Below are 144,179 nucleotides of genomic sequence, written 5' to 3'. Positions count from 1 at the left end.
ACTTCTTCTATTGTGCTACTATCTCCCTAAAACTATCAGTGGCTCCTTATAGCTCACAGAATATGATACACACTCCCAATTCTGACTCCAAGCTGTATTTCCTGGTTTATTTCCCACTACTTTCTTCTAGCCATTCTACTTTCAAGTCACATTTCCCTACTAGCTATTCCACTATTTCACTCTTCCCTCTTTCTTTAAAAAAAAAAAATAAACATTTCAAAAGTTGTGAGTTCTGAATTTTATCCCTCCTTCCCTCCTTCTCCTTCCCTAGCATGAGGCAGTAAGCAATCAGATATGGGTTATACATGTGCAATTATGAAAATATTACTCTATTAGTCATTTTGTACAAGAAAACTTCATTAAAAATGAAAGAAAGTGAAAATAGCATGTTTCATTCTGTGTTCCATCAATATCAATTCTTTCTTTGGAGGTGGATAGTATGCTTCATCATTAGTCCTTTGGAACTGTCTTGGATCATTGTGTTGCTGAGAATAGTTGAGTCATTCACAGTTCTTCATCAAACAATACTGTTGTCATTGTGTATAACTTTGTCCTGGTTCTTCTCACTTCACTAAACATCAGTTCATACAAATCTTTCCAGGTCTTTTATTTTTAATTTTTAAAAATTTTTTGTGGGGCAATGAGGGTTAAGTGACTTGCCCAGGGTCACATAGGTAGTAAGTGTCAAGTGTCTGAGGCTGGATTTGAACTCAGGTCCTCCTGAATCCAAGGCCAGTGCTTTATCCACTGTGCCACCTAGCTGCCCCCCAGGCCTTTCTGAAATTATCCTGCTTGTCATTTCTTATAGGACAATAATATTCCATCACCGTCATATACCACAGCTTGTTTAGCCATTCTCCAATTGATGGGCATTTCTTTGATTTCCAATTCTCATCTTCCCTCTTTCAGTCTCCATGTATTTACATACATCATTAGCCATAATTGGAAGAGACTGCTTCTGAATTTCTGCCTTCTGAAATCCCTTTCTTACTTCAAGGCCCAGTCCAAATGTCACCTCTTTCAAGAAACTTTCCCTGACTTCCCCCCAGCTAAAAGTCATCCATCCTTCCTCAAATTTATTAGAGTCATTTCTCTGGATCTCTTCTTTACATTGATCATTTTCTATCCTTCCTCTCCTGGATGGTAATCTCCTTGTGGTTAGGGAATGGATTTGAATTTGTCTTTTTATAAATAGTACCTAGCACACTAACATCTACATATTATGGGTACTTAAATCTTTAGTTTTATTGAATTGAATTGATGTTTTTAGACAAGAGATTTTTCTTCAGTGTCACTATCCCTATAATTTAAGTTTGTAGGACTAATAGAATTTTTTTTCCTGATTACGTCATTGCCCATATATGTACCAATTCAGTTCTGCTGGGGATGAGAACAAAAAGGAAAAGATCTTTTGGAAAGCGTTTGAGTGTGCCAGCCAACTTACATGTATTTTCTGCCAGTATAAGCATGGTATACACACATACACAAAATGCATAGAGCTACCCAGCCAGAGACTCCTTTTAAAAGGGGATGTTGTCATTGTGTTCAACTGTATCATTTAAGAAGTAGATTTTGACCCTGCCCCTCCTCCTCCCCAAAGAGCATCTGAGTTTGCATTATGAAGAAAAGAACCATAAGTTGTCTATCACCTGCTATCACCCACTGATTCTTCCCTATCATTGCACTTTAATTACAAGAGCTAAGGTCTAAAAAAAAGAGATAAACCTTACCTTGTCTAGGTAAAATCACTGTCAGAAGGATAAAGTTCAGGAATTCCAGAGTCCAGGGTCCTTTGATCAAAGATGGTACTCTGCTCTTACCTGTCTTCAAGATAAAAACTTTGGAACTCTTTGAAAAAAAAGTGTCCCGTGTAATTTCACAGGCTATCACAATGCACAGGGAAGAAAATGGAGCTCTTTAAATGAGAAACAAGTTATTTCAGAGTGAATATTTGAAATTATAATTGGAAAAAAACCCTCAACAATTTCCAATATAATCCTCAGGGCTTTGCAGAACTGTTTTTAAGATGCTGGGCAATCCCTGTCCACCTTTACTGGAGCCCCCAAATATTTTAATTGGGACAGGGCATCAGGTACATGATCCTTTCTATACCATGCATCAGGAGGCTCTCAGGCAACAAGTGGAAATTTATTTTTTCAAAATATATTTTATTTTTAATTTATGGAATAAAACAAGCATTTCCATAACATAGTATAATTTCAAAAAGATCATTGCACATGGAACTGCAAATCTACTATGCACACCTTGCTATTCTTTTAAAAATATACATAGATTTCAAATACAGAAGTTTCAACTGAATGGGGACATCTACCTGGGAAAGACAAAGCTGATGCTGAAAGAAAAAAGAATTGTGTTTGAATCTGTGAAAGACCTATTATGAGGAAGACATAGACTGACTGTTTGAAGTCATCACAGAAGCTAGAACAGAATAAATAAGCTTCAGTTTCAGTTGGAGAGAGTTCACTTAACCATACACAATGACTTCCTGGCCATAAAGATTACTGTGGCGCTGTCATCTGAGAGTTTTAGAAACAGCAAAGAGATTGTTGTTTTGTCTGTGATAATGAAGGTGTCTTCTAATTTGAAGATCAGGAAACCAGGTGAACATTTGACTTGGTCAATTTGGGAGCCAAAGGTCAGAAGGAAAAGAGGGCTCTACAGAAAGGAGTGAAATGGAATTGTTTTAAACTTAAGCCCCGCTCTTCCTCTTCGCCATCTTCCTGCCTCCCGCAGCCATGAAGGTCAAGCTGTGCAGCTTCAGCAGCTACAAGATCTACCGGGTCTACCCGGGTCACGAGAGGCGTTATGCCTGCATGGACGGGAAGGTTTTCCAGTTTTTGAATGCAAAATGTGAGTCTGCATTCCTTTCAAAGAAGAACCCTCAGCAGATCAATTGGACTGTCCTCTATAGAAGAAAGCACTAGAAGGGACAGTCAGAAGAGATTCAAAAGAAAAGAACCAGCGGGCAGTTAAATTCCAGAGGGCCATCACTGGGGGCTTCTCTTGCTAATATAATGGCCAAGAGGAACCAGAAACCTGAAGTTCTAAAGGCCCAATGAGAACAAGCCATGAAGGCTGCCAAGGAAGCAAAAAAGGCTAAGCAAGCAACTAAGAAAACAGCTGCATCTGCTGCTAAGGCTCCTACAAAGGCAGTACCTAAACAAAAAATTGTGAAGCTGGTGAAAGTTTCTGCATCCTGAGTTGGTGGAAAACGTTAATTGTCTACTAAATTGGACTAAGTAAAATAAAATATAAAGCAAAAAAACCCCAAACAAACAAAAACAAAAACAATTAAGCCCCTAGGAGATAAAAATGAAAGTGTTTGATTTATCTTTGTATCTCCTCCCAGTACCCAGCACTGTACTTGATATATTTTAAAATTGAACCTATGATCTCATTGGTGTAGAAGAAATCCTCCATGAAAATAATTCCTCCACCAAGACAGATCAGCAACTTATCTGTTACTGATAATCTTAGAAAGCAACTCAGACCATTGAAAGGTTAGTTGAAAGTTCACAGAGCTAGCATGTGATAGAAGGAGCACTCAAACCCAAGTCTTCCTGACTCCCAGGCCAACCCTCTATTCACTATGCCATATTGCTTTGCACATATTAGGTGCTTAATGAATGATGAATTGTATTACCTTAAGGACACGCCGCAGAGTGCTTTGCTTCAGTTGTTTTCTTTTAGTCAACTCCTGTATATAGTACATAAGATTCACTGGATTTAAATTAAAGAATTTAAGAATCATATAACTTAGAGCTGGAAGAGACCTTACTGGCCACCACATCTAAACCTCCCCCATTTCATTTTGCAGATTCTAAAACTAAGGCCCAGAGAAGGTTACCAAGCAAACTGTGTAGGGTTTTTTTTTTTTTAAGTGAGACAATTGGGGTTAAGTGACTTGCCCAGGGTCACACAGCTAGTAAGTGTTAAGTGTCTGAGGCCGGATTTGAACTCAGGTACTCCTGAATCCAGGGCCAGTGCTCTATCCACTGCTCCATGTAGCTGCCCCTGTATAGGTTCTTAAATATTCTTAATAATATTCCTAGTCACAGTGAAGGAACCTGGCAACTCCTTTACTTAAAGAGCCTAACTGTGCCCTTGTAATTTGATGCCAGCTATGGAGCAAACATAGAAATGCAGTTATGCAGTCATGTAGACCCTGGTTCCCAGGGATACTGTTTGCCTGCTTGAGTTAATGCCCAGATAAAGAAACTTGAAATAGGCTTTTAAAAGTTGCTTTAAACAGCTCTTTGGAATCCATGGAATTTTTCCTAGAAAAAGATTTATTGAGATATATTTAGATTTGGGGGGAAGAGAGGGAAAATTGTTTCTGGGACATTGGTATTTCTAGATATATTAATGTCCAGGTAAATACCAATAATCAGGTACACAGCAATTTCAATCTCTTCAAATAGCCTTAACCCAACATTTAAAAAACAAAATACAACACAACCTGAATCAGATGAAAACAGCTGTTATAAAGCCTATATGCTCTATTCAGTAGGAAATGAATGGAGCTGAAGTTATAACTAGCAAACACTACATCAGAGGCACGGAATAATAAGAGGATGGGGTAGCTTCACTTGGAGTGCAGCTGCTATGGAAAAAGAATTGTGTCCATGCAACATGAGGTCTTGCCTAGTCTCTGGCATCAGACACTTAATTGCTGTATGACCCTGGTCAAGTCACTTAACCCTGTTTACTTCAGTTTTCTCATCTGTAAAGTGAAATGGAGAAAGAAATGACAAACTACTCCAGTATCTTTGCCAAGAAAAACCTATATTGGATCATGAAGAGTCAGACATGAATGAAAACCAATGGACAACTAATGAAGTAGGGATGACTAAGGGAAACAGTAAGAAAGGAAATGGAGAACAAAAATAGCCACAAAGGAGTTGTGAGAAGTGTAAGGGCTAAAATTTTAGCTAAACTGTCTAAAATATCTAATGAGTGGTCGCCAATAAATTATAAGCTTTAGCAAGAGTTAGACTTTTAAACATTTATTAAGGAGAATAAGAATTTGGTGAAGAGAAAGAGAAAGGCCTAGATTCATCTATCTATTCAAGGGAGAGAGCATTCCTAGCTCCACTTTCCGCCAGAGTCCACATGAAAGAGAGCAAGTCAGCGCGCCAGCCTCCCCCTTCCTCTTCCCACAAGCCAACATCACTTCCTGACGCCAAAGAAAAGACACATGGTCCTGCCCTCAGAGGCTCTCTCCTCATGTTGGAGCTTTCCTACAGTAAGTCTCCAGCAGGTGGTGTCATTCTAATCATTACAGAAGAAATGCCAACTAATCTTACATTTATGTAATCTTTTAGCTATACCTTTTGTTAGGAAATATTCCTCATTTATTATTATTATTATTATTATTATTATTATTATTATTGTTATTTTGGTGAGGCAATTGGGGTTAAATGACTTGCCCAGGGTCACACAGCTAGTAATTTGTCAAGTGTCTGAGGCCAGATTTGAACTCAGGTACTCCTGACTCCAGGGCCGGTGCTCTATCCACTGCACCACCTAGCTGCCCCAATATTCCTCACTTATTAATGGGAAAATTATTTGGTAATATTTGCAGTACATTTAAGCTGTGTGTGTGTGTGTGTGTATGTGTTTGTATGTCCTGAATTCCCAAAATAGGGGAAGAGTAAAGCTCTGAAGATAGGCTAGCAAGGTGAATGCTGGGAGGTGAGTGAAACAAATAGAAAGCTAAGAAAAGTATACATCATAGCTAGCCTTTATATAGCTCTTTCAGATTTGAAAATTCATCTTCACAACAACCCTGTGAGAGAGGTGCTATAATTATGCCCATTTTACAAATGAAGAAAATGAGACTAAGAGAGATCAAGAAATTTGCTCAGGCTCACTCAGCTAGGAGTGTTTGAAGTAGGATTCCAACTTGGGTCTTCTTGATTCTAAGTGGATTAGTTGATTTACTTTATCACTTAGCTGCCTAGGAACATTGTATAATTTCCTCAAATAAGTTAATGATTATAAAGATCTTAATATACCTTAAAGGATATATAAAAATGAGTTGTTGTTGTTATTATTACCACAATGTGTCTGTAATCTCCATTCAACAAATGGACTGGGATTCAGAGTTCCAGAGGGGGGGAAAAAACCTCTGTGTGTGCACACATGTGTGTGCATGTATGTATATATATCTGTATTTAATATGTGTATATATACATAGTTTATGTATATATGTATATATATACACACATAGTATGTGTATGTGCATACACACATAGGGTTTTTCCTGTCTAGAACTCTGGGAAAATATACATACATATATGCAGTTACATATGTGTACATGTGTATGTGTGTATACATATACATATACATACATATATACATATACATACATATATACATACACATATACATATACATATATATACATATATATATATATATATATATATATATATAGGGAGAGAGAGAGTCAGATCCCTTGCTGTATGTAATTATTTTACCAATATGGTTTCTTCTCTGAGTAGGATTTGGATATATGATGAGACTGATGTCTGTTTAGAAAGCTTTCCACATATATCAGGAAGTGGGTCACTTTAAAACTAGACAAAGGGTAGAAGCAGTAGATTTTGTTGCTCAAAGAAGGGCATCATGGCAGTCTAGACCAGGGTTCCTTAATGAATGGATCACAGCAAATTTTTCCCACTTCATAAAATTTATGCTCTTAAAAGTCCTTGCTTCTTAAAAAAAAAATGGTACATTGCATTGATGCCTTTTGTCTTTACAGAACTGTCATTAGCTTCTCTTAGATGAACCTCTTCTTCTTCTTCCTCTTCCTCTTCCTCTTCTTCTTCTTCCTCTTCCTCTTCCTCTTCTTCTTCCTCTTCCTCTTCCTCTTCTTCTTCTTCTTCTTCTTCTTCTTCTTCTTCTTCTTCTTCTTCTTCTTCTTCTTCTTCTTCTTCTTCTTCTTCTTCTTCTTTTGGCGGGGCAATGAGGATTAAGTGACTTGCCCAGGGTCACACAGCTAGTAAGTATCAAGTGTCTGAGGCTGAATTTGAACTCAGGTCCTTCTGACTCCAGGTCCAGTGCTTTATCCACTGCACCACCTAGCTGCCCCCAGATGAACCTTTTCTTGTGACAAAAGAAGAAAATTAAGAAAAATAGAAATTTTGTCTGCCATTTTTCTGTTACAGGTCCCCTATCTTTTTTTCTTCAAAATAGGAAAGAAAGATTAAATATTATCTCACTTGATTCTCACTGCTGCTCTGGGAGGTAGGTGCTTTTATCCCTACTTTAGGGTTGAAAGCAAAGGTTAAGTGATTTGCCCATGGTTCACAGTTAATAAGTATCTAAGGTCAAATTCAAACTCCGGTCTTCCTGATTCTCGGTCCAGTACTGCACCAGCTTCTTGAGGGAGAAGGTGCCCTTCCATAGTTTATCACCAGGACTTCCTTTGACCTATTTTCCCATTACTGAGAGTTCAGTTTCCTTTTAGTGATTTTTAAAATTTGTACTGTTGCAATCTTTGTGTATATTGTTTTCCTGGTTCTGCCTATTTTGCTTGGCATCAGTCCATCCAAATCTTCTCATATGTCCTTATTTTAAAAAAAACCTATAAATCTAAAAAACAAAAACAAACCACCCCAGAAGAAACCACAAGAATACTAGCTCCACCCATCCTCTTCCTTCCCATACCCAACTCCCTCCTTGTCTTCAGCTTCTGGTTCCTATCTCCCATAAGTTGCTTTCTGAATTGCCATGATGAGTTAACAGAGGGTGGACTAGCAGAGAATTCAGATATTTTACTAGTCGGGTAATACAGTCATAGGGTCACATGGCTTCAATATAGGAAGACATTTCGGTGACAGATGGGGGCATCAAGAGAAGAAGCCAACTTACCAAGGAGGAAAGGCAGGATGAACCATTACAATATGGCAGGTGAAGCTGCTTAAGATAAATCAAGAAGTACAAATCACACATGACAGCTTCTATGATATAGTCATGGCTATCCTCAAGAGACTGTATCCCGGGGGAAGCTAGGTGGCACAGTGGATAAAGCACTGGCCCTGGATTCAGGAGGACCTGAGTTCAAATTCAGCCTCAGACACTTGACACTTACTAGCTGTGTGACCCTGGGCAAGTCACTTAACCCTCATTGCCCCGGGACAGGCGGGGGGGGGGGGGATATGCAAAGCATTTTATAAACAATTACCTCATTTTATCTTCAAGTGCTATTATTATTCCTGTTTTACAGTTGAGGAAACTGAGGCAGACAGAGTTTAGGTAACTGGCCTAGGGTCATACAGCTACTAAATGTCTGAGGGCAGATTCAAACTCAGGTCTTTCTGACTCTGGATTCAGCACCCTATCCACTGTGCTACCTAGGTGCCTGTCTGTTACAGCTTTAAAATCTCTTATATACATAATTTGATCCCTATAGTTACCTTGTGAGACAAGTAGAATAGATCTATTATTTTTTGTTTTTGTTTTTTTAAGTTTGAGTTCCAAATTATTTTTAAAAAATTTTTTTTCTTTGCAACAAACATTTATTTTATTTTTTCCAGTTACATGTAAGGGTAGTTTTCAACATTAATTTTCATAAGATTTAGAGTTCCAAATTTTTCTCCCTCCCTCCCTTTCTTCCCCCTCCACAAGACATCAACCAGGTTATATATGTACAATCCATAAGTGCTCTTTTTATCAGTTCTTTCTATGGGGCTGGATAGTAAGCTTCATTGTCATTAGTCCCTTGAGATTGTCTTAGATCATTGTATTGCTGGGAGTAGTTAGTCATTCACAATTGCTCATCAAACAACACTGCTGTCACTATGCACAATGTCCTCCTAGTTCTTCTCACTTCACTATAGATCAGTTCATAAGAGTCTTTACAGGTTTTTCTGGTATCATCCTGTTTGTCATTTCCTATAGCACAATACCATTCCACTACAATCATATACCACAGCTTCTGCAGTCATTCCTCAATTGATGGATATTCCCTTGATTCCCAGTTCTTAGCCACCACAAAGAGTTGCTATAAATATTTTTTTGTACAATTTCCCCCCTCTTCTCTTTTTCATGATTACTATTGTTAACTATTTTCCTCCATCCTATTCCCTTCCCCATGATATTTACTCTATTATCTATCTTCTTTCACCCTATCCCTCTTCAAAAGGGATTTGCTTCTGTCTGTCCCCTCCCCCAATCTGCCCTCCCTTCTTTTGCCCCTCTCTCTTTATTCCCTTCCCCTCCTATTTTCCTACAGGGTTATATAGATTACTCCACCCAATTGACTGTGTATGTTATTCTCTCCTTGAGCCAATTCTGATGAGATTGAGGCCTTTGAGCCAATTCTGATGAGTGTTAGGCTCATTTACTGCAGAGATTAAATAGATTACTCTACCCAATTAGAGTAGTTTAAACTCTGATGAGTTTAAGGTCTTTGAACCTAGAGTAGATCTATTATTAATCAGAATTATTTATCTAATAATAAAACATCATATTTATATAGCATTTTAAATTTACAAATTATTTTCCTCACAACAGCTTGGAAAAGAAGAAAGTGAAAAATTGTTATTCCCATTTTCACTTTGGACAATTTGGGATCTACATATAAGATTAATTTGATATTCCCAAAGGAAACCCTCAGTGTGAGCACAAGCCAAGAAAGAGAGATTTGTGAGGGAGGCTCTGAATATTGAACTCAGTCCATGTAAACCCAGACCTTCAGTTCTGGTCCATGGGTTACAAAAATTGATCTTTCCTTGTCTACCACCCCTTCCTCCCTATCTATGTTGCTAACTTCTTTTTCAAGATTCCTTACAACAACAAAACCTTACCTAAGTTTTAAAGGGGTAAGATTTTCTTTCTGTACAATGCCCAATTCATACTTCATTAAAACCAAAACATGAACGAATTATAGTATCAATATCAAATAAATATTTCATAATAGCTCAAATGTGCATGAGCTTGAACCTTACTCCATTATATCATTTTGGGGGTGTACATTTCCCATTTACATATGTCTATTAGGTCTTTTTAAATCTATCAATACCCTGAGAAGATTAGCCATGTTCTGTTTAAATGGTTTGGCACAACATGCCTGCTAATAAGTACTTAATAAATACTCTGGGGGCTACCTCACCAAGACACACTTGAACTCAGGTTGGGTTCTCCAGAGGGGTGAATACTATTCCTTTCATCAAAGATTACCCTGTGGATTTTGGATCCTACTATTATGATTCATGAGCTCCCACTAGTGACCTTTCCTTTAATGGTCAGACAGTGAGTACAATTACCTCAAAGCAAAGGTTTTTGTTTTGTTTTGTTTTTTTTGGAAATGTCAGCAGATGAGTTTGTTTAATGCAAGGGAAAACAAGACAATGTCCTTCTATAAAAGCAGTCTAACTAGCACAAGTCTTCACCCAACTGCTTCTCCTCCCTGTCTCATGTATCTTTAAATTCTTCCTCTTTTTTTAAAGCAATAAACATTTTTATTTATAGTTTTGAGTTCTAATTTTTATCCTTCCTTCTCTCCCCTCTCTCCTCCCTGAGGCAGTAAGCAATCAGATATGGGTAATACATGTGCAATTATGTAAAACATTACAATATTAGTCATTTTGTACAAGAAAACTTGAATAAAAGAAAAAATGAAAATGAAAGGTATGTGTTCCACCAATATCAGCTCTTTCTTTAGAGGTGGATAGCATGTTTCATCAATAGTCCTTTGGGATTGTCTTGGATCATTGTATTGCCAAGAATAGTTGTCATTCATAGTTCTTCACCAAACAATATTGCTGACTCTGTGCACAATGTTTTCTTGGTTCTGCTCACTTCACTATACATCAGTTCATACAAGTCTTTCCAGGCCTTTCTGAAATTATCCTGCTTGTCATTTCTTATAGCACAATAATACTCCTTCACCATCAAATACCACAGTTTGTTTAGCTATTCCCCATTTGATGGGCATTCTTTTGATTTCCAAGCAAAGGTATTTTTTAAGATGGCATAGCAGAGTAACATTCAATATCCCTCCCTCCCCCCATAAACCACAGGCACACTGTTCCACTAATATACACAGTGTTGCTAAGAAGAGTAGACATAAACTGATAGTTAGGCAGTCCTATAGGGGACACAGGTGGCCAAGACAACTTACCTCTCTGATGTTGTTGGGTTCCTAGATTTTTTCTCTTATTGTGGTATCCTTGTGCTGTTTCCTCCTAGATGTAGAACTTCTGATGTATTAATTACTCAGCTTGAATGTTAGGGTCTGCTTCTCTTCACATCTTGGTTCTTGGCTTCCAGGGCTAGTTGTCTCTTGAATCCATAGCCAACTCTCTTCTCTTCAGCCAGAGGTCTCAGATCTTGAAGTTGTTTCCTGCCTTGAATACTCCTCCCTGTATATGTTTCTCCATAATGACTATGGCTCCCTGCTTTTTGTTGGGTACATCTCAACAGTGCCTTGAATTTTCTTGAACTGAAGAATTTTTAAATTGCTTCCTGCTAAGTGTAGTGTCTCTTACTTAGTGAGTAACTATCCCTGCTGAAAAGTGCCAGGCTTAATGGGAGAAGAGGGGAAAGAAATTTCCCTCTTCTTACCCCTAAGAGATCAAGAAAAATCCCTCTCAGGGACAGAGAGGGAATCAATGGGTAGCTCCTCCCTGAACTGAACTATACATCCGGCAAACTAACTTTTAAAGTCCTTTCCTGGGCAAAGACAGTCTTCAATCTTTACCTAACCAATATCCAGGCTTTCCCTTTCAATTTTGCTTTACAAAGGATTACAATGTGTTAACGCTTTTTAATACTTTGTTAAGTATTAATTCTTTGTTGTCTTATCTTCCACTTTCTATAATTATATCAATTGATTTGGAGCAGAGAATCCCCTCTATACTCTACAATAATGGTTAAGATTAAGGCAGCTCTATTTAAGTGGAGGTTGGAAGACCACTTTGGGAAGAAGGTGGTATAGTTATATATAATATTTATTATTATTTATATATATTATATATTTATTATATATATATATAATCAGTTATAGGTTGAATTAAATGATCTCCAAGTTCCTTTCCAAAACAGATTCTGTGATTCTTAGTCTTCAAGAAGAAGTCAAATACCATTCTCTGTCTTCTGTATTATAAAATGGATATGTGCAAATATATATATTTTAGGAAGGTAGTTAAAATTTTGGCTTTTAATTTTCAGATGCTGGAAAATATATCTAAACCACTTAATGTCTTGGTCATGTGAGGTAAAAAGCACTGGACTGAGAATGAGAATTCTTTCAAGTTTCAGTTGTGATCCATAATCCAAGTGACCCTGAACATGTTACTTAACTCAAAAAGCAGTGACTTTGTAATCACAAGACCTGAGTTTGAAACCTGACTCTACCACCTACTACCTTCATTGGGATCCAGTTTCCTTATCTATAAAATATGGGGGGTTGTACTTGATAGCATTTAAGGTCCCTTCTAGCTTGAAGCCTATGCTCTGTGAAAGGGGTGATGACAATAAACTACTTGACCCATAGAGTTGTTCTGAATGGTTATTTAAAGTGCTTTTGTAAACCTTAAAATGTTAAAGAAATGCAAATCATTGTTACAAATGTATCATTACTGCATCTTCTTAGTCACCCATTGCTATAGTATATAAATGTTTATTCAATAATTTAATAATGCAAAAGGAAGAGAGACATTACTGGAGGAAGAGAAGAACTAATGTGAAGTAACTTTGAAATAGAAGGAAATGGAAAAATAGTTTAGAGGGAGGACTGGCAAAGTATGGTCTAAGGGCCAAATTAATGCAAATATATGTATATGTAAACACACACATGTATATCTACATCTATATGTGAATGTATTAGTATGTGCCTACACACGCATGTTCATGTGTGTATATCCCATGCCTTTGGAGACAAGGGTCACAGACTCCCAGACTTTGTCTTCATTTTGTTTTTAATTTTTTTTGTGTGTATGTGTGTGGGGGGCAATGGGGGTTAAGTGACTTGCCCGGGGTCACACAGCTAGTAAGTGTCAAGTTTCTGAGGCCGGATTTGAACTCAGGTACTCCTGAATCCAGGGCCGGTGCTTTATCTACTATGCCACCTAGCTGCCCCTTGTCTTCATTTTAAAAGAAAGAATTGGGGGAAGAGTAGACTTGAGAGTAAAAAAACAAAACAAAATAAACCACACAGGAAAAAGAGACTAGAGGACAAATTGTGAAACCAGGCAGCTGGCCAAGAGATAAACCAGGATGGCTTATCCAAAGATCTATACTGATCCTATGCTGAAACACAAAGACCAAATGCAGGCATCTGTAACTCCAAGGCAGTGAGAACCCATCCAAGGAACAGATCTAGGGGTCCCTCCTAACTTCTTTCTCCCTAAGGAAAGCTGTTTATCTCTGCTCCTGTTTAGCCATGAGTGAGGCTTGTCAATTCCTTATAGACAACAATTCAGATCTCATTTAACTAGTATAAAACTGTTGGCTTGCAGAAGCACTAAGCTATGAGTGTATGTTATTTGAGGCTTAAAAATAGAAAGAAGATAAGTTAGAAAATGTTCTTAATGCTAGAGAGAGGAACAATTTGATCAGTGAGAACTGATTGGAGGGTTAGCAGTTAGGGCATGAGCACATACAGCACATACAAAGCAAGATATAAAGTAACTTGGGAAGGTCAGTCACAAACAGCTGAAGGGACCAGGAAAGTATACATGCAGAAGTTATTGCTTGAGTTGAAGCCAGGAGAGTACAAAAGGTGGTGATGATAAAGGAGGACACCACAGACACAGAGAGTAGTAGTCAATGCAATGAGACACATGGGGGATGAAGTATCACAGGGGAGGAAGAGCAAGGAAGTTAGTTATAATCCTATTGTGGAAATCTCCAATAGCATTGTCTTTTAGAAATGATTATGACACTGAAAAGGATAAAGATGTAAACCACTCAAAAAAGCTATCATGGCCACAGGAACCCAAAAGAACTTTTAAATCAGTTGTGATAAAACTAAGTTATAAGCATAACAAGAATCAAAAGCAAAGAGTTTCTACTATGAAGAATACTTTCAAAATGATCTAGTCACATTATGAGCATAGAGGGGAATAATATAAGAAAACTGGAAAGGTCAAATGGGTTCATATTGTGATGAACTTTACATGAAAAAAAAAGAAGCATTTATGTTTGATCTTAGAGTTAATGGAGAGCCACAAAGTTTTTTGTTATTTGTTTTTTTATTAAGGGATTGACATAGTCAATCATGTGCTTTAGGAAAGTTACTTTGCTTGGTTGGTTGTTGTCCTTCAGTCTCAAAGAGGACCAAAATGACATTGCTATCTTGGGGTCGAGGTACAGTGTGTCTGACTATGGTTGATCAGACCAATAAGAGCTAGGAAGGCTTTACCATGGGTCAAGCACAAATAGTTCATATGAACATTTGGAATGGAGATGTCTCCAAATTTGTGCATCTTGTGGTTTTGTTTTGTTTTGTTTGAACTACTGCAATTCTGCTTCATTCATAGAGCAGAGTACCTTCTTTGATGAGGACATGCCATGGTAGAAGTCCTTTGCCAGTTTCTCCCATGTCTCACAATTGATTCCAAGTTGTTTTGAGAGACCTTGAAAGTGTTCTTGTATTGCTTCTGACTACCATGTGAGTGCCTGCCTTTTGTGAGCTCTCTATAAACTAGATTTTTAGGCAAATGTACAATTGGCCTTTGAACAATGTGGCCAGCCCATCAGAATTGTGCTTTCTGTTGTAGAGTTTGAATACTTGTCAGCTTAGCTCAAGAAAGGACCTCAGTGTCTGGTCCTTTAACCTGGCAGGTGATTTTCAGAATCTGTCCAAGAGAACACAGGAAAATTACTTTGGTAGTTGCATGGAGTATTGTCTTCTCCTATTATACATGGGCTTCTTGAAGACAGGGACCATGGATCATTGGATTGTTGGCTCCTCAAGGGTAGGGAATGTATTTTGGAGGATAAATTGGAGAGGGAAAAGACTTGAGGCAAGCCTAGGAAAGAGATAGTGAAGGCCTAAACTAGGATGTTGACTGATTGGAGAGAGATGTTATGGAGATAAAAATGAAGACAGAAACCATTGGATTGTGAGCTCCTCAAGGCAGAGACTGTCTTTTTTTTTTTAATCCCTGATGCTTAGCACAATGCTCAATTTGTTGATCTGTTCTTTCTCTCTTTTATTGATGAAAATATTTAGAGATATAAAATTTCCCCTAAGGAATGTTTTGGCTATATCCCCAAAATTTTGGTATCTGTTGTAATCTTTAATGAAATTTTCAATTGTTTCTATAATTTGTTCTTTAGGCTTAAGGTATTTACTCTTCAATTAATTTTTAATTATTTTTGTCAATGTCCATTTATTGAATATTACTTTATTGCATTTTAATCTATAAAATGTGTTTAATATTTAAGCTTTTAGCATTTATTTCAGAGGTTTTAATGATGTAATATATGGTCAATTTTTGTAAAGGTTACATTTATAGCTGGGGAGTATATATGCTGTTTTCTATTCCAAATAATTTCCAAAGGACTTTCATATCTAATTGTTCTAAAATTCTGTTGAGGTCTTTAGGGTTATTTTCTATTTATTTTTGGTTATATTTAGCTAGATCTGAAAGGAATACATTGAGATCACCACTATTAAAATTTTTCTATTTATTTCTACCTATAACACATTAAGAAAATCCAGGGATGAGAGTAAATATCAATAATTAATAGGGGGGCAGCTAGATGGTGCAGTGGATAGAGCACGGGCCCTGGATTCAGGAGGACCTGAGTTCAAATCCAGCCTCAGACACATAACACTTACTAACTGTGTGACCCTGGGCAAGTCACTTAACCCCAATTACCCTGCCCCCCACCCCAAAATTAATACGGAAGCTTTCCTTCTCTCTCTCTTTTCCTCGGTGCTTCCCAAGGACAGGCAGCTCTCTCTTCACTGGTAACATGCCTGCCCTCAGACCGCTCATGAAGCCCAAAATCATCAAGAAGAGGACCAAGAAGTTCATCTGCCGCCAGTCGGACCGATATGTCAAGATCAAGAGAAAGTGGCATAAACCAAGAGGCATTGACAACAGAGTGCAAAGACAATTCAAGGGCCAGATCTTGATGCCCAATATTGGTTATGAAGGCAATAAAAAGACAAAACACATGTTACCTAGTGGATTCTGGAAGTTTCTGGTGCACAACATCAAAGAGCTAGAAGTGCTGCTGATGTGCAATAAATCTTACTGTGCTAAGATTGCTCACAATGTTACCTCGAAGAATCGGAAAGTCATAGTTGAGAGAGCTGCTCAGCTAGCCATCAAGAACACCAATCTAAACGCTAGACTGAGAAGTAAAGAAAATGAGTAAAAATTTGCACATTTTTATTTGTGTTAAATAAACTGCCAATGACAAAAAAAAATTAATAGGGAAGAAACCCAGTACACTGGAAATTGTTCTGAATTTGGAATTTAAAGAACCAGAGTTAAAATCCCAGCTTTACTATTTACTGTATGTGTGACCTTGGGAAAGCAACTTAATCTCGTTGGGTCTCAGCTTCCTCATCTGGGGTTGGATTGGATCTATGTTCCTAAATCATAGGATCATAATCTAATCTGGACATGACATGGTAATAGATGAGGGTTATGCTCATGGAGTTGACGAACAAGGACTTCCTTGCACTGAAAAAAAAAATCCAATATCCTTTGTGTTGTGTTCAAAACATAGGCATTCTGTTACTCCTTTTTGTTTTATTTGGACTGTTTAATTAATTTACATTTTAAGCTTATAGGTGTTGGGTTTATTTACTTATTTTATATTGATTTTTTAATTTAAAATTTCCCCTTTCAAATAATGCCTAACGTTTACATAGCACTTTAAGGTTTGCAACCTGCTTTAGTGAAGTATTTTTTTTTAAGTGAGGCAATTGGGGTTAAGTGACTTGCCTAGGGTCACATAGCTAGTAAGTGTCAAGTGTCTGAGGCCGGATTTGAACTCAGGTCCTCCTGAATCCAGGGCAGGTGCTTTATCCACTATGACACCTAGCTGCCCCTGCAACATGCTTTAAATATATATTATCTCATCCTTCTCCAAAACTCCATGAAGTTGGTGCCTTTATTTCTTTCATTTTACTTATGAGGAAACTAAGACTGAGAGGTGTGACTTTACCAGGATCACAGCTACCAAGTATATAAGGCAGTATCCAAATTCAGGTCTTCATGACTTCAAATCCAGCCTTTATCCACTCAGTCATCTAGATGCCTTGTTATCTGTTAGCACTGATTATGGATTTCCCCTGCTCCTTCCATTTTGAATTATCATGCCTTAGTCCAAAATCCTAGAGTAGACTTGGATTACTATCATTTTTCTTTCATTTTCCCAGCCCAGATAAGAGGGTTGCTGATTCTCTCAATGGCTTCTTTCCTATAATACTCTTTCCCTGCTTTCTTCTTATCACCCAAACAAGATTTAAGACCAAAAAAACATAGCTTCATCCCTTCTAAAACCCAGACTACATGGGAGCCATTCTTTAGCTTACCCTTGCTCTTGCTCTTCCCTCTCTCTATGTAAGAAATGTCCCTCCAAATTACACATTTTTGGGGAGTGGGAATGTGGGTTTTAACCCCAAAGGCATTGATTCTATTCTCAATCCTCTTAGGCATCTTATCTGTTAGATTATTTTGCTCCCTAGACATACTTTGTTCTCTCATTGAGGTTTTTTAGAATAGCATTGTCTAGAAGATGGTGGAGGAAAGGCAGTGAGCTCTCATGATGTGATCTTCCAGAAAACATAGAAATAATGCCATAGAATAGCATTGTCTAGTCCTAGAAGCTTGAGATCATTAATTTTATTTCCTTATGATTTTTTAATGACTATTTAGCTTTCTTTTTTCTTTTTTGAAATGATCGTGCACTGAATATCCTACTTGCTTCTGGTTTTCCTTACAAAAATACTACAAATCCTCTCTTTTGTTGAAGATATATCTTTTTATTGATTGTTAGTGACATGGGACTTAGGATATATCAGAAGAAGTTCCTCTTGTGAGAAGCAAAACCAAAAATGACCAGATACAGGACAGACATATCTAGGAATCATAGGACTCTTAAAGTTTAGATTGACCAAGTAGATATCAGGACAAACATACCTAGGATGTAGGGGGAGATAAAATTCTATAGCATGAAAGTCAATTAGATATGGCTATAGAAGACAAGATAACCCCAAAGGTCAGGAGCATCATTTCAAAAAAATCCCCCTCAACTCTCAGGAATATGATAAGCATTCAAAGTTTCCCCACCCCCAACCCAAAAGGGAACTTTCCAGTTTTCTATAAAAGCTTTTGCTTTCCCTCTGTTCTAGGAGCAGAATGTTTCTAAGCCCTCCTTCCCAAGGGGTGAAGTCTTTGACTTCCCACAGTCAATTTCCTAGCACCAAATAAAAGACTAAATTCTAATTGGACTGTGTTCCAGAGTGTAATTCTTTATTGAGGAATATGTAAGGACCACACTATAAGAAAAGTTATGTGAGAAAATAATGGGTTTTGGGACTCCCAGACCTCAGACCTTGGGGGCCCCACCCAGTGTGACTGAGGATCCCAACAGAGGAGGGAAGCACAGTGTATACCCCACCAGGGAATCCAAGAGCCAAATGAGCAGCCCCCTTTTTACCTGTCTGATGACTTCTCCCCGGCTTCAGCACCAGAAACATTTGGGGGGGACTTGTGACTTGGTTCAGGGGGTTAGTTCACCCAAAGAATTGGAGGCTCATCATGAATCTTGTAAAATAAAAAGAGATTTATTAGGAGAGGAATTTATGGCCAAGGAGAGTTAAGTGACTTGCCCAGGGTCTCACAGCTAGTAAGTGTCAAGTGTCTGAGGGCAGATTTGAACTCAGGTCCTCCTGAATCCAGGCCCAGTACTTTATCCACTGTGCCACCTAGCTGACCCCGATTCTATTCTTTCAAATTATTTTTAGCTTCTGTAATTTTGAGTTCATTTCATTTTTCAGAATGCCTATTGTTTTAGAGGGTTTCTCTATACCACCTCTGATGCTTAATTACCTGTGTGATAGTAGGCAGGTCACTTATATTTCCCAGGCTTCAGTTTCCTCACATGTAAAATTTGTAGGTTAGACTAGATGGCCTTGTTGGACCCTTCAAGCTTTATATCTCTGTTCCTATGCACTAAATTGTTTATTCTATTTGTCTTTGGGATTTCTTCTTTGTGACCTCTGATCTCCACTTTAATTTCCATCTTTGTTTCTTCATTTAATTATTTTATTTCTCTTTTACACATTTGGCAGTTTCTTGCCAATGATTCACTATCTTTTCTGGAGGTTCCATCAAATTTATTGCCTTGCTTTCCTTTTTCATCAAGGATGTTTGAGTCACTTAACTCGATTGTATCATAAGATCATAGACTCAGAGCTGGAAGGGATTTAAAAGACCATCAAGTCCAACTCTCTCTGTTTCCTCTTCTCTACTGTCTTTTTCTATATTGGTTACTCACTTTTTTAAAAAAAATTATTTTTTGTGGGGCAATGAGGGTTAAGTGACTTTCCCAAGGTCACACAGTTAGTAAGTGCCAAGTGTCTGAGACTGGATTTGAACTCAGGTCCTCCTGAATCCAGGGGCAGTGCTTTATCCACTGTGCCACCTAGCTGCCCTGTTCACTTATTTTAAATCACTTTCAATGTTATTTTATCTAAATAAGGAATAGGCCAATACCTCATTTTTTTTCTTGGTATTATTGCCAGCCAGGCCTTTCTCTTCTAATTCATTTACCTGTTCACTGCCTAACTCTTCCTGACCAGAACAGACACATTCATAACTTTGGTGACCTGTTTGTTTTAATGAGTGCAAAGGTCTAGTTAAATCATTGCCATTTTTCATCTCCAAGAAGAGACAACTAATGCTTCCTTTTGTTTTTGTCTTCCTATAGAAGTCCTTTTTCTTCAATACAAATTCGTATCTTTTCATTTCTCTCCCCCATTCATAGTTGCCTGCTTTTTCTATTGATGGTACTGGGTGAGTTCACTGTTTTTCCCCAGTTAAAGATGTAATTACTGGAGTGATGCCACCTGCTGGAGAGTTACTGTAGGAAAGCTCCACCATGAGGAGAAGGCGTCTGAGGGCAAGCCATGTGGCCTTTTCTTGGTGTCAGGAAGTGACATTTGCTCCTGGGTACTGTCGCTACCAGCCAATTAGCTTGGAGATGTGTGTGCCTGTGAATGGGATGTTCCCAGTTTCACAGGAGGCTTGTGGGATGAAGAAGGGGCAAGGCTTGCTCTTGCTCTCTTTTTCGTGAGGACCTCAGCAGGGAGAAGAGCTGGAGACGCTAGCTCCCTGAAATAGACAGCTGAATCTAGGCCTCTTTCTCTCTCTTCACCAAATTCTTATTCTCCTTAATAAATGCTTAAAAATCTAAAGTCTTGCTAAAGCTTATAATTTATTGGCAACCACTCATTAGGTATTTTAGACAGACTAGCTAGAATTTTAGCCCCTTACAAAGAGTTTGGGGAACTAAAATTATTCCAAATCAGTTGGGATCACTGGTATGGGAGAAGTTTTATGGGTCAGCTCACTCAATCCAACTAATATTTATTAAGTACCTACTATCTTCCAGGCACTATGCTAAGTAATATGGGATACAAAGAAGGTAAGACAGTTCCTGATCTCAGGTTACTCAAAGCCCAGTGGGGGAGATAATACACAAACAATCATGTACAAACAAGATACGAATAGGAAACATTGGAGATAATCTTAAAGGAAAGACACTAAGATTAGGGAGGAATAGAAAAGAGTCAGTTTTTTGTTTTGTTCTGTTTTTGGTAGGAGGTGCTACTTGAAGCTGAGGCTTGAAGGAAGCCACAAAAGGTAGGAGGTGGAGATAAGGAGGAGGATCATTCTAGGCATGGAAGGCAGCGTACTTAGTCAAGAGATAGAGTGCTGTGTTTGGGAAATAGCAAGGAGGCCAGTGTCACTGGGTAGAAGAGTATAGATATGGAGGAGAGAAGTATACTGTGAGAAGGCTGAAAGGTAGAACAGGTGATGAAGGGCTTTAAAAGCCAATGAGAGGGGCAGCTAGGTGGCACAGTGGATAGTGCAACGGCCCTGGAGTCAGGAGGACCTGAGTTCAAATCCAGCCTCAGACACTTAACACTTACTAGCTGTGTGGACCTGGGCAAGTCACTTAACCCCAATTGCCTCAAAAAAAAAAATCCAATGAGAGGGGCGCAGCTAGGTGGCACAGTGGATAGAGTGCTGGCCATGGATTCAGGAGGATCTGAGTTCAAATTTGGCCTCAGACACTTGACACTTACTAGCTGTGTGACCCTGGGCAAGTCACTTACCCTCATTGCCCCACAAAAAAAGAAAAAGAAAAAAAGCCAGTGAGAGGATTTTATTTTTTATCTTGGAGGACAATAAGAAGCCACTGAAGTTTATTGAATAGGGGTGAAATAATCAGACATACCTACCAGTATGATATTCCAATAATCCAAGAGTGAAATGATGAGGGCCTACAGAAGGGTAGTATCAGTCTCAGAGGAGAGAAGGGGGCATACATCAGAATGTTATAAAAGGTGGGAGTTTGGGATGAATAATGAAATCAATTTTGGACATACTGAATGACAGATAATTGGAAATACAAGATATAAGGTCAGGAGGGAGGTTAAGGCTGGACAAGTAGATCCAAGAGTCATTTGAATAAAGATGCTAATTAAAACCAAGGGAGCTGATGAAATCACCATGTGAAGAGAAGAAAAGTGGGCCCAGGAGAGAGCCTTAGGGATCCCCCATGGTTAAATGGATAGATTAGGAGATAGAGAAGAAGCAGCTGCTCTGTTAGGAAGTGAATTAGGAAGGAGCAGTGTCACAAAAACCTAGAGAGTAGAGTGTCAAAGTGAAGAGGGTGATTGACAATGTCAAAGACTACAGAGAAGTCAAGAAGGATGAAGATTAAGAAAAGACCACTAGATTTAATAATTTAAGAGATCATTAGCAACTTCGGACAGACACCTTTGAAGCCATAGCCCAAAACATAGGTCTAACAGGACACAATGGGGAAGGTTTCAGGAATTAGGGTAGATGCTGCCAATCAAGGCTCAAAAGTGGCTCTGGATTGACATTATGGAGAAATATTTTGTAATTAAGGTAGGAATTATGTAGTAACAACTCAAAATGTGGGGCTTTTTTTTAACCCTCAGTGGTAATTACTTATGTTGGGATGGGGAAGGAGTATCCTTTTATATCTTCATCTTGTTATTTTTATTCTTTTAATTAGTACATTTTTTCATTGCTCTGAAGTGGTGAGGTTAGTAGTCTGAGATGCAACCCAAAACTCTGTCATTTTGTTGCAAGTCAAACCAAGTCTCTTCTTTTATAGATGAATAAACCAAAGTGTAGAAATGTTCCCAGACTTTTCCAAAGTTATAAAACTAGGAAGTTAGCAGAAACAGAATTTATTTAGCACTTTTTTTTTGAGGCAATTGGGGTTAAGTGACTTGCCCAGGGTCACACAGCTAGTAAGTATGTAAAGTGTCTGAGGCCGGATTTGAACTCAGGTCCTCCTGAATCCAGGGCCGTTGCTCTATCCACTGCGCCACCTAGCTGCACCAGCAGAAACAGAATTTAAACTTAGGTTTCTTGACTCTACCACAACACCTAAATTTCCTTCAGGTTACAGGCAATTTATTTCAAAATTACTATAACAGAATACATTGTGTTACTATATATACTATATATATGTATATATATAGTATATATATACATACTATATATATAAAATAAATAACCTGAAGGTCACAGAGTTAACTATAATCCAACTGGCTGCTCTCCTTTTCTTTTGATACCTATACCTGCATTTAGGCTGAATATTCTTTCATTGTACTTTGAAATTTGGAAATGAATCTAGGGCTCTAGGATTGTTCCTGGGGACCAAATGATATTTAGGTTCTGATCTTTTGGGTCTCCTATGACCATGGACACTCTTTACCTGGAAAGTATTTGTGTATCTGGGACAATACAAGGAAATGAAAAGAATTTTAAATTTTAAATCTGGACCAAAAAGAAACCAAATCACTGCTTTCTCCAACTTGGCCTCCTTTCCTACTCACCCATTACTTTAAGGTTTCCTAGCTTCTGCCTGAAATGCATGCATTTGTTATCTCTGCCATTTAGGATCCCTTGTTTCTTTCAAAATTCACTCAAGCTCCATTTTTTTTTTGCCTTTCATGATCCTCTCAGCTATTTGTTCCCTCTCCCCCCAAGTTACCTTATATTCATTATATATGTATTTTACATACATATATATATACATATATGCATATATATACATATGCATGTTTTTCCCCTCCAATAAGAGTAATTTGTATCACAAAAGTCTAATGAGAAAGGGGTTGTTTATCTAGCAGTGCAAGTGCAACTGTTTCCCTTTCAGGGGGCTGGCCAAACCATAGTTTGTCATTATAAGTCAGGGTAGGAAGGATTGTATAAGATTATGTGAGAAAAGGAGTAAAGAAAAGTGTATTGATTATTGAATAGGAACGTGAGTATATCCTTAATACCTTGTTCCATGCTTGATACATAATAGGCACTTAATAAATGCTTATTAATTGACTCTCTGGCTGAGTCCAAAGAATTTATAAAATAATTGTCAGTTTCCAACCTACTCCCATAGTTTAGGAACCAGGATGGTCCTGTGATAAGCTATGGGGACAGCAAATTTCTCCAAGATAAATGAAAATATATGTCCATGTGTTCAGTACTCTTGGGAGATGATTTTTGTATACCTGTGCATGGAACTGATTTTTAAAAGTTCTCTGATTAATTTGACTATCTTATTGAGAGGTAAACTGGGGGTGGGGGGGATTGTGATTGTAAGAGGTAATCTATGAAATTACCCAATTTGATTAGTGAACAGGTGATGGACTTTTGTTTGGATTGCATTTGCTTACAGAACAGAAATGCATGGATAGATTTGGGTGGTTGGATACACAGTCCATGAATTTGGATGGGAAAAATTATTTTCCCTAATCTTTAACTGAAATTTAATATTTTCTTTAGTTAGTATTCTGAGGAGGGGCCCATTGGCTTTACTAGACTGTCAAAGATATTCACACCGCACACAAAAAATGTGTTGTAAAGGGTATGGAAGTGTCCCCTTGGTGCCTTCTGGAGAATGTATTTGGGAGATTACAACTACCACCAAGATGAATTGGTCAGCTTGGACCCTTAGAAGGATGAATTCTTGCCTGAAGAGCCATCCCTTTGTGATGGTCTGTAAAAGGTGTCTTCATCAAGACAAATATTTTTCTTTTTGACTTTTTTTTTTTCTGGAGAGATCCTGAAAGTGTGATTCAAAATGCTCACCCGCCCCCAACCCCCTTCCATCCCTATAAAGAACTATTAGAGTGTTAAGAGAGAGACTTGTGACAGAGGTAGCCATATGCTCATCCACATGGCCCAAAAGGGGACTTTATGATTTCATTCCTGATCATTTGCTTCCTAGTTAAGAGGGGAAATTTCCTAGGAATTTATGAATTTAGAAACTAGATTTGTAGACATAGGTTGGGATTTCCTGGGCAGTGCCAGCTTTGTGAGTTGCCTTACTGGTAATTGCAGGTTCAAGAGTCATGGAATTTGGCCTTCTATCCAGAGAAGGGAGAGTATTCTGAGAGTTGCTGAGGTTGCTTTAAGGGTAACCTCAAATCCTCAAATTGGAGCGTAAGGGCACCCAACCTTCTTTCTAAAGGAGGGGACTTTCCTTAGCAGTATGCTTCTTGGAGAGAGGAGGATTATATATGTGGCTCCTGATGCTGGATAGGCAGCTACAAGCAACCAAAAACAATGAAATAAATGAGCAAGGGAACTGGGACCTTACATCTTGCTATTACAGGGAGTAATTTGTATCACAAAAATCTAATGAGAACGGGGTTGTTTATCTAGCAGTGCAAGTGTTTCCCTTTCAGGGGGCTGCCCAAACCATAGTTTGTCATTATAAATCAGGGTGGGAAGGATTGTACAAGATTATGTGAGAAAAGGAGTAAAGAAAAGTGTATTGATTATTTACGGACAATTGTGAGTCCCTTTGTGTTTTTTGCAGTTGTTTATGGACAAAGGAATCTTGGTTTTTTCATTCTCTGTGGAGTGAAATAAAAGTAGTCCTCTATCCAGTATGTGTTGCATAATAAAATAATCAATACATGCTGTCCTGTACCCAATGTGCATTTTATAGGCTCCTAGATTTGGAGCTTCACGGAACCTCAAAAGCTGTCTAGTTCAACCTCCTTATTTTCTAGTTGAGGAAATTGAGGCCTAAGAAGGTTAAGTGAATTGTCCCAAATTATTCAGAGAATAGCATCAGAAACAGGATTTAAGCTTAAGAATTCTGACTTCAAAGATAGGGGGCTCTTTTCACTGTATTACACATCTGTTACCTTGAGTTACTGTATGAGAACTGAAGGTCCCTTTACCCACATCTGTGGAGACCTGTTTAGTGACTTGCCCAGGGTCACATAGCTAGTAAGCGTTAAGTGTCCGGATTTGAATTCAGGTACTCCTGACTCCAGGGCCGGTGCTCTATCCACTGTGCCATCTAGCTGCCCCTACCTGTTACTATTGTTGTTCAGCTGAGTCTGACTCTTCCTGAACCCATCTGGAGTTTTCTTGGTAAAGATGCTGGAATGGTTTGTCATTTCTTTCTCTAGCTCATTTTACAGATGAGGAACTGAAGCAAACAGGGTTAAGTGACTTGCCCAGGGTCACACAGCTAATAAGTGTCTGAGACCAGGGACCTAGGAAAGAGCAATATTCTGAAATTTCCCAGGGTAAGTTCTGGCTGGGGATGGCTTACAACCAGAGAAGATATAAAGGCTGCTTGTTTCTTGGGTGCAAAAGAGGGATCCTTCTGATCATATCTATGTCTGAGCATGGTTGAAACAGTCTAGGCCAAATTTCACACTTGGGAATTTTACACCCAGCTATAACTATTATCTCCTAGCCTTCTCTTCCCAAAACTATCTTGACTTTATCCTGCTATTGGTTGACCTAGGTAGGGATAATGTGGTGTAATAGAAAGAACACTGAATTAGGAACTGAGAGACCAGTGTCTAAGTCATGAATTTTACTTTTACTGTGTGACCTAAGGCAGTTATTCAACCTGGTTAGTTCTCAGAGTCCTCATCTATAAAATGGAGATAATAAAGACTTGTACAACTTAACCTCACAAGATTGTTGTGAGAATCAAATGAGACCACATCCATAAAGTGCTTTGTAAACAATTGCTAAGTACACATCAACCACTTCTTGTTCTGTAAGAAAAAAAAAATGGGTCCTAGAATCATAGCTGTTGAACTGGAAGAGCTCTTAGAGGTCCTTATTTTACAAATCAGGAAACTGAGGCCCAGAGTGGTCAAATGACTTGTGAAAGATCACACAGGCATCAAGTGACAAGCCAGAGTTCAAACCTTGGTCCTCTCCTAAATACAGTACTTTTTCCCCCCAACAGCACCTTGCTCCCTCCAGAGAGTACTTTCATGGAACATATTTCATAACAATCTATCTCGAATTGGAATTCCTTGGGAGATTCAAATATCTAGAAACAAAATTCCTGAAAAAAAACTTACAGGTTTTTCCTATTCTTATTTTCTTCCTTTTCATCATCATTCCACACATATGAGGGCTAACTGGGTCCTAGGCACTGAGCTGAGTGTTCTCATTTTGGTTTAAAGTGAATTTATATTTTCCTTTCTTCTCCACCCCACCCCATCTTCCATCCACTACCCCAGGGGCATTACCAAAAGTACTCCAAAATGCTAATTTAGATTATTCCATCCTGATTTACCCCTAAATAAACTGGATTTAACTGGATACAAATGCATTGTATTACTTGGATTTAATCTGACATCAAAATACTATTAGATATTTTTTTAAATCCTCTAGAATCCTTGTGCTTTCTGAGTTTTAGTACTCCTGTTACTGGGCTTTCACTTGCTTGACGAGAAGCTAGGGAGAAAGAGAGAGAGTGATGTGGAAAGAAATTAATCAATCAACAAGCATTTATTAAATGTCTACTATGTACCAGCACTGTGCTAAGTGAAGAGGGTACAAAGGCAGTAAAGGAGTCCATTATTCGGGAACATGGTTTCTCTGTCACCAGGAGGAAAAAACTAGGCATGGATTCCGAGCTGGGATGGAGACTTCTGTGTTCTATTTAAGGTGCTCAATGTCTCTGGGCTAAGAGTCTGATGAAACTCTGACACTCCTTTCCTCCGTGGTATGTCTTAGCATAACTAGTTTCTTCTGCAAGATCTGATACCATCTGCCTCGCTTTAGGCATGGAATTTAAATCCTCCCAGTGTCTGCTCTCCGTCTCTACCAAAGGTGCAGGGCTACAAGAGGCACTCAGAGCCAAGGGCCAAGGAATGTGTCAGAGCTTCCCCTTGCAAAAGTGCATTAACCCCTACCTCCAAGTCTTTGCCTAAAGGCCGGAGCAACACTTCCGAAGGATGGCCCACCCCCTGGCCGGTGATAGGCTGCTGAGAATAGCAACAGCCTGTGTCACTGGAAAGGGCAAAGCTTTCTGAAATAGAAACAAAAGTTGTTCACGAATCACTCCGGCTTGGCCTGAAGTTCCCCAGCCCCCCTCCCTCTGTTATCCGCCCCGCCCCCCCCCCCCGCCCCCTTCGGCTGTCAGTCTCTTTTGCCATGCTGCCATGGGGAAAGTAATTGCTCCTACTTCTGTCGGCAGGACAGGTTCTGGTCTCGCACACCCCGAGGAAAGACTGTAACTTGGAGATGACATGACAATGGTACCTGTTCAAAACGCGGAGGAGCCTGGCCAGCTGTGCCAGAAAATGAGAGAGACCGAGAGTGACGGCAACAACAGCCCGAGAGGCGCTCGGCCGCAGCTTCCCGCTCCAAGAGGTAAAGTGGTACCCCCACCCCCTCCCTGTCCCCTGAGCCGGGCCACAGACCCCGGGAGCCTAGTGTAGCAAGCCCGGGGATGCCCGAGAATGGCGCACCAGGATGGGACCGGGAGAAGTGCTTCGGTGCTGGGCGATTGGGGCTAAGCCTCCTCCGAGGCACTGACCTTTTTTAAGGACAAAAGGTGAGCTGCGAGCAAAATCCCGGGGCTTCCCTTGGCCCTTAGAGACTTGTCCCTGGCGCAATCAATTCCTCCGGGTGTTTATTGCTCTCATTGCTTAGAGTCGGCCAATGGTATGCATACATCCATCTCTAGGTGGAAAAGTTTGCCAGAAAAGTCAGAACGACCTGTTCGCATCCATCTATCCATTCATTCATCCATCCCATAGATCCATCCATGGAGGTGTGTGTGTGTGTGTGTGTGTGTGTGTGTGTGTTTGTGCAATTTTGCAGGGATCGCCATTTACGCGCAGGCACAATCACACACTCCCTTAGAAAATCGGATCATTAGACGACCATATCTTCGAGAGCGAAGAGGCTTGGTTAAGTTTAATGGAAAATATACGTAAAGTCATTCAGGAGCATCCTCCCTCCACACGCCTCCTTTTTTCAAATCTCACACTTGCGCCTATTTGCAATGACTTTAAGCTTCCTTTTAAAGCCTGGACTCTCTTCTTGGAAGAAAACTTTTCCATTACTTTTGCTCATAAAGGTTGAGCTAATTCATTTCAGTTGTCTCCGCGAAAAGCAAAGTAACTTTCTTTGGCTTTAAAGTTACTTTGTTTTTAGTTTACATGCAGAAGTTTCCAATGCCACACAGCACGTTTCTGTCTCCCTCTCCTCGCTCAGTGTGTGCTCAACGAATGAAAACTAATTTTGATATTAGCCAAAGTTTACCATAATTAGATAAATCGGCTGCTGAAAATTTTAAAAAAATCATATTCCACAATTCAAAGACAAATCTGTGGGGGACCTTTGTGATTAAGAGTGTGTGTGTGTCAGAATATATCACATTCATTTGGGGGTTTAAGTGCTCTATATCTAAACCTACATAATGATGAGTTCTTATAATAGAATTCTACCATATTCCTGGGTTTTTTTAAAAAAACCGTTATTTAGGGTTTTAAAAAAATCTTCATTGACTGAATGCTTGTTTCCTTAACGCTATTTTCCACTAATGGATCATTCAGATTTTATTTTAGGACATCAACATTTAATTCCTCTCTATACATTCCAGAATATTTACATAGCTTTACATATGTGATGGAATAAAAACATTTTGAGGTGTTATGCAGTAATTCATTAGGCAGAGATTTATCAGGGGCCTACCGTGTACAAGGAGAGTTAGGAAGATATATGAAACACAGACACTGCACAGAAGTTCTTAATAAAGATAAGATATAGATATGATTAACTATAATATGAAATAGCATGTGATAAATGCATAATAAAGGTAGACTTAAGTTCAAAGGATGGAGAGATCACATCTCTTAGGGATTAGCAGAGGTGGGCATTTGCTCTGGGGCTTAAGGGATTTTTTTTTTTAGTGAGGCAATTGGGGTTAAGTGACTTGCCTAGGGTCACACAGCTAGTAAGTGTTAAGTGTCTGAGGCTGGATTTGAACTCAGGTCCTCCTGACTCCAGGGCTGGTGCTCTATCCACTGCGTTACCTAGCTGCCCCAGCCTTAAGGGATTTTAAACTATGCAGAAATGAAGGTGGCAGTCAAGAAAGAAGGAATAACAGGGATAAGAATAAATATTAATTGATTGATTTTATGAAAAAATAAATGATATGGTAACTCTTGATTATCATAATGATAATCACTCAGTAGAATGTAAGCTCCTTCAAGGTAGGAATTGTTTTTCTTTGTTAACCTAGCACTGAGACAATCTCTTACATATAGTAGGCTCTTAAGCTTGTTAACTTGAATAACATGTAGCACTTTAAGATGCACAAATAACTTTTTAAATAAACCATATTAATTAGGTAATGCAAATATTATTAATATTATGTTACAGCTGGAGAGAGATGATCCTTCTGATGGGCAAGAGATGTCTCAAGTAGAAAGTCTTCAGATGCAGAGTTCAGTGGGATGGGTGAGAGGCAGGGCAAGGTTCCATATTTCTAGTGGTGAATGTGATGCAGCCTCTGCATTACAGGACTGTCCTGTAAATTGCCTCAAGCTGGGGGTGGGAGTGAGGATACACACATGTATACAAGATTGTAGCTTCATAATTTCTTTCAAGCCCAGAGACTGATAGAAATTAGTCAGCTAAGACTTACAAATTTCAGGTGGAGTTTTGCAAATAGAGGCTGCAATACAGGAAAGCTTTACCTCAATTCTGTGCACTTCAAGACATTATTGGCTATACATATCAGATTATGGTATATGTAATAGAGCTGTATGTGTTTATGAAGGATGAATCAGGTCATTTTAAAAGCAAATTTTCAATTACAGGAGGCTTATGTGTTCATTATCTAAGTATATTTAAGCACTGAAGATTTAATTTGCTATATATACAACTTGAATCACAGCTTCACCAGTAGCATTTTTCCAATAAAAGCTAGTTTAACATGTGGCTAATAAAGTTCCATGGTTTCTACTGGACCACGTTCTGATGTACAGTTGCCTTAGGTGGCTGAGGGATGGTCCTCAATCCTTAGGAAGCTCCTTCCTCAAAGTGTTTGAGGAAGTGTTTCTTCTATAAGTAGAATGGAGTCTAAGCTGTTTCCTAATAGAAGGCTTTCAAAAAAGGGATGATTATTGAATGAAATGTAATCATGAGGGCCTGTTGAATTAAATCAGTATTCTAATGGTGGTGAAGTTAGAAAATGGAATAAATCCTCTTTTTCCCTGGAGATCTACCCCCTGCCCCCAATACATGTTAAGGATACATTTCTTGCTCACTTCCCTCCTCCAAAAATGTATAAAATCTAAGTTGAAGACTCACGAATTAAAATGTTGTGAGATGCTTCCTGATTTAGCACCAATTGAGAAAGATACCTTCATAATACTTGTTCAAAAATGTGGTGATGGTTTTTTCCCTAGAAAAAAACTCTTCTCCCTTGATATATCATATAGTCTTTTCTTAAAGCTTATGCAAAGCCTTTTTGGATGCCTCTAGTTCTCTGGACTCCTTCTCTGGAAATTACTTTGTCTTATTTGTTTGTATGCATGTTGAATTCTTCATCCTCAGTAGAATGGGAGCTCCTTGAAGATGAAGGTTTGGTGTTTGTCTCTGTATCCCTAGTACTGTACACAGTGTTATGTGGTGGTGCGGTGGGAAAAACACTTCATTTGATATCAGAGAACCTTTTGAATTCTGGCTCTGCCACTTACTACCTTTGTGACACTGGACAAGTCATTTGTACTGCTCTTGGCTGCAGTTTCCTCATGTGAGGAATTCTAGAGTTGGACTAGATGGCTGCTTTATTTATAATCTTATGATAAATAGTAAGTGCTTAATAAATGTCAGTTAGGGGCAGCTAGATGGCGCAGTGGATAGAGCACTGGCCCTGGAGTCCGGTGTACCTGAGTTCAAATCGAGCTTCAGACACTTAACACTTACTAGTCCTGTGACCCTGGGCAAATCACTTAACCCCAGTTGCCTCACTAAAAAAAAAAAAAAAGTCAGTTAGATAGAATTTGATAAAAATCTTTGACTTGGAAGAGCCCTTAGAGGCCATTTTGTAAGTGACTGAAGTACTGTTCTAGTCTACTACCGTTCTAGTCTTTCTACAGTAGTTGGGTCATTTTTCATAAGGCTGAATGATGATTTACATAAAGCTGATTTTAGGGTCTTTTAAAAGTAGCAATTTTTAAAAACTAGAAATGATTTTAATTAGGGAAAAACAATGGGAAAATATAGCCATTCATCTTATTTATACTAATATAAAATTTGTTTTTCAGATAAATAAAATATAATTTTTTAAAATGGAAATTGTCTTTTTCATAGGGATTGAATGCTTCTTCAGGAATCCTCCTGATTCATGCCAGTTTGACATCTTATTTGTGGATTGCCAAACTGTATTCCTACATTTTTAGGCCTTGATCTTATCGGGCTTATAGTCCTAAATAAAGGTGAGAAAAATAGATAATGACAGTTGAGAAGCCTCTCTTAAAGTGAAACCTCTGATGCAGACATGAAAGGTTTTTTTGTTGTTTTTAAGAGGGGCATAGAGTTACAAATAACATCTACTTCATGGTAAGAGTTCCAACACAAATGGGATATTTCATTTAACAAACCCCAAGACAGAATCCCAGAAAGACTGTCTCATGGCACAAACAAATTTATTTTATGTAGGGGCTGCTAAGTTTGAAAACAAAAGGCATTCAAGCATTAACTGGGAAGACACTGATGTGTTGGGTTATAGAGGGGGTGGCATTTTTGCTGTTTATATTTCTCTGATATCAGCCAACCAGACCGTCCTTTAGAGACTTTTATTCTGATGATGTATCCTTGCTTGGAGGTGAACTCTGGGACTGGGAGATTATATTCAGATAGAACAAGTTCTCAACATTCCTACCAGAGCTGGAAAGTCTGAGTACAGGCTTAGAAGAAGGTTTGGTTAAATTCGCAGAGATTCATAACCAGAAGGTTGGCTACCGAGAGATTTTTATTATTTGTTTTTAGCCAGAATAATTTCTGAAGACTGTCCGATAGGACTTAGAACTGTTGTGATCCCACACTGATGGCATTATGAACCTGTGAAGTAAAATGGATTACCTCAGGTGCCACTTATTCGTTGTTTGACTTTGGGATTTCAGCTTCCTAGGTCTCTCTCTAAAATGGTGGCGGGGGTGTTAGACTATGTGATCTCTAAATAGTTCCTTCCAGCACTGACATTTTATACAGTACCATGGTACCAATTGTTACCTCTCCAACTGAGGTTTTTTTTTTAAATCTAAACAACACTGATTTTTTTTTCCTTTTCTGATCACCTGTAGCACTAGATATATGTACTGTGCATTAAGGCACTTGATTGTACATTCAATCCGTACTATTTTAGAAGCTATTGTAAGTCTTTCACATGTTGTGTAAGTTTTGTTTGTCAATAAGATTTCCATTCAACAAGTGGAAGGAGTATTGGATTTGGAATGAAGGGATTTGGGTTTGAATCTCAACTCCATTACTTGTGACCTAGGTGACTTTGGGTAAGGCACTTAACATCTTGGGGCATTAATTCCTCATCTGTAAAATGATAGAATGGATCTAGCTGGTATCTAAGGTCCCTTCTACCTCTAAATGTATGATCCTATGATCCTGAATACCTTCTATGTGCAAGGCACTTGCTAGATATGAAAGCTACAAAGAAAAAAAAATCAAATAATTCTTGCCCTCAAGAAGCATACATTTTATTAGGGGATTAAAATACATAAATAGATAAGTAAATAGAAAAGAATTCAAGAAGGAGAACATTTAAAAACTTTAGATAATCAGAAAAGGGGCTTCCTGTAGAATATGGGTACTGACACTGAACTTTGGCAGAAGCTGTAGATTCTAAGAAAGTGAGGTAGGAAGGGAGTCCATTCTAGACATAGGAAAGAACCTATGTGAATGTACAGAGTCAGGAAGTGGAATGTTGAGTTTGGAAACAGCAAGGAGATTATGAGCTACTTGGGGATTGATCACATTGTATCTCCACACCCCTGCCCCCTCCCCTAGAACTGAGCACACTGCTGAGCCAGAAGCACTCAGGAATCATGTGTGGAACTGAATTGAGTTGAATAAAAGATATTTAAAAAAAATTTTTACACAGTAGTATGGGTCCAAGGCATGAAATTGTCTAGCATTGTAAAGAAAACCAATGGGGTAAATGTTCTATAAACTAAGACTAAATATGACAGTACAGTTAGGTGGATTCAGAACTGGTTGAACAACTAGACCCAAAGAGTAGTTGATGGATTTCAGTTCTGAGGGAAATCTTTAATGGAGTGCTCCAGAAATGTGTTATTGACCCAGGGTTGTTCGATTTTTTTTTTATGTGGATGAAGGCATATATGGGCATACTTAACAGATTTTCAATGATTTGAAGTTGAGAGCTTGTTGGATGAAGAAAATGCAGATCCTAAATTATCTTGCCAGGCTAGAATGATGGACTGATTCAACACAAACATATGAAGGTTCTGTGATATTTTCAGTGTGTGAAATTCCTGTTTTAAGAACTCCTTCTAGCAGGGTAGACCACAGATTGCTATTCATGGCACTATCTTGCCAGCTGGATGCTCTCCCTTGCCCTCCCCTGCCCTCCTCTCCCCTTCCCCTTCCCTTCTTAACCATTTTATTTTTGCAATTATTTAAAATTTTGTATTGATGTCTTTTATTTTATTACTTTAATTCCCCATTATATCCCTCTCTACCCACTTCTCAAAGAGCCAACCCTTATAGGAAATTAAAAAGAAAAAAGAAAAGAAGTTTAGCAATGCTAACCAACACAATGAGTATATCTCATACATGCAGGGTTCCATACCCATAATCCCTCTTTTTGCAAAGCATGAAGGGAGTTACTCTTATGAGAGACTCATGTCTCTTCTTTGAGGATAGACTTGGTCATTATAATTATACAGAATCCAGTTTTTCTTCAACTGGATGTCACAAAAAAGATATTTTCAAAAATCTCAACTTCAGTATGTCCAACAAGAGCTCATTAACAGTTCCCCCCTTCCCAAATGCATCCTTCTTCTAAAGTTCCCTTTTTCTGTTTAAGTGCCACTCTCTTTCTGTCACCCAAGTTTGCAACTTTAGAGTCATCCTTGAGTCTTTGCTTTCTCTAATTTCCTGTATCCAATCAATAACAAAGTCTTGCTGATTTTACTTCCACAACATCTTTCATATGTCTTCATTCATTTGCATGACCACTAGTTCAGACTTTCCCACTACACTAATGCAACTTTGAATTGGTCTCTCTGCCTGGGGGTCTCTCCTCTCTCCAATCAATCTCCCAAATGGTTGCCAGATTGATATTCCTTTTTTTAAAATTAAATTAAATTTTTTTATTCTGAACATAAATACTCCACAAACCCAAGCATTTACATATAGATGAGAGAACACAAAAGTGAATTGTATATGAAACCAATAATCTTCATTTCATATAACTTTTTATTTTAAAATATATGCAATAAATTTAACTTGTTACCTTTAAAACTGTTCTGATTATCTCTGTTTCCTTCTGAACTTTCACCTGTTCTATTCCATGTATTTAAAAAAATGTTTCAATATTCCTCTATTTTTAGCATCAGTATTGCTAACTCCTGCATCCCCCCCCCCCAAATAAATATAGAGGAGAAAAAAACCCTTATAACAAATAAGCATAGTCAAGCAAAACAAATGCACACAGTGGTTACGTCCATATCTATTTGTTCACCTTGAGTCTTTCATTTCTCTATCAGGAGGTAGAAAACACTTCATCAGTAGGTGCTCTGGAGTTGTGATTTGTCATTGCTTTGATGAAAGTTCTTACGTCTTTCCAAGTTGCCTTTTTTATAGTGTTGATGTTATTGGATAAATTGTTCTCTTGGTTCTGCTTATTTTATTCTGCATTAATTCTACTTGCCAAGATTCTTTGAAATGATATCCTTCTTCATTTTTTTATGGCACAATACCATTCCATTACATGCATATACTATTGTTTCTTCAGTCATTCCCCAATCTGTGAGCACCCCTTTAGAGTCTAGTTCTTTGTTTTTCTTTTTAAAGTCCCCTTCAGGATCAGGAAGTTTGTTTTGTTTCCAACTTTTCCTTCCCTGGAATTATCCTCTCTCTTACCCACCACTCCTTCCTATTAATGCCTGTTTCCTTGTTGAGTCTGATGTAATTCTACACCAAATTGTGTGTGTGTGTTTTATGATTATACTTGTGTATGCATATGTTCAACCCTTCTTCTTAGATAAGAGTGAGGCCCCTTGGCTGCTTCATCCTCATAAACCTTCCCTTGAGAAGGGAGGGTTTGTATTCCCACCTTCTCACACACCCCAATTATGAGAAATAGCAAGTTTTACTTCTTTCTTCCTCCTTTCTATACTAATGAATTCCTTTTACTCTCTCTTCTCTTTTTCCTCTTCAAACCCTAAGAATTCAACCAGTATATCCTCAGGTACTCTGTTTTTAAAATTTAACTCCCTCAGTAACCATTGAAAGCATTAAGGCTGTGAAGAGACACTTGCTTCTTATCTCCCTATTAGGCATCAGCACTGTATCATTGCAAGCTTCTTCCAATTGCTCAAATAAAATTTCCTTCCTAGTTTTCTCTTGACTTGTATATATTCAGTTCTGACCTTTTCATTAAAAAATGCTTTAAGGGGGGCAGCTAGGTGGTACAGTGGATAAAGCACTGGCCCTGAATTCAGGAGCACCTGAGTTCAAAGCCGGCCTCAGACACTTGACACTTACTAGCTGTGTGACCCTGGGCAAGTCACTTAACCCTCATTGCCTGAAAAAAAATGCTTTAAAATTCCCAGTTCTGTGAGGGATCCATTCCCCTCCCCTTTGCTGCTACCCCACAACCCTCCTATAGATTTATGTTCAGCTTTTCAGGTTAGCATATGAAGGCTCTGTGGAGGGAAAAAATTCCCATCATTTAGAGCTGTCCAAAAAAAAGTAGGTTGTGCTCTCTGGAGGTAACGGGGTTTCTCCATAAGAACTCTTCAAGAAAAGATTGAATGACCTTTGAAGAAAGAAAAAAAAATGACCAATAAGCAACATTGTAGTGGGAATGCCTATTCAGATTCAGGCTGAATTAGATGATCTGTAAATTCTTTTTTCAACTCCAGGATTCTCTGAGTGAGTACAAGCTACCTTCAATAGTAACCTGATTATAATTATAATTCATTATAATTAAAGTAGTGAATTTGCTACAGAAATAATCATGCAATATATTCTAAAGTCAAATAGGAAACATTTGGAGATGGTGATCTGGAGATGGAGATGGTGTTTTGGATTGGTCTGGTTACTCCATTAAAGCAGATAACTGAGAGCATATGATCATCATAGCTTAATGTTTTATGTAATGTTTTATGGTTACAAAGCAACTTAACACACTTTATATTGCTTGAACCTCATAACACTAACAGTGGGGATAAGGCAAGTATTATGATCCTTATTTTATAGAAGAGAAAACCGAGGCTCATGAAGTTGAAATGAGTCTACTCAGTGAATAGCAGATGTGGGACTCTAATTTCAAGTCCAGTGCTTTTTTTCCCCACTATATAATAAATGCTTCTTGTCTTGTCTTGACCTTTATAATATTAATTATTTTGTATATACACACACAAGAGGCAGAATATAAAAATGAACTGAAAGCTAGCTTTGGAGTCAAGGAGATCGGAGTTCAAGTTCAGCCTTTGCGATGAAATAGTTGGGTGGACATGATAACCTTTCAGTCCAGGCAATTCTCTAAGATTGAAATTATAGAGGAGTTGCTATTCTGTATGAGAATATGAGGAAGTTTCTCTATCTGGGAGTTCCCCATACAATAAAACCATATGTCCTGACAATAAGCAAATAAATTGCATACTTATAAATTTATAAATGTAAATGTAAATTGTCTATTTGTATTCACACATTATATATTTAAGGTTTGGGGGAAGAAAAAGAGAAGATAAATTGGTGTCTTTTTATCTTTTTTGGATGAATATCAAGCCTAGGGAAGTGAACCCTTCCCATGATGTCTAAAAGTGTAATCGAATGCCAAGTTTCTTATCGTTAAGCTATTGGTGATGGTTGGGAATTTTTACACACAGGAATATAAACACTGATGAAACACAAACATATTCCTAAGTCTTGGTTCTTGCTAAGACATCTCACATATTTGGAGTGGACTCCACCTCCGTCTGTTACAGTTCTTCCTTCATGGTTCAGCTCAGGTACCGCCCATTGCAAGAAGGCTGTCCTCATCCCCACCATTTTTAATGCTTTCTCCAATTACCGTATATTGACTTATCTATGTGTAGAGAGAAGTACTCTTCTTACTTTAAAAAAAATTTTTTTATTTTGGCAGGGCAATGAGGATTAAGTGACTTGCCCATGGTCACACAGCTAGTAAGTGTCAAGTGTCTGAGGCTGGATTTGAACTCAGGTCTTCCTGAATCCAGGGCCAGTGCTTTATCCACTTCACCACCTAGCTGCCCCTACTCTTCTTACTTGTGATAGAACTCATATAATCATGGATCCAAGTGTAATAATCATACATCTATGGCCTCAGTGGTCTCTCTTAGCAGTGCTTTGTCTCCTGTGGGGATCCACGGGCTTCATTTCCCACTTACTCCCTTAGTTCTGATAAGGAATAATTTCTACCTCTTAAAAGGAAGGGCAAATCCTATGCACTCTCTCCCACCTTAGCTCTTGTCAAAGGAAATTAAATGTCTTTTTCTCCCTAAGGCCAAAAGAAACTCTCCCGTCTCCAACTCGCCCTGCTTCCGTTATTTAGTACACAAGTCAAGCTGCCACTTTTTCTATCAAAGAGAATAAATCAGCAAACAACTAAAGGACAGTAAACAATTGAGGAATAGGTTATTTCAGATCACTGGCTGCTCATGCTCAACACAATAGATTTCTTTCCCTTTACTCTTCCCCTCTCTGGAAGAGGAAGACTGAAAATGGATGTATTGGACAGTTAACTGAGGACAGTTCTTTCACAGAGAATAGAGAAAGGGGGAAGGAAGATGACAGTGGCTTGTTGTGTTTGTCTCAACAATCTACTCATTTAGCTCCCAGAGATAATTTAGTTGGCTCATCCTCTAAACTGCAATCAAAATCTTTTCTTCCCAGATTTCACATCCCCAACTTAATGATGTCACTGTTTCTCTGACCTTCAGGTAAAAGACTTAGTTATTCTAGGTATTCCCAGTTTAGTCCTGCTGGCATGATTACTGTTGAACCCATTTGTGTGTGTGTGTGTTTGTGTTTGTGTGTTCTATCCTCTCACTAGAATGTAAGCTTCTTTAGGACAGGGACTTTGTCATTTTTGTTTTTGTATCCCCAGCAGCTAGTACAGTGCCTAAAAGGTTTGTTAAATAGAATTGATTTGTATGTAGTTAAGGCTATGAACATACTGAACTTTCAAAAGCTACAAGTAATATTAATTAGAAAATATAAAATTGGACTCTGGCTATAATTGAACTTTGAAATTTTGCCTGGGGACATGATGTTTTATTTTAAAAAGCAGAATTAGCTAGAAAGAATTTAGATTTTAAGTTTTAGTTACCTGAAAATATCATTGGTATAGAATTGTAGGAAAAGATTTACTACCATTCAAAAAAGTACCATTCACTTGCTGTAAAATTGTATTATTTTATGTCCCTTGTTTCTAAATGTTGTTTCCTTTAATTTTCTTTTACCAACAATGACAATGTTATCTTTTACTTAGATTTTTGTTTGTTTGTTTGTTTTTTGTTGTTGTTATTGTTTGTTTGGTTGTTTTTTTTGCAGGGCAGTATGGGTTAAGTGACTTGCCCAGGGTCATACAGCTAGCAAGTGTCAAGTGTCTGAGGCCTGATTTGAACTCAGGTCCTTCTGAATCCAGAGCTGGTGCTTTATCCACTGTGCCACCTAGATGCCCCCCAAGTTATTTTTTAATATACCGATCTATTTCTACATCTCTTTTAGCCAGAAAATATAGCATAAGATAGGCTAGTATTATGGGAGAAATGGTGGTGGGTTGCTTAGGAATTACTCTTTAAAGAATTACACCCTCTCGTCCACAAATCCAATTAGAATAAAATAATCTTTTATTTAGGCACTAGAGAAAGGAGACCAGGAGAGAAGTCATGTTTTTCTCATGGGGAAATAATTTCAGAGACCTGGCTGTCTGAGCAAGAGAAAGGCAAACACTTATAGAACACCAATGATGGAGGAACCAATGGGATGATCATCTGACTGTGGAAACTTCCCTTTGGGGGTGGGGGAAACTAGAATGAGGGAAAGTAGTCCTGACTATCTGAGTTATCTGTCCCCTAGGCAACACTCAGGCAGCAGCCACACTTAATGGAATTATCTCCCCTAGGAGTGGGGGAGACTAGAATGAAAGGTGGTGGTCTGGAGTTAACTCAGTTCTGATAGGTTGCTGCTTATCTCTTTAGGTGTGTCTGTCTTTTGGTTTAGCTTCTCAAGGAGAAGGTTCTCTGATTTCTCCCAGAAAACTTCTGAGGTACCCCAGGCTCATAACAGTATGAGCCATATTAGTCAGGGGTCACTGAACAAAGGATGCAAACAGGGGATGTTCAAGAGAAAGTAAATGACACTATTTGGATGTATCCTAAAAACTTTATCAAAGGGAAGGTTTCAAATCTAATAAACTATTCTGTCACTCACTATACTCTACCACCCCCTTCCAAGAGAAAAACTCTCTAAAAATCATAAATTCAAAAAAGTTTTATTGAAAATGAAAGTCTTAATGGGAAAAACAACACAATCATACCACTTGACATCTTCTATGAATTTAAAGAATAATTTCCACTTAAGTCCCTACAGATTTAAAAAAGACACAGATAGCGAATTAGAATAGGAAGTAAGCTTATGCCATATAGGGGGTGAAGGATAACTGATAGATTCCCGAGTGTTCACTTGTTTTTCATGCTTTCTGAAGAGATCACTCAGAGGGCAGAACTAGAAGCAATGGATGGGGGTTGTAAAGAGACAAATATGAAGATATAATGGAGAAAAATTCCAAACAATTAGTGGTGACCAAAAGGAGAAAAGGCAGTCTTAGGAGGTGGCAAATTCTCCTTCATTGGAGACCTTAAAGGAAAACCAGGATAATGATTTGTCAGGTATGTTGCATCTTCCAAAACTGTTCATTTCACCTTCCAGCACATCTACTTTTGGGGACCTTTATCCTTATTTTGTTTGAAGACTTCCAATGAGGTGGAACCTACCGTCTTCCAAGATTGCTCATTCCACTTTAGGACCGATATAATTGTTGGTATCTTTGCCTTTGTCTATTTCTGCAACTGTGACCCATTTTTGCTACTTGGACCGAGCAAAACAAAATGATTTCCTTTTCATCATGAGAGCTCTTAAAATATTAAAAGACACAAGTGTATTTCTCTTAAGGCTTCTCTTTCTATCTTTGTTGGTAAAACAAGCGATGGCAGAGGGACAATGAAAGGAATTTGGGAATTTGGGGGGGGGGGTCTGGGAGGAGAAGGAAGAGCTGAATAACCACTCCCAGCCTTGGAGGAGGTTCCAAAAACAACTGTTGACTATGATGTCACAGTCTACCTGAATCAGTGATAGGAAGAGCTGTGGCCTCAATTCAGTTCAATTCAACTTAACAAATATCTATTAGATGCTGAAAGGCAGCATAGCTAGAGTACATGGAGAACTGGTCTTGGAATCAATAAGATATGGGTTCAAGTCCAGCTTGTGCTCACACTGGCTATATAACCTGGACCAAGTCACTTAATCTTTCCAGATCCCAGGCCTAGACTATAAATCTCAGAATACTTGCTAATCCACACTGGCCAAGAGAGTTCACTCATAAAATCATTATGTTAGGGACTGGGGGGATAAGAAGATAAAATCCAACAGTTCTTACCCTCAAGAATCTTACACTGGGGGGCAGCTAGGTGGTGCAGTGGATAAAGCACCGGCCCTGGATTCAAGAGGACCTGAGTTCAAATCTGGCCTTAGACACTTGACACTTACTAGCTGTGTGATCCTGGGCAAGTCACTTAACCCTCATTGTCCTGGGAAAAAAAAAAAGAATCTTACACTGGGGGTGGTGGTGGTAAGGGGTGGTATGGGGATAAACTTGAATAGCCCCAAGCCAGAATTCCCTTTCTAAGATTTTTTGGGTGGTGCTTACCATTGAGATCTGGCCTATTCACCTAAAATGGGGAAGTGTGTATGCAGATATGGAAAAGTCTATGACTACAGCCCTTGATAGCAATGGAATTCTGCCAATCCCTGTGCCTGTCTATTTGCATTGGCTTAGTAAGACTATAAGCTCCCTTTGTTTGTGTAGGTCTAATACCTTCAACTGTGGTCCCTTGCCTGCCTAAAACAAGTTTTTGTTTTTTTTTATGTCCCCTTGGATTCAGCTGCCTCCAAATGGGATATCACTTCCCTCCATAATGCCAGAATAGGTCTTTAGGGAGGATAGGGAGATGGAGGGCTCACACATTTTAAACCCCTTTTGTATGAATGAGTAAGTACTCTCTTAGTTTGTTATTAACCTCTATAATTGATCAACAGTGTGAGACCTTGTCTAGGCTCCCTGAAATCCCCAAACTTGACTAGTACCTTGGTGTAGTATGCAAGCTAAAGGGTACAAGGTTAAACCTTCTATGGCCAAGAGTTACAATTGTTGATCTCTGGGCTGGAACTTATTAAAGCATATTCTCATTTATACAGAATTCCATTTGTACAGTAGATACCCAATAAAAATCTATATAATGATAATGACAAATATTATAATCCCCACATGAGTGTCAAATGGGTTAGCTGGTTACTAACAATGCTGTGTATAGCATGATATATTACTTAAAAAGTGTGACAAATCTTAAAATGTGCAAGCCCATATATACATATATACATATATACAGTTCTGTGTGATGCCAACATAGGGTGGACTATTTAAATGAGTCTGGTGATTGAACTTGAGGGAAGAATGGACTAAGAATTATTTGAATAGACCCAGCCTTTCCAGCATGTATAACAATGTTGTCATAAGTTTATTCTCTGGCTTTATGTAGCAATGGATAACTGCTCTTATCTTTTAAATTTTTAAGTATTCAGATTCTGATAAGGCCTTGCCAAAAATGGACTGTGTGTGTGTGTGCGCGCGCGCGCGCGTCTATTTGTCTGTCTCTATGTGTGTGTTTGAAGAAGATAATTATAGAATTCTAGAACTGGAAAGGATATGAGTCTCTCTCTCTTTCTCCCTCTCTCTTTTTTTTGTGGGGCAATGGGGGTTAAGTGACTTGCCCAGGGTCACATAGCTAGTAAGTGTCAAGTGTCTGAGGCCGGATTTGAACTCAGGTACTCCTGAATCCAGGGCCAGTGCTTTATCCACTGCACCACCTAGCTGCCCCCCGGACATGAGTCTCTTTAGGACTCATTGGACCCTAGTCCAATTTGCTCATTTTGCAGAAAAGAAATCAAGGCCTAGGGACTTGGCTTCAGCCACACAGTTATTTAGTGGCCTGTGCTGGGTTAAGAACATCAGATTCTTGGCTTCAAGCCCTGGTCTCTTTCTCTTCTCCCCTACTTCTTATAGAATTTGCATATACTTTTTGGCAAGTTTTTGGAACCAGTCAACAAATCTTTATCAAAAGCTTAACAGGGTGCATAGTTCCATGGACACTTGGGCCAGGGGGAAAGGAAGCTAGTGTCCAGTAATTAAAATATTGTGAGAAACTGAACGTTTCATGTTCCATGCCAGTAATATTCATTTCATCTGACTGGCTATGAGGAATGGACAACACAGCTATTATTGTGACAATGAATGTAGCTGCCGCAAAGGACTGTTTACACGCTGGCTCCTATGCCCTTTTTCCTGTGTGTCTGACGACTCCCTCATATAACACATCTTCCTCATTGTAATCTTCTTGAACACCTCCTCAGACTTCTTTAGGTGGATTTCTTTTGTCTCTGCCCCCAGCTTCTGACTGCTTTCAAACTAAAATCCTGCCTTCTGCTAAAGACCTTTCTTGAACCCCCTAAATTATCTCTAATTTATTGTGTATGTATCTTGCTTATACATAATTGTTTGCATGGTGCCTTCCCCCGTTAGACTATGAGCTCCTTGAAGGCAGGAACTAGTTTTGCCTTTCATTGTTGCTTCAGTGCTTAGTACAGTGCCTGCCACATAGTAAGTGCTTAACAAATATAATTATTGTAATGGGCTCCCCTATTGGATTGATCAGGGTCAAGAGGGTGAAAAGGGAGAAGTTAGGGACTCCTTTTAGCTGGACAGTGAACTATTCTAAGAAGCAGGGTTTTGCCAAGAAGGTGGTAAAGTTTATTGGCAAAATGTCCAAAGAAGTTAAAATAGTGATAATTTAGGATAACTAAAGTGAAATACAACCTTGGCCTCTATCCCCATGCCTGAAATATTCTCCCTCCTCACCTCTGCCTCTTAGAATCTCTGCAAGACTCAGCTCATAGCTACCTTTTGCAGTAGGCTTCCCTGAACCCCATCCTACAGCTGCTAATGCCTGTCCTTCCAAGTTTATATTTTATTTACTTTGTGTATTGACTTGTATATAACTATAAATGTAAATGTTCTCTTTCCCATTAGAATGTAAGATCCTTGAGGGCAGAAACTTTTTTCCTTTTCCTTAGTGTTCTCAGCCCTTAGCACAGTTATCTGGCCACTTGTAAGGCATGGGGATAAGCTTGAATAACCCCAAGCCAGAATTTGATCAATAGTCTATGCATAGATATATGTGAGGGAAAACAATCCACTTCTCAATAATTCTCAAGAATTCAGCAGCGATGTGACAAAGGCTCTTTTATTTCCTTCTTATGAGAAGGAGGCACCCTAGTGTTCAGCTAGTGGGTGCAAAGAAAGGGGGCTCAAAGGCCCTGTTTTATACCCTAGTCCCTTATGCAAATGGACCCTCCCCCTTTTCATCATTAGTCTGATTACTCAAGGGTTACAATCTACATGGAAAAACTAGCTAATCGGAATGCAGTATTCCCACCCCTCTTCCTTATATGGATATAACTCAGGAGTGGACCTTCTTCTTCTTTATATGGATACAACTCCAGAGTGGACCTTATTGAGACCAGGGCTCCTTGAACCATGTGATTTTGTTAGCCAGAGGGGGAGGAGGGGATCTGAGATCTTTGTCCTACAAACAGATCCGGAGAAGAATGATTGACTGTTATATACTCATTGAGAGGAGACAACTATCCATTTTCTCACAATATAGATAGATGATAGATACCTACATAGATAGATAGAGATATTGATGTCTATGGAGATATAGAGATAGCTATCTATGTCTTTCTAAGTATTAGTAGATAGATGTAAGGTATTATTTCTCATTTACAGGAAGAATTTAGATTAAAACTAAGGAATGTTCAACCATTTAAAGAATTTTTCCTCATCTTCCATTGTAAGCTCCTAAATTATTCATGGCTGGAAGGAGGCTTACCTCAGGCTTCCATATGGTCAGTTGGAATGGTGACTGGGGGGGTTCAAATCTGGCCTCAGACACTCACTAACTGTGTGACCCTGAGCTTCTGCCATAAGAAGTAATTTATCCAAAAGAGCCTTGCATATGCCCCCCCCTAACCCTGCTGGTCCAAATGCCTCAGTGTTAATGTTCATTTCTTCTAGATATAGAATCATCTAGGTTTGCCCTTTCCAATACTCAGAATAATTGGAAGAGATCACCAAGGTGAACTGTTTTCTTTTTTTAAATCTTTTTTAAAAACACTAAATCTAATTTTTTTTAGACAGATGAATATTGATCTCAATGAATGCCCCCAAAGGAAATTCTCAAGTGGTTATTATAGTTGTCATGGTTACTAGTGAATGTCAAGTGTATAGTACACCATCACTTGACAAGATCTATGATATTTCATCTGTGTTGGGTAACCCTTCTGCTGATACTGATCCGATATATCCCTGCTTCAGCAGTGGTCTTCAGGTGTTCCTGGGGATCCCAGATGGAGAACTGTAAGGGACCTTGGAAGTCATAGAATCTAGCCTATTAATTTTTTAAAATGAGGAGACTGAGGCATATGATGGTTAAGTGACTTTTCCAGGGTCACACAGCCAGCACAAGATTTGAATCTAGATATTATTGAGTCAAGTTCAAAAGTCTATATCCATCATGACATACTACTTTTTTTGTGTGTCTGTGGCTAAAAATGTTCATCACCAGTAGAGGGCTTCAGTAGAGGGGAAAGAAATCTGGAGTCCAAAGCGGGTTATAGTTCTGGCTCTGCCACTAATTAGTTGGGGGACTCTAAGGCTTAGTTTTCTCAGCTACAAACTGGGGCAAATATTTTCTATCTTGGCTATCTCATGTGGTAACTATGAGAACTGAATGACATCATACATGTAAAATATTTTGCACCTCCAAGGCAGTAAATAAATGTAAGCTTGTTATTACTCAGTAGCTGTCAGGATTTAGAGGAAACTAAAGAAAATTCAAGGCCTAACACTTTTTACTCTGGACCTCTTTGGAATTTCTTTTCTTGAAAATTCATCTGTCTGGAAAAATTAAGAGGACCTGTCATAAAATAAGGGGGGAAAGCCAAATGACCTTGGCGATTGCTACTGATTGTTTTGATCTCAAGCCAAATTTTAAAATCATTCTGCGGAAATAAAAAGTCAACTTGAACATTTAGTCACTTGGCAGTGTTAGGCACAGGATAACATTTCTACCCACAGCGGGCCAGAATTTGTCTCACCTCTTACAAGGTAAACAAAACATAGAGATATAAAATTCCTGGCTCACTTGGTCACAGTTTGTACAGTGGGTTTGGGTCACCTCACTTGTGTTTGAATTCTGACTACCACTTCCTATGTGACTTTGGGCAAATCACTTGATCCCTATAGTTTCTTTACCTGTGAAAAGAAGAAGGTAAAGGGGGGGTGGAACTAGATCAAAGATCTTTAACCCATCATCTGTGACTTTTCAAAAAAGGTTAGATCACCATTTCAATATGATTGGTTTCCTTTGCAATCCTATGTATTTTATTTTATACATTTAAAAGCAATATTTTGAGAAGGGGGCCATAGGCTTCACAAGACTGTAAAAGGGATCCATTTCACAAAAGAAAAACCCTTGGACTAGGTGATTTCTAAGTTTCCTCCCAGCTTTAAGTCTTGCAATCCAGTTACTTTCTATCATTTTCTTTGATACGTTTTATTGTTTAGTTACTTCAGTCATGACTGATTCTTTGTGACCCCATTTGGGGTTTTCTTGGGAAAGATACTGGAGCAGTTGGCCATTTCCTTCTCCCGCTCATTTTTACAGATGAGGAAACTGAAACAGAGTTAAGTGACTTGCCTAGGGTCTCACAGCTAGTAAGGGTCTGAGTCCAGATTTAAACTCAGGAAGATGAGTCTTCCTCACTCCTAGCTGGGCACTCTATCCTGCACCACCTAGCTGCTCCGTCATTGATATATACAAACCTAGTTTCTTATGGCAGAAGCTCAGAGTATGAGCATCACAGTTTTCAAAGTGCAAGCAGTAGAGGTGATCCTAAGGGAAATTTTTTTTTTCTTTAACTGGATTTACACATTCATGTTACACTTAGAAGTTAACAGTATGGTACAGCAGAAAGAGCACTACTTCTGGAAAGAAGGAAACAAGTATTTATTAAGCACCTACTATGTGCCACGTACTGTGCAAAGAGCCTTATGGGTATCTCATTGGAACATCATCACGACCCTGAGAAGTAGGTATTATTGCTATGCCTATTATACAGATGAGGAAACTGAAGCATGCAGAGGTTAAATGATTTGCCCAGGATCACACAGCTAGTGGGTATCTGAGCCTGCATTTGAACTCAAGTTTAAGGACTCATGATGAAAAATGCTATCTACTGGGGAAGCTAGGTGGTGCAGTGGATAAAGCACCAACCCTGGATTCAGGAGGACCTGAGTTCAAATGCAGCCTCAGACACTTGACATTAGCTGTGTGACCCTGAGCAAGTCACTTAACCGTCATTGCCCTGTGCCCTGCCCCCCCCCCAAAAGGGGAAGATGCTCTCAATTCCAGATAGAGAACTTAAGGAATCTGAGTATAGACTGAAAAATATATTTTTTCTTTTTTTGCTTCTTTTTCCCCCCTGCAACCTGACTAATGTGGAAATAAGTTTTGCATTACTTCATACGTACCATGAGTATTCTCTTTCTTGCTTTCTCAATGGGTGGGGGAAGGGTGGGGAGAAAAAGAAAACTTGGAACTAAAGATAAAAATGAAAAATGTATTCAGGTCTTCCTGACTACACAACCTGTGCCCTATTTGTTGGGGCCACCTCATTGCCTCTGGAGTCAGGAGATCTCAGTCCTAAATTCTTTCTCTGTTTACAGTCTGTATGACCACAGGCAAGTCATTTAACTTCTTCTAGGCCCGAGTTTCCTCATCTGTAAAATGAGAGCATTTGATTTAATCTCTGAGGTTCTTTCTAGCTCTAGAATTATGCTATGTAAAGATTACCCATTGAACCTTGTTAGTGATAACCAAAGATGAATTGTGGGACTCCAGGTACCTTGACAAGCTCATGGATAAAATTGAACAAATGAACAAACAAATGAATAAATGAAAAGAAAAAAGTAAAGGAATAAGCAATAGTGGGGCCTCTTTCAGAGCTTGAATGCTGGGATCGAGCCCTGCAACTTTCCCTAGGGGGACTCCCAGCTCCCTGTAATGATAGGGTTACACACCTGCTCCAACTCCTTCCTCTTATGCTCCAACTCTTCTTTCATAGCCAGCTGGTTGACATCAAGCCTAAAAAGAGCCTCTTGGCATTTCTCCAGCACCTTTCTCTTGTCTTTCTAGCTAATCTTGCCCTTCAGGTCTTCATACTTCACTGCACTCTTCAGGTTGAAAGCACAAGATTCCAGAGCATTCTTGGCAGAGACTTTCTCCCATTGGGCTTTCATCCTCAGGTTTATATTCCTCTGCATCTTATAACATTCCACTTTTTCTTTGCTCAGGTGCCCTTTATCATTAGTGATGGGGATCTTGTTGGCTTTGCCTGTGCTCTTATCCACAGCTCTGACATTCAGAATTCCATTGGCATCAGTTCCAAAGGTCACTTCAATCTGGGGGAGCACCACAAAGGCTACCCCTCAAGTGAGAAAGATCCAGTAGGTTGTTGTCCTTGGTCATGGACTATTCTTCCTCACATATCTGGATCAGGACACCTGGATGGTTGTCAGAATAGGTGGTGAAGATCTAGGTCTGCTGGGTGGAGATGGTGGAGTTGCGTTTGATCAGTGCTGTCCTCACACCTCCTGCTGTCTCCAGCCCCAGGGAAAAGGGTGCCACATTCAACAGCAACAGGTCCTGCCCTTTCTCTGATTTGTCACCCATTGGAATGGCTACCTGCACTGCTGCTCCAGAGGCCACATCCCATCAGGATTGATACTCTTGTTCAGGTCTCTGCCATTGAAGAAATCTTGTAGTAGTTTCTGTACCTTAGAGATCTGGGTAATAAGTAAATGAATAAGAGGACAAGACTTCTGGTATCATTCAAATCATGGCACTCATTGTAGGCAGCTTCATTCTCCACCTACAGGTGAAGTAATAAAAGTGCAGCCAGAGAAATTGCTGAATGCCGTATTCCAGCTGTTTTACATCATACCAGCTTCTGGGTAGGTGGGATGGGGTATGGGGGGAAGGGGGGGGTGAAGTCACAGAATGGCTGTGTATCAGGGGTTTTCAAGATTTTTGAAATCATATAACCTTTATATTAAAAACTTGGAACCTTGATCAGTCAATACAATTTGAAAGAGATCTATGAGGCAAAAGGCAAAATGAGATAAAGTTTATATTGGGCTATAGCCAGTTACTCATACTAAAAGAAAATGAGGGAAAGAAATCTGAAATATCATTCTATTTTTTAAATTGTGATTTAACCATCTTTCATCCTTGGATGCTACCAGAAAGAGTGCTGAAATGTCATTATTCATGTTATATTATTGTTTTCAGTTCTAGATATCATGTTTTAAGAGGAACATTGATAAACTGGAAAGAGATTCAGAAAAGGTATTCTGTAAGAAATGGTTAAAGGAGTTAGATGGCATTTCTAAAAAAGTTTTAGATCTACAGACCACTTTATTATTTTAGGCTATTAATGCTTAAAATTACACTAAAACATATATATATATATATATATGTATATATATATATATATATATATATATATATATATATATAATCTCATTTCATCTTCCCAACCCTGTGGGCAATATGAAAAAACCTGAGACTTGGAGGAATTAAATTATTTTCCCATGGTTATACCCTCTAGTAAGTATTAGATGCAGGATTTGATGATCGAGTGCTTTCCCTCTGTACCTATACCACTACCACCCAAATTGACGAATGAGAAGCTAAGTGGTACAGTGGATAGAGTGTTGGACCTGCAGTGAAGAAGACTTGAATTCAAATTCTGCCTCAGATGCTTGCCAGTTGTGTGACACTGGGTAATTCACTTAATCTCTCTCTGCCTTAATTACCCCATCTCTAAAATGGGAATTATAATAGTATCTATATCCCAGGGTAGTTGAGAGGATAAAATGAGGTAATATTTATTAAAGTAGATATTAAAAATACTTTATAAATGCTAGTTATCATTGTTATCTAGAAGGGGAATTAGACTTAATATCTATGACTTCAGAAGGGAGATTTAGGACCAATAAATAGCTTAGGAGAAAGTTTTTTTCGGTCAATTTTTCTCCTTTTTTTTGCTGATTAGTCATATCTGACTCTGTGACCACATTTGGGGTTTTCTTTGGCCGAGAACTTGGAGTTGTTTTCCATTAGCATCTCTAGCTCATTTTACAGATGAGGAAACTGAGGCAAATGGGGTTCAGTGACTTGTCCAGGGTCACACAGCTAGTAAAAGTCTGAGGCCAGATTTGTATTTAGGTCTTCTTGCTTCCCAGGGCCAGTACTCTACCCAGTATACCACCCTGCCTTTTAAATACACTTGGAAACAAATGTTTGGCTATCTATGGCTTAGCTATATGAGCAGAAGGTATTTTGAGATATAATTAAAAGAACAGGATTCATAATTAACATCCTCAAAAAAGCTTAAAACACAGAAGAACAAAAACCTCCTTTAAGTTTCTGATTTTATGAAAGCGCCTGAAACATAGAGGCCTAATGCATCTTTCAAAATCACCCCACAGTGCCCAAGCCAGCTTCTGTGAAATTTCAGGGCTCCACAGAAGAGAGTTTCAAAAACTCTGTCCTAGGGAATCTACCAAACACAGTCTGTGTTGCATTTGATTCTGCTAAGCCAGGAGGCACCTGCTCCATAACCCAAACAGCAGGTTTGGGTTATCTGGACTAGAACAATTCAGGAAGTTCTTGCTCTTGGTAAGACCAAATATCCCAATTTATATTGTTTACAGGGGTTTAGAGATATTTCAAATGTACTCTCAAGGCCTTAGGGACTCCAACAAGAAGCTTTGGGCTCACATGGACTGTGTTCAGCCCTACAGAATCTAACCTCCCCTCTCTCTTTCTCAGCTCACAGCCTGTAGTAAATCCAGGGAAATCTCTAAGACAAGTTAAGATATAGCTTATGTCTAAGATTTCCCCAATTTGGGAACAACCAAGTCCTTTCTAGAAAAAGTCTTAAAAAAGCAATATGGATATTCAGTATAAGATAGCTATTAGTTTTTCCTATACCATAAGAAGTACATAAATACTAAGGATTAAGAAGGTGTGGATGAACAAATATAAAAAACATAAAACATCTCAAGTAATCCATAATGTTCCTTATACTCCCTCAATGCCTTTGAGGGTAAAGACAACACTGTAGGTCTGGTGATCAGATATTTTTTTTGGTATATCTTTTTTTTTTTTTTTTTTTGCAGGGCAATGAGGGTTAAGTGACTTGCCCAGGGTCACACAGCTACTAAGTGTCAAGTGTCTGAGGCTGGGTTTGAACTCAGGTCCTCCTGAATCCAGGGCCGGTGGTTTATCCACTGCACCACCTAGCTGCCCCTGTGATCAGATATTTTACATGTGCCTTGGATTTATACTGTCTGAGTAATTCACAAGATCCAGATCTCCTTGCCAGCCAGGGCATGGCTTTCTCTAGTTCTTCAGCTACAAAATGAATATGGAAGAGGAACTCTTTAACTCCCGAGGTAGCTGGCAAGGTTGAGAGCATCCATTTTTTTCAAGATCACTAGTCACTGACCTATAATTAGTCAAGAAAACACAAAGACAGAAGGCAGCCAGAGATTCAAGATCTAATCCTAATCCCACCTAGATAAAAACTGCCATGTGCTTATGCTTTTTGTGTTCTAGGAAACTCTCTAAGAGTAAATTGGCATCAACCTGCATTAGTAGATAGAGTTTCCTCATTGTTTTTAGTTCCCTAAAACAATGAAATCACAGATCTAGTCTCTTGGGACCTTTAATTATTATTATTATTTTGTGTGTGTGTGTGTGTGTGTGTGTGTGTGTGTGTGTGTGTGAGGCAATTGGGGTTAAGTGACTTGCCCAGGGTCACACAGCTAGTAAGTGTTAAGTGTCTGAGGCTGGATTTGAACTCAGGTCCTCCTGAATCCAGGGCCTGTGCTCTATCCACTGTGCCACCTAGCTTAATTTTTGCAACATGTATCTGTTTGAAGTTTATTGTAACATATAGTATTAAATGTGTGTTTAAACCTAATTTTTACTAAACTGCTTTGTAGTTTTCCAGGAGTTTTTTGTCAAATGAGGTACTACCACCTTTAGTAGTCCAAAGTTCCATATTTTTGTGCCTTTTCATTGGCTATCTCTTCTTCCTGGGACATTCTTCTCATTCTCACCCCATTCCCCTTCTCATTAATTAATTAACTAACTAATTAATTAATCTATTTGGTTATTTATTTTAGACTGAAATGAAAAACAATTATTAAGTACTTATTATGTGCCAAATAGAGATTCAAATACAAAAGCAGGGCAAATCTTGCCCTCAAGAAGTTTACATTCTTTTTTATATTTATTTTTTCCACTTAAATGCAATTTTTTAACATTCTTTTTTAAAATTTGAGTTCCAAATTCTCTTCCTCCCTCCTCTCCTTGAGATGTCAAGTAATTTGATACAGATTATATATGTGCAATCATGGAAAACATATTTCCATATTAGTCATATTGGAAAAAACCCAAGAATAATAAAATTTTTAAAAAGGGTATGTTTCAATCTTCATTCAGACTCCATCAGTTTTTTCTCTGGAAATGGACAGCATTTTCATCATAAGGACTTTGAAATTGTTTTGTATCATTGTATTGATGAGAATAGCTAAGTCATTCACAGTTAAACATCATACAATATTGTTGTTACTATATATATAATGTTCTCCTGGTTCTGCTTATTTCACTTTGCAACAATTATGGTAAGTCTTCCCAGGTTTTTCTGAAAGCATCCTACTCAACATTTCTTCTAGTACAATAATATTCCATCAGCATAGTAGAGTTGTTTGCTTTTTCCTTCTCCAGATCATTTTACAGATGAGGAAACTGAGACAAATAGGGTTAAGTGGCTTGCCCAGAGTCACACAGCTAGTAAGTATCTGAGGTCACATTTGAACTCAGGTTTTCCTGACTCCAGGCCTGGCACTCCTGTGCCACCTAGAGTCAGAAGACCCACATTTCAAATCCTGTTTCCAGTATCTATTCTCTAAGTAATTGTGGGCAAGTCATTTAACCTAGTTGAGTTTCATTTTTCTCATCTGTAAAATGAGGGGAGCTATTGCCTATGGGATTTCCATGACTTTTGCTTTCTACAATGCCTGGAATGATATCCCTACTACTATTTAAAACCCACCTCAAATGCTACCTCTTCTAGCAAGCCCTTGCCTATCTATTTAGTCAATAACAACCTCATCTTAGATACTTCACACAAAAACCTGTGGGATGCACTTATCATGTATTATAACTATTTATATTGGTGTCCATACCATCCTATTAAACTGTAAGCTTCTTGAAGACAAGAACTAGGTCTTAGCTAACATTGGTATTTTCCCTGTTTCCTACCATGATGGTCAGCACAGAATAAGTGATTAATTTATTGTTGATAGCATTGTCACAGCAAAATGGTTAAGAACTACAGTAAGGTCTAGGCATTGATTCCCTAGACCTTAGTTCTACATTTCTTCTTTCCCAGGCTAGTAGAAAAGGAGAAGCCAATGCCATTCTTTGGGACCCAACTCATAGAAAGCTGTCTTTGATCCCAGTCCTGTCCAAAAGTTCTTCTCTTGGGACATGGGATAGAATAAGATGAGCTAGGTTATCAGAATAGTTGATCCCTTCCTAATCCCTAACCAAATTCTTTTCCTATATACAGTTTTCAAAGTTGTTTGCTCATAGAGAACATTAGTCTGTGTAGCCAACTACTTATGATTTAATACATTTAGGGGAAAAGTTTGTCCTATCCCCACCTCCCCCAAAAAAGAGGTGGTGGAGAGAAGTATTTGTTTCTATAGCCAACAATCTCTGTTTTTCCTGCAATGATGCTGAGTTTGGTATTTGGTCTTTTCATCCTAGCTCAGTGGTATGAAATCATTTGCCCAAGGTTATGGCCAAGTTCATACATAGAATGTTAAAATAATAATTTGGGACTGACATCTCTGTTTTTCCTTTTTGTTTGTAGGATGTGGAATGTTTACTTTCCTCTCATCTGTTACTGCTGCTGTCAGTGGACTCCTGGTGGGTTATGAACTTGGACTCATCTCTGGGGCCCTTCTACAATTAAGTGGCTTATTATCCTTGTCTTGCCGACAGCAGGAAATGGTTGTAAGTTCCCTGCTCATTGGGGCCTTACTGGCATCACTCACAGGAGGATTCCTGATAGACAGATATGGGAGAAGAACTGCTATCATTTTGTCATCTTGCTTACTTGGACTAGGCAGCTTGGTTCTGATCCTGACTTTATCCTATCCAGTTCTTATTGTAGGACGATTTGCCATAGGAATTTCCATATCTCTGTCTTCCGTTGCTACCTGTGTCTATATTGCAGAGATTGCTCCGCAGAACAGAAGAGGCCTTCTCGTATCATTGAATGAACTTATGATTGTAATTGGCATTCTCCTTGCCTATATTTCAAATTATGCATTTGCCAGTGTTTTCCATGGTTGGAAGTATATGTTTGGCCTTGTTATTCCACTGGGAGTTTTGCAGGCCATCGCGATGTACTTTCTTCCCCCCAGCCCTCGATTCCTAGTGATGAAAGGGTCTGATGAAGCTGCTAGCAAAGTCCTAGAAAGACTAAGAGGCATCTCAGATACCACTGAAGAACTTAGTGCAATAAAATCTTCCTTGAAAGATGAACACCAGTATAGTTTCTGGGATCTTTTTCGGTCAAAGGACAACATGAGGACCAGAGTACTAATAGGCCTCACATTAGTTTTTTTTGTGCAAATCACAGGACAACCAAACATTTTATTTTATGCATCAACTGTCTTAAAATCTGTTGGGTTTCAGAGCAATGAGGCAGCCAGCCTTGCCTCAACTGGAGTTGGAGTTGTCAAAGTAATCAGCACAGTTCCAGCTACCCTTTTTGTGGACCGAGTGGGGAGCAAGACCTTTCTGTGCCTGGGCACCTCAGTGATGGCAGCCTCCTTGGTGACTATGGGTCTTGTGAATCTTAATATCCCTATCAATTTTACCAGTATCTGCAGAAATAATATTCCTGTCAATCACTCATTAGAAGACTCGAATTTTTTTGAACAAGAAAATTTTCCAGTTAGCAACAACAGTCTAAAAGAACTATTTATAGGAATCTCTCCAAACAGCAAGAGCTCACTAATGTCAATCAAAAGTGACACTGAAAGGCAAGGGGAGCTGACCAGGGCATCTGTTTCCAGTGTTGAAACCTCTAGACCAAGCCCAACACAGCATCACCAGGAAATGGGCCCAGACGAAATTCCAGAGTTTTTGAAATGGCTCTCCTTGATCAGCTTACTTTTTTATGTCGCTGCTTTTTCCATAGGTCTTGGACCAAGTAAGTATTTCATCATCCTATGCTCCCTAACCCAACTCTTTTCATGTTTAAATGGTAACCTATTATTTGTGGTGAGTCAAACTGTCCTCTTATAGTTCATTGTAAACATGAATTCTGGGGACAAAAGGTTAGCTTAACATATCTGTGCAATCCTCTTGCTGATGTAGCTATGAGGATAGAGTAGATCTTAGAAATTAGTCATTGCTGTCTGAGACACAGAATGGTATAGTAGAAAGAGAATTACATTTGGTGTCATGACATCATATTTTCCCTACAAGTTTTGTCACTTATGGATTGACTTTGAGCAAGTCACCAAACTCTTTGATTCTGTTTCTTCATCTGTAATACTTTGTATTATAGATTATAGAATGAGATAGCATGTGTGAAAGTATTATGTAATGGCAAAAGAGGCATACACCATTATTATTCCAAGTTTTGTGTCGAAACATACTGCACTGATCCATGGCTGTCAAAGTGATATGTATTCTTGCAATTCTTTTTTTTTTTTTTTTTGTGGGGCTGTAAGGGTTAAGTGACTTGCCCAGGATCACACAGCTAAGAAGCATCAAGTGTCTGAGACCAGATTTAACTCAGGTCCTCCTGAATCCACGGTCACTGTTTTATCTACTGTACTACCTAGCTGCCCCCTAAAGTTATATGCATTCTTGATTCACTCAGGTGAGCTAGTGTTCAACCAATGATTTTAAAGTCATGCTGTCTTATAGCCCATCAGTCATAATGGTCAACTTAGCAGATCAGTTCAACAAATATTTGCCACATGTCTTCTACGTGCCAGGCATTGTCCTGGGTGCTGGGAATATAAAAACAAAAATGAAGTTGTCCCTACAAAAATGTACACAAAAAGTACAAAGTCATAAAAAATAAGTTCTGTGCAGAAAGGAGAGCATGCTAATAACCTGAAAGAAGGGGCACAGGACAAGGCTTTGGGTAGAGGCAGCAACTGAGTTGTGCTTTGATGGAAGCTGGGGATTCTAACAAGTTAGAGGTAAGGAGAGCATACATTCCAGATTTGGGAATTCTCCAGACTGGGGAAGTACGAAGACATGGAGGTAGGAAACAGAGGGTTCTTTACAGGTAACACCTAGCAGCACAATTTCTTTAGCATATAGAATATGTAGGTAATATGAAATAAGTGGAAGGTAAATGGGAAGAAGGCTTAATGTGCCAAACAGTGGAGTTTATATTTTTTCCCTACAGGTAATAGTGAGCCTTTGAAGATTTTTTAACTTTTGTTTGTTTGTTTGTTTGTTTTATGAGGCAGTTGGGGTTAAGTGACTTGCCCAGGGTCACACAGCTAGTAAGTGTCAAGTGTCTGAGGCCAGATTTGAACTCAGGGACTCCTGAATCCAAGGCCTAAGCTTTATCCACTGTGCCACCTAGCTGCTCCTACCTTTGAAGATTTTTGAATGGGTGAGTGCGGCAGTAATAAGATTTGTGTTTTAGGAATAATATCAGTTTGACAGCAGTAGGGAGAATGGATTGGAGAAGGGAAGTTTGGAGGCATAGAGACTGATTAGGAGTTGAGAAGTAATGAAGGTCTAAATTGGGAGAGATGTCTAGGATAGACCCTTGATCTCTTCGCCTTCCAACTTCTCCAGAAGATTGCAACCTTACTCATCTCCCCATCTCTTCCATCTTCAACCTATCCCTACTATCTTCCACCATGCCCAGATCTCCTCCTTCTTTTACAAATCCCTCACTAGATCCTACTATGCCTTCAACTGATCCATTTATGTTTCTCCTTTCTTTTTCAGTCAAACACCTAGAAAATGCTATTCACACTCACTGTTTCCACTTTATTTCTTCCCACTCTGTCCTCAACTCTTTGCATTCGTGGCTTCTTACCTCATTGCTTAAGCAAAGTTGCTTTTTCCAAAGTTACTAGCGATTTCCTAATTGTCAAATATGGACATCTTTTTTCATTCCTTATTCTTCTTGACCTCTCTGATGCATTTGTCCATATTGGCCACTATCTCTTGGATACTCTCTCATTTCTGGACTTTCCTGAACCTATTTACTCCTATTGCTCCTTTTATCTGTCTATTCCTAGAACTATTCCTTCTCAGTTTCTTTTGCTGATCCATGATACAGATCATGTTTTTTAAGGCCCTGTCCTAGGCCTTCTCACTCTAGTACTTCTATACTCTCTCTTCATGACTTTATCAACCTCTGTGGGCTTAATTAACTTCTTTATGATTATAACTCCCTTTATCTTCAGTCCTGCTGATCTTCCTGATCTTCAGACCACCAGTTGTCTATTGGGCATTTAGAACTGGATGTACCAGAAACATCTCAAGCTCAACATGTCTAAGAATCCTTTATCTCTTTAAACTTTGCTTGCACTTTAATTTTTTTGGTGAGACATTTTGGGTTGAGTGACTTGCCCAGGGTCACACAGCTAATAAGTATTAAGTGTCTGAGGCCAGATTTGAACTCAGGTCTTCCTGAATCCAGGGCCGGTGCTCTATCCATTTTGCCACCTGGCTGCCCCAAGCTCAACATGTCCAAATCTGAACTCATCTTTCCCTTATAATTAAACCTCTTCCATATACCCCAATTTCTATCTAAAATATCACCATTATTCTAGTTGCCAGAGAGACTAAGTGCAATATCATAAAAACTAAGGTAGGAGAGAATGTAGAGGAGTTAGGGATACATAAAGGTCAAGAAGGATGAGGACTGAAAAAAAGGCTATTGGAATGAACAACTAAAAGATGGTTGACAACTTTGGAGAGAGCAGTTTTAAGCAAATACCAGGTTCAGAAACTATATAATAAAGATTTGAGAAGTGAGTGGGGAGTGGTGGTGAAGAAATAGATGCCTCTAGAAAGAGACCCTTTCTATATCCTCTAGAACAAGAGAAGAAATATAGGATAATAACTTAAGGGAATAGTTAGGTCAACTGAGGTTTGTTTTTTAGGAGTGGGGAGGCTGAGGCAGAATTTTTAGAATTGGGAAAACAATCCATATAAAAGGAAAGATAGAAGGTGAGAGAAGAGGTAATGGTTGAGGGATCAAGCTTCTTGAGGAGATGAGAGAGGTTGGAATCAATAGCACAACTTTATGAGGTAGTATTGGTAAGGAAGAAGGGCTCCTTCTTTATTGGAGACTGTGTAAAGGAGGAGAGAGTAGGGAAGGGAAGTAATGATGATTTTTTTTGAAGTTTGATGTAGAAGAAAAGAGTGAGATGAATAGCCTATATTTTCTCAATAAAGTGTGAAGTGAGGCTCCTTTACTGAGAGGGAGAATGGAAAAATAAGGAGGTTATTATAGGAGGTCAGAGAACAGAGGGGAAGGTTTGATATAACATCTATTAAAAGTGTGACAGGGGCAATAAGGGAAAAATAAAAAAGATTGCTGTGCACCAGTGATGGTCCAGTTGAGATAAGATAACATAAATTTGAGGTGAAGCCATTTGGCATGGATGAATAGCTTTCTAGGACTATTCAACAGTGTAAAAGTAGAGACAAAGAAGGCATGGATATAACCCAGGGTCAGAGTTTGGCAAGTTATGATTGAGGATAGGACAAAGCCAAAGGAGTCAAAGATAGTATATGATTGCATAAGTAAACTATAACATCAAGGCTGAAATGAGAGAAGGGAAGCCAGAGAAGAGATGAAGAGCAGAGAATGGGAGGCAGAAGGACTGGAGGTTGGGGAGGACAAAAAAGAGTCTTAGGAGGGTACAGGTAGAAGGTGATGTTAAAGAATAGGAAGTTGTGATGAGATTTTCAGAGTTTCAGTGGCTCTTGAATTTAGAACAGTAATGAACCTTAGAGGTTATTTAAGAGTCAGAAGAGACCTTAAAGGCTATCTAGTTCAACCCATATATGAAAAGAAAGAATCCCTAATATAATATACATGACTCAGTCTTTTCTTCAAGCCAAGTCAACAAGCATCTATTAGGCACCTACTATATATACCAAGTGATATTTTAAGTCTTCATTTATATAGGTGAAGAAACTGAGGTCCTAAGAGTTTAGGTGACTTGCCCAAGGTCATCCAATGAATAAGTAACAGAGCTAGTATCTGAACCCAGGTTGTCTGGCTCCAGAGCCAGCAACCATTCTATTCTTCTATGCTGTTTCTCTATTTCTGGAACACCTAAGTGAAGCAATCATAGGTCTTCCCTATAATTTACCTCCCTAAGTGTGGCTGAAGTATAGTAAAGTCAGAGGTTTTGAGAACTCAGGAGTTTAACCTTGAGAAGCCACAGTCATTGAAGGAAGTTAGTGATATGTATGTTGAAGTCCCCTAGGATGAGGGAAAGGGTTGAAGCTAAGAAGAAGACTGAGTCAGGTGTATTATAGTGAGGAGTCCTTTTGTATATGGGTTGGAGGAGATGTCCTCTGACATCTCTTCCTACTCTTAAATTCCATGATTCTGTTAATAAGAATGACTTGGACTACATGATAGAGATGGAGTGAACCTTGATGAAAGAGCTTCCCAAATGATGGTTGGTTGTTGGTTTTCGTTCTCAAAGAGGACCAAAAATGACACCACTATGTTGGGGCCAAGGTACAGTGTGTCCAACTGTGGCTGATTAGATCAATATGAGTTCAAACAATTTTTTTTTTGCAGGGCAATGAGGGTTAAGTGACTTGCCCAGGGTCACACAGCTAGTAAATGTCAAGTGTCTGAAGATCAATATGAGTCCAGAAGACTCTAACAAAGGATGCTGACAAAGGGACAGTCTAATAGGGCCATCAAAGAATGACAAATATGCCATATAGGCATGCTGTGGTATGCTACTTCAGTGGGCAATAGAAAGAGAACATTCCCTACTAGAGAAAGATGTTAAGGATGCTTTGTCTTCTTGGGGAGGTGAGGAGGGAGAGCCAGGTATCTAGTAATATAAGAGATGGAAAGAGGTGAAATGCTGTGGACTAAAATGGACATCTTAATACTCAGTAATTCCATTTACTTAGGAAAAAAAAAGTGCATTTTGTTAGTTTATTTGTTTAAGTTTGTGATATCTCCTGATGAGCAGGGAAGTGGGTTGGGGGGGGGAGGAGACAATTTTAATGTGACAGGACACAAAGAACTCTTAACAATCTGTGTGATCTGCTCAGCTTCCCCAGGGATGTACCCGGTGCATTGACTTTACTTGTGTAAACAACCTGAGAAAGGGAGGGAGAAGTGGAAAGGAGAGAGAGGAAGGGAATGGGATATTTCTTTAAAGTACATTTTGCCAACAGGGGTAACCTCAGGAGGCACACAATTCATTTCCATTAGGTTCCCAGGGGGTTAGGCATCATGTTACTCAGTTCAGCACAATGCAAACAACTTAAAAGCTGCCAGCAGCATCTGCGGTGTCAGCTTATTTCACAGGAACCAGGCTCAAGGTTTAAGCATTTCTTTCAAATGTACATAAACCCTTGGTATTTGGCTCACTGGAATGGGGGGGGTTCATTTCATTTCTCCCAGTGTTCACCTCACCCATAAAGGCTGCCTACTTACTGTCTGTACTAATAATTAATACTTATACGGGTTGGGGAATTCCCAAATTCCCAAATTTATAAATATGCTTTGCATCTATCATTTACTATTTCATCATATGTCAGATAATCTTGGATAATCTTTGTCTCTCCCCTAAGGCTAGTGCAGTCTGTAATATGTTGGAAAAAGCATCAGAGCCAGAACCTGATGGCCAAGCCACTTAATTTCTCTAGGCCTCAGTAAAATGACGGGTTTGATCTAGATGACTCCAAACTTCTACCTTCAAAAGCATGGTTTATAAAAAACAAAACAAAACAAAACTGTGATTTTGTTAGTGTAGGGATGGCCCGTCCCACCATAATTTATAGGCAAGGCCTAGAACACTAGATCTGAAGTCAGGAAGAACTGAGTTCAAACAGAGTCTCAGACAATTACTAGCTGTATGACCCTGAGCAAGTCACTTGACCCCTTACTGCCTCAGTGTACTTGAAGCTCTGAAGCTGTGATTCTGTGATCACATTCAAGGAGGACTATGTTTTTTTGTTTTGTTGTTGTTTTTTTGCAGGGCAATGAGGGTTAAGTGACTTGCCCAGGGTCACACAGCTAGTAAGTGTCAAGTGTCTGAGGCTGAATTTGAACTCAGGTACTCCTGAATCCAGGACTGGTGCTTTAGCCACCTAGCTGTCCCCTCTGATAACATTCATTGAAAAGAATATTAAGGAAAAGCAGAATGGAGCCAAAGAGATGTTTCATTACATAATGAGAAGAATTGATTTGAATGAGTCTAGTACTGATTAATCAGGCTTTCTCATCAATCCTAACCCTCTCCCTTCAAGATCATAGAATTCAAGATGGAATGGACTTTAGAGGTCATCCTATCCTCATTGCTCCCCTCATTTTACAGATGAAGAAAATGAGGCCCAGAGAGATGACATGACTTGCCTTTGATTTTTGTTTGTTTGATTTATTTTTGCATCCCTAACATGTTGCACATAGTAGGTACTACATAAATGCTTATTAGATTGGATTATTGGATTGCCCAATATATGAGACAAGTGGCTGAGAGAGAATTTGAACCCAAGACCTCAACTCCAAATCTAGTCAGTATTCTAAGCAAGCCAGAGCAGTTTTCTGAAAACATATTTCTGGCCATGATTTAGAGAAGCTAATTAGCTTCTTCACTAATAGGTGAGATGACTTGGGTAGCTGTTCTGCCTTCAGTTAATGAAATGTGAGTTGCAATCTAATTAATACTTTCTTTTCTCCACTGTAAACACATCACAAGGGCAACTTGTGAGTGCTCTCTCAGACTTGGGCTCAGCTTCACACTGCTTCTAAAAACGATGATTAAGTACGGCAAATCCCCCTTTTTGGAAAAAAAAAACTTCAGGTGGCATGCCAGGGTATCTGATTATATTTGATTATACATTTGATTATAGTGGCAACTTATGAGTTTTAAGGGGTTGGGACTAAATGCTTTTTATTTAACATTCACCCTCTTACAGTGATTTGTGGAAATAACAAGTGTTACCATGGCTTCCAGGTGTACACACAAAAAAGAGTAGAAGATGATTGTTCATTGAATTGAAAAGAGAGAGAGAGAGGCCCTCTCAGTTTTGATTCAGAAACTTTATTTTTTTAAACATAAAAGCATTTTATTATTTTCTAGTTACATGTAAAAATAGTTTTCAACATTTGTTTTCATAAGATTTTTAGTTCCGAATTTTTCTCCTCCCTCCTTTCCCTCTCCCCTCCCCAAGACATAAAGCAATCTGATATAGGATTCAGCATCTTTAATGGACAGCACCACACTATCTATCAGAGTCCATTTATTACAACAGGAGGGGCAATTTTCTTAAATTTCTAGCCCAATGAAGGGAGAAATGGTAGCATAATTAACATTCTTCTAATGTATAGGGTCACCTGTTTATTCTTGGTAACCTAGTAGTAATAGCACCACTGACAACTCCTTTTATATATTCATTTGTCAATCTCTATCCTAAGCCTAGTAGCCATCAAAAAACACAAACGTGCAAATATACAAAAGCAAAAACATAGTCACACACTCTATTACCAACCATTTGTTTAAAATTTGTATTTTAAACTATTTTAAACATTAATTTGGGCAAAAATAGCTTGCTTGCTTCCACATCATTCAACATCATTTACTTCTTTGTAATTTATTTTATTTTTAAAATCAAAGTTATTATTGAGAGGCACTATGGTGTAGTAAATAGAATACTAGATTTGGTGTCAGGAAAACCTAGGTTCAGATCCCAATGCTGACATTTGAGAGTTGTTACTATGAGCCAGTCACTTGACCTCCCTGAGTGCCAAGTAAATCTCTAAGATTATAACAAAATCGATGATTATGGTTTGTGTTGGTGATGTCACAGGTTCTTGAATGTGGTTCTGTTTTCCTGTTCTACTTTTCACCATTTTATACAAATTTTCCCATATTCTCTGTATTCCTCATATCTATTATTTCTTTAATTACTTCTTATAACACAATTTGTTCAACCATCTCCCAGTCAAGAGGCATCCATTTTGTTTCCAGGTTTTTGCTACTATAAAACAACAACTACTACAGCATACCAACTTTTAAAAAATCATATTATTATATTTATTTTAGCATTTTGGATATATATTGAACCTTTCTTTTTTCATTGATTTTCTGGTGAGGGACTGGGGCTGGGGAAAGGGAGAAGGTACATTGCCAGTGGTGACATTTTTAGGTCAAAGGGTATAACTAGTTAGTAACCTTTCTTGCATAATTCTAAATTCTTTTCCGGAGTAGTTGCACCAATTCATAGCTCCACCAGCTCTGTATTAGTTTGCCTATCTGCTACCCTGCCAGCATTGAATATTTCCATATTTTATGATTGGTGCCAATTTGATGGCAAGAAGGTGAAACCTTAGAGCAGTTTTATGCATATTTCTCATATTTCATGATTAGCAAGTTGGAGATTTTCTCTTATGGTTTCTGATAATTTCTATTTCTTCCTTTGAAAAATGTCCATATCTTTTCTTTGAAGTGTACGTATATGCCATTTCTTATTGTGTGATATCACATCATGTTCTTATAGCATAATGTGTTCTGCCATTCCTCAATTGTGGAATACTTGGAAAGATTGTAGTTGGTTGTCTAATTTTTTATTTTTATTTATTTATTTTGCTATGACTATCAAAGTTGTATGCTAGCACCTTTAGTCTATTGCAGAACTATATAATTTCTAAGTTAAGCAGTAGAATTCTTTCTCTTCATAGGAATTAGATGATAGATAGATAGATAATTTATTAAGCTCTTTTACCTGTGGCAAGCACTATGCTAAGCAAAGTTTAAAAATGGATATTTACAAATTAGAGTATTATTATTTACAAAAGAAGGATTTGCTTCACAAAATACTTTAGAATTCCTTTAAATAGCAAGTTCTAACACAGTTGAAATAGGAATTGATTTATAAAAATATAGTTTAGTATTGTAGGATTTTAGGGCAGGAAAGGACTGTAGAAATTGCCTTGTCCAACCTTACAGATAATAGAGCACTGTCTCTCAGAGCTGAAAGTGACCTTAGAGATTATCTAATATACTCTCAGGATTAAAATTCAAGTCTCCTGACTCCCAGGGCAATGGTTGTATGCATAAGGATTTAAGAAAAGCAATAAAGCAGAGTAATCCTGTATAATAATGTTATTCCCAACTGGATGAGCTCTTACCTAATTAATTTTTCTTTTACTATTCAAATTAATTTCCTCATTTGTAAAGCATGTACACACATGTGTGCATATATGTATATATGCTTCAATCTATTATTTGAGTGTATGTATGCAAACATGTGTGTATATATATATGTATGTGTGTGTATATATAGAGAGATATGATTTGAGTGTGTTTGGACATAGCTAATATGGGAATTTGTTTTGCTTAACTATACATACTTGTAATGGGTTCTGTTTGTCTTGATTTCTCAATAGGTGAGAAAGGGGAAGGTGGAAGAGGATTCAGAACTGAAACTAAAATAAAATTGAATTTAAAAAATAAATTCTTAGTGAATAAGGATCACCTTTAGTTTACTGTATTCTCAAAGTAGGTTTATTCATATGCTAAAACTTCTTCAGCCATTCTGCATTTTCCAGTTCTTCACCACCATGGAAAGAGTAGCTATAAATTTTTTTATACATGGGTTGTTTTCCTCTTTGATCTTTTTGGATTATAGTGGTATTGTTGGGTCAAAGGGTATACATAATTTAATAGCTTTTTGGGCATGGTTACAAATTGCTCTCCAGAATGGCTAGCTCCACCCACTTTACCTGTTTTCCCACAGTCCTTCCAGTGTTTGTCATTTTCCTTTTTTTGTCTACTTTACCAATCTGATGGGTGTGAGGTCTGACCTCAGAGCAATTTTTTTGCACATCTCTATTTTACTGTGACTTTATAATGCTTCTTTTTGACTGTCTTTCCCCCTCTTTTTCTTTGCCCCACCCTACTCCCACTCAGCCTTTGGGAAATTTCATCCATTTTCAGGGTTTCAACTTTTATGTGTACTCTGGATGACTTCCACATCTCTATCTGCAGGCCTTTGTTTTCATTCATTGCTAATTGTCCAAAAAATTGGCCAAAGCCCAAAGAATGAGAGGTCAATTTCCATCTTGAAAATGTTTCTACTTTTATAGAAACAAATGGATTGGTTATAATTATGATATAATTATGTTTAATAACAATAGTAGCAACAAAAACAACAGTAATAACAACCTATCTATTCTTCTTCATAAGAGTTTACTGAAGATAAAATAAATGCAAGCAGCATTTAAAACACCTGTCACTGAAATGTGTACTATATTGCATGGGACACTAGTCAATTTAACTGAAACAGATATGGTTTCCTCATCTCTAGGTATTTACTCACTCATCTAACAGAGATGACTTACACTGGCAAGGAAGCCAGTAGCTATTTCTAAGACATAACTATGTCATAAAAAACGAAAGGGATTAGCAGGAACAGAAAGATAGCATTCTGCTTCTACACCCAACAGAATGAGTGAGCCAGATTAAAAAAAATTCTTAATGTCTACAAACAACTTTTTAAGTCAGTGAACTCCAGAGAGTTGTATTAATCACCTACTGCTAAATGAAATGCATTGCATTTTCTGTTAGGATATTGGGAGGCTAAATGAGGAGTAGCCAGTTGATACAAGGTGGGGAAAAATGAAACCTGAAGGGTTCAGAGTTTGTAGGAAAAAAGAAGGATTTAAGAAGCCCAGGGGCTGTTAATCTTGTCTGTAGTGGTTATAACAGACAGTTGAGAAATGCATTTAATGTATCTGGGTTTTTGCTTTTTCTATAAAATGAAAATGATGCTACTTTGCAATATGGGTTAATTTTTTTTAATTGTCATGGACACTTGATAAAAAAAAGGGGGGGATTCTATTCTGAGATTTCTGCTTTTCTTTCTTTACATTCCCTAACTCAGAGTCACTATTTCTGTTTGTTTGTTTTTGCGGGGCATTTGGGGTTAAGTGACTTGCCTAGGGTCACACAGCTAGTAAATGTCAAGTGTCTGAGGTCGGATCCGAACTCAGGTACTCCTGAATCCAGGGCCGGTGCTTTATCCACTGCGCCACCTAGCCGCCCCTTCAGTCACTATTTCATAGTATCACTAAATACCTTAATGCTGCTGATACCCACCTCTGAATTTTCAAACCCATCCTCCTGCACCAGCTTAAGCCTAATATTTCCACCTGTCTCGGCATTTCCATTTTGGAGGCTTACCATCACCTGAAATTCAGTGCATCCAAATTTGAACACATCAGCTTCATCTCTCTCCCTCAAGTTTCTTGTTTTTCTTATTGCCATCACTATTCTCTCATTCATTCAGGTAGGAAAACCTGGAATTATATTTGATTCATTCCTCTCCTTCTTCCCTATATTCATTCGATCACCAAGTTCTGTGTACTTTTACTTCAGATTATCTCTTTCACCTTTCCTTCATTCTTATACCCACCACAGAGCAGTAAGGCCAGACTCTCCCATTTCAATGCTCCATGCCTACATTACTGCAATTGCTTCCTTAACTACTTACCTGGCTCTAGTCTCTCCTTTCTCCAGTCTGACCTATTGTTGCAAGTGTAGATACAAGGGCAGTATTTTTCCTGAACTTTGTGCCATTGGTTTAAAACCTTGGTGATGGAAGCTAGAACCAGGCCAAACTTATTTATAAAGGTTTTTATGATCTGTTTCCCTAAAGAAGAATAACATTAAAGAAGTTAAAGAGAGATTGAAGTAATTTATTGGAGGTCAGTCAACAGTTAGTGAGAGAAACTGTGGCTGTGATATTATAGAATTCTTTTTTTTTCCAGGGCAATGAGGGTTAAATGACTTGTCCAGGGTCACATAGCTATTACTTGTCAAATGTCTGAGGCTGGGTCTGAACTCAAGTGCTCCTGAATCCAGGCCCAGTGCTTTATCCACTGCGCCACTTAGCTGCCTCGATATAGAGGCTTCTTAACCAGAGCTTACCTACTGAGGTTGAAATGCTAGGTTACATCTATAATGATGTATTCCTAACTATTGCTTTACTACTATCAGTAAATCTTAAGAGCATTTGTGGGAGATCTGATGAAGAAATAGTCAGTGGTCCTAACAAAGGAGCACCCTAGAGGTGAGAAACATTGTCGTGTAGTGGACAGAGCACTGAATTAGGAGTCAAGAGTCCTGGGTTGGAGCCGCACCTCAAATACTTTCTAGCTGGGCCAACCTAGGGAAGTCATTTGGTTTCCTTCAACCTCCTGGTGTGTCTGTATAGCCCAGGTTAAGAACCCTTGCTCTAGCAATTCTCTCTTTTTTTTTTTTTGGAAGGGCAACGAGGGTTAAGTGACTTGTCCAGGGTCACACAACTAGTAAGTGTCAAGTGTCTGAGTCTAGATTTGAACTCAGGTCCTCCTGAATCCAGGGTTGGTGCTTTATCCACTATGCCACCTAGCTGCCCTCTAGCAATTCTCTAATCTTATGTTCAACCTCCTCAACAGTAAAATGGAGACAGTGATACTATAACACCTATCTCAGAGGAATGTTGTGAGTATCAAATGAAATAATGTAAAGGAAGCATGTTGCAAACTTTAACGTGTCCCTGTAAATTTTAGCTTGGGCAAAGCTTCTTATACTGTGGGTCCCAACCCCATACCAGGTCACATAATTGAATGTGGGAGTTGTGAAAAATTTAGCAACAGTAAAAGGTTATGTATACCTGTTTTATATACTTATATACCTGAGGTTGGGTAAAAATTTCTTGGGCAAAAAGGGGTCATGAGTGAAAAAGTTTAAGAAGCCCTAGACTAGGACAGCTAGGTGGCACAGTGGATAGAGGGATGGTCCTGGAGTCAAGACTCATCTTTCTGAGTTCAAGTCTGGCCTCCTTCACCTACTAGTGTGTAACCTGGACAAATCGCTTCACCTTGTTTCCATCCATTTCTTCATTTGTAAAATGAGCTGGAGAAGGAAATGGCAAAACACGCCAGGATCTTTGCCAAGAATATCCCAAATGGGGTCACAAAAAGTCAGAAATGACTGAAATGACCAAACAGCAACAAAAATACCAGCTATTGTGGAAAGAAGAAAGGAGAAAAAGCAGAAGGCTAACAGAATTCCTCTCCCCATTCTCCCCAGCCATTGTAAAATCTCAGTTGCAGTAGAAAAGATAATTTTTCCACCTAACTGTAGGTAAGTCAGTTAACTTTTTTGGATCTCTTTCTCCTCATGTACAAAATGAGGGGATTCAGTTCAGTTTGAATTGAGATCTAGATGGCTTCTAGAGCTTCCTCAGCCTCTCCAAAAACCTAGAAGCCCTCACTCACACTGGCCTTCCTTGTTCTGAACCTGAATCAGCATACAAAGATAGGGAGGTGGGTGTGGCATTTTCTGAGCCATTGGCCTCATGGATTTAGCTTTGGAAAACAATTTCCCAAATGAACAAAGCAAGTCTATAATGGATAGTGCTGTGTTATTGCCAAGTCCCCGTTGCTAATTCCACTTAATGAACATTTATTAAACATTTACTATGCACAAAGCACCATGTGCAAAGCTCTGAGGAAGGGAGACGGGAATGAAGGGAATCATAACTTAGTAGAAGATATACACACAGATATACATTATATATGCAAATTTGTGTGTATATGTATACATGTATATACATATATGTGTATATATCTCCACACATACATATATACATGTATAAGTGTGTATATGTATACATACACACAAGACAAAAGGTGGGGTGTAATAAAAAGAGAAGTAGAGATCCAGACAAAGCACATTATTTTTTATTTAAAAAAAATTTTTTTTTTAAATTTTGCAGGGCAATGAGAGTTAAGTGACTTGCCCAGGGTCACACAGCTACTAAATGTAAAGTGTCTGAGACCAGATTTTATCTTATGTCCTCCTGAATCCAGGGTCAATGCTTTACCCACTGCACCCCAAGACAAATTAGACAAATTTGAGGAGGGAGTAATTCTATATTTAATTTGCTAAAATTAAAGCATTTCATCCTTTGCTTTTAGGCAATATATTCAGTACCCTATTTCCATCAACTATGTGACTCAGATATTTATTTATGTAAAAAGAAAAAGATTAGTTAGCTCATACCAAGTGGCCATTCCCCCAGTCCCTGCCATGTTTTTGAGTTAAATATGTGATAATCTGGGACAATTTATTGCATAACTAATGAGTTATTCTAAGAACATCTAGAAATGTTTTAAAGGATTATCCTAGTATTAATATTTACTCCAAATAACTTATTTGGCTGGTATAGTAAGTTGAAAGTTAATAAAAGATATTTAAGGGAGTTGAGGCTGAGAGTAAATATAGTATGGGAAGAAGTAATAAGGTCTTGCAAAATCCTCTTTTGGAACAAAAAATTGTCATTTTTATTTTAGAAGGGAGTTTATCCAATTTAAAATCCTTAGTTAAGGACTTTATATCAAAAGAATTCTTGATTTTTCAAAGGACAATTGAGAAAATGAAGTTGCCAAGTTTGAGACAATGACAAACAAGTACAGGGTCATAGAACAGCAGGTTCTAATTTGGAAATTTAGTTGCTCTACTCCAGGATGTGAGAAGAGAGGAATAACATTCAGAGCTACATATTGAGTATCTCAGAGTTGGCTCTGGCTTGAATTACATCTTCTCCTAACCCCTGGTATCTAAGATTGAAGCTCATCACATTAAACCTAATTCAGTTAATAGCATCAATAGTTTGATTTATAGAGAAATTGGGAGTTGGCAAAACACTTGACTCACATTTTCTCATTTGTTCCCTTACAACAACCCTTTGAAGTAGGCTCCTATTGTTACCTTTATTTTACTGATAGAGGAGGTGATATTTAGAAAATTTAGGTGAGTTATCTAGGGTCACACAGCTTGTGTCTTTGGAACAGAACTTGAACCCCAAGTTGTTCTTCCTAATGCCCATTCTAGCCCTTGATTCATGATGTGATGCTGCCTCTTTTAATTTGATAGCTGTTTTTCTTAAGTCTTACATGTACTATGTTAGACGCCAGGGGAACTAAGAGGTTTAGTTATAGGTTCATAGATTTAGAACTGGAAAAGATCCCAGAAGTCATCTAGTCCAGTGATGACCAACTCAAATAGAAATGGATCCCTGAGGGCATCATATTGATTTAGAAAACTACAAATTAACCTAATCTATGTGGTATTTTTATTTACTTTGTTCAAGATTTCCCGATTACTTTGGGGGGAGGATGCAGTAGAGGGGAGGCAAAGCTTTATTGGGGAGTAATAACAAAGGGAGGGCTGGCCAAAGTGGGCTAGGAAAGCAGTTTGTCTGGGGTTCGAGCTGCCCATCCGGTGGTAAGGGCCTCATCTGTCTCGAAGCCAAATTCATCCTCCACTTTGATCTGGCCCGGGCCTAGCTCTGGAGTTAGCAATGCCCCACCTCGGCGTCCATCCGTGGGCGCCCTCCGTCTTTTTCTTTCGCTGGGGCCTTTCCCAGGTGGGGGACTGCTGGGCTCAGGGGGCCGTCGAGGGGGAGGGGACAGGCTTTCCTTTTCTGGTGGCTCGTTCTCTGCATTTCCTGGGGTGGGGGCATCAGGGCCTTGACTGCCCTCATCCTCCAGGACAATGGTGAACTGGCTCTTCCGGTAGTTATCTCCGTAGGAATCTAGGAGTCGCATAAGAAACCTTCGCTCTTGCCGGAGTCTCCTTGTGATTCTCTGTACCTGGTGAAGTATGTTCAAGACTCTCTCATTCACCTGCTCGATCTCCCGGCAGCGCCGGCCCAGCGCTTGGTACTTGTGGCGGCTCAGCTCTCGCTGGCAGCGCCGTCGGCCCCGGGCCGCCGCCTCCTCCTTCTCCTCTCGCTCACGGAGCCCCGGTCCGCCCAGGGCTCCTCCGACGAACTCCACCTCGGTCTCCAGCTCCGACTCCAAGATGTGACCGCTGAAGAGGGGAGGCAGTGCCAGCTCCGAGCCCGGCGGCGCCGAGAACTCCTCGAAACCCACGCCAGCCATGGCGCAGGCCTGCAGAGGGGCTGAGGCACCCGGGGGCTATCCCTCGGCTGGATTCGGACCCCACGTCTCGGGGCTCCGCCGCCGATTTTTATTCTCCTGATTACATTTTAATGTGATTTGGGCCGGAGTTTTGTGGGCTGCCCGCTGAAAGCTACAAATTTAAACCCTCTGATTTTAGTCTGACAATCTCATTTTACAGATGAAGGAAGCAAGGCTTAGGGAGGTTAAGATCATGCAGTAAGTAGGGACCTAAGGTTTGAACACAGAACCTTTGATTTCAGACGAAAAGGTTTTCCAGTGTACCACAGTCCTGACAGATTAGGTCATGCTGCCTACATGGAGTTTATAGTCTAATTGATAATCAAATGTATCCATCCTCAGTGTTTCTTTTCCATTTTTACCCCCCAAGGCCCAAGAGACTTTTTGTCTTTTTTTCCCCTTGCTTAAATTCCAATTTTAGGGGATGCCATCTTATATAGTTAATGATTTGGCAAAACTGAAATGAAAGAGGATGTTGGAAGGAGTTTCTGGAGAGAGATACTAAAGGAGCAATTTGCTGATTTCTATCTAGTCTAGGGAATCATTGACTCATGATGTGGGTGCAACACAGTTCTGAGCTAATATTTGCCACTACCCTCTTCCCCAAACAAAGAAACTATAGCTTCTTGGCATATAGGAATGCTTTGAACTAGCTTAACCAAATAGGTCTATTTGTGAGGAAAATGTTCAACTTGAGGAGTGGATCATAGATTTAGGGTGGGAACAGGTAATCAGAAGCCATATGATACTATGAGAGAAGAACAATCCTCAATAATTCTTGGGGACTCAGCCATCGATGTGACAAAGGCTCTTTTATTTCCTTCTCCTGAGAAGGATGCACCCTAATGTGTAGCTAGTGGGTGCAAAGAAAGGGGGCTCACAGGCCCTGTTTTATACCCTAGTCCCTAACAGGAATGGACCCTCCCCTTTTTCATCATTGGTCTGATTACTCAAGGGTTACAATCTACACACAAAAACTAGCTAATCGGAATGCAGTATTCCCACCCCTCTTCCTTATATGGGCATAACTCAGGAGTGGACCTTATTCTTCCTATATGGACACAACTCCAGAGCAGGCCTTACTGAGACCAGGGCTCCTAGAACCATGTGATTTTGTTAGCCAGAGCAGGAGGAGGGAATCTGAGACTTTGTCCTTACAAACAGGTCAGGAGGAGTATGATTGACTGTTATATCCTCATTGAGAGGAGACAACTACCCATTTTCTCACAAATACTACCATCATTTTGAAGAAACTGAGGTGTGAGGATAAAGCCCAGGAAAGCCAAGTAATTTGACCTAAGTCACACAGATCATTGGCATCAGGACAAGATTTGATGTCAGGCTCTATGTCTCTAGATGGAGTGGATCTCAGCATCCCAGTTTCAAGATAAAGGAAGTGAGGAAGAGGTGTGTCATAATCAAAGGAATAAGATGGACAGAATTTCCCCCCTAGGCCTGTAACTATCCAGAAATGTGACTCTGGAAAAGTTACTTGAGGTTTAGATCTCAAACAATCCTCAGAGATCATCTAGTTCAAACCTTTTATTATTTTATGGTCAGAGAGGGAAAAACTTTGTTATTGACTGAGAAATATGCTAAATGTCACCAGTCTCTTCCAGTCATTTTATTGGTGTGAGATTTGAATAGACTAGTATTGGTAAAATTACAAAAGAATCCAAAGGGATTTTCTAACCTTAAGTCATATATATATATAGTAGACTAGGGTAGCAGAGTCCCAACAAGATGGAAGCAAAGATTTTTGTTTTGTTTTGTTTTTTAAAGTTAGGAATTTCAGAAGCCTAATAGTTTTCCTGCCTGGCTGTGGCCTGATTCTGAATTATAAAGAGCTGAGCTAAACTTTAGGGTTATGAGCTAAAAGAGCTGATAGATGCCTCCCCATGTGAGAAGTCTGAATAGCTGCAAAAGTAAATGACAGCAAAAAATAGTAGCCTTCAGCTCAATGATATCACCCAGCTAGCAAAGGACATTCATAGTCCTTTGGGAATGAGCAAGTAAAGCATTGGAGTAGAGAGAAATTGAAGTTGGGACACAACCCTTAGAACATGAGTTGCTTTGGCCATGTATGTTTCCTATGAATATATCTTCTCCCTGGCCATACATACTCTTTCTCTCGCCACTGGTATAGGAATCTGTGTGATGAGGAAACTTTATGCATATTGAGGGATGGCAAAGGGTAGTTTCCATGCTATTTAATTCAATATCTTTTGCTTTCGATGGGGGGGGGGGGGAGGGGGACTTGCAACCTGGGTGGGGGTGGGGCTAGCTCACTAAAAGAATTGGAGGCTCATCACAAATCTTGTAAACTAGTTGTGTCAATCAGGGTTACCAGCCCATTAGCTTGGAGCTGTGTGTGTGGATGGCCCTGTTTCCTGTTGGACAGGAGGCTACTGAAGGAGGAAGGAGGAGCGAGGCCTTTTTGACCCGGACCTCAGCTTGGCTGGAGGACAGATTCTGACTCTCTTAGATAGATAGATGAAGGCGTCTTGGCCTCTTTCTCTCTGATCACTAGCTTCTTATGCTCTTTAATAAGTACTTAAAAGACTAAACTCTTGCTAAAGCTCCTAATTTGGGGCGACCCCTCATTAGATTTTAGACATCATAGCTAGAATTTTAGTCCTTTACAACATGAAGAACAAAATTTTCTAAACTTTGCGTGCCCTGCCTTGGGCAGCAAGTAAATAGTCTAAGGCTCTCCTATTGTCTGTTACTACATTGACCAAAGAATCTAGGGACTCTTGGAGGTCCTCAAGGCCTAAAACGGTTTCTTTAGAAATCTTTTCTATTGCTTAGGTCAGATTAGTCAGGATCACTTCATATTCTAGGTGCTCCACCAAAGGAACGGTCCACCACATGAAATTGTTCCAAGACCTCATTTTTGCCCAATGCTTTTCCTCAGGAGGGAGAAGCCTCAGAGGATTTTGATATAGGGATACTCAAGGATCTATAAGACCCAAGGTGCACTGACCATTGTGATGTTTAAAATCTAAATGTGTAGTTGCCTTAAATTAGAAGCTTTAGCACCAGTCTTTGGGCATTAAGCATTTATTAAAGCATACTAGGTATTAGAAAAAAGAGAACACATGGAGTTAAGAAAAGGCCCATGTAGCCTAGAGTTCCAGCCTGGTCTGGTTCTTCCTCAAGTCCTCCTCCATGAGCCTGCTTCAACCATGAACTGCCCTCAAACTGAGTGTGGAAGTTTTTTATAGGTCTGGAGCAGAGGCGGTCCTTACATATTGCTTCAAGCTGATTGTTTGGTGTCATCCAAATCCATTGATTCACTGGACTTGAAGGTGGTCTGGATTTGAGTTCAAAGTCCTTAGCTTCTGAGAACAATATCTCCTTAAGGGCCAGCCAGGTGTGGTTACAATCTAATTAACTTAAAGTAGGCTAATCAACAAAGTCAATCACTCTCACTTAATTCAATCAGTTTAGATTAATCTCCAGATGAGCCTTTGAGTATCTGCCAAATCCCATTATTTTCTCACACCATAACTGATGTAGGGCCTGAGGCAAGAAGTGGTTAGGACCATGGACATAAAAGCTTGCTCAGGAGACCATCCTGGCACAAAGAATGGTGTCCCTGCCCAAGATGCCAGGAGTGTTGTATAATGACTATAAATAAACCTATGTACTAGAGGAGCACAGATAGATTTCTTGGTTGACCTTAACAATTGAGTAACATTAGCCTCCCATTCAGAAGAATTGTAGCTGGAGACAAGCATGCCAAGTCTCATCCCTGCCTGCTAGGGTGTTTCCTTGAAGCTACAGGGATATGACCTGGAGGTACTAAGGCCATGAACTAGGGGCCAAGAATTCTCTCTTTGGGTGTCTCTTATATACCCAGCAGTCTGATGGGCCTGCCTTAGTTACTGCCTCTCCTAACTGAATCAGGGTATTATCACTCCAGGTAGCAGAGGGTGCATAATTCAAAAGGTATGGGAGAGCCCCAAAGATGGTGAGAGAAGTGGCCATAAGTGGGATGATTCAGTCTCTGAGGCAGCAGGCGGGGAGAATAGACACAGGGAGCAGAAGGGTCAAAAGTAAAAATGAGGAGGGTACAAAGGAGAGGGAAGGAATACTCATTCCAGGGTGTCTGTTGGTAGAAGAGAAGCTTTCCACCAATTCCAGTTAATTTAGCCTTATCATAAATACCATGTAAGCATTAGCAGGCAGATGGCAAACCCGAGTATTAGTGTACCTAGTTGTTTGGTATGTTGAGTGACCACATGTTTAGACTGGAAACAGTAAGATCTTACATACTTGCACTGTGCTCATATCTTCTACTGACTATTTGCTCTGATTATAGAAATCTGCTATAGAAGAAAAAGCAGAGACATGATTAAAATATCCAGGATAAATCATCCTTAGCTCTGTTTGATTTCAGGTAAGAGTCACAAGCAACAACCAGTAGCCAGATAGATTCAAGTGGGAAACATTTCCTGTTCAGTAGGAACACAATGGGGAAACTTGAGCCTGAAGGATCTTACCTTAGGCAAGACCAAGATTGTCCTCTCAGCTTTTTCCCAGATACTTCCTTCTACCTGTAGTAGGACATTCCCTCTGAGTAACTTGTGGCATTGTCTCAAGTAGTGGATTACTGACTTAATGATCCATCAGACAACTATACCTGAATTTGAAACTCAAAATAATATCTATTACAGTCCCAAAATGTTTTATCTTAAATAGCAGATTTTACTCTTGCGGAGTTATAATGAGCAAAAATGTTTACAGGAGACACACATAGCATATTCCACTCCCCCCCTCCCCCACCTTCTTCTTGAGTTTAAACTCATCCTGGTATAAAGATCAATCATTAGAAATTATTTCTATACAATAAGCAAACATAAATTCTCAGTAAGACCATTCCTTGTCTAGGAATTCCACAATTAACATAACCTATAACACAAATGGGTAGTAGTCTCATATAATTGATAGTTATTTCTAATTTTAACATACACATAAATTTAAAAGTTGCTTTAAAATTGATCAACACTTTAGTTTTCAAGACTGTAAATATCCACCTAGATCTTCCAATCAAACTCAATTACTTTTTGGTTCCTCCCAGATTTATAGATCTTTTAATTGCAGGTCTCCTCCTCCTTCCTCATCCTCCCGCCTTTTCCCTCCTCCTCTTTCCTCCTCCTCCTCCATCAGTGCAAACAGGGTATATTCCATTATGTTAGAATACTACAATTCATTCAGCCATTTTGCAATTAATGGGCACCCACTTTGTTTCCAGTTTTTGTTTGCTTTTGCAATTACAAGAGGTGCTGCTATTAATATTTTGCAATGTGTAGGTATCTGCTTTCTGTGATTGCCCACCTTGGAATATATATATATATATATATATATATATATATATATATATATATATATATATATATATATATATATATATATATATATATATATATATATATATATATATATATATATACAGTAGTGGTATCAAGGGATATGAATACTTTTCTTTCCTTTTTTTCCATAAATCCATTCCCTGCCCCCCAGAATGGTTGTATATTCATGTTTTTACAGATTAGGAAACTGAACTCCAGAAATGTTAAGAAGCACCTTATCCAGGAGCACACAAGTGGTTAAGTAGCAGACCCAGGATTTGAACCTGGGCTCTTTGATACTATATCCTCTACTGCACCGCACCAACAAGACTTCCTATGTCATATGAGCTTATATAGAACATGAGGGGAGAGCTCTAATTACATTTATTGTTGGTACTATCTCCCTCTTCCTCAAATGAACATATATGTGTCCTTCTGTTTACATGTTGTATTCTCTAGTAGAATGGAGGCTTCTTGAGGGCAGGGATTGTTTCTCATTTTGTCTTCATATCCTTGATGTGTGGTACAATGCTTTGCACATAGTAAGTACATTAATAAATGCCTGTTGAGGGGCAGCTAGATGGTGCAGTGGATAAAGCACCGGCCCTGGATTCAGGAGGACCTGCGTTCAAATCCAACCTCAGACACTTGATACTTACTAGCTGTGTGACGCTGGGCAAGTCACTTAATCCTCATTGCCCAACAAACAAACAAACAAAAAACCCCAAAACAACAACAACAAAAAAAAATGCCTGTCGAATTGGATTGGATTAGATTGTCTCCAAAGCACTTCAGAGGGGCAGATGTAGCAAAAGGAATCAGTGATAGAAAGGAAAAAGATTATAGGACACCTGCTTCTTATTATTTAAAAAATCTTTTTGCTTTTTCAGGAAAATATGTCTTAACTTTGATGTTTCTGGAAAATATTTTAAAATTTTTTATTTATTTCCAAAAACAAATGAGTTAAAATGTAAATGTGGGAAATTGTTTATCCACTAACTAAATTAAAGGTTGTTCTCCTCTAAGCTTCATGTTAATATCTTTAATGATTAAAATGATGACTCAAATGTGGGAAAGCTCCTGTGGTTTTAGATTGGGAATCTTAAAGTAACTGATTAAACATATAGATTTACCTTTCATTCATCAACGATTTTAGTCAAATTTGGTTTTCATTCTTTGAAGACAATATTTTGGTCTCCATTTTGTAAGGGCAGATATTTTACTTAGTTATTCATGTCTTTTGATATACATAGAAACATTTCAAAGATATAAAATAATTTTTCCTTCATTCATTCCCTTCTTTATCTTTTTCACTTTGAAACAGGAAATTTCTTGCTAGAAAAGATTTCTATAAACTGAATATGCTGCCTTTGTCAAGTCAGACAAAGGATTCAATTAAAGGAACAGTATGACTCAACACATAGTGAAGTAGAGAAAAGGAAGAGTTAATTAGCACTTCGCTCCTCTACACTTCCGACTTCTTGCCCCCTTCCTCCCTCTATCTCCTGTCTATTTCCTTGAAGCTAAAATAAAGAATGGTCACATTCTCAGTCCACATACAGTCATGGAGGAAGTTACTAGTAGTAAGCTAGGGATTTAGCAACTGCCTGCTCCTGTTTTCCCAATATTCAAAGGTTCTTAGACTCCAAATATAAAACATTGAATGAAAATTAATCTTAAATATAACACCGTCCTCTAATAATTTTTAAGCTCAATTATATTCAGCAAATGTTCATATACATAGTACTTGGGGGCTATGGGGATGCAAAGAATTCTAACATTCTGTCCCTGACCTTAATGAGCTTTACAATCCAGGTAGGAAAACAACACACAAACAAACATACACACACATGAGTCAAATAACATATAAAATCCTTGTAATATAAGTGGTTATGTATTACTGTAAAAGTAAAGCCCTATAATTGCATTCCCCAAATTTCCAGTTTTTTTTTAAAACACCACAGTTAGACTAGATTTATGTTTTAATATCTGTTCTTCCTCTAGGCCAATTTAGTAAAAGTAAGACTGTATAGGCTGGTTACTCAATCAATGTTATATTGACATTATGATCAGAAGCCTGAGATAATTCAGTATGTTACTATGGGTTTGTTTTTTTTCATCTACGAAATGGCATAGAGTTTGCACTACCTATTTCATAAAGGTTATTATTAAGAAAGCACTTTGTAAACAGTAATGTTCTCTGGAAATGTGATCTGATTTTACATAAGAGATGCAATAAAAGGAATGGTATGGACATGTCATATGATCAAATTGTACTTAATATGTCTGTGAGGTGCAAGATGGATTGAAGAACAGTAAGAGAAGAAACTGTACAACCTATTAAGAGGCAGAATGTTGTAATAGTCTCACTGTAAATATAAAGTGATAAAGACATAAATTGTGCTAGGAGCTAGGAACAAGAAAGGGCAGAATGTGCATCACGTTGAGAAGGCAAAATTTGGCAGGACTTTTTGACTATGGAGAGCTAGGGAGAAAGATAAATCAAAGATGATTTAAAAGTTTCAAGTTTAGATGACTTTAAAAATGAAGGAATCAGTTGTTTTACTCTGTGCTTAGCACAGTGCCAGACACATGGTAGGTGATTAATAAATGCTTATTGATTGATCTTTCAGAAATCATGCATAGACTTGCAGCCTACAAACTTCATGCCATTTGCTTCCCTTTTCAGGAAAATGTGGAGAGTAATTAATTGCTAAAGCAAAAATGAGAACTCTAGAAGAGCTAGATCCAGTTCACTTTGTCATTGTTCTTTAGTGGATAAGGATAAGGATGAGAATCTGAAAAGTTCTTTATTTATGTCTAATCACTTCATGAAGATCATGACACACCAAGAGCCTTATTTTTGCATGATTTACTCCATCTTCCTCCTCAGCCACCCCACCCCCTTCTTATAGTGAAAATATCAAGGCATAAGGAGAATTACAAAAGTAAACTAAAGATTAAATGATCCAAATTTATACAAACTCTTTAGTCTGGCATTTAAGACCCTCCACAAGCTGGTTCTTTCCTATATTTCCAGGCTTATTTTATTTTGCTCCCCCTCTTACACTCTAGGTTCCAGTCAAATTGGCCTTTTAGCTCTTCCTACTACAATCAATCAATCAATCAATCAATATTTATTAAGTACTTATATGTCCCAGGCACTGTGCTAAGTGCCGAATATATTTCTCACCTCTGGACCTATATGCAAATGGTCTTTCATATAAAAGTTTCTCTTTACCTCCACTTAGTACAATCCTTAGCTTCCTTCAAAACCACTTCTTATATAAAATCTTTCCTGATCTCTCCAGTTATTGGTATTTTCTCAGGAAATTATTTTTTATTTCTCTTTCTCACTCCTCTTTCTCTCTCTGTGTGTATACATTTTGTATTTACTATTTATAGTATATTTTGTATCCTTCCAATAGAAGAATATGTTTCTGGAGGTGCAAGGAGTATTTTCTTATTTGTTTTTGTATTCCAGAGCTTAGCACAGAATCTGGTATATATTAGGCTCTTAATAAATGTTTGCTTGGCTATAAAACTTTGCATACCCTTTGACCCAGCAATACCACTCCTTGGTCAGTATCCCAAGGAGATAAAAGAAAAGGGAAAATGGACAGTTGTACAAAACTGTTATAGCAGTGTGGCCAATGAATTGGAAATTGAGGGGATGCCCATTAATTGGGGAATAACTGAACAAGTTGTGGTATATGATTGTGATAGAATATTATTGTGCTATTAAAAAAAACTGAGCAGGATGACTTCAGAAAAACCTGGGAGATTTATACGAACTGATACAAAATGATGTGAGCAGAACCAGGAAGACATTGTACATAGTAACAGCATTATTGTAAGGATAATCAACTGAAAGATTTAGCTACTCTGATTAATACAGTGACCCAAGAAAATTCCAAATGACCCATGATGAAAAAAATGCTATCCATGTGTAGAGAGAGAACTTATGAACTTTTGAGTGCAGATTAAAGCATACCTTTAAAAAACTTTCTTGTTTTGTTGGGTGTGTATTTTCTTTTGAAATATGGAATATGGTTTGCATGACTTCACAAGCTTAATGGGTATCACATTGCTTTCTTTCTCAAGGGATGGGTGAGGAAGGGGTAGGAGGGAGGGAGAATTTGGAATTCAAAATTTTAAAAAATCTGTTAATTTTTTTATATGTAATTGGGAAATACTTAATGAAACAAAAATATATTAAAAATAAATGTTTGCTGAATTCAATTTACACAAAAATAGGGTCAAAATTATGTTTATCCAACTGGTTCACTAGACTGTTATTGTTTGTGCTCTTTTCTCTTTGCTTTTTCTCTATGCTTCAGTGCCCTGGCTGGTGCTGAGTGAAATTTTTCCTGGTGGAATTAGAGGAAGAGCAATGGCTTTAACTTCTATCATGAACTGGGGCATCAATCTCCTTATCTCACTGACGTTTTTGACTGTAACTGGTAAGGAAACTTTGTCTTCTTGTGAGCCACATTTTGAATTTTTCATAAGCAAATGGTCCTTCTCCATCTCCCAGTCCCAAGTCTACAAAGCAGTTCTTTCCAATATTAACTATCTGAGTTATTAAAGAACTAAGCCCTGGGCCTCAATGTCTAATCTTCAGCCCCTGCTAATGAATTTTAGAAGCTTACTTCTTTATGGTATTACAGAACCATTATTAAGAGTTTTATAACCAGGGCAAGCAGCACCAGAGGCAATGGGCATGGAAGATATCCTTAACTGGGGACTCTTAGACATGTCACCTGGTGGGGGAAAACAGAGCTCCACAAGGCTTCCCCCAAGAAATAGTTGCTTCCTGTTTTAACTAATTATTCTTGGCAGCTACATGCTAAGGTTCGTTGCTTCTTCCCACTTGGCATCTAAGAAACCTGATTACTGGGCGAAGTGGAATGGTAACTCTTAAGGCAAATAGATCCATGTTGTTGGTGAGGGAGCTGCTTGATGCCAATCCCCATAAATCTCTAAAAGTATAATGTTGGAGCTGGTAAGGATTTTAGGGATCATCAAGTCAGCTCCTTCATTTTATATCTGCCAGGCACTGTGCTAAATGCACAATATATCTCTCACCTCTGGACCTATACACAAATGGTCTTTCATATAAGGAGGAAAAGGCCTTTAGAACAGGGAAGTGACTTGGACAAGGTCAGACAGGATGGTTCATTAAGCTTTTACTGAAATTGGAACAGTAGGGGCAGGTAGGTGGTGCAGTGGATAAAGCACTGACTCTAGATTCAGGAGGACCTGAGTTCAAATCTGGCCTCAGACACTTTGACACTTACTAGCTGTGTGACCCTGGGCAAGTCACTTAACCCTCATTGCCCTGCCAAAAATAAAAAAAATTGGAACAGAGCTGGCCTGGGGTCAAACTGAGGTGAAATCTCACAGACTCCTGGATGGTTAAAGCGGGAAGGGACCTCATCCAACTGTCTAATTTTTCAAAGGAGAAGAAAGGGACCCTGAATTAGTGGCAGCACAAGGCCTTGTTCTCCTGACTCCAACTTCTTTTTTCAAGGCTAGCACCATTCAGCTACAATGTTGAAATTTGGTTTCCTCTGGATCAGCCATAGTTCCTGGTCTCGATTCAAAACAAACAGATGAACAAGGAGGGAAAGCCCCTAGTCTTTCTAAGACATGAATTCTTTTTTTTTTTTTTAAATTTTTTAGTGAGGCAATTGGGGTTAAGTGACTTGCCCAGGGTCACACAGCTAGTAAGTGTTAAGTGTCTGAGGCCAGATTTGAACTCAGGTCCTCCTGACTCCAGGGCCGGTGCTCTATCCACTGCACCACCTAGCTGCCCCAAGACATGAATTCTTAACCGGGTGTCTACCCCAAAGGGGTCTGTGGATAGATTTTAGGAGGCCCATGAACTTGGCTGGGAAAAATGCATTTTTATTTCAAGATAATTGGTTTCTTTTGCGGTCCTAAGTATTTTATTCTGTGCACTTAAAAACATGCTGAGGAGTTCATAGTGTTCCTCTGAAGGTCAAAGTGCTTTATAATTCATGTTCAAGGTGAGTCCTACTCTACATGTGATCGACAGGCCATTGTGGTTGCTCTGACCTGATTAAGTCTTTGTACTCAGAGGCCATTTCTCAAGTCAGAAGGTGGGATAACAAGATAAGTAACTAGTCATACCCTCTGACCAGCTACTCCCATGTGTACTCCCATGACTGGCCATTCTCACACCTGTCAGCTGTTTGTGGAATGGAAAAGAGGAAAAGAGAGGATAGAATGGGAAAAAGGGGAAGACAATAGAACAATGGGAAGAAGAGAAAGGGAGTGCTAATATGCTGGCTAACAGAATATCCAGTGACCTTGACACAATGTTAAGTGGGCTGAAGCTAAAAAGATAATATGTACCAAGGATAAATATGAAGTATTGCACTTGGGTTCTGAAAATCAAAGGCAGAATCAGGGAGACCTGGCTTAACAATGGTTCATGTGACAAAAATAAAAGGCTTATAAGTTGACTATAAACTCAATAAAAGCCACCAATGTGACCTGGCTGCCAAAAAGCTAGTGTGGTATGGAGCTATCTTAGTACCAGTACAGATGCCAAAATAAGGGTGATAATAGTCCCACTATACTGTACGCTGGTTAGAACACATCTTCGTTATAATGCTAAATTTGGGATGCCCCATTTTAAGAGGTTGTAAAAGAGACATTGACAAACCAGGTTCCATACAGAAGATCTTAATAAAGAGTTTAATTTTGTTGTTGAGTTTGTTTTCAGTCATGTCCAAATCTTTGTGAGCCCATTTGGGGTTTCCATGGAAAAGATACTACAGTGGTTTGCCGTTTCCTTCTCCAGCTTATTTTACAGATGAAGAAACTGAGGCAAACCCAGTTAAGTGACTTGCCCAGGGTCACACAGCTAGTAAGTGACTGAGATCAGATTTGAACTCAGGAAGATCAGTCTTCCTGACTGCAGGCCTGGCACTATATCTACTGCATCATCTAGCTGCATCCTAAAGAGTCTCATAAGCATGTCCTAATATGATCAATTGAAGGGATGGAGAATACTTAACCTGTGGGGTGGGGGCAGAGGCGGGGTTCAAGAAGCATTGGCAGGGGTTGAGGTGAAATATGGGAAAGGGCATAATAACTCTCTTAAAATATCTGATGGCTTATTATGTGAAAAGGGATTTGATTTATTGTGTACTTATATCCAAGGGTTATCAATGGGTAGAAATTGCAATGAGGTGGGTTTTGGTTAAAAATAAGAGGGGTCTTTATAAAAATTATAGCTATAGGGGGCAGTCAGGTGGCACAGTGGATAAAGCACCAGCCCTGGATTCAGGAGGACCTGAGTTCAAATCCAGCCTCAGATACTTGATACTTAACTAGCTGTGTGACCCTGGGCAAGTCACTTAACCTTCATTGCCCTGCAAAAAACAAACAAAAAAATTATAGCTATAAATGAAATGGATTGTCTTAACAAGTACCCCATGACAAGAAATATTCATTCAGAGACTAGATAATATAGAAGAGATTTTTGAATGGTAGGAAGATGGACTGGATAACCTTTATGGTCCTTTTCAGCTATAAAATTCTAGGGTTTTATTATTTCAGGCAAAAAAAAAAATGTACAAGAGAAGATGACAGGTGGGTGGGAATAGAAGGTTAGAGAACCACACTGAGGAGATTTAAAAAGAGAATAAGGATTAAAATTAATGAAATAATTGGAATGAGTTAAAAGGCCGAAGGAATAAGAGCAAGTTATACACACACTTTTATTTTGTGGACCGTACCCTGACCAGTTCTTGCAGCTCCATTCCCATCAATGGGTTGCTTTGGGCTCCCTCTCATTGAAGGTATTCAAGCAAAGCTGGGTAATCATTTATCCAGTGTGTGTTATAATTGGGGTTCTTCTTTGAGCATGGGTTGGCTTACATGGCTGTTGAGATTCCCTTCCAAATTTAAAGAATTCTGTGGTCAGTGGATTTTATTGGAAATGACTGGAAGAAAAATCAGGCTGGGTAGTAAATGAATAGACAAAGAAATGAACAATAAATATGAGGACCCTAGTCCTTGCTAATATATTGTTGTAACTTGATATCTTTTCATTATGAGCCATGTGCCTTCTCTTCCTGAACTTAGAAAAACAACTGTTATGAATATATGTTATTAGCAGTTTTAAATGACATATTAGTTGCTATGAATTGATTTTTTTTGGATAAAGAAGTATGAGCCTCTTCCAAAAAAAAAATAGGAAAAACACATCATTAAAATGTAATATAAAATGATGGCATTGAGTCTGAATTGCAATAGCAACCAAGTTACTAATTCCTTCCCCAGGGAAAGTTGTTATGGTGGGTAGTTAATGAAAATGCAACCTTTGAATAGTGACCAGTTTTAGAATCCATGATTCCTATTTCCCTCATTATCATTAGTATGGTTAAGATCAGAATTGTGTATTATTTATGAAGTGGCTAGTATAACACAAAGACTAATCAACTTTTTTGTGTTTCTTGTAGAACTTATTGGTCTGCCATGGGTGTGCTTTATTTACACAATAATGAGTCTGGCAGCATTGCTTTTTGTTATTTTGTTTATCCCGGAAACAAAGGGATGCTCCTTGGAGCAAATATCAAAGGAACTGGCAAAATCGTAAGTATTAATGATTGACACTTTCTCTCTACCAACATGTGACTGGCATACAGTTAGCTTTGTCCTACAATTGAATAATAACTAGCAATTAATTTAGGTTAGTCTCTTTGGACTGAGATCATCTAGAGAATGATGGTGTTTACTGCTATCTGTTTAGTCTTTCAAAGATTTGTTAAATTAGTATGACTCACTTAAGGAATGAGACTAAATAGTCTTGTGTAGAGTCAACTTTCTAAGTTTTCAGAAGAAAACATTCAAGTTCTCTTCTCTTAATTTCTCCATTTCCTATGAGGTTTTCTTCCTGTTTCTGGTGGGACTAACACTACCATATATAGTGCCTCCTTCTCACATTGAAACTACTGTGAGTATTTGGTACCTCCACTGCTAATCTATATCACAACCAAAATTTTGGAGAAAAACAAAACAAAACAACCTGAACAGAAATGCCTAGTATTTTTCTTTCTTTAAAACACATACATACATACATACATACATACATACATACATACATACATACATATATATATATATTTTTTGAGGGACAATGAGGGTTAAGTGACTTGGACAGGGTCACACAGCTAGTGTCAAGCATCTGAGGCTGAATTTGAACTCAGGCCCTCCTGTATCCGGGGCTGGTACTTTATCCACTGTGCCACCTAGATGCCCCTAGATTTCTTTCTTTTCTTTGCAGGGCAATGGGGGTTAAGTGACTTGTCCAGGGTCACACAGCTAGTAAGTGTCAAGTGTCTGAAGCCAGATTTGAACTCAGGTCCTCCTGAATTCAGGGCCAATGCTTTATCCACTGCGCCACCTAGCTGCCCCTTCCCTAGATTTCTTTTTAACATGTACAAAAATATCCCAGCTAAAACTGGTATTAGTTTACAGAGTCAGAATAAACAGAAGCTTTAGTAGATTGGTTTAAATACATTTCAAACTTAGAAGTAGTATATCCTAACTTAGAAAGAGCATGGGAAAAAAACCTTTCTCTTTTTCATTAGCAGAGTCCATAGATTCTTTTTCATTAGCAGAGTCCCATCTGTTAAATAGGAGACTAAGTGACAAGCATAAGCAAAGCATAGTTCTTTGTACATGGTTGATACTTCATCAATGCTTACAGAATGACTAAATGACCACTATCACTGAAGATCTTCAAATTGAAGTGGAATGGCCACTTGTTAGGAATGTTGTCATGGGTTTTCATGCTTCAGGTAGGTTTATACTAGATGATGTCTTTAGAGGTCATTTATACTAGATGATCCTTTCCAGTGCTAAGATTGTAAAATTAAATGGCTGAGTGAAAGGGGATTTAAAAATCTTATGATTTGGGGGCGGCTAGGTGGCGCACTGGATAAAGCACCAGCCCTGGATTCAGGAGGACCTAAGTTCAAATCCGGCTTCAGACACTTGATACTTACTAGCTGTATGACCCTGGGCAAGTCACTTAACCCCCCCGTTGCCCCTCCCCGCAAAATCTTATGATTTCTCCAGAGACTTCCTTAGTTCTTTAAATTAAAAAAAAAGTAAGAATATATTTTCTTGAGCAAATAAAATGGGAAGAAACATGCAGATTTATGCTTTTTAAGGTTCCTTTTTTAAAAAAGCAAAATGGTATCAATGCAATATCATGTAGCCACTGTTATGGACTACAATTATAGTGATGTTTCTGAAAGGAGTTAGTTCAGTTCCGACGGGACCAAATAGCTAATCCCATAGGTGGAACAGACTGTGGATGTTGAAGAGTCAGTCTTTGTTTGTTTGTTTGTTTCTCTGTCTCTCTGTCTCTGTCTCTCTCTCTTTCTCCCTTCCTTCCTTCCTCCCTTCTTCCTCCCTCCCTCTCTCCCTCCCTTCCTTCCTCCCTTCCTTTCATTTCTTTTTTTCTTTTTGACATTTTTTCTCCCAATTCCAACCCCAACAAGTCACACAAAATATAATCTCATTAAATTTCCATTAAAAGTTTCAAAAACTTGAAAACCTTCCAGGAATGAGTTGAATAAACATATCTCCTTTAACTTAATCACTGGCCCATCTTCTGAAATTTCAATATGGTCCTTTTTCAAAAGTGAGAAAAAGGGGACAGCTAGGTGGTGCAGTGGATAAAGCACCGGCCCTGGATTCAGGAGTACCTGAGTTCAAATCCGGCCTCAGACACTTGACACTAGCTGTGTGACCCTGGGCAAGTCACTTAACCCCCACTGCCCCGCAAAAAAAAAAAAAAGAAAAGAAAAGAAAAGAAAAGTGAGAAAAAGGCTACCAATGATTTCCTCCTAGCCAAACCTGAGTATTTTTCTCCACATCTTATACTTTCAACCTTTATGCTTTATTTTCTGTGTTGATGATACTCGCTTTCTTGAAATTTTCTGCTTCCTTGGCTTCTACTGGCACTGTGCCCTCCAGAATTAGATAATTTCTAGAGTCAGAACCTCAATAGCTCTTTTTCAATGGATACTTGAAAGGAATCCTCACCATGTACCTAAGTCGGTATTGAGTTTCTCCTTGATAACCTTTTTTGAGGGGGTCCCTATGAACCTAGCCTTTGCCCTTTGAACAATTCAATCCTGTCTTGCCCAGTTCAAGATGCTTCTCTTCCATGAAGCCTTTCCTAAGTAGCCTTGCACCACAAGCTTTCCTTGCTCAAAGGGACATGGTGGATAGAGTGCTAGCCTTCAAATTTGGTAGGTCTGGGTTAAAGTTCCAATTGTGAAACACAGTGGCTCTATGACCCTGGGTGAGTCATTTAACCCCTTATTGCTCTAGGCAACTCTCTAAGATGATAAATTGCAGGGAAGATGCTGACCCACATTGGTGGAGAGTTTCTTTAGCTAGAGGTGCCCCATACCCACAAAATCATAGATCTAATCCCTATGCCAATGTTTCTATAAGAACTTACATTCCATACTTTACAAACTAATAGTCATGTACTGACTTGTGTTGTGTAAATTAGTTTCATTGACTCTTTAGGGCAAGGGATGTATTCTACTTGTTTGTCCAAGAATGCTCATGTTAGTGCTGGGTACAGAATGGGTAATAATCGAACACACACTAGTTTCAATATTTTAGTCTGTAAACCTGCAAAAGGGTTCACCGATGAACTAAGCATATGAAAATACTTATATATAATAACAGATCTTTTTTTTTTCAAGGGATATGCTAGCATCCATTTATAGAATGGGGCCACTAGGTGGCACAGTAGATAGAGCATCAGGCCTGAAGTCATCAGGACTTGAGTTTAAATCTAGTCTGACACTATTTGTGTGACCCTGGGCAAGTCACTTAACACTGTTTGATTCGGTTTCTCCATCTGTAAAATAACCTGGAGAAGGAAATGGCAAACCATTCCAGTATCTTTGCCAAGAAAACCCCAAATAAAGCCATGAAGAGTTGGACAAGACTAATAATTAACTAAAACAACAACAATTTAGAGATTAATAATGTTAACCTAATGAAGGTTTTTTCTGAGTGTAGGCATGATTTAGGTTTGTCCATGATATAAATAAATTAGGTATGATAACACGAGATACTGGTTCCTGCTGCAATTAATATAATAATAAATGTATGTATTTCTAAGACTACTAAGTTAAGATTTAAAAGGTGAATGAGGCCTCAGAATACTTGATAATGTAGTCATACACACCCAAGAGTGTTTTAGTGCCTTTGGGATACTTCCCAGAACCTTTGGGCTAAAGAAGCACACAGGGGCGTTCTATAGTCAGAAAAGCTTCACCAAATGTGGTTCAATAATAAATAATAATAAACAAAAGAGGGGAACAGATAATGGACACAGAACTTTGGGAACCAATTGACAAAAAGCCCTTTGTCCATTCCCTTGACTTCCATACTTCTAAAAACTCAAAAAGGAAATCTGGTTGGGAAAGGGATTATGAAATCGGCAGAAGTATTTGTCAAGATCTGATTTCTAGCTCAGGGGAAAAAGAAAACCTAAGTACAACCCTCCCACCTAGTGGACAAACAGAATAAAACAATCCTTGGGAACAAACAGGTGCCTATTAAAAAATCAATTCACAACTCTACCAAATCAGGGTAGTGGTGGTGAAGGTAGGAGAAGTCTGTCCAAATTAAAGAAAATCAGAATTTTAAAGGGAGAGAAGTTTGTTTGCTTTTAAGCTTTTTCTTCCCAATCCCTCATCCAAGAAAAAATTTTAAAACAATCAAATTAAGGGAAATGGCAACAGGAAGGACTAAGGTCAAAAGCAATGTGAGACTTTAAATGGAACTGTCTTTATATTAGTATTTAATACTCGAAGACTTGTGAGGGAGAATTAAGATAGAAGAAATAATTAGTAAAGGAAAAGGCAAGGAGGTAAGAAAAATCCTTATTTTAAATGTACAATATAAAGGGTGTTAAGGGCTAAAATTCTAGCTAAACTGTCTAAAATATCTAATGAGTGGTCGCCAATAAATTATAAGCTTTAGCAAGAGTTAGACTTTTAAGCATTTATTAAGGAGAATAAGAATTTGGTAAAGAGAGAGAGAAAGGCCTAGATTCCTATCTATTAAAGGGAGAGCACATTTCTAGCTCCCTTCTCCGCCAGCGTCCTCAGGAAAGAGAGCCGAGACTCCGCGCCAGTCTCTTCCTTCCTCCTCCCACTAGTCCGCGTCACTTCCTGATACCAAAGACAAGACTCCTGGTCTTGCCCTCAAAGACCTTCACTTCATGGGCAGAACTCTTCTACAGTTAGTATCCAGCAGGTGGCGTTATTCCAATCGTTACAGTCCCCCCTGTTGTTCCTCAAGAAACAAAATGTTTCCTTGACGGAACAGTAAAAAGAATATAATAACTATTGATAACTAATAATATGTGAACAACAATATAGAAAAGGAAGAGAGGAAAGTTTTGTCCAGAGGGGTGATTTTTTTTTGTCCTCATGAACTGACGCTTTGACATTAGTCTTGCAAAGGGAGGGCCTCTGCAGAGAATACATATTACAGATGGTGTATATTATAACAGAAAGAGAAAAAAAACAACAAAAACAACAAATCAAAACTGTTCATTTAAAGTCTCTGAAAGTCTTTTCTCAGATGTCTTCTAGGTGTAGTCATAGAATCGAAGTCTTTTCAGGGGTTGATGTGTGGATGCTGGTAATCAGCCAGGAAAATTTCCTACAAAATTGAGCTTAACACAACTTTAAAACAGCTTTGTCAATAATCAAATCAAACAATGAAAGTTCTCAAAAACATGTCTAAGGGAATACAGAATCTTAGTTGTTACACATGAAACATATAATAAAACAAAAATGGAAACATTCTTTAAAATTATAATCTTACTATAGTCCCCCCTTATGGAGGGTAATTGAGAAGACAATTGCTGCGATATTAATTTTTAAAAATAATTTTTATCTTTGTTTCATCACTTTTTGCATCATCTGCCTAATTATCCTCATGCCATTATGAGAAATTAGAAAATCTAATATAATTGGTAACAGGTGTCAAGGCCAAATTCAACACTGTTATTTATCATGACACCTGAGATAATTATGGGGGTTACCATAAAAGAACAGAGAAATGATGGGATATGAGCATTCCCACACTTGAGCAATATGTACTGCCCATAGAGTATGCCAGGCTTAAAATAGGTGGATGGAATATATGTCCATGCCACCGAACATATTGGAAGAAACTGAGTCAGACTTAATCAGATGCATGGGATTGAGATGTCCATGGCATCAGGCATATAGGAGGGAGCATAGAAGCCAGGTGTAGAAGTGAGATGGGTGGGATGAATACTTCCAGCCATCTGTACAATATTGTGGGGGAAAAGAGAATAAAATATTAAACCAAGAGAATCCAACCTCAACATTTGTCAAAAGCCGTTCCCTCAGCCATACCTTGACTTCATGCATGTCTCCCCTCATGTGACAGTTCAGTGTCTGCTCTTGCATGTATTCCTCTTGTGATTGGATGGCATCTTGGCCAACTGGCATCTGATAACTCAGAATAAAGGCAATTAATGTCTTAAATGATAAGTTCCCATAATCCAAGTCTCATATGGATTTAAAATTGAGGATAATAAATGATTGCAAAAAATGTGAATACATCTTGACTCAAAATATAATATATAATTATGCAACAATTTCAAATAATACCCTTTTTTTTACTTAGTATACAATTACTTTTGTGAAAAATCAGAACATACTTAAATACAAGTTAAAGCACAACAGAATCTCAAAGAACTTTTTTTTTTTTTTGAAAATAGAAAACTTTTACAAATGTTCCCCTCTTTTTTTTTTTTTGGGAATATGCTTATCAAAAATAATACTTCTAGAATCAATTTACACTTGCCATGGCAACCAATTTGCCAGGGAAATGCTTTAAAGAGTTTGATCAAATAATCAGTTGAGAAAAAATAACAAAAACAAACAACTCAGAATATGGGAGCACAATACTCCTAGAATTAACATTGTATAATAAAATCAAAACCATCTTGCAATGTTTCAAAATTAGATAGACAAATGAATAGAAGAAAATACACATGGAACAATAAAAGACAATGAAATTCAAACTAAGGAAGTCTAAATGAATGTGAACTTAATATTAATAAGAGTATTATAAAATATAAACTTGATCACATGACTATAAAAAGCTTTCAAAAGCATGAAAATCTCTATGAAAATAAACCCATACCATTAATTTCAAAATGTATATGTAATAGCATAGAAATCCTATGTAACCTCTGAACTGATATTAATACTCTGAGTGAATTCAGAACACCTTTGATTCCGATATCTAAAATCCCCAATACTCATATCAATACCTTGCTGCTTACTTCTACATTTCTGTAAAATATATACCCTTCCATGGCAAAAGAGGCAGAGTCTTGAACTATGTTGATTGTCATTCTTATTCAGCTTAAGTTTTTCTTCTTTAACCCCTCTATATTGTCTGTCAGTCTTTTCACCATACAAATGCTTTATAAGATTACTAATTAAAGACAAAAGCAGGTTAGCAAAATTATGAACAAAACGAGCATATCTGGAATTTAAAGGGTTTTCTAAGGTTGTCTCAGAAGCACAGCCAGGCTGGGGAAGGGGTGAGCCTGAAGCTGCAAATGCAGTTAGAGAAAGTTGAGCATGCGCATTAGATCTTTGGACTTCCCTGGCCAGGGAAGCAATGGGCTTGGCCATGGGAGGAGTAGAGGGTGGGGTTTGGAGAGGAGGGGAGGGACCAGAGCAATTTGAATCAGACTTGATTTTGAACTCAGGCCTGGATTCCTCTTCCCCCACTTTGCCTCCAGGCACTACGGGATTAAAAGCTTCTAGAGGGTGGGTCATTGCCTCCGGGAATGCAAAATTAGAGCAACAATTAGTGTTAGAACTGGGAAAAACTGCAGGAATCTCTTCAGGTTTCTCTGAAAAAGCATGGTTGGGAGAGGGAGAGATATTTCCTTGTGTGAGTAAGTTGCTGGCTCTTTTAACAAAAATAAAAAGAAAAATAGAAAATCCACAAAAACAAAGCATTAACATGATCTTATCTCCCATTTGTCTGGTTAAACAGACTAAACTCAAAAATAGGGTAATTAGGGAGTTTGAAAGGTCCATTTGAAAAAATTTAAAGGGAAAACACCAGGCAATTCAGCAGTACTCAAGATTTAAAGGGTTAGGGTAGGGGAAATTTCTTACCCAACCGAAAGATCAGAAGTGAGGTTCAGCTTTCCTCTTCGTGGTCAGCCATCTGTTAAGGGCTAAAATTCTAGCTAAACTGTCTAAAATATCTAATGAGTGGTCGCCAATAAATTATAAGCTTTAGCAAGAGTTAGACTTTTAAGCATTTATTAAGGAGAATAAGAATTTGGTAAAGAGAGAGAGAAAGGCCTAGATTCCTATCTATTAAAGGGAGAGCACATTTCTAGCTCCCTTCTCCGCCAGCATCCTCAGGAAAGAGAGCCTAGACTCCGCGCCAGTCTCTTCCTTCCTCCTCCCACTAGTCCGCGTCACTTCCTGATACCAAAGACAAGACTCCTGGTCTTGCCCTCAAAGACCTTCGCTTCATGGGCAGAACTCTTCTACAGTTAGTATCCAGCAGGTGGCGTTATTCCAATCGTTACAAGGGTTACATATTTGTGACATATGTAAAAAAACAACTGATGGCTTCATCTGGAAAGTTTTTTCTCTTATTAATGTAAGATGGCAAGTATATAGCAAGACAGTTATTTCTCTTTATACAGAGGATTGAGGGAAGAAATGTGGCTCCTTGATAGATGAATATAGTGAATGACATTTAAATTAATGAGTATACAAATGCCATTTCCAATTACTCTGTCCTTCAGCTTCACACCCATGTGGGTGGATTTTTCTTATTTCTTGTGAAAACTGGTAGTTTTCGTCTGAGTAATGTCTCCCATTTGAACTATTAGCTTGTTTTCAAGGACTCCCTGGAATGCCAGTTTCTTAGTAGGTGCTGTAGCCTAAACTGATAATAGGTTGTCACAATCTATTCCAGTGAGATTTTTAGCCAAAAAAGTATTTCGCCTAGTCTACACAAACTAGTAGACTGATAGGATTTAATCACTTGCCCAGTGTTACCACTCTGTTACCTTCTGTTATAGGAGTAATGCTAGCAAGACTTGGATCAATTAGTAATTGTAATTTTAGTTGAAAGCAATTCATTTTACAGCTAAATTTAAGAGCTCTTCCCTCTGTATATTTCTGACCAACTACTGAAAAACTTGCACCTCAGTCTGGACGAGGGTAAGAAAACACAGATTTCTGCCTGATCACATCAGCCCAGCTAAATTTCCTAAGGGAGAATATCAGATTTCTAATATATTTGATTTCCTTTTTTCCCCCCACAGTGGAATAAGATAGTTACATGGCTCATCTATATACCATTTAATTGGATTAAGTACTTTCATAAAGAATGGCTTCAAGGACCACATAAGAACTGTAGCACCACACATCCTTTTTCATTACTCACTCCACGCCCCTCTCTTTGGCTTGTTCTCATTGTCATTTTAATTTCCGTATGGAATTTTGTTGTCTTTTGCAAAAAAAATTTCAATACTGACATTTTGTTGGTTGGTCAAGAGGTAACATTCATTTAAATGGAGAGAGGCACTATTTTTTTTAAAGCTGTAGTAGCACTTGAAAAATGCTTTACTTCAGTAGAATGGGAAGGCTGGATTAGATCCGTGAGGTCTCCTCTAGCTCTAAAAAGCTCTATCATCCTCAAGGGTGGTATGACTTCTTCTCTGCCTTCTCACCTTCCCAATTTTTTAACAATCTCTTCAGCTGCATTTTAAAATATCTTTGAAAACTGTGTTCTAAACAACTTCATTAGAATGTAAGACAGTTCTGCTGAGCATCAGTTGTCCCTATGTGGAGTTGTCCCTGCAACACTCAAACATAATTCTCTACAAAACTGCACTGCTTAACGTTGTTCTTTGTAATCTCTTCTCAACTCTGAAACATATCCTCTTAAGCACTGTCTTACTCTTCTATGAACTTCAGGTATGTTGCCAATTTTACAACCAAGACATTTAGGAATGATTTTTTTTCTGGGGGGTTCCCAAGTTTATTGCAAAGAACACAAAAGTAAACATTAAACAGCTCCTCTTGGTGTTTTGAAGTTCATCCCAACCGTGGGCTGGGTAACTTGCAGATTGGACAAACTGCCAAAGTCCAGGAGTTTCAATGATTACATTTTTTAAATGTCAAGGGGACTCAAAATTCAACTATTTCTTCCCAAATCGAGAGTGCTATTAACTCAAGGAAGGGGGTAAGGTATTTCTTCATTGCAGAGTAAAGATCTAACAGCCCAGAACCCTAACTTTACATTAATTACTGAAATCGTCTTGGTACAGGAATTACAATAAGATATTCTAAGGACAAAGTCAAAGTGAATGCAACGTCTAAGATACTTTTATTTCCTTTATTGCTTAACATTTTTCTCTCACATTTGGGATTAAGGCCTTACATCACTATTCTATAACATTCATAGTTCCTGGTATTCAATAAACTGAGGGAAGAACATTCTACAAAGTCAATAGTTTCATTTGTAACATTAAAAAAATAAAACAAAATTCTGTCCTTTTGGCAGTGAATTCAAAATAAGACAGCTCACTATCTTAGTCATTTCAGTGGTAGAACTTGCTCTTTCCTTTAAGCCAAGAATTTTATTTTATATTGCTGAGACCTGTTATTTCATCAATGTATGGTACTCCCAGTGAGGGAGTTCCCTCAAAGTAATGCAAATCAGAAATGGTTCTGCAAATTATAGTCTTAGAAAGTTCTTTGGGCACTGGCCCAGGATCACATAATGTAAGAGGAGAAAGGAAGGAAGGAAGGAAGGAAGGAAGGAAGGAAGGAAGGAAGGAAGGAAGGAAGGAAGGAAGGAAGGAAGGAAGGAAGGAAGGAAGGAAGGAAGGAAGGAAGGAAGGAAGGAAGGAAGGAAGGAAGGAAGGAAGGAAGGAAGGAGGGAGGGAGGAAGAAAAGAAGGAAGGAGGGAGGGAGGAAGCTAGGAAGAAGGAAAAAAGGAAGAAGAGGAAAAAGAAATGGAGGGAAAGAGGAGAAAGGAGGGGAAAAAGAAATGAAGAAGGAAAATAAAAGAAAGGGGGAAAGAAAAAGAATGGGAGGAAGAAAAACCAAGGAAAAAGCCATTTCACAGAAACTGATCTTTGGTGATATTTCACCTACGTACATTGATACAAATGGTAAATATCTCAATGACTGGGGGTGGGGGAAGAGGTTGTAATGACTCATTTTTCACCCACCTTTGGAATTAACTTTTTAGAATTAGGATTAACTTTTTATATATTATAGTGAAAATGAGATATAGTAGGATTTGTAGGTGATTAATTTTTTTTGAGGACTCAATGTCAAGCTTAACTATAACATTGTACTTGGAATTCAAATTTGCAGGTAAAACTGTGATAGAATGATATCCTTGCAATTCTTTTGATCACAAAATATGCCTTGGAGAACACCCAACAAAAACCTGTGTTCTAATGTATTATACAGAAAGGCTTCAATGTCATAACATGACCTCGGTGTACCTCTAGAAATTTATAAACCCCAGGGTAGCTTTTAAAATATGTCCAATATTTTTAAAGACAGCACTGTATAAAGCAAGAATGATGTTTTCATTAGTGACTCTTTTTCTTTCAGGAACTACGTGAAACACAACATTTATCTTATGAGTCATCAGAGAGAGAAGTTAGTGCCAACGGAGCTTCAAAAGACGAAACACCAAGAGCAGTTCTTAGAGTGCAAAAAGTTGTGCGGTCAAAGGGAATCAAGGCAGCTCTTTCAGGAGAACTGATGCCATGCAAACACTAATGATATTGATTTGGTGTAAGGACACTTAGTAGTGTCTTTGTAATAATATACTTTTTTTTTTTTAATTTTGGTGGCCGAAGCTAAAGTTTTAAGGTATTTCCTAATCTGGTCAGAAGTTGCTTTAAAAATCAGTTCTGAATCTTAAGGTCCAACTAGGGAAAGAGGAAGTAGACATTATCAAACTACCTACCATTCCCTAACAACCAGTTGAGAACTGGCCTGGGAAAGTGTGGTTGGGTTATTGCTTTTCACTGTCCTGACTGAGCAATTTAAGAAAGAAAAGGCCTTCTGCAATCAATCATGTAACCACTCTACAACCCCAAATATATATATATATATATATATATTTTTTTTTCCCCCCAAGGCATGAGGGATGGATTTCTAAATATGATTTTACCACTATAGGAACCTGCCTTGTGGAGTGGATCTTTTTTTCTTTTTTGTAAGAGAAGACAGTCAATTCTATGGGTGCAGCTCATCTTTCTTTGTTAGTTTAGAAAGGGTTGGAATGCTAATGGCTACATTTTCAACTGGTTGTATTTGCTGACCTGTATCTAATAAGCATAGCAAAGGTTTTTATAGTTGCTATTAAAATTCATGTAGTAATATTAAAACTTTAAGTATCCTACAAGTGGGCTTTTTGAACCCACGTGAATATATTCCAGATCCCAATGCCTACATAAATAAGGAATCAGTTCTGTAGTAGATGATAATTAATTTATTTTTTATTTTTGGCAGGGCAATGAGGATTAAGTGACTTGCCCAGGGTCACATAGCTAGTAAATGTCAAGTGTCCGAGGCCAGATTTGAACTCAGGTCCTCCTGAATCCTGGGCTGGTGCTTTATCCACTGAGCCACCTAGCTGCCCCCGATAATGAATTTTTAAACATTTTTTCTTGTTATAAGTGCGATGCCAAGAGAATTTGGAAATATGGGACCATATTTAGTTGCAACTCATTGAAAACTTATGAAAAGATTCATCAAATCCAGAAGTTAGTCAGATATTAATCAGTTATCTTTATTTTGTTGCCTTAAATAAAATAAACTTTCAAAACTTTCTCATATCAAGGCTTTCAAAACTGAAGTGCCTGGTATCTCCAACTTCTTCACAATTCTCAGGAATTTCCTACCTCAGGCTATAACCAATAGGCCATTATAGTAGTTAACCTTCATGCTGCTGCAGATTGTGTCAAGTTATGGATGTTCAAAGATTAGATCACCTAACACACCTATTTTGCTTGTACTATACCCAATATAAGTGAACAAGGCATATATATATTTCTATCTAAATTGTAATGGATCCAATCCAGGATTTGCTTTCTGTGCTGTATTTCCAAATATTCTCCAATTTAAAGACTTGGGCAAGGGTGCATGGAAAACATGGCAGAGTTTGAGAGAAGTAAAAAGCCACAACCACCAAAAATTCATGATACCAATATATAAACTGTAATTAAGAGATAGAGGATGTATATCAGAACTTTGAATCCTTAGTCAATACAACTTGACGAAAAATTCAAGCTACAAGTTCTTTTTTTTTTTTTAAGAGTGTACAAAAACCAGTGACCCTTTAAAAAAAAAAAGGACTTCTTTATTTTGGAGTTTGATTTGATAACAAACCTCAATCTCTCATATACCTTTACGTCAAATTGGGGAAGATACAAATCTAGGATAGCGACAATAGCTCAAATAACAGAGACATGCTTTGAATAAAAGATACAATGTAAGAAATAATTCTACCTAGACAAAAGCTACTAGGCACATTACTGAGATTTACCTGGAAACGACAAGGGAAATATGGATAATAAGAGATATAAGAAAGATGCTAGGTGTTAGAAGCATAGCATATTTCACATGCAGGTTCTAGCTTTAAAGGATGACCACTTTAAAGATAAGTTTATTGCAATCCTTGGTGTTCTACCAAAGCTTTAAAATTAAGATACACTGTGGATGGAAAGTAAATGTCAGGCTTAGTTTTTATTTTATTTTTTTAAATAAGCTTCTCAGGTATTCCCTGAAATGGTTCAAATAACCCACTCCATTATAGCTTATGAGCACTCATGATCAACAGATGCTTGCAAACCTTGTTGGTTATTGCTGGTGATACCAGTATCAAAAAACTATTAATTCTAATTTCCAATTAAATGTTTACCCATTCTCACATCAGAACTCCTGTTTTCCAAGAATAGGGAGAATTGTGGATGAGGATATATTTTTATTACTCTTCCCCCAGTATAACTGTGTGTGTGTGTGTGTGTGTGTGACATATGTTTTATAGCTATTTCTCTCTTAGCATATATCCATTTGTTGCTCTTACCCTATTGGGTTGTAATCTAACACTACCTAATGATACTGATTCAGCTCTATATAAACAATCTCTATCCTTTCAGCACCACCTTCCCTCCCCCCAATTTAAAAACCAAATGTACCATTTGAGAAAGTACTAATCAAGCTGGTTTAACCATCATTGAAAATCTTAAGAGATTTGAGTCTAATCCTTGGGTTTAGTCATATTTTTTTTCTTTTCCTGGTTTTAAAATAATTTCTAAAAATATAATTGTTCCATATGCACTTCTTTCCTTATTGCTCCCTTGTTTATTAACAGCTTAGAACTGGAAGCTCATTAAAACCAATGCTCAAACTAATAATACAGAATTTGTACTTTTGTTCATCCATTTTGATTCTTTACATTAGATAAACTATTGAACTTTAAAACGAATTAAATATAGAAGAAAAACTATTAATGAGAACATTAAAATAACCTACAAATTCAGAATAATTTCAAAGTCAGGCTTATTACCCAAGACAAACCTCCACAAGAAAGAATTTTATTTTGAAGTCAGCCTTTTCACTTCTTATAGGGTAATCAGGATGGAGAATGATAAGGACGAGGGGAAAAAGAGGGCACATAGAACATGTAACATTTGTACAAAATTGTACAATTTATCCTAATTTAGCATTCTATAATATACAGGAAAAGTTACTTAATGGAGCTCACATCTTTTAATAATTTATTCAAAATGTTTCATAACATTTTAATACATTCAGATTTTGGTGCAGTATTGTGTTCCTTATTGTTTCCAATGATTTGTGGAAACTCAGTTTTATTTTTCAGGATAAAAACACTGTTAGCTAGGTTAAATTCAAGTCATAGGGCATTCCTGCAGCAAAATTACTGTTCCATTGCTCAGGGATTAGGATTACAAAGTAATTTCATATCATTTCCACTAACTGGAAGCTCCATTAAATAAGAGAAAATCGGAGAGGGCATGTCTCACAAAATGTCTTTCAAGCCCAAGGTGAGCTTCCTTCTAAGTATAATGGTACAGGCATGGTACAGCCTGGGGGCACTTCCTGTCATGACCATACAACTTCATCAAACTGCCAAGACTGGCAGGAGCCTGTAGCACAGGCCTAAATTGAGAACCTCCATCACTTTCCTTCAGCTGTCTGAAGGTCCTTCCAGAGTAACAAAGGTAAATAAGAGATGCAGCCCAAGAGAGCTGCTTTTTCATACCCCATCTGTGAGTAAGAAGTTTCTTTATTAAACTAATATTCTTTAAACTCTCAAAAGATATTTAACACTCATATTAAGTTAGCAATGTAAGACATTATGTTTAATCTATAAAGTTCTACTTATTCCCTATAGTTTATATACATTTTTAAAATTTCTAATTTGCAAGAAAAACTGACATTTGGTAACACAGCATTAAGAACATACTGTACACATGTGGCATATATACAAAATACACTTCAAATGGAAGCCAAAAAACACTTCAGCAAAAGACTAAGATTGCATAGTTTAAAAAAATGAATTCTGAGTAATACAATTTCAGTTAAAATAGAAAATGGGGAAGAAAAATAATAGAATAGGTATGAAGAGAGATCTTTTCCAAACTTTTATTTGTGCACACATTCATCAATTGAAAAAAGATAACTTTTACAGCTTCTTTGGTGCCCATGTTCAGCATACAAAAATGTAAAAGACTATTCACAAATAAAACACATTAGCTCAAACTGAAAAACAACCCCCCCAAAAAAAACCCCAACCAAAATATGTCTTAAAAGTAGTGCACACCGTGACAGCTCTGCTTATGACATGAGAATTACTGCGAAAATAAATAGAACGTCCTTTTGTAAAAGCAGCAATTTCACATCTTGTAAACTTTTTACATTACAGCACTGTTCAAAATAAAATCCAAAGGGACTGGAGCTTACACTGTGGCCATGAACAAATCAAAGAGTCTATTTCCTCAATTACTATTGGTCCAGTTTTCTTTTTGCCTTGAGTCCAATGTGCAGCAGTTTTAAAAGGTGCTCAGTTAGGGGACCTAACCAGTTGAGTGGTGAATTATAAAATTTCTTTTCTACTTTCAAACACATATGGGTAAATCTGTTCCACAGCAGTAGCAACAGCCTTGACATTTGGCCCTAAAACAAAAAAGGAAATTGCCATGAAAAGTCAACCTACTAAAAGCAAATTAAATTATTTCAAAACGTAAATTAAGATGAATGTTTCCCAGTCAGTAACTACAAAATGATAGGCATGGTATAAGACAGATAAGAGAATAAAGCTAAAACATACCAAGAATGTTACTGGATTCTCAGTTTTAGACCTCTAGTAATCTTACTATTGATGAGAAAGGTTCATGCAGGCTAATAAATCTTGGAAACCACAGAAAGAATTCCATTTACTCTTGGTTAGTGGACAGATAAAAAGCAAATTATTACTTTTATAAGTGTGATAGGACCAGGATCTACCAGGGTTTCCACCTCAACAATTGTTAAGTTCATTTTCCTAAAAGGCAACCCCAGGACTTGATTGGTCCAGAGCCTAGGGCTCAAGCCATGTGTGACTTGACAGTTTCTTTGTAGCTTCTGACTGTACTGATGTAGTGATCACCTAAGGGAATTAAGGGAATTAAAAAGATTTAACCACATTGAGTTAGGGCCCTTCAGACTTGACAGACATCCAAAGACTGGTCACCACTTGCTATCCTACTGACCAGGGGTATTTCCATTTGGAACTGAGCAACATGCTGGACTATCCTTGTTGAGCATCCTTGCTAAGTAAATTATTTTTTGTTAACTCTTCAATGACCTATGAGTGCCGCAGAAGTTCCCTGCACAACTGATAATCACATGTGTAACAGCAGGATACATGCATATACACTTACACCTGACAATTTATAGATTCTCTGGAGATAAACGTCATTTTAATAGCCAGCTGATAAAATGGCCTGTTTACAATTTAATAGGTGAACAAACCCTGCACTGGGGGTGAAACGCATATACCTATACACATATACATATACAAATACACATACATATATATAATGCTCCACACTTGTAGTACCATCACTTCTGCAAAAAAAGGAGGGGAAGCTCATTTTTTCTTCTCTTTGGCCAATGTTGGTCATTATAATGACAAAGCACTGTGTGGTTCTTTCTCTTTACACTCTTGCAATTATACATATTGTTTTCTTGGTTCTATTTCATACTCTGCATTAATTCATTGTCTTTCCATGTTTACCAGAATTCTACCATAAAGTTAATTTTAAAAAAACCTCTGAACTGAGTAAAAACTAGTTTAAAAAACCACTTGTTTTTGGACTGGAAGTTTTAAAAAATTAATTCAATTTTTTCACCAATTGTCAATTAACTCAATAAAGGTGGATTTTCTAAAAATGTCTTTTTAAATCCCTGACTGAAGTTTTTTCTCCATACTTAGGCAAATTCTCTCCAGCAGTTTTCAGTTGGCTGTTTCAGCACACACATACACATACATACATACATACATATCCCTTTAGCTATATATTATGTGAAATATATTAAAAAATAGTAGTTCACTGTGCACTTATAATTAATTTTCTTCATAATAACCCAGTGTTGTAGGATAATTCAAATATTATATATCCCCTTTCTATATATCAGAAAATTGAGGTACAGAGAGATTAAGTGACTTGCCCAAGGTATTAAGGGCAAAAAGTGGTACAGCTACAAGTCAAACTCACATCTTTTCTAACAAAGAGGAAAAACTAAACTTGATCTAAAAATAAAGCAGAACATGAAGTCTATTTTTTACCTCAAGATGAAAGTGTAAAGTAAAAGACAATACTGATTGGAAGTCTATCTGGAAGCCAGTCTACTTGGTGACACCATGGGGAAAATGGTGTCAAGTTCAAGCCCTGGAAGTAGGAATAGCCAGAAGAGGGGAGAAGTAAAGTTCATCTCCCTGAGGAGGGATCCAAACTATGGACTTAGCAAGTTCTGAGGAGAAGATTAAACCCTAATTAGCCAGTACCACTCATCTTTCTTAGCAAGAATGAGCAGGAGTAAGATACAGGAGATGTACCTATAGGTCAGTGACATAAAGGAGAAAAAAACTAATGGAGGAGGAAATACTGAAGGCAAGCTTATTTATTAGCATTTTGCTCATTATTGAGTTTGGCTTTGGTGTATGGGTGTCTCTACCTAACCCTAACCACTACGACCCCAAAAATCATTTAAAAAGGGGCAGCTAGGTGGCGCAGCAGATAAAGCACCGGCCCTGGATTCAGAAGGACCTGAGTTCAAATCCGGCCTCAGACACTTACTAGCTGTGTGACCCTGGGTAAGTCACTTAACCCTCATTGCCCCGCAAAACCGAAACAAAACAAAACAAAAATCATTTTTAAAATCATAGGTTGTTTGCCTACAATGACTTGGGTAAAGTTTATAAGAACTGATATAACAAGTTATTATAAATGTTTACCAATTACATCTGAATTGTTTCCTCAAGTCACACTTCTACCACCGACTTCACAAAATCTGAGGTTCCTTTGTATACTCATTCATTCTCATTCTAACAATTCAAAGAATTAAATATAAAATCACCACCCTGGATATTAATTAAAATTTTTATATACTTCAGTTACTTTATATTAATATGCAAATCTGATCACATTTAGTCACTTGTCACACAATTTAAATAGAGGCTATACAGTACCTGTTACTGTGATACTTCCTGTTGAAAAAATCTGTAATGTAGCTCGCAGAGCTTTTATGCGATAACATACTGCAGGATGAAGTTCGGGTTCATAACTGTCAAAAAGAGATGCTCTAATTAATATAACAGAAATTTAGAACTTTCCAAGTGATTTCAAATTTTTAAAAGCTGGTTTCATTCTTCTAAGACCTACCTGGCATGAGGCCTATTGTTCTTTGTGAATTCTGGCAATCGGATTTCAAAGGGCATGTTACACACTGCCAAAACATTAACGACTTTAAAATCTGTAAATATTACCTTTAGGAAGAGAAAAGCAGAATTGAGTAAATTATTCTGAAAAAAAAAAAACCAATGACATCTGGCTATCCTAGGGCATTTTTTCAAGAATCTCTGGAACTTTGGGGGTTTTTTACTTGACTTGTCAAGCACATGAACAAGGAAGTTAATGGTGAGGAATGAGTACAGCAGTGTGCTCTGTGGGAAATGTGCTGGGCCAGGAGATGGAGGATCTGGACTCAAGCCCTGCTCTTCTGATGACCAACCAGCTATAAGTCACTTACCCTTTCTGAGGTCAATCAGTACATTACAGTCATCCAACTTAGGAAAACAAGGGACTAGGATGAAAGCTATGAGTAGGGTACATAAATGAAATCACAGCTGGGATATTCTTCAAGTTACCCTGACAGCTTGGGCTAAACAAGGTAAGTAATCCTGTAAGCTAAATAGCAGAAATTGTTTCAGTATACTAAATGAACCTATATTAGGTGTATACAAATTTCTTTTACATAACACACTCATCATTGTGACCAATATTAAGTTTCAAAAGCTCTGAGGAGAAGACACTTCATGTATCCTAATTCTACCTGCTAGGTCACTTGTGAGATAATTTATCAGTATTAAGTGAAAGTAGGACCAGGAAAGACAGCAAGGGCTGGTTTACTTTTCTTCTTAAAGGCCAATTTTCTGGTTCCATTGCTATTTGGTAATAGAAGCTAAAGAAAAAGAGGTAAGTGATAAAATAAATCTCTACTCTTGAGAAAGCATTAGCTGATGGTTCTCACATCAAGGAATACAGTGGTTTTCCTTCTCAGCGAGAGGTAGGGAAATGGCTGGTAAAAATGGGGCTAGAAAAGGAATAAACAAAGGACTCCTACTATTCAACCATAGTGAGTCTATCCTCTCTAGGCTAGATTTATGAAATAACGAAATTTTTAAAGTACCAGAGGAGAGCATGGTAAGAAGCAGAAAAAGCACTGCCAGTTAGTTATTATTTATCTGCCATATTGGGGGATAATCCAGCATACTGCCATATTCTGAAGTCTAACACTTATTACCAAGCACAGAAAACCACATTTAAATTAGGAATTTTTCTGATGATTATTTACTTCAATTACATTCTGTGGTCTAGTCAAGCTGGCCTTCTTGCTATTCAATCAACAAGTATTTATTAAACGCCTATTACATGCCTTGCACCTTGCTATGTGCCGAGGATACATGAACAAAAAATGAGATGATCTTTACCCTCAATGAAACCTTCTTTATCCCTTTTCACTGTCCCAATCCTTAACCTAGCTGCTAGTGCTGTCCCCACTTTCCCACCACAAATGACTGCATTTGTTTTATATCTATTTTGTTCTTACTTCTACATGTTACTTGACAGAAGGTGCTGTTTCATTTTTTTCTTTGTATTTCCAGCACTCGGGAGAGTACTTGGAACAATGCTTCTTGACTAACTGATCTTTAGTTCAAAATGTACCACTTTGTTTTTATGCACTTTACCTGAAAACCAAGTTTCTGTAGACTTCGGGCTAATCGCCTGGCACCAAATTTAGCTTCTTCTTCACTATGGTTTAAGAAGAGAGAATTTGAAAAAAATGAGTTATAAATGAAACTTAATTGTAAACCAAAGAAGCTTCTATTGACTTACATGACAATGTTTTATAATAAATTTTATATTCCAATATATAGAAAGAAAAGCAGCATGGTTTAGTGGACAGAGTGCCAGTCTTGGGGTCTGAAAGAATGGCATTAAAATACTGCCCAGACACATACTGATATATGAACTTGGGCAAATTATATAGCTGCTCAATGCCCCAGGCTAAGTTGCAATGCCAATTATGCATTTTAAATGGGAGGTTCCTCACCAAGGAGTTCCCTGCATTAATGAAATCACAAGTGTAGACAAAAAGAAAGGTAGGCAAAAGTTATCTTTTCCATTAGAAAAAAAATTCTGGATATTACTTACCTTGTGGCTCCTGTGCAAATAATTTTTCCTGAGGACCAAATTGTAGCTGTAATTCTAGGTTTTCTAAGCTTCATTAACACTTTCTACAAAAAAAAAGATAGTAAATGTTAATATTCAAAAGTAATTTCTTAAGTTAGAAGATAATGGGAAACGTTATTGTTTTTATACCTCTAGAGTAACTAATTGTAGTTTTTTTCCCTTTTTTTTGTGGGGCAATGAGGGTTAAGTGACTTGCCCAGGGTCACATAGCTAGTAAGTGTCAAGTTGTCTGAGGCAGAATTTGAACTCAGGTCCTCCTGACTCCAGGGCCAGTGCTCTATCAAATATACTTTTTAAAGAATTATGAAGTATTCTCTTAGACAAATGAAATTTGATAGAACAAAATGTTTGTGTAGCCGATTAATTCCTTGACAAAACTGTAAATAACAGTATGTCTCAGCTCAACAACTCAATGCTTCCTTAATTTAAATTAGGTATCCACATTTTAAATTTCACTTACTCCAACATCACGCTTGTAAATTACATTTGCTCCCTCTAAAGCAATCTTCCTTAAGTTCAAATGGCATCTGGTTCTAAAAACACAGACTACGTTTGTAATTAAAATGTCCAATGCAACATCACTATCTGCATCCATTGGGGTAGTTTACAAACTCAGCTTCCCCACCAGTGCACCATGAAGCTCTCACATCCTGAAAAAGAGAACAAAGCAATTACACAGAGTCTCATATAGCTCAATTATCTGAAGGCAACATTTCTTTTCTTCATTGGGAATAATCTTGGTACTAAAATGCAAGGAAGACTACTATCCTTTTTTTTAAAAATTATGTTAAATTTATTTTAACCTACAATTTAATAAGAAAAAATAATGCATGTAGTTTTTTTGAAGAATGTCGTTTGATTAACTATGTTTCAGTTTTGCAGTTCATTTTTTATGTGGATAGACAAAAGGGGTCAGAACAAACAGATGAGTTTGGCATATCTGAATTCTAATGTTAAACTTGCTTCTCCCAAAGAAATGAATGTTTACATTTTTATTGAAAAAGTAAACAAATATCAGCAACATTGCAGTAATTTTTTTACAAAATGAAGGTCTGAAGACAATATATGCTACTCGCCCCCTGACAGAGATACTGAATGAGATACAACTTTTTGGACATGGCCAATGTAGGAATTGGCTTTGCTTGATTACACATATTTGTTATGGGTTTTAGGGTTTTTTTGGGGGGGGATAGTTACTAAGTTGGGGAGTTACTGAGTTGGAAAGGGGAGAGGAAAGGAAAATATATGCTTATTAATTGAACAGAATTAATTTAATTTTTAAAAAGAATATAATTGGGTTATTTGCTGTTTTTCTCTATTTCTTATGGAGTTGGCCCAATTCTGGAAGAACACTCCTTAGATGAGTTGTTTCCAAATTTTATGTAGTGATGCCCCTATAAAAAATTAGGTGCCATGCTCACCCACGTACTGCCTAAAATGATCCATGAAACTTTCTTAGTTCATATTGTATTCAAATAAAATTAAGAATTTATTAAAAATTTTATAACAAATCTGGAAAATAAAGTAAAACTAACAATACTTTTTACCTAATCACAGAAAAAAAAGGTTAATAATTAGAAAGTCCCATTTAAATGTAACCACAAGTATAAGAAAATATATTTCCAGGATTCAGTAGCATTGATGTCAGCACAGAAAACAAATGAAAATTCTTCCTTTTATTTTTAGACTTGACTATCTTAACAGAAGTTTAGTTGAGTCATCAAGCACACCTGAGCACCCACTGTACTATTCTGTTAATTTCTCTGGAACTTGCTAAATGTCCCTCAGGAGGTAGGCTAGAACTCAACAAATTCCATATATCAAGTTGTTAGGGAATCTAGCAATTTCATCATGGTACCCAAGATTTCCACACAAGCAAACCAAAAAACTAAAGAAAAATGTATTTCCTTCTTTTCACAAATTATCATAATCACTTAAAAGAAGTGCTTTCATAAAAGACAGCACCATTTAGTGAGAGTAGCAAGTGTGGACTTATTAGTAGTTCCCCAGGCTTGAGTTACATTCTATGCACTCATGGTAAAGAAAGGAAAAAAATATGGATGGGGTAGGTTCTATTCCACATATGCCCCAAATGTATTGCTCAGCCTCCTCTGTGTCTTTTATTTTTGGGGGGAGAAGGGGAGGAAATCTCTGAGATCCTAGGCAATATTAATATTGAAGTAGAGCTTGGGAACCAATGCTTTCCGTAGAAATATGATGTCTTTTTCCCTGTCCATTTGAATTTCAAAATCAAATTCAGCAAACATTTACCATTAGTAAGCAAACTTATTGTTCTAAGGCTATATCTCATCTGCAGCAAAAGATACTGTGGATTACAGGAGATATGGCTAATATCATGTATTTTGGTGAAATCTTTGGAAATGAATCAGAGTCAGTTGGAAACTTCTTTCTCTAATTCTAAGTCTGTTCTATGTTTTAAAAGATTCCTCTTTACAGGGCATGTCTGGGGTTGATGGAGTGGAAGAGGTAGGAAGAAAGATGGAAAAGTGGAAGAAGGGTGGCAGTGTAGGAATATGCTGGTAGCTTAGGTTATCTCCTTCAGTTTCTAGGTCATCTTGCCTTTGAGCAATGATATGGGAAAGGTAAAAGAAAAAAGGGCGATGGGCTCACAAAATTGCCTTAAGATGTAGAAGAGGCCCACAAATTGTCGTAAGAAGTTAAGGACGGAGAAAGGGGGCTTCCAGGGGGATTAGGCAGCATGGCATAGTGTGTAAAAGGCCATCCTTGGAGTCTGTCCTACTTCTAACACATACTGGCTGTGTAACAAGAGAAAATCATTTAACTTCTCAATAGCCAACTTCGACATTAAGAGGCAACTCTTGTAATACTTTAAGATACAAAAGTACTGCCAATCTGTATCAGGGAGTTTACGGTTTACACACTAGTCTTTTTCCACAATGATGAAATCACATTATAAATTATAATAAATAAAACAGCCAATATAGCAAAAATAATACTTTCTAAATTAATTTACTTATTCAATGCCAAGTCAATCAAAAATATTACTTTATCTAGATAAAAATAACAAAATTCATCTGAAGGAACTAGGTGAAATAATTCAAGAGAAATAATGAAAAAGAAGGAAGAGGGCCTAGCAGTAACAGATTTCAAACTATATTACAATGTAGTACTCAAGAAAATGATTTGTTACTGGTTAAGAAATAGGTGGAGGTTGAATAAATTAGGTACACAATATACAGAAGCAAATGAGCACAGTAGCCTAGAGTTTGATAAATCAACGATCCCAGGTAGTGGGATAAGAACTCATTATTTGATCTAAAAAAACCCACGAAAACAACAAAAAGCTGCTGGGAAAACTGGAAAGCAGTCTCGTGGAAACTAGGTAAAAATCAACATCTCATAATGTATACCAATAAGGCTACATGACTTAAACATAAAGGGAGACATCATAAACAAATTAAGAGGAGCAAGGAGAAAATAGCTTCATATCCATGGATAGAGGAAAAACTCATGACCAAACAAAGAATAGAGGAGATCAACAGAAGGAAAAATGGCTAATTTTGATTATATAAAATTAAAGTTTTTGAACAAAGCCAATGCAGCTAAAATTAGAAGGAAAAGATAACTGAGGGGGGAAAACCTCTGCAGCAAAAAAATAAAGGTCTCATTTTCAAGATATATAAGGAACTGATTGAATTTTTTTAGAATAAGAGTCCGAAGTACTCTGCTAAGTGCTAGGACTCCAAAGAGTAAAACAGTTCCTGGCTCTAGCTCTCAAGGAGCTTACATTCTAATGGGGGAGGCAATATAAGGAAGGTTTCAGCTACAAGTCAGATGGAAAGGTCCCATGATTCTTGGGCTTCATTTCCTATGACAAAGTATTATTTTCTGACGTTGAACTATTCAACAGTGACAAGAAATTTTTGGTCTTTGATAAATATGGATATAACAGCTGCATCACTACCGGGGTTGCTTCTCAGGATGATGGCAGTACACTGAAAGCATTGCTATTTCAAGGGCTCTTGGGTTCAGGGTCCTGGGGTCCAAGGGAAGATGGTGCTCATTGGGATGGAAGTAGTTTGACTCGTATGACACATGCTGCCTCACTCTTCCTCAGGGTCCCTTGCTGTTTCACTAGGCTAGCTTGTCTGCACAGGGGTGGGACAGTTGGCTGAAAGTTTGTAGAATGACTGGCCCTTCTTCATAGGCGTTGCTTTCTCAGATTTGCTTCAAAGGCTGGGCTGGAAACAGTAACAGAATTCTCAAGATGCTGCCAACTACTAGTGCACCCCCTTGAGCTTATCTGTCTATAGGTAGCAGCTGGTTAGACATTGTTACCAATGGTGATAAGGAAGGTGGAACTCTTCTCCACAATGCTCCCTCCCTTCAATTATGGCTGGAAGCAGATCTGGTGGTCTTCGGGACACAATCACTTCCAAGTCTCCTGGGTTCAGGATCAGAGGAGACAGTGGTCAAGGTGGTGGCAGTGTTTTGAGTTGCCTGGCATTTGCTGCCTCCTGTCTCTCCCTCAGGGTGTCTAGATGCTTCAGCTTTCCAGACCTTTGATTGCCAGTTGATGGGGATGGCTGGCTCGTCCTCTAGCTATTTACCCGAATTATGGCTATGAACTATGGGGTAAAGGAAAGACTAAGAGTCTCAGGGGTTCTGCCACTCCTAGCAGGGTTCTTCTGCTTATCTGCCTGTTGGTGTCAGTTTGTATTGGCCAAAAGATATGAATAGGCAATTTTCAAAGGAAGAAATCCAAACTATCAACAGCCATCTGGAAAATTGCTTCAAACCACTAATAATTAGAGAAATGCAAATTAAAGCAACTCTGAGGCTCTACTAGACATCCAATAGATTGGCAAAGTTGATCAAAAGGAAAAAATGACAAAGGCTGAAGGGGCTATAAAGAAAATAAGTATATCAATGCCCTGTTGGTAGAGCAGTAAACTGGTCCGATCATTCTGAAAAATAATTTGAAACTAGGCCTGAAACATTACTATAGTGTGCATATCCTGTGACCCAGCAATACCACTACTAAAGTGGTCTATACCTCCCAAGGGATGAAAGAAGGAACTGGACCAATGGGTAGGGAAAAAACCAAAACAACCCAAAACTAAATATACAGCATTGACATAGCCCTTTAAGGTTTGAAAAGTGCTTTACAATTATTATCTCATTTAATCCTTACAAAACCTTTTGAAGGTAGGTGCTACTATTAATCCCACTTTACAGTTAAGGAAGCTCAGACAAACAGAAGTTAAGTGACTTGCCCAGAGTCACATGGCTACTAAGTATCCAAGGCAGTCTTCTTTACTACAGGTCCAGTGTTCTATTCATTGTACCACCTGTTTGCTTCCAGCTCTTTTTGTGATATAAAAGACCTGGAAAGTAAAGGGGTGCCTGCCTATCAGTTGGGGAATGGCTGAACAAACTATATAGTATATTAATGTAATGACTACTGTGCTATACGAAATAGTGAGAGGGATGGTTTCAGAGAAGAACTAGTGCAGAATAGAGAACAATTTATACAACTACACTGTAAAGAAAATCAACTTTGAAAGACTTGAGAACTCTGATCAGCCAATCACGAACCCAAATTTCAGAGAAATGATGATGAAACACCCTACTGAACTTCTGACAGAGAGAAAATGGGCTCAAGGTGCAAAAAGACACACATTTTTAAAACATGGACAAATGGAATTTGTTTCACATTTTTCTTTGTCTCTTTTTTTCTCTGTCAAGGGGGAGAGAATGTGGATTTGCATCACTTAAAAATTAAAATACACCCCACCCCCACCCCCACAAAGAAACCCTACATGCAAACCACTGTGCTAGGTAGTGAAGGTTACCAAGATGGAAAACGAAAGTTTTTGCCTTCAGGAAGTTTAAACTCTTTGGGAACAGATAAGGTATTTATAAATATAACTGTGAAAGAATTACTTGGTTCCTTCAGAGATAAAATAAAGGCAAAGGAGAGATCAACACAAAATGCTATAAAAATATGAAGAGATAACTTTCAGCTGGGCTAAGAAAGAATTAAAGGTTTCATGGAGAAGGGAGCATAGACACTGGGCTTTGATGAAAGCAAAGGATTTCAGTAGTCCTAAGAGGCAGAAAGAACAAATTTCTGGTATTAAGGACAGCTATCATGAATTCATGGAGGCAGCAAAATGAAGGCCTGGGATAAGGAAGGGCTTTGGGTCTGAGTTGACTGGAAGAAGGCATGCACACAAGGGAGTAAAATTCAACAGGTAGAGCCAGATTTTAAAGGGCCATAAGTGCTTAGGTAAGGACTTTGTATTTTATTTTATAGGTAATGGAGAGGCAATTAAGGTTTGTTTTTCTTCTTTTGAAAGATTAAAGTCATCTGATTCCTAAATCTGGGCTCTAGCTACTACTAGATCTAAAACAATTTTGTCAAGTTTTACAGTAGGCTATCATTTGCAACTTCTTAAGCAGAAGAATACAAAAAGTGACTAATGCAAACAAATTAGATTCTGTGTAAAACACACCTGAAATATTAACTACTGAAATGTCTAAGGGAGAAAAAAGGGAGGGACAGTTAATGGTCAGGAAAGGAAGAAACAATGAAGACAAGCAATAACAGTAAGGAAAAACAAAAGAATATAATCATTACCAAAAAGCTTTTGTTGAGTACACAATGAGTCAATTTATCAAAGATTTAGGGCTTGAACCAACCTTAGTGTTTATTCAATCTAAGCCATTTAAAAAAATACTAATAATTTTTATTTAAAATTTTGAGTACCAAATTCTATCCCTCCTTCCCTCCCCCTCCCCAGGTGGTAAGCAGATAGAGGTTATACACGTGCAATTATGTAAAACATTGCCATATTAGTCATTTTGTATAACTAAACTGGAATGAAAGAAAAAAATGAAAGTGAAAAATAGTCTGTGTTCAGTCAATATCAGTTCTTTCTTTGGAGGTAGATAGTGTGCTTCATCATTAATTCTTTGGGATTGTCTTGGATAACTATTGCTGAGAATAGTAAAGTCATTCACAGTTCTTCATCAAACAATATTGCTGTCACTGTGCACAATGTTATACTGGTTCTGCTCACTTCACTAGTTCATACAAGCCCTTCTAGGGTTTTCTAAAATCATCCTGCTTGTCATTTCTCATAGCACAATAATATTGCATTACAATCATATGCCACAATTTGTTTAGCCATTCCTGAATTGATGAGCATTCCTTTGACTTTCAATTCTTAGCCACCACAGAAAGAGCTACTATAAATATTTTTGTACAAATGTCTTTCTCTCTTTGGGGGAGGGGATGTCTTTGGCATATAAACCCAGAAGTGGTATTGTTGGATCAAAGGGTATGCAGTTTTATAGCTCTATGGGCATAATTCCAAATTGCTCTGGTTGGATCTTTTCACAACTTCACCAACAGTGGATTATAAAGCACTCGTTTTACAGATGAAGAAACTGAGGCTCAGGGAGGTTAAGTGGCTTAAAGACACAAAAAAAGTCATTAATAAAATCAGAATTTGAGGGGGCAGCTAGGTGGTGCAGTGGATAAAGCACTGGCCTTGGATTCAGGAGTACCTGAGTTCAAATCCAGCCTCAGACACTTGACAGTTACTAGCTGTGTGACCCTGGGCAAGTCACTTAACCCTCATTGCCCCTCCAAAAAAACAAAAACAAAACAAAAAAATAAAATACAATCAATATTTGAATTCTAGTCTTTGACTCTGAATTTCTGGCTTTTCCCCACTACCCCATGTTGCCTCCCCTCTACTCACCCTGGGGATCTAAAGTATAAAAGAGTCAGTGCAAAATTGAGGTTATCCCATACCTCAGAAACTGAAATTCTGAAAGTGACAGAGAAGAACATTAGCTTATTATACCTATCTTGCCTGGGTAGCTATCCAAGTGAGTAATTTACCAATAAACTACAGCAAATAACATAACTTTAGCAGTTATTCAACAGCTTCCACTACTGTCCCATGGAAAACTACCAAGACAAATTCTATTCTTTTAGAAGCAATATGAAAATTAGGCTTTCGTCATAAAAAGAATTTTCTCAAGGGGGTGAATCATCAGGTATGCCATGCTAAATTTGGTGGATTTTCACTATAAAGTCTTTGGTTAAGAAAAATATCTTTGTATCTCTTAAATTTCAAGCTTAAAGACCCATTTTAATTATTAAGTTGCTACTCACACCTCAAAAATACTCGCAGTTACTTCTACCTCTCTGAAAGGTACCAGAAACTCTCTTATACTCTCCTTTTATGGAGGGCTCAAAATCCCAGTGCTTTTCAGTTTCCTTTGGTCTTCCCCAATTCGAGTGTAACCTCCTAAAGGGCAGGCCCGATTTTTCTTTTTCTTACTTGTATCTTCAGCACTTGGCACAGTGCCTAGCACATAGCAGACACAAATCAATTAGTCCATCAATATTTGTTAGGACCTACTAAAGTGTTTAATATACCATAATGAAATCCACTAATTAGAAAAATTCTACTCATCTACTGTAGCAAAATTCACACTCTTCAATATGTCAGAGAAGCCTCAAGAAAACTAGGTTCTAGGTCTGACTCTGCTACTAACTAGCTGAAAAAAAAATTAAATAAGTCATTTAAATTCTCTTAGTGTCTATTTCCTCATTTTTAAAAAATGAAAAGAATGCCTACCCTACTTCATATAAAGGTGCTATGAAAATAAAATTATCTAATATGTGAAAGCACTAAACACCAGATAGCATTAATGATTGTGTTCATTTGCAAACAAATTTGCACTAGTGTCATTTATGTCTTTTATTCATGTTAAAGCTGAATTGTCTACTTTTTAAACGATTTCAATCACAGTTTAACTTGGTTTTCTCTAATAGGAGAGAGAGAGGCTGGGCTCTAAATCTGACTTTGAACTTTTAACAATAACAGATCAGTAACTCCATCTTAAACATAACACTTGATAAGGTGAGTGAGAACTAGTTCAAATTTAAAAAACAAAAGTATGCCAGGTACTATGCTAAGAGCTTTATAAATATCATCTCATTTGATCTTTGCAAGACCCCTTGGAGGTAGATGCTATTATTAAATCCACTTTACATTTGAGGAAACTGAGGCACACAGCCATTAAATGACTTGCCCATGCTCACACAACCAGTAAGTATCTGAGGCTAGTATCTTCAGGTCCTCCTGACTCCAGGCCCAGAGCTCAATCCACTATACCATATTATCTATCTATCTAGATACATATATACATAGATATATACTAGAAATCATAAACATTTACACTATAATCACATTATATAAGGAACATATAGATATGCAATATACATGAATAGTATTTAAAGCTGGAAGGGATCTCAGAGATCCTCTTAGTCAAATCCACTTGTTTTATAGATACAGAAACTGAGGCCTAGAGAATGAAGTATCTTCCCTAGAGTCTCAGGGGGCACTAAGGAGCAGAAACAGGGTTCAAAGTCTGGTCTTCTTACTCCAGATTCAGTATAATATCAATTCCTCACTCCAAGCTCCATCTTCTTCTCCCCTCACCATATCTAATGTCACCAGCTCATCCCTAGATTGCCCTGGATTCTCTTTCCCATCCTCCCTTCCCCCTTTCTGAGGCATTCCAGGCTTCTTGCCACTCCCTTCATCTTCTTCTCCAAGCCTAACTCCCTGTACATGCCACACTCTTTCCCTGCCTATCACTTTTTCCTTATTATCTAAGCTGCTTGTAAGGGGCTAAAATCCTAGCTATACTGTCTAAAATATCTAATGAGTGGTCACCAATAAATTATAAGCTTTAGCAAGAGTATTTTAGTGTTTAAGTATTTATTAAAGAGCATTAGGATTGGGGCAGCTAGATAGCACAGTGGTAAAGCACCGGCCCTGGATTCAGGAGTACCTGAGTTCAAAATCCGGCCTCAGACACTTGACACTTACTAGCTGTGTGACCCTGGGCAAGTCACTTGACCCTCATTGCCCTACAAAAAAAACCAAAAAAACAAAACAAAAACAAAACAAAACAAAAAAAAAGAGCATTAGGATCTAATGATCAGAGAGAAAGGTAAAAATCTAACTATTTCTAAAAAACCCCATCACCAGACCTGCCATGGCAAGGTCAGGAACCAAAAGGACACAATGCTTCCTTCTTCGTCCCACAAAACCTCCTGTGGAACTGGGAACATCCCATTCACACGCACACACAGCTCCAAGCTAATTGGATAGTAGCTTTGATAGACAGTACCCACCAGCAAACATCACTTCCTGATGCCAAGGAAAAGCTAAATGGCTTGCCCTCAGAGGCCTTCTCCTCATGGTAGAGCTTTGCTACAGTAACTCTCCAGCAGGTGGTGTCACTCTAATTGTTACATGCTAAAGCTAGATATCTATGCCATGCTAAATTTCCCTTTCCAATAACTGACCTATGAAGTGAAACCTAAACTGAATATAATATGATTTAATACTTTCTTTCTCTATTGTTTGAAATTTGCATGCCATTAAAACAAGAACCAAAATAAAGAGTATAAATATTAAGCAAATATTTTAAACTATGTGGGGTTGTATGTGAATTTGAATCTTGCTCCAATTTTTTTAATATGTTCTTTTTTTCTCAGTAAGTACTTCTTTATTTAAAGTTTTGAGTTCTAAATTTTATCCCTCCTCCCGCTCCCCCTCCAAGGCAGTAAGCAATCAAATAGAGGTTATACATGTGCAATTATGTAAAACACTGCCATATTAGTCATTTTGTATAAATAAACTTGAATAAAAGAAAAAATGAAAGTGGAGAATAGCACCCATCAGCCTGTGTTCAGTCAATATCAGTTCTTTCTTTGGAGGTGGATAGTATGCTTCATCATTAGTCCTTTGGGATTGTCTTGAACTATTGTATTGCTGAGAATTGTTAAGTCATTCACAATTCTTCATCACACAATATTGCTATCACTGTGCACAATGTCATCCTGGTGCTGTTCACTTCACTAGACCTCAGTTCGTACAAGTCTTTCCAGGCCTTTCTGAAATCATCTTGCTTGTCATTTCTTATAGCACAATAATATTCTATCATAATCATATACCACAGCTTGTTTAGCAATTCTCCAACTGATGGGCATTCCTGATTTCCAATTCTTAGCCACCACAAAAAGAGTTGCTATAAATATTTTTGTACATATAGGTCTTTATCTCTTTTTGGGGATGTCTTTGGGATTTAAACCTAGCAGTAGTATTGCTGGATCAAAGGGTATGCACAGTTCTATAGCCCTTTGGGCATAATTCCAAATTGCTCTCCAAAATGGTTGGATCTTTACACAACTCTACCAACAGTGGACTAGCATTCCTGTTTCCCCACATTTTTATATACATTCTGATACTTGAGTTAGTTTTGGCTTCCATTTACAGTTTAGACTGTAAATATTTCGAAACTGAATGGACTTGTTTCAGTTGCTGATATAGTATTTTTACAAACACACATTCAATAGCTACTATTTCATACTGGTCATGAAGAGGATAATAAAAAACAAAAAGCTTTGGAACTGCTACAGCCATTCTACTTGATGGAGTGTTTTGACAATGAATTACAGATAATCCCTCGAATTAGCCCAATCCTTTGTCACAGGTCTCTTTGTAATTAAAGAGAAGTACAAGTTTACAGTTATATAACTTGTAGGGTACCATAATATGGTTACCCTTGTGCAAAAAATTTTAATCAAAGACTTGTTTACAACAAAGTCATCAACTTTTTTTTTTATCAATATCGACTTTTCAGCAGCATTCAAAACACTAACTTATTCTAACACTTTACATTAGTTCAGTAGTAACTTCTACCTCATTAACCTTTTCTCTCAGAGGTTAATGGAGAAACTATGCAGTTTAAGATATATTGCCATTAAAGACTATTAAATCATCTGAGCTGGAACAGATAAATGCACATCAGGAAGAAATATTTTCAAACTAGAAAGGGTAAAATTAAAATAATTTAATCCTCTAAGGCTAGGAAGGTAGCGGGGACCAAAATATGTAATTATGGCCAGGCTAGGGTTTATATTTTGTCTTATAGGAACTGGGAGCTACTGAAGATTTTTGAAAAGGGGACAGAGGGACCATGATGTATTTTTGGCAGTTCCAGGGAAGATGATTGGCAAGGGGAGGGGGACACAAGAGCAAGTAGATAAATGAAGAGCCTACTGCTGTCACATAATATAATAGTTTGTAGTTAAAGGTGATGAAGATTTGAATTATTGGCTTATATTTTCCTTATCAACAATAAAATTGTTACTCTGAGATACTTTGATGACTCGATGTCCATCAGCGAGTCACAACATTATCTAGTCTATTACTCGAATAACATTAACAATAAAGAACATAGCTAGATGTTCACTGGCCATTGATATAATAATCTTGGGACTCCTTTGGACTTCATCATATCTCCCTCTTCTGAGCCCCCTCCCAAACAAAAACAAAAATAAACAACCTTATCAACAAAAACTTCATTTTTCTTCAAAATCATTTCAGCCTTGGTATTCACATATCATCAGTACCCCTTGATTGGAGGGCTTGATGCTGAAGTTCCTCCCAAAGCTTCCAGTTAAGGAGGTGGTCCAGGCCAGCCATCTCAATTTCCCACTTGGCTGCAGGTTACTCTCTTCTGGTCTTTTTCATGCCCCTAAGCCAGGTAACCCTTTTCAGCTTCTTTCTGTGTGTTGTTTTCTCTCATAAGATTGTAAGATCAATGAGGGCAAGGACTCTTATTTTTTTCATATTTGTATCTCTAGTGCTCAACACAGTGCCTGACATGGAACAGGTTCTTAATAAATGTTTATTGACTAAGTGATCAATCAATAAGCATTTTGAAGTGCTTACTATATATCAGGCACCGTGTTAGGAGCTGGGGATACACATATGAAAGTGAGATAGTCCCTAACCTCAAGGAAAACATGTTCTACGAGGGCTTGAAGTCAAACTTACTGTTGTATAGCTTACAGACAAACATAATTGCTATTCTCTAAGCCTTTAAGAAATACCTCTCCCAATTTCTATATCCTTTCAAAGATAAATGACAGTGGTTCATCAACCACATCTGGGGTGGGAGTCTATCTCCCTATTGATTCGGAGTTTCAATTCCCTATTAGCGTTTTTTAGTCTATCTGTTCTACCCCCAAAATTATCTTTGTTAGAAAAACATAGAAGCAAACTAAGAGCTGAATAGCTCTGTCTTTTCTGTGTCTGTTGTCATTGCCTCCACATCAAGCATCAGTCCTGTTCTCTTCTTTGACAACTTGCTTTCAAAGCTTAGCCTTTTTTGTTGTAGTTTAGCATTCCTTACTAACCTGAAATCACTCTGAGCTTTAGGATTCCTAACACAATTTTTAGAGGACTGTTATGTTTGTGTTTATCTTCTAAACCTAACCTTGCTTCTATCTCTTTTGCACTTTCAAAATCTAAGTCGGTCAGTAAGTTTGCTGTGTATCTGCACTGGTTTCTTTAATCAACTCCATCTTTTCATTATCAGAATTATTTATTTTTACATTATCGTAATTTCATTTTTTGAAAATTTCCCCATTTCTTTTGGGATGACTTTCCCCAAATAATTTTAGGTCACAGAACCCACAGAAAGACAGGTATCACTAACACAAACTATTACCACAAACCAGAAGTCAAATGTGTACTGCTGGAGCACATATGTAGTTATCTTCTATATCATCTTCCAATATTCAATTCAGTTCAACAGGCAACTATTAGGCGACTAAATACAAGGAACTATACTAGGCATTGGAGATACAAAGTTAAACAATTAAACAATTTGCCCTCAAGAAGCTTACTTTCTAGTGGGAAGAATACCATGTGTACAAAATTAAATATATACAAAGTAAAGAGAAAGGAAGGGTTGGGATAAAGACCATTAATACATGGGAATAGTAGGAATACCCTCATATAAAATGTGGCATCTGAGAACTAAGTCTTGTAAAGTGCTAGGAATTCTAGTTAACCAAAGAATAAGTGATGAGCACTTATTTCCAAGGGATCAGAGGGATGTGAGACAGCCTGTGCAAAGCCAAAAATGAAGAATATATATATGGGATACAGTAGGTAGGGCCATTTGAATGGACCAAAGAGTACCCTACTTCCTCACCTCCCACTCACTTGTCAACCCTTTATTATCTAGCTCCCAGACTTCACCACACGACTTAAAACATTCTTTCCAAAGTTACCAATAATTTCTGCAGCATTTGACACTTTGTCAGTTCTGACAATTCCTTTACCCTGGATGCCTTCTACCCTCTGGGTTTTCATGATATTTCTTTCTCCTGATTTGCATTTTGTCTGACCTCACCTTTTTGGTCTCTTTCTCGGAACCATTTTCCATGGATTCATATCTCTATGCATACAACACACACACACACACACACACACCTGTCCACTGAACATCTCTACTTGGAAGTCCTATGGGTATCTCAAACTCAATATATCCAAAATGGAACTCATGAGATTACAGTTATAGAATATTACATCTTGATATTCACTTCTCTAAACAGACTAATTGAAGCCATGGCAGTAAACTTACTTATTGAAATTGATCATTTTAAACTCACTAAGGCTTTATTCACTTTCAAGGAAAAATGAAGATGCTCTCTGGGATTATTTGCTTACTTCCATAATAATAGCTGGCATTTACATAGTGAATACATGGCAATCACATACTCTTTTCTCATTTTTTTCCACGTCAGTGTGGGATTAAAGTGTTATCAACGCCATTTTATATATGAGGAAACTAAGGCTCCCATCTGAGATTAGATTACAGAGACTAGACACACAGCTAGTAAGTATCTAAGACCAGATTCAAATGCTATCACTTGATAAAGTCCAGTGCTTTGAGCCACCTCAAGATGCCTAAAGTTAGAGGTTCTTAGAATAATAATAAAAGCAGAAGAAAAAGAACAAGGTATGGAAGAACTGAAGAAGCAAGTCATCTCTAACCAGATAAACAATAGATTTTATATATACATACACATATAAACATATATATCAATCTATTGTATACCTGGTGTGCATATGTATGAATGTATGAATGTATATGTCATTCTTATATGTTTGAGTTATATACCTGATTTGGGATGGTAAATCAGCTATTAATTAGAATATCAAAGTTTGTAAGTAAATGGTTTAGTACTTGACACTGACCAATATTTTTCTCTTTAAGTAGAAAATGGTCAAGTTTATGATAGCTTAAAAGTAAAGAATAAGAACTTAAGAAAAGGCTTATTTTGCTAAGCAAAGGGCCGCTGGGTGGTGCAGTAGATAGAGCACCGGCCCTGGAGTCATGAGGACCTGAGTTCAAATCCGGCCTCAGACACTTAACACTTACTAGCTGTGTGACCCTAGGCAAGTCACTTAACCCCAACTGCCTCACAAAAAAAAAAAAAAAGGCATTTCAACAGCTATTATAGATTGTCATCCTGGGCTTTGTTGGTCTCCCTTTCTAAGAAATGAACATCTCTTTCCTTCTCTCTACTTAAGCCATCTGCCATGAGTGAGATAACCAGATGCCTGTGTAAGACAATAAGGAACACAAGTACTATTCAACACCTTAAAGTGGAATGATCCTTCAGATGTACTTCAGAATGAATATTAAAAACACAAAACATTTTTGTGACCCACCTATTAACCACCTAAAACACAATTGTTTGAAACATACATTCATCTAATCCTTGTCCAGAGCTAATGCAAAGATGATTTTGAAGAATCAAAACTTGGGCAGACCTGTTTCAAGTAGAAAACTGACAGAGACATATAAAACAAAAATGGAGAATTCATAGGTCTCATCATGAAGCTCTATATAAGAAATGGCAATTTCCAATTAAAAGGGGACATTCTTTCTAAGGAGAGGAGAATTTTATTCATTTTTAATATATAACTAGTGATCACTAATTGAAAAAAAGATGAAGAAACTAAGCTTTCAATAAGCAAATTTTATAGCTTGCTCTTTCAAAGGAAGAATGATCCAATCCCAGAATTAGAATTTCCTATAGATGTCACATCAAAATTGTCCTTGATATACCATCTGTTTTCTCATGTTTTCTCTAGGTCACTTTTCTCACCACATAATGTTGTTCAAATTGCCAGACCAATTTGTGGTATGCCTATCAAAACAAACATGAGCAATTTTCACCAGTGACATGACAGATTTATATATGTCTAAAGGTTTACCATGTCACAAATTATATTGTACAGTAGAACATGTTTATAGTCATACAATGACTAAAAGGTGTAAAGAGTATAAGATCCCACTATATTTGCCTGTTGACTATAAAAAAGCATTTGATTAGGTTGGGCAAAGTGCCCATTAGATAAGATATCTCCTTATCTGCCAATAAGATATCTCCTATGCATATCACAAAATCATCCCACATTCCTTGAAAGATATAATTTTGTTCACTGATCACTTGATCAATAAAATCAAATGAGGCATCAAACGGGAAACATACATTTGACAAAGGTGTTTGCCACACAGGCCAAATGAAACGATTCTTTTTTTTTTTTTTTGGCCGGGCAATTGGGGTTAAGTGACTTGCCCAGGGTCACACAGCTAGTAAGTGTCAAGTGTCTGAGATCGGATTTGAACTCAGGTCCTCCTGACTCCAGGGCCGGTGTCAAACGATTCTTTATAAATGTAAGGTCTTCCAATCGCTCCTTTTGTTGGATGGCTCTGTATTGATACATCAAAGCTTGAAATATTACATAAGCCTCCTAAACAAGATCCATAATTACTCAAGACTTAGTCTAACTATACACATACAGAAAGAAAAGTGCTTTAAAATGCCTATTTTTCAAACTATGATACTGTTAGATAATCTATAGAGCTAGTCCATTAGCACATATGTCCTGGCCAGCAACTAAATTATGGCTAAATATTGAAGTGGGCCCAGAGTTGAACAGGAGGAAAGAGGATGCTTTATTGTAGGGAGAAGCACACCTTTTTAAAATTAATATTCTTTCCATCATCCTGTATGGTTATGAATCATGAAATCAATTTCTGAAGAATTAAAATTTAAAGTCATCCAAAGGATAATGACTACGCACATGATGAGCCTGAATCTCATCTTGCCAATTTGTCAATGTACAAGTATCCTCTCATACTCTTTCTTGGAGTTAAGGGGGCTAATATCAACAAAATTTAAAATGTTTACAATTATGTAACTGAGAAAAATTATCATTCTTTTTAGAACTCCAAAGTAACAGAAGATAAAGCTGGGACACTTGGCCTTTATTTCATTCTTCTGAATAAAATGTTAAAGGAAAAAAACAAAACAAAACAACTGTTACTCTTGACTGAGCTATGCCCTGCTATATAAAAGAACCATGCTCTTCACATTTATTACACATGTAATAAGAATCACAAGTTAGAAAAAGGTCCCTTTTCATGGCCCCCCCTTTAGTGAAATATTTATGCCTATATCTAAATTCCTCCTTATTAATACCTTTGACCAACGAGGTCCCTTCCAACTCTAAATCTATGATGCTATGACATTGCACCTAGGTCTAAACAGTCTTCCCAGAAACTCATGTCACACTTTAAACAAATATCAGTTTAAATAACCCAGAAAAACATTCATTCAACATAGGTGTACTGAATGTCACTCTGCAAGATATTATGCAAAATGCTAGAAAGAATCCCAAAGATGACTAAGATACGGTCCTCTAAGAGAGGAGTTAAAACCTGTACAAAGGCAGTGTTGAAACTTTAAAGGGTAAAAGTATGTGTTTTCTATTCATGTTTTGTTAGCTGTATTTATTTCTCCCTTCCTCTCTGACAAGTGTGCTGTAAGCTTCTAAAAAGAAAGTTCTTTTAATAAAAGCTCATACAGCACCTGGCAGATGCTGTGCATATGACAAGTTTGATAGATATTATAAATGATAACAATTCAGCTATTTTAATCACTCCAAAACAAATGTTACAATAAGACATTTTTCAAATCACAGAAGGTATGGATTCGAAGACATCATTCTAACAACAATCCACAGTAAATCCTTTTATTTCTATTATAATTAAAGACTGTTATACATTCAATCATTTCATCAAATGGATCTTGTTATCATGGAAGAAAATCACTCGCTAGGAAATTACTATCCTACAAGCCTTTAGAAAAAGTGCTGTTGCCCTCAGCCATAAGTTATATTACATAATAAGTTTGTGTTAAAGATAAAACGCACCATACGCTACTCTCAAACGTAGCTCTATTTCTAAACAGATTAAAATGTCATATTGATTTCATGTATCTATTTGTCACCACTTAAATCAAATCTGACATTATAGATTTATACACCCATTCAAGTAAGTTTCTTGTACCAAACTTTTACATATTCCCAACTTATAACCAAATATTAAGATATTCATACCAGCCTCAAGGTGAATTTGTAAAACCATTTTTAACAGTTTCCAAGATCTGGCAAAAAAAAAAAAAAAACTGAGTCAAATAATAGAAGGCAAAGTCATCTGAAAAAATGTACTTGTGTCAGATTCTGTACCACTTAGGATTCTCTGTAGCTGAGTTAACTTAGTTTCCAGAATCTGGGGGAAATTAATTCTTGAAAATGAATTTCATAGAATGAAGTTAACTGTTAGAAGAGACATTTCATTCTATAAAAAGGTTAATCTAAAACATAGGCTTCCCACCCCCCCATACTGTTTCTACTATTTAAACAAAATTTGGGCAGTTTACTAAAATATTTAATATTAATATTCCCTAGGGTTTCTACATCACAATTTTCTGAAAATTTAAAAGTATTTTCAATATACTGTTTCAACCAAATGGTGAAATGGGAAGGACCAAGTATTATCTACAATTTATAACTGAAAAAACTGATGTAATAATAATAGCTAGCATTTACATAATGCTTTAAGGTTTTCAAAATGCTTTACAAATATCATCTCGTTTTTATCCTCACAACCCTGGGAGGTAGGTGCTAAAAGACTTATCTATAACGGTACAAAACCAAGAGGGGTACTTAGCTCTCCTGTTTCCCTGTGTAACACACTTATCTACTAAGCAAAACAGTCAAAGTTATTTAGATTAAGGATGGCATTAGAATTGTAAAAAATCTAAAAACACAGCCCCCCCTCTGCAAGTCTACTAAGTTTGGAGAAAGTACAGAAAGGCTATCAAAGGAGATGTGTTCCACTAAAGGACATTGTTGACTGGAATTTCATAATCAGAACTAGATATAACATAGGGGTTTTATAAAGATGCTTTCCAGAACCTAAAATAACAAGGGGCTGTGATAAGAAAAATCATTAAATTCCAACTGTAACATAGTCAAATGAATACATGTACCTGTCTCTGTTTCTATATATGTAAATGTATATAATGCATCTCTGAGAGTTTGGGGACAAAAGGAAGGGATGCTGGACATTAAGTCACTTTGGGGTATGTTGAGGAGGCGCCTGATTTACTAGGAAATGTCTGAACTGAACAGATTACCTGGAGCAGGACTCCAGGTCTCAGAAGAAACCAGAGAAGAAAGAACTCTTGCATCCCTGGTTTCCAACTGTCTCTATGACTATCTCTGGTTCCTTTAGACACCTCAAAAAGACTGAATCAGGCTTACTACCTTACCACCTGCTAGCAAAGGCTGAAATTTCTTTAAGATTTCCTCCACCCCCATCCCTTCACTTCCCCCTCCTACTTTTCGCAATTAATTAAGAGATAAAAGGTTTAACACTTCGGTGTGAATGACTTCTTCAATCATTCAATCCACAAGCATAAATTGCACGTTTTGCTAAGCAAATGACAAAGGAGAGAGCAAGACAAATGGATAAAGGAGGTGTTGCTAACCAAAGGGGACAAAGCAAACAGAAAATAAGGCAAACTTCGAAGACTTCACAAATTTGCCTAGGATTGGCCCTGTTTACCTTTAAGTTGGCCCTGATAAATATGCAGAAGTGGTGGAGTGAGTTCATGCAGCTGCAAACACAGGCAGTTCTGCCTCCATGATTTCTGAAGATTTTTTTTGTTTTTGTTTTTGTTTTTAACTGTAAAAAGAAGCTTTGTTCCCAAAGGATTTACTAATAGTATCACTGTACCCTATATATGAGGTCTTTTCATTATATCCCAGGAAAGTCTCTTTTTAGTCACTCAGTGTGGTTGAGTAAGTACAAAACCACTAGGCATTCTGACACGAGGCCAAGAATTAATAAGACATCTGTATTTATCTGTATGAATTGTGGACCCACTTAGATACTCAGAAAATGGGTAAGCTGCCATTTTCTCAGATCTTTAGTTTATACTTGTTACTTATTTCAGGATGGCTATATCATAAGGAGCTTAGATTCAATAGCTCTACTTCTTTGCCATTCACTCTCCAATTTTTTGAAATCTAACTTTTGCCTCCTTCACTAGATTTACTCTATTCTGAAGGTCACCAATGCCCCTCTTAAATCACCAAATCCAATGGCTTTTGCCTAATCTTCTTTCTCTACTTCTGTGTAGCATCCTATATTGCTAATCACTTTTGAAGCTCCCTCTTATCCCATACTTCTTCAATGTTAGATTATTCCTATAATCCATTCCTCCTCCTATTCCCCAAGATTCTCTCTCCATCCTTCATCTAGTCTTCTGCCTTTTCCCTATAAGATCTTGGTCACCTGAATCACTCTTGAAAAAATATGACTTTAGTTCAAATAAAGAGTGGGCACAGAGATAAAGATTTTGGAATCATGGCAGTTGAGTATTTCCAATTGGATCTCTCATTGACAGCTCAACATTTATAAAAGCTGCTTCTGGAACTAGTCCTCAAGATTAAAGAATCCTTGGAATGAACCTCAAGAACCATCTAGTATAGCCTTCTGCATGGGCTTCTCTATTTTATTCTCTCTGGTTCTACAGTTAAAAACCCTGGAGTCATTTCTGACTCTTTCCCTTATTTCCAAAGTCCAATTAAGTACCAGTAAAACCTTGAATGATTTATCAAGTTTCATCTGTGCAGCTCTAACTGTTTGATAGCTTCAGCTTAATCTTTGCTTAGACTTCTGTTCTAAGTCCTGGCACCTGGCTTTGCATTTTGGACTCTGCTTTACTTAACTTTAAACCTGAATTTTCGACTCATGCTTAATATCTAGGCTCTGAGTCTTTTTGCTCTGACTGAAGATGGTTAACATTGCATCTTCTGGTTTTGAACCTTCCTTTGTCATCACTTACTCCGGCCTCCAATTTGTGAGTCTTGCTTTTTTCTGATACTGGCTTGTCTGTACCTCAGATTTCGTTCTCCATTCTGCATTCTAGGTCTGAACTTAGTTTTGACAGCTATGATTAAAAATGAGATCCTTATAGGTTTTGGGGGAGATCTGGTTATTGAAATAATTTTTTTAAAAAATGACACATTAATGATAATTTGTCTAATGAGATATCTTAAATCTTCTTCAAGTATAAAATAGTAAGACTAATAGGAATACTATTTTTCATTAAACAAACATTTGTTAAGTAATTATGTACAAAACACAATTTAATTCAATAATTAATTAAAGACTCACAATATGCAAAGCACTACACTAGTCACAAGGAAGAGAAGGATAATTAAGATACAATCACTGCCTACTACAAGCTTACAATATATTACTGAATATGAAAGATACACATATTTTCAATTCAATTCAAACATTTATTAGGATCTTATATACAAAAGAGTAAATATAAAATTACTAGGCAGAATAGAAATATAATAGCTTAAAGGTAATATTAAAATACAAATTATTATTAATACTTTGAGGAAGGAAAGAATTTCTGATTTGGGGTAAAATGAAGACTCCAATGAGGAAGGTATCTAAGCTGGGCCTTGATTCCAAGGGTAGTTAGAATCTTAAAAACCAAACAAAAAACAGGGCAGGGAAAATTATCTCTGGTATAGTCAATGAATGGGGTCAGAAAAGGTATATATGGAGAGAAAGCATTTGTGTGCTGTAGGTGAAGACTAGTTAGGTTTAGCTACAGTATTAAGAGTATGTTGAGTGGAAGTAAATGAGATAAAACAGGTAAGATAGGAAGGCAGCAATATACAAAGGATCTTAAATTCAGGATAAGGAATTTTGATTTTATTTAGTCGGTAAAAAAGAGCCATTAAAGTATTCTGAGGAGGGATATGGAATTTATAAAGATCTGTGTGTTAAGGACACTAGCAGTGCTAGAAGAATGGACTGGAGGGGAAGAGTTTAGAGAGGTGCTGTTGTAGTATTCCAAGTGCATATTAATACGGACCTGTGTTAGGCTATTGGCAGTAAGAATAGAAATAAGGGATTGGACCTAAAAAAAAATTGAACATGAGTGACTAAAGTAAATGGTGTAAAATAGGGAAGTGCAAAGAGGCTGATCTGGGTTGGGGGCAGACACTATAAAATAAGTATTGAATAACTCTAGGGCTCTGGAGTAAATCATTAAATTTCTCTGGACCTCAGTTTCCTCATTTGTATAATGAATGGTTTGAATGAAGTGGTCCCTTTCAGCTCTGTGAGGTCTTGTAGATTCTATCTTTTGGAATGTCTCCACATCTATCCCAATCCTTTCCATTCCAACTGCCACCATTCTAATTTAGAGTCTCATTTCCTCTCAGCAGGGATATTGTGAAAGTCTCTGAAATGGTCTCCTTGCTTTCATTTTTCTTCCCCTCCATTTTATTCTATTCAGCACTATAAGTACTCTTCATAGAGTGTAGCTCCAATTACATTAATTTTGAATTTTTTAAATCCCTAATGCCTATTACAATGACTGACAAATAATAAGTGCTTAATGAATATTTGTCAAACGCATATTGAATGACTGACTATTCTGTTCTAAATTAAGTCCAAATTCCTTAGCCTTGAATTTATGTTCCCTTCACAACCTGGCCCTAATCTACCTTCTAATCTTAACTTCTACAGCTCCTTCTATCAAACAGAACTATTCGATATTTCCCCCAAACATTTTGTATTTTCCCTCCTCCCTGCTTTTTATTTCTTCTATCAAGGAATGCCTCCCCCCAAATAATAACTCATATTTGCATAATACTTTAAATTTCTTAAAGAAATTCCAAGTATATTTTCATTTGATCCTCAGAGCAAATGATAAGAAGCCTGGGATTCAAAGATCTTCAAGTGACTTACCCAGAAATCCAATAGCTACTTCAAGCAACATCTTCATTGCCACCTCCTTCATTAAGCCTCTTCTCATTCTACCTGTCTTTCATTAGGATTTGATCATTCCTTCTCTGAATTCCTACAGTACTGATTTAGCTTTCCAGTGGTACATGTACTTGTATTCATCCTACCCATTATAACACCCTAAAGGGCTTAAGAGTTACTCATTTTTGTAACCTGTAGCATCTAACACAAAGTGTAAACACTCAAATGCTTGTCATTAAAAAAAAAAACAATTCCGTTAGAAACCTTCCACCCTGACAATTTTCCCCTTCATCTTGAGCCACAAACCTCATGTCACTCCCACCTCACCTTCTACTGACATGCCCAGAGCTTGGGCAGTCTCAGTATCTCTGGGACAATGTTACAGTTAATGTAGCAGTCCATAAATGTGGGTCAAACGCAAGTGCTATAGATATAATAATGCGGAGGCAGGAAGAAAGCCCGCAGAAGCAAATCAGGTTAGGAGTGGAAATGAATTAGTCCATTCTTCCAGTTCTTAGCACAATGTCTAGCACACAGTAGGCACTTAATAAATGCTAGACTGACTCATTCCCATAGCTCCTGGGCTTCAATACAGAAAGACCCTAACCTAATTCACCTCCCTTCTCTCTCAGATTTCTCCTCTTCAAGATGATTGGGGCACATTTTAAAGAACTGATCAAATGCCAAATGAGATCCCGATGGTGTAGGCAGCCCCAGGAACAAGCAATAGTCATATTTTGGCGGCTCCCCACATCCTCCCAAAGATCACCGTCCCTTCCCCCACCCCACCCCCAACCTCAGACAAGTTTCCTGGGAGGTACAACGGGACACAGATTCCCTCCTCTTCCTCCAGTTTGGCATCTTGGATGAGCCCCTCTTCTTCCCCAAAGGAAGCGAGCCCCCAGCAACCAGAGGCAGGGGGGCCTCTGCGCTCCCCATCTTCTCCAGCACCAACGGATACGTTAAACCGCCTCGCACCCGACCCGTCAACCCTAACGACCCTCCCACACCGGGCCCTCAGCCCATTCCAAGCCCCATCCCTGCCGCCCCCACTCTCACCCCTTACTCCTTTCCTCCCTTCCTCCCGTCCAATTCGGATCCCCACAGGTGCTTCCTGTATAAAGCCCCTCTCCGGGAGTCAACTGTCATCCCACCCCGCCATCCACCCCCGGATAAGCCGCAGCCTGGATGGGGATCCCTTTTCTCTCTTTTTCTCTAGCCCGGATAAGCCGCAGTCTGGATGGGGAGCCCCCCCCCCCCAAATAAGCTTTAGTCTGGATGGAGACGCTCAAATACTCCAGATAAACTGTAGTCTGTATGGGGGACCCTCCCCCACCTAACCCCGAATAAGCCGCAGGCTGGATGGGGACCCCCACCCCAATCCACTGTCTCTGCCTGCCCCGGGTTGGGGCCCGGGCCGACCGCGCCCCGCCCCGGACCTTCCCCGCCCTCCTCCGGGGAGCACTCCCCCCCCCTTCAGTCTCCCTCAGGCCGGGCCCCGGGGCTGCCGTTACCGAGGGGGAAGGAGGAGGCGGCGGCAGTGCGGCTGGTGGTGGTGGCGACGGCGGAGCAGCAGCAGCAGCAGGAGGAGGAGGCGGCGGCGCTGCCCAGTCTCCATGGAACTCCCGCCCCGGCCCGTTGCTAGGAGCCCCCGCGGCCCCGGCTCTGTCGCTCGCGCTTTGTTGTTCCGGGTCCGAGGCCGCAGCCGCTTTCCTGCGACAATAAACAGCACAAAACGCGGGGAGCGGGTAGTGGGGGTGGGGATGGGGGGGGGGGTTAGGGCATAGAGAACACGCCCGCCCAGAGCGCCCCCAGAGAGGTCGGCTGCTGAGCCGCGCTAGCCACTCATTTCCGGTTTCTACTCCTCCTCCCGCCTCTGCCGCTTTCTCGGTCTCTGCGTCAACTCTCGAAGGGGGAGGGAGGAGCAGACGGAGGAAGGACCCCTACGGGGCCGAAGGGGGCGGAGCTCGTTGGGAGCTCACCTTCCCTCCCACCACCCCCTACTCAGACACCCCAGAGATGCGGTAGCGGAAGACGCCTCCTGGCGAGGAGGAGGGGAAAAGCGCAGCCTCTCCGGAGCCCTGCGCTGGGCCGAGCTTAACTGGCAAGACGTTCAGAGAACGCGCACTCACCGTGCACGCGCCCCTAGTGAAAGGGTTTCCCTGTTGCTGGAGGGTCCGGGTCCTGGGGCACGCTGAGGGGGCGGGGCGAGGCGGCTTCCTCTCCCGGGTTCGCTTAGGCTCCCGCTCGGCCTTCCCTGGCGGCTCTAAGGCCCGGGAGGTGACTCTGAGACTTCTGCGTAGCCCGAGGCTTGAAGCCGTCTTTTAAATGCTAATAACGACATAAAGCAGCTCTTAGAAAGACCCTAGCTCCTCTACGAGTGCAGGTCACGTGACCGGTTCTCAATGAATGGTGATGAATTGACCTACTAGGTGCAGACTGCAGATAAATAGGATTGGAGAACCAAGGAGATAAGCATCCTGTTTCCATTAGGAGGGATCCCACCCCCAACAAAGGATCTTGATTTTGAACTATCCTTGCAAATGAGTCACCCAGGCAATTTTGAGGACAAGATTCCTGTCCGTTTGCTACACATCTAGATTTAAACTGCTAAGCCATCTACTCCATGTTCAGGATGAGATGAGCATAGCATTTACAAATAGTAGGGCTTCTATTGTTCTCTTTTGGTTCTAAAATTTTATCCTAGGTTTTGGTTTGGATTGGAGAATATTTATTTCCTCATTTTCATGTTATATGTGGTCTCTTTTCAATGGAGATTTCATTCAAGTCATATCAACTTCAACTTTTTTCGATTTTTCAGGATTTGATTAATAATTTCACATGAGATTTCCCTAGTTGGCCGGTGCTTTTTGAGTTATCACTTCAGGATACTTAGAGAGGTTGGTCTGAGATGATTATTCACTGTATTTCACCACTTTACATTCTCATTACAAGGCACTGTTATCACGATTTGTGTATTCATAATTATGATTATTAGCCCCATATGACTTTTTTGGTGTATCAGTCAGTGCATAGGGGCTAAGTAAACCCTCAGCATCTTTCAAATCGTTTTTGAAAAGTCTTACAAAGATCAAAAAAGGCAATGGGTGACACCCTTTGAGTTTATTCCAAATCTGACTAATAGAATTTATATGGTTTGACATCTAACAACCAAAGGGAAGATTAAGTTTTATTTCTCATTTATCAATAGATTTGGAGTTGTTTTTTATTAATCCCAGGAAGAATAATTACACTAGTTAGCTAGTTTTTAAAGCCTGTTATTAGTAGGGCTGTGAAGAAACTATGATAGATACAACCGAGGTCTTAACAAGAAATTGTGTAACTTGAGGAACATTTATTTAGAATTGGAATGAACTTAGAAGGCATCAAGTCCAGTGCTCTGATTTTATATAAGAGAAAACTGAGGAAGGCTGTGTTTTACCCACAGCCACAGAGCTAGTAATTATCTGAGGTAGTAGTATTCCTGACTCCAAGTACAATACTCTATCCATTACACCAATAATTAAGTAATAAATAATTTTATTATTTAAGTAAAATAAAATAAAAATTTATAGGGTTTGTGCCTAGGTTAAAACTAAGGACCAATATCGTTCATATATAGGAAGCACTGATCTGAGGTTTAGCTAGTGAGTGATATTGTGACTGACAAATTATGAATATGTCTTTTATATAAGATACCTTGCACATCATTTGATGTACAATTTTCTGAAAGGCTGCCAAGAAAAATAAATTTAATATAATTCTAGAAATAGGGAGTACAGGAAAACTTGGGTTCAAATAGCCTTTTTATTCTATCTGTGTGAACCTGGGGAAGCCCCTTCACATCCCTGTGCTTCATGAAACTTTCTAGGATTTATCTGCTAATTATTAATCATCTCACTAATTACTGGAGAATGTTGCCCACAATGAAGAAATCAGTTTTTCTTTTGGTATTCCAAATGATGGTGTGAAAAATCCAAATATAGGAGGAAACAAATGATTTGGGGGCTAATGCTGAATTTATGGACTGAACAGAAATTGGTTCCACAAAACTATTGTAGACTAGCAATCCCAGAAACAGAGTTGAAGGGACACCAAAGGTCATTGAATCTGACTCTTCCCAAAGCATGAATTCCATCTCCAAAATTACTAATAAGTGAAAAAGGTGAAATATTTATTATGTTGCTAAGATTAGAGTCTGATAACTTATTATATAAATTACTTTGAAACTTGAAGATTCTATGATTTCATAAATATATGGGTAGGACCCATATACCAACCAAATCAAAGTCTTAATATTTATGATTTGCTGAGGTCAAAAATTTGTCATCTTCTACATGATAAGCCTTACCGCATTTAACTCTTCTGGTCCTTACACAATAGACATGGAGTGCATTAGCTTAGTAGGATCTGCACGATTCCTTTTGTTTCAATGGAATCAATCAGCCTTTGAAAACCCAGTTACCTCCAGACTACAATGAGACCCAAGAGTATGACTTTGTTGGAGCATCTTTTTAATAAGAAAAAGTCAGAAAATATGAAGGTCTTGATGGAATAACCCAAAAAAGAACCTCAAACCCAGAAAGTTATCTTTTTTTTAAAGATTCCATGCAAGAGCTAGTAGAAAGTGGCATAAGGAGAATAATATCACCTTCCCTATATTGATTACAAACTCTTTCTCTGATATCTAATCAAGGAATGGAGGTGAACTATACCAGCAGTCTACAAACTCTAGAAGGTTCTACCATGCTGAAAAGATTTTAAATACAGTCTCAGCCAATGTTTCCATTTCTTATTCTAGGATTAATTTAGCTAAGTACTGAGAACAGAGTTCTCAGAAATTAATAAGTAGAGTATAATTTTTGTACTGTATATCCATTGATGTCAATGATTTAAATAAAATGATAGTATGCAATTTTTTTTTTTTTTAGTGAGGCAATTGGGGTTAAGTGACTTGCCCAGGGTCACACAGCTAGTAAGTGTTAAATGTCTGAGGCCGTATTTGAACTCAGGTACTCCTGACTCCAGGGCCGATGCTCTATCCACTGCACCACCTAGCTGCCCCTGATGATATGCAATTTTAAATTTAGATATATGTAGAGTCAGGTAATATTAAAAAGTAAGGAAACTTACAGGAAAAGATACTTATGTATATATTTTGAGTTGCTATTGTGTTAGTCTAACATTTCACCAATATTTATTGCCAATAAATATAGATTGATTTTAGCTTTGATTGGTGGTTATATTTCATTAAATAAATTGTGTATACACTAGAGATGACTTCAGGCTAGTCAGTTAACCCAGAAAAGGATCTACTCTCATACACCCACTAAATTGGGAGACCTATTTAAACTATGTTACTTAATTCACGATTAGATAGAGACAGTATGGTACTGCAGAAAGAACATTGTACCAGGATTTGAGATATGGGTATTTGTGTCAGAGCGGCTACTTACTTACTGCATGACCTTGGGCAAGTTATTTAACTTCTCTGAACCTCATTTTTTTTTTTTGATTGCAAAAAAATTAGAAAAGATGATCTCTAAGATCCCTTTCAGACTCTATGTACTATGACCTATGTCAAATGAAATCTAGACCCTAGCTTCTTTTTTGGGGGTGGGGGGGACAATGGGGGTTAAGTGACTTGCCCAAGGTCACACAGCTAGTAAGTATCAAGTGTCTGAGGCTGGATTTGAACTCAGGAACTCCTGAATCCAGGGCGGGTGCTTTATCCACTGTGCCACCTAGCCGCCCCTAGACCCTAGCTTCTTAAACTGTGGGTCACATAACTGAATGTGGAGGTCCTGAAAAATTTTGCATAAAAGGTTATTTATACCTATGCTATATACCTATATACCTGGGGTTACTGTAAAAATTTCTCAGGCAAAAAGGGGTCTTGAGTGGAAAAAGTTTAAGAAGCCCTGATCTCAAGCATGTAGTAATATAGACCAATGAAAAGTTTCTCAAAGTCTTTAATAATACCTGCCCAAGTAAATAGTACTTGAGGTTTCTGTGCTATAATATAACCACTGAAAAATAGATTTATATGCAATGAGAAAAGGTTAAGCTAAACATGAGCTAGAAAAGAACAAGCATTTAATAAGCAAGCACTATGTACCAAAGCATTTTACAAATTTTATCCCCTTTGATCCTCAAAAAAACACTGGGAGGCAAATGCTATTATTATTCTCATTTTACACTTGAGGAGACTGAGACAGACAGAGGTTAAATAACTTATCAGGGCCACATAGCTTGTGTCTGAAACCAGAACTGAATTCAGGTTTTCCTGACTCTAGGCCCATTGCTCCATCTACTATGTCATCTAACTGCTTCTAGACCCATGTCTTGGACATGGACCCCTTCTCAGAATGCTTTCTAATGCATAAAATAAAATATATATGATTATAAAGGAAACCAATTATATTGAAATAACTATTTTTCTCCCCATAAAGGTCTTGGAACCCTGGAACTATATTCCTAGACACCTTTGGAATCTATAGACTTCATGATAAGAACCTCTGTTTTAGGCAAAATAATTTTCTACTTTGAATCTTTTCAAAAAATGCCCAAGAGAATAGTGTCACAAAATATTAGAAATAGAAAGAAACTTAGAAGTCACATGATCCAAATCCTTAATTTTATAATTTTATTTATAAGATTTATTTATAATTTATAAGAGACAAAAAGAAGTGGATAAAGCACTGGCCCTGGATTCAGGAGGACTTGAGTTCAAATCTGACCTCAGACACTTGACACTTACTAGCTGTGTGACCCTGGGCAAGTCACTTAACCCTCATTGCCCTGCAAAATCAAAACAAAACAAAACAAAAAAACCCTAACATATCAATGGTTGACAGTGCATGTAATAATTTTCCATACTCATCATTCCCTATGACTATCCTATGGTTCCATTCACAATCCCTGTGACTCCCCCAGACCAAAATGTCTTTCTTTTACCACCAGTTCCTTTTATGTGTTTTCTCCCCTTAAGCTTTGAGAGCAGGGACTTTCTCACTTTTGTATTCATGCCCAGTGTTTAGAACAGTGCCTAACATATAATAAGCACTTAAAAATGTTCTTTCATCTTTTCTTCTTCTTCTTCTTCTTCTTCTTCTTCTTCTTCTTCTTCTTCTTCTTCTTCTTCTTCTTCTTCTCCTGTGAGACAATAAGGTGTAAGTGACTTGCCCAGGGTCACACAGCTAGTAAGTGTCAAGTGTCTGAGGTGGAATTTGAACTCAGGTCCTCCTGAATCCAGGGCTGGTGCTCTATCCACTGCACCACCTAGATGCCCCCTTCTTCTTCTTTTTTTTAAAGAAACTAAAAAAAAATATGCTTCATCTGTATTCAGACACCATCAGTTCTTTTTCTGGAGATGAATCACATTTTTTTATAAGTCCTTCAGATCATTGCATTTCTGAGAATAGCCAAGTCATTTACAGTTGATCATCTTACAGTATAGTTGATACTTTGTATACATAGTACATCTCATTTTGCATCAACTAATATAAGTCTTTCCAGGTTTTTCTGAGAGCATCCTGCTCAACATTTCACAATTACTATTGCTAACTGAATTTCCCTCCATCCTACTCCCTCCCCATGTCATTTACTCTATACTCTATCTCTTTTCACCCTTTGCTTCCTCAAAGGTGTTTTGCTTCTGACTACCCCCTCCCCCAATCTGCCCTCCCTTCTATCACCTCCCCTCTTTATCCCCTTCTACTTTCCTGCAGTGTAAGATAGATTACTATAACCAATTGAGTGTGTATGTTATTCCCTCTTTGATCTACTTCTGATGAGAGTAAGGTTCACTCACTCCCTAGCACCTCTCCCATCTTCCCCTCCACTGTATAAGATTTTTCTTGCTTCTTTTATGTGAGATACTTTACCCCATTCCACCTCTCCCTTTCCCTTTCCCCCAGTGCATTCCTCTCTCACTCCTTAAGTTTATTTTTTTAAAGATATCATTCCTCCATATTCAACTCACACCTGTGCCCTCTATCTAAATATACTCCATCCCCCCACCCTAATAATGAGAAAGTTCTTGTGAATTAGAAATATCATCTTCCCATGTAGGAATGTAAACAGTTTAAACTTTTTTTTTTTTTTTGGTGAGGCAATTGGGGTTAAGTGACTTGCCCAGGGTCACACAGCTAGTAAGTGTGTAAAGTGTCTGAGGCCAGATTTGAACTCAAGTCCTCCTGAATCCAGGGCCGATGCTGTATCCACTGCACCACCTAGCTGCCCCCAACAGTTTAAACTTTTAATATCCCTTATGGTTTCTTTTTCCCATTTATCTTTTTATGGTTCTCTAGAGTCTTGTATTTGAAAGTCAAATTTTCTATTCAGATCAGGTCTTTTTATCAAGAATGCCTGAAAGTCCTCTTTCATTGAATTCCCATTCCCCCCTCCCCCGCCAAGGATTATACTCAATTTTGCTGGGCAAGTGATTCTTGGTTGTAATTCCAGTTCCTTTGCCCTCTGGAATATTATATTCCAAGTCCTCTGATCCTTTAATGGAGAAGCTGCTAGATCTTGTGTTACACTGACTAGGGCTCTACAATACTTGAATTGTTTCTTTCTGGATGCTTGCAATATTTTCTCCTTGACCTGCGAGCTCTGAAATTTGGCTATAATATTCCTTTGAGTTTTCATTTTAGGATCTCTTTCAGGAGGTGGATTCTTTCAATTTATATTTTACCTTCTGCTTCTAGAATATCAGGGCAATTTTCCCTGACAATTTCTTGGAAGATGATGTTTAGGCTCTTTTTTTTGAATGTGGCTTTCAGGTAGTCCAATAATTTTCAAAAGATCTCTCCTGGATCAGTTGTTCTTTTGGTTTTGCTTTATTGTTTCTTGATTTCTCATAAAGTCATTAGATTCCATTTGCTGAATCCTCATTTTTAAGAAGTTATTTTCTTCAGAGAGCTTTTGTACCTCCTTTACCATTTGGCCTAGTCTGTTTTTAAGATGTTATTTTCTTCAGTATTTGTGTGTGCGTGTGTGTGTGTGTGTGCATGTGTGTGTCTCCCCTTTATCAAGCTGTTGACTTTTTTCATGATTTTTTTGCATCACTCTCATTTCTCTTTCCATTTTTTTCCTCTACCTCTCTTACTTTATTTTCAAAGTCCCTTTTGAGCCCTTTTATGGCCTGAGACTAATTCATATTTTTCTTGGAAGCTTTGTATGTAGGAGCTTTGACTTTGTTATCTTCTTCAGAGGGTGTATTTTGATCTTCCTTGCCACCATAGAAACTTTCTAGGGTCAGCATTTTTTTCTTTTTGTTCATTTCCCCAGCCTATTTCTTGACTTTTTAACTCTTTGATAAAATTTGGCACTACTTCCAGGGTGAAGGGTGCACTGTGCCAAGCTTCAGGGGTTTGTGAAGCTGTTTTCAGAGATACTTCTAGGTATTTGTAAGTTTTTAGTTCTTCCAAGGTGGTATGATTTAAGGAGAGGTATATTTACCAGTCTCTTCATCTGTGCTCTGGTCTACAAGCAGCCACCAGCCTGCTTTTCTGTCCTGGAACTATGAACTCCACTGTGGCTACAAGCTCTTGTGTGCTTGTGCTCCTCCCCTGACAGTTTCGGATCCGGGGGGGCTGCTAGAACAGGTTCAGTGCTGCTACAGGTAAGATGTTAAGGAAAAAAGACACAGAGACATAGGATGGGATTGGAAGGGCCCCATGCACTCGGGTGGAGGCAAAAGGCAAAGTTTATTCGGACAGTATGACATATTTATACTTCAGGTAAGCAAAAGGAAGGTCTTTGTGTGAAAAATAGGATGAGTGGATTGGTTCATTAATGTTCTACAGTAGGTCACGTAGACCTTGGGCTGGGTCGGCCTTATCTATGATGAAGAGCATATTTCTGTCCTTTGAAGTTTCCTTGGCACCTATGCAAATGCATCATCCTTGGTGCCCAGCAAATGCATCTGCATCCAGAAAGGATCATTGTGGTTTACAGCCTTCTTATCAAGGGCTAACTAAGAATCAGCGCATATTTTCTGGGAGGGGGAGGCCTGTCTGTGAGCTTTGCTTGAACAGTAAAAGGGGGACTTAGCCCCTAACACTCCCTCACCTTGGACTGTCACCCAAGACTGTGATCTGGATCTAAGTATGGGCAAAACAACAGAGTCCTGCCTCAGTGCTAGCAAAGCGATCCCTGTAATCTCCTTCTGGCCAATTTTTTGACGCCCTTACCAGCTGTGGGCTGATTCCAGAGGCAGTTGCTGCTGCTGCTGCTGCTGATTCAGAGGCTCCAAAGGCTTACTCCCGGTTTTCTGTGGCTGGGTATGTGCTGGGTTTGGGTCTGTGCTGGCATGGCCTGTGCTGGACTGCACTCCACTCTCACTCTGGTACAACAGACCTTTACTGCTGACTTTCTAAGTTGTCTTTGGCTATAAAATTATTTCACCCTGTCTTTTTGTGGGTTGTGATGCTCCAGGAATTATTTTATGGCATTATTTGAAGGTATTTGGAGGGGTCTTGGGGAAAGCTCAGGCAAGTCACTGCCTTTTCTACCCATCTTGACTGCACCTATTCATTCTTTGTTTCAAAGAATGGTTCTAGTGGAGGGGAGGTTTGGGGAACTCACTTGGAAATGGCAAAAAATGTTTAAGGGCATCACTAAAATTTTATTTCTTAATTCATTCCTTCATTGGGTTCTCTACCCATCTATATCAATCTTTTTAGGTCAGGAGTTCTTAAACTGGAATGGAGTCTGAAGTCTTCACCAGATAATCAGAGGGATCAATGACACAATAAAAGGTTATTGTTTAGTCATGTCTGATTCTTCATGATCCCATTTGGGGGTTTCTTGGCAAAGATACTGGAATGTTTTGCCATTTCCTTCTCCAGCTCATTTTACAGATGAGGAAACTGAGGTAAACAGGGTTAAGTGACTTGCCCAGTGTCACAGAGCTAGTAAACAGCTGAGGCTAAATATAAACTTAGGTCTTCCTGACTCCAGGCCCAGTGTACTATCCACTTGGCCCCCTAGCTGAATGGCTATTTTAGACTGTTTCTTCTTTTATTCTTTATTACAATACCTTTCTAGAATGTTGGAATTTTGTTCATTAAATAATTTCCTTATTATTAACCCGATTTTCCTATAGGATTATAGGCCAAGAGATTCTTCCCTGCACTTGAAAAACAGTCTTTCCAAATGTAGGGCAAATAACAAATGATGTGTTGCTTTTACTACCTTGTTTAAAAATAAGAAAAATAACTAGGCACTGTTAGTATTATTTCGCCTATTTTGTGGATAAGGAAAATGATTTCTTACATAACAAATGCAAGATGGAGGAGATGTGCCTAAGTAGGAGTTCATTAAAAAAAAAAAAAGGAAAAAGAGAAAAAAATCTAGAGATTTTAGTAGAATACATGTCTAGTATAAACCCAAAATATAATAAGGCAACCATTCAGTCAGAGAACAAGTATTGACACAGGCAACTGGTACAATGTGCCATGTACTAGAGTTCTGGAAATATAAAAAAGGCAAAAACAGTTTCTGCTTTCAAGGAGCTCCCAGTCTAATGAGGGAGAGAATATGCAAACAACTTTGTAAAAATAATATTATTATTAAATTATTAATAATAAATAAATTAGAGATCATCTAAGAAGGAAAACACTAGCATTAAAGAGAATTGAGAAAATCTCTTAGTTGAGACTTGAAGGAAGTCAGACAGCAGAGGTAAAGGAGGAAGGGAATTCCAAGCAGGGGAACAGCCAGTGAAAATGTCCAGAGTCTGGAGGTATAGTGTCTTATATGAGAAACAGGAAAGAGACCAATGTCACTGGATTAAAGAGTATGTGCTAGGGGTATGGAGAGTAAGGCATAAGAAGACTGGGGAGGTAGGAAGAGACCAGGTCCCAAAAGAACCAAAAAGCCAAATAGAAGATTTTATATTTGAACCTGGTTATAATAGGGAATCACTGGAATTTATTGAATAAGGGGGTGATATAGTCAGATTTATTCTTTAGGAAAATCAATTTGACTCCTGAGTGGAGAATAAATTGAAGTGGGGAGAGATTCAAGGCAAGGAGATCAACTAGCAGTCAATAGTCATGGTATGAGGTGATGAGGACCTATACTGGGGTGGTGACAGTGTCAGAAGAGAAAAGATGATAGAGATACAAATATACACATATACACACATACATACAAACATCCGTTAATAGAATTGACAAACTTTGTCAAAATATGAGATATGAGATGGGGTTGGGGGCCAAAGTCTGTAGGACAAATCCTATTAACCTTATTTTACAAATGAGAAAACTGACATATAGAGATCAAGTGATTTGCCCATGCTGCTAGAAATAGCCTTGCATTTGCCATCTAGGTTAAATCAAAATGGCTTTTTTACTGTTTCTTAAACAGTACTCTACTCTTTAACTCATATTGTTACAATGGGGAAAAGTCCTTAAACTATGAAAACCTATATAAAACCCTTCACTTTGCCATTGCCTAAAAGTGTTCTGCTTCAGTGGTCAAGAACTCTGAAATTCCTGTGTCTGATCATGATATCTTTTTATCTCTTCCTGTATCTTACTTACTCTTCCTCAACTTATTATTTGATCTCAATGTGCTCTTTAATCCCACCACCTCTAAAAATTTTTCCAGGTCATTATCTCTTCTCCCAGTTTCTACCCTTTACCGAACTAGTTCAACTCTACAATATCCTTTCATCTCCTCCCACTTGCTAAGGTCTAATCTTCTACATACCCCCTTGATCCCATTCTCTCTCATCTTCTTTTTCGACAGATTTTCCCTCCACTATCATCTTCTATCTCACTTCTAATCTTCAGTTTTTCCCTGTCCACTGGGTGCTGACCTGCTGTCTAGAAACATTCCCAAGTTTCCTTCATCCTTCAAAACAAAACAAAAACTTTTCCAGATCCCACCATCCCTGAATACTATAGAATTCTTACCCTCACCCTCCCTTTCTCTCCCCATCTTCCTCCTCCTCTTCTTCTTTCTCCTCCTCCATCTTCTTTTTCTTTTCTCTCTCTCTCTCTCTCTCTCTCTCTCTCTCTCTCTCTCTCTCTCTCTCTCTCTCTCTCTCCCCTAAATTCTTTGCTTGTCTGGCTTCCAATATCATCACTCAACTGAAATTGCTCTCTTCAAAGTTACCAATGATCTCTTAATTGCTCAATTTCATGGTCTTTACCCAATACTCATTATTCTTGACTCATCTGCCTACTAACCTTTCTTGTAGGATGCTCTCCCTTTCTGGGTTTTCTTGATACTTCTCTCTATTGGTTCTCTTCCTACCTGTCTGACTACTATTTTGCAGTATCCAGTGGTTCATCATCCATATCACAGTAACTGTAGGTACAAAGATTCTTTTGTGATCACTCTTCTCTTTTTCCTCAACATTCTCCTACTTGGTGATCTCATTTGCTCCCATGTGATTGATTATCATCCCTATTCAGATGACTCCTAATTCTATATATTTAGCCCTTGTCCTGATGTCCAGCCCCATATAAAGACCTACTTATTAGAAATTTGAATCGGTTGCCCTAAAGCATCTCAAATTCATCAGGTCCAAAATGGAAATATTTCTATTTCCCCCTAAATCCATTCCTCTTCCAAATTTCCCTATGACTATCCAGGGTATCATCATCCTTTCAATTACCTAAGTTGGCTACTTTGGTGTCATCCTTTATTCCTCTACTTTCACCTACTTCACACCTCTAATCAATTGACGGTCATGTTGTTTTTGTTTCTACAACATCTCTCACATATTATCCTTTCTACTCACACAGCCAGTACCATAGTTCATGCCTTCATCACCTTCTCCCTGAACTATTGCCCACTTAGGCATCACCCAACGAAGTCATCGATCTTCTTCAAAAATGAAGGATGAGTAACAAAAACAAACAACAATAGCATTAGTCCCCTCCACACACTCTATGATCCAGCCTTATGAGCCTACTTGCTATCCCATATTCACAATGCTCTATTTTCCATCTTTGTGCCTTCCCACTGGCTGTGTCCCATGCTTGGAATGCATTTCCTTCTCAACTCTATCTCTTAGAATACCTGCTTTATTTTAAGACTTAGCTTAAATTCCACCTTCTGCATGGTCTTTTAGGAGGGGGGCAATGAGGGTTAATTGACTTGCCCAGGGTCACATGGATTTAAACTCAGGTCCTCCTGAATCCAGGACTGGTGCTTTATCCACTGTGCCACCTAGTTGCCCCCCTGCATGAAGTTTTTCTTGGGCACTTCTAGCTGCTAGTATCCTCCTTCTCAAAATTACTTTGTATTCATGCTGTATATAGTTTTTTGGAGGTAAGTTCCTCAATGGCAGGTATTGTTTTACATTTATCTGTATATCTCAGGGGGAAGCTAAGTGGCGCAGTAGATAAAGCACCAGCCCTGGATTCAGGAGTACCTGAGTTCAAATCCGGCCTCAGACACTTGACACTTACTAGCTGTGTGACCCTGGGCAAGTCACTTAACCCCCACTGCCCCGCAAAAAACAATATCTTTGTATCTCAAAGGCAGAGCACAGAGCTAGGCTTAGTAAATGGTCATTAATTCATATTAATACATAGAATTATTATTCAAGTAATAACTATTTATTTGAGTGCTTAATCTGTGACAGATGCTCTTGTTGAGCCCTGATTGAGATATAAATGATGTTTTAGAAGGATCATTAGCACCTTTTATAGTTATGTTGATTTGGGTAAGTTAATTCAACTTTGGAATTCTTCCCTGGGGGTGGGCTGTTGTAAGTGAATAATCATAGATTTATCTACCTCACTCTTTCTCACAGGCCCAAGGACATGCTTTACATCTGATCTAGTCCTCTTCTAGGAAACCAGGGCTAATCTGGTCACCTTCTCAGATATGACCTACATCAGGCACATATTGCCCTATGATTCCAGAGTTAGTCCCTTACCTTTTTAGTGCCCTACTCAATTCTCTACTGACCAGTTCATTATCTGAAAC

General features: G+C 38.2%; 4 protein-coding genes and 1 pseudogene across 6 annotated transcripts; 3 read left to right on the top strand and 2 right to left on the bottom strand.

Moving 5' to 3' along the window:
- The first annotated feature begins 2,756 nt into the window (after positions 1-2,756).
- Positions 2,757-3,239, top strand: LOC122726763 (annotated as a pseudogene).
- A 12,718-nt stretch (positions 3,240-15,957) lies between these two features.
- On the top strand, positions 15,958-16,365 carry LOC122726146 (60S ribosomal protein L32-like). The gene has a single exon (XM_043963682.1). It carries the CDS (start codon positions 15,958-15,960, stop codon positions 16,363-16,365), a length of 408 nt encoding a protein of 135 aa, XP_043819617.1.
- Positions 16,366-27,730: 11,365 nt separating this feature from the next.
- SLC2A12 (solute carrier family 2 member 12) lies at positions 27,731-99,829 on the top strand. Of its 2 annotated transcripts, XM_044002873.1 has the most exons (5): positions 27,731-27,917; positions 54,204-55,553; positions 81,271-81,393; positions 85,429-85,561; positions 96,679-99,829. In XM_044002873.1, the coding sequence occupies exons 1-5, from the start codon at positions 27,794-27,796 to the stop codon at positions 96,830-96,832; spliced, it is 1,884 nt and encodes a 627-aa protein (XP_043858808.1). In that variant the 5' UTR covers positions 27,731-27,793; the 3' UTR covers positions 96,833-99,829. The 2 variants fall into 2 exon arrangements, with proteins under 2 accessions (XP_043858808.1, XP_043858809.1); XM_044002874.1 differs by lacking the exon at positions 81,271-81,393.
- LOC122754447 (TCF3 fusion partner-like) lies at positions 70,833-71,534 on the bottom strand. The gene has a single exon (XM_044002876.1). It carries the CDS (start codon positions 71,532-71,534, stop codon positions 70,833-70,835), a length of 702 nt encoding a protein of 233 aa, XP_043858811.1.
- Positions 98,811-131,496, bottom strand: TBPL1 (TATA-box binding protein like 1). 2 transcript variants are annotated; one of them, XM_044002878.1, is made up of 7 exons: positions 131,354-131,496; positions 106,579-106,768; positions 106,080-106,162; positions 105,614-105,677; positions 104,028-104,131; positions 103,835-103,929; positions 98,811-101,277 (listed from the first exon to the last, which is right to left on the bottom strand). In XM_044002878.1, the coding sequence occupies exons 2-7, from the start codon at positions 106,711-106,713 to the stop codon at positions 101,198-101,200; spliced, it is 561 nt and encodes a 186-aa protein (XP_043858813.1). In that variant the 5' UTR covers positions 106,714-106,768; positions 131,354-131,496; the 3' UTR covers positions 98,811-101,197. The 2 variants fall into 2 exon arrangements, with proteins under 2 accessions (XP_043858813.1, XP_043858812.1); XM_044002877.1 differs by lacking the exon at positions 131,354-131,496 and adding an exon at positions 130,736-131,207.
- Positions 131,497-144,179: the final 12,683 nt, after the last annotated feature.

This window comes from Dromiciops gliroides, chromosome 4 (assembly GCF_019393635.1).
Source record: "Dromiciops gliroides isolate mDroGli1 chromosome 4, mDroGli1.pri, whole genome shotgun sequence".
Taxonomy (NCBI): domain Eukaryota; kingdom Metazoa; phylum Chordata; class Mammalia; order Microbiotheria; family Microbiotheriidae; genus Dromiciops; species Dromiciops gliroides.
This window is presented reverse-complemented; position numbering and strand designations above follow the sequence as displayed.

Bases quoted from the DNA above. Each gene is read 5' to 3' on its own strand.
- TBPL1 (XM_044002878.1), bottom strand. From the start codon at position 106,713: ATGGATGCAGATAGTGATGTTGCATTGGACATTTTAATTACAAACGTA. The intron at 103,930-104,027 runs GTAGGTCTTAGA...TCTTTTTGACAG, and splicing joins AACAATAGGCCTCATGCCAG to TTATGAACCCGAACTTCATC. The intron at 101,278-103,834 runs GTACTGTATAGC...TTTTTGTTTTAG, and splicing joins AGGAAGTATCACAGTAACAG to GGCCAAATGTCAAGGCTGTT.
- LOC122726146 (XM_043963682.1), top strand. From the start codon at position 15,958: ATGCCTGCCCTCAGACCGCTCATGAAGCCCAAAATCATCAAGAAGAGG.
- LOC122754447 (XM_044002876.1), bottom strand. From the start codon at position 71,534: ATGGCTGGCGTGGGTTTCGAGGAGTTCTCGGCGCCGCCGGGCTCGGAG.
- SLC2A12 (XM_044002873.1), top strand. From the start codon at position 27,794: ATGACAATGGTACCTGTTCAAAACGCGGAGGAGCCTGGCCAGCTGTGC. The intron at 27,918-54,203 runs GTAAAGTGGTAC...TTTTGTTTGTAG, and splicing joins GCAGCTTCCCGCTCCAAGAG to GATGTGGAATGTTTACTTTC. The intron at 81,394-85,428 runs GTAAGGAAACTT...TGTTTCTTGTAG, and splicing joins GACGTTTTTGACTGTAACTG to AACTTATTGGTCTGCCATGG.